The sequence below is a fragment of the Onychomys torridus genome, chromosome 5, assembly GCF_903995425.1.
Source record: "Onychomys torridus chromosome 5, mOncTor1.1, whole genome shotgun sequence".
NCBI classification, from domain to species: Eukaryota; Metazoa; Chordata; class Mammalia; order Rodentia; family Cricetidae; genus Onychomys; species Onychomys torridus.
Window position 1 is genome coordinate 70,094,929 of NC_050447.1, and position 144,179 is coordinate 70,239,107.

The 144,179-nt window shown below is 44.7% G+C and overlaps 2 protein-coding genes across 5 annotated transcripts; both read right to left on the reverse strand.

Moving 5' to 3' along the window:
- Positions 1 to 7,918: 7,918 nt before the first annotated feature.
- Positions 7,919 to 30,608, reverse strand: Phyh (phytanoyl-CoA 2-hydroxylase). Its single transcript, XM_036186991.1, has 9 exons — positions 30,432 to 30,608; positions 26,863 to 26,921; positions 24,779 to 24,889; positions 22,424 to 22,592; positions 21,249 to 21,330; positions 18,810 to 18,991; positions 13,490 to 13,639; positions 10,921 to 11,055; positions 7,919 to 8,373 (listed from the first exon to the last, which is right to left on the reverse strand). The coding sequence occupies exons 1-9, from the start codon at positions 30,504 to 30,506 to the stop codon at positions 8,320 to 8,322; spliced, it is 1,017 nt and encodes a 338-aa protein (XP_036042884.1). The 5' UTR covers positions 30,507 to 30,608; the 3' UTR covers positions 7,919 to 8,319.
- A 10,792-nt stretch (positions 30,609 to 41,400) lies between these two features.
- On the reverse strand, positions 41,401 to 72,235 carry Sephs1 (selenophosphate synthetase 1). Of its 4 annotated transcripts, XR_004944960.1 has the most exons (10): positions 71,223 to 71,897; positions 69,174 to 69,424; positions 64,241 to 64,344; positions 61,540 to 61,647; positions 60,285 to 60,439; positions 57,019 to 57,109; positions 54,701 to 54,800; positions 47,359 to 47,571; positions 44,822 to 45,443; positions 41,401 to 43,977 (listed from the first exon to the last, which is right to left on the reverse strand). XR_004944960.1 is itself a non-coding variant. In XM_036186989.1 (9 exons), the coding sequence occupies exons 2-9, from the start codon at positions 69,364 to 69,366 to the stop codon at positions 45,229 to 45,231; spliced, it is 1,179 nt and encodes a 392-aa protein (XP_036042882.1). In that variant the 5' UTR covers positions 69,367 to 69,424; positions 71,933 to 72,235; the 3' UTR covers positions 44,189 to 45,228. The 4 variants fall into 4 exon arrangements, 3 of the variants coding, with proteins under 3 accessions (XP_036042882.1, XP_036042881.1, XP_036042883.1); XM_036186989.1 differs by lacking the exons at positions 41,401 to 43,977; positions 71,223 to 71,897 and adding an exon at positions 71,933 to 72,235 and having other exon boundaries at positions 44,189 to 45,443; XM_036186988.1 differs by lacking the exon at positions 41,401 to 43,977 and having other exon boundaries at positions 44,189 to 45,443.
- Positions 72,236 to 144,179: the final 71,944 nt, after the last annotated feature.

Sequence of the window (144,179 nt, forward strand, 5' to 3'; positions counted from 1 at the left end):
GGTTTATCTTAGTTTATAGTTCCAGTTTACAATCCATTATTTTAGGGAGGTCACAGTGGCAAGAGCCTGAGACAGCCGGTCACCTCAACAGTCAAGAGCAGAGAGAAAGAAAGAAAGACGCACGCTATCGCTCAGCTTGCTCCCTCTACTCTTAACACAGTCCCGGGCCCCAAGCCTGCTAATGGCGCTGCTGATGTTCAAATGAGGTCTTTCTGCACCAGTTAAGGCAATCAAGATAATCACCCACCAAGATGCCCACAGGACTACCTGACCAAGGTAATCACCTATGAACATACCCCAAGGACTACCTGACCAAGGTAATCACCTATAAACATGCCCGAGGATGACCTGACCAAGGTAATTACCCACATGCTAGGTGGTGATGGTGCACACCTTTGATCCCAGCACTCGGAAGGCAGAAGCAAGAGAACCTCTGTGAGTTCAGGGACAGCCTGGTCTAGAGTGAGTTCCAGGATAGCCACGACTACACAGAGAAACCCTGTTTCAAAACCCCCTTCCAAACAAACAAACAAACAAACAAAGATAATCACCCACAAACATGCCCACAGGATAACCTGGTCCAGACAGTCCCTCACTGAGACTGTCTTCCAGGTGATTCTAGGTTGTGTCAAGTAGACAATGAAACTAACCATCCCAGGATGTCAGCACTGTTATGGCTACACAGTTATTCAGACACCAAGATACTTTGCCTGGCATGCCAGCACCATAATTCCTGTCACTCCAGCTACTCATGGGAGGTTAGTGAAGGAGGATCCTAAATCAGGGCCAGCTGGGCGACTTAACAAGACCGTCTCAAAATAATTTAAAAGGGCTGAGGACATAACCCTGCAGTAGAGTAGCCGTTAGCACGCAGAAGGCCCTGTGATCAAGGTGTACTGCCTCCACCCTCAGTCCTCACCAGCTGAGCAAAAGCTACTTGCCTGAGCCCTGCCACAGTGCCCTCAACTACAGTTTCTCAGGCCTCACTTCACCACAGTCCAGTACCCGAAGGGGGATGCCTGGTCCAGCCCTCCAGAAAACTGCTTGTGCCCACAGAGAGCCTTGATTCTAGATGGTAAATTTTGTCCTAGGCCCAGGAAGTATTTCTAATTTTCCTCTGAAGTCTGAGTTGTCTTATTGCTCCCAAGTCTCCTGAACTCGACCTCTGTGTTTCCTCTCTCTTCCTGATTCTCATCCTGAAATTCCACTCCCAGCCCCATCAAGATGTCATCTCTTTACAAAGACTCACATGCAAGCAAGTTGAGAGCACCTTTATCCATGAAAATGGATAACTGGACTCAAAGGAAGGCGCCACGGGGCCACGCTGTGCTGTACCCACTTGAGAGCAGAACATGCACTTATTAGAAATGTTCCCCCCCTCTCCTTTCCTCCATCTCTCTATCCCTCCCTCAGACACAGGCCTGCTTTCTGATCTCATGATGGAATTTATGGGGACTAGACAGGAAAGGACTGTTGGCAGAGCCCCAGGGGAGCACATAGATCAGGTCTGTGGGTAAGAAACATCTGCCTAATGCCTGGCCCCTAGCCTTCCAGGAATCCGTGAATGTGTGGCTTATGCTCTGAGCTTGGTCTGTGCTTTGGCTAGATCTAGCAAGGAGGAAGCCTGGGTCTGGCTGAGCATGCCAAGAGAAGGAAGAAACAGAGAAGCCACTCTCCTCCTGGGCATGGCTTTGAAGGCCAGCCTTGTATAGAGTCTCTGTTTGGTAAGGTCATAGTGGACCTAGAGAACCAAGGATATTGGAAAATGGTGGCCCTGACCCCTGATGACTTCCGATTCTTTTCTCCTATTAGAGGTCAAAGGGCGTCTTGGAAAGAGTGCGCTCTGTGACTTCCCAGTTGCATCCCAACCACCTTCTGCTGCTTCTCTCCCCAGCTTCCCCCAGTAAGCCCCGAGCCTGGCCTGTCAGTGGCTGCTTCTCTGGCCTACCCAGCACTCACTGCGCTTCTCTCCAGTCTTGCCCAAGAGATCAAGTGGCAGGAACTTCAGGGCTTTTAAAACTTTTCAAATTATGATAATTCATCAGATTCCATGCCTCTCGGTGTTCAGACATGTCGACACCTTGGACAACCACTTCCTTGCCACACGTAAGTGAAAGAAGAAAGGAAGCCAAGACAAAACAGATTCTGAAATGAAGGTCTTTACATTTTTTTTTTAATCACATTTACTTAGTATCTGTGTATGTGTGCACACACAGGCATATGGACGGGCAAGTGTGTGCCATAACTCAGGTATGGGAAGGTCAGAGGACAATTTTAGGGAATCCATTCTCTGATTCTACAATATGGATTGATATTCACAGTTTTGTTTTGAGTTTAGATTATTACAAATCCTTTTAACCATGTCATAGGTATTAACATTTTAAGTAAAATGGCTACGTTGTGAGACTAGTGGACTCCAAATACAGTAGTGAATTTAAAGCCACTACTAGACATTTTTTTTTCCAGCGCTGAGGATCGAATCCAAGGCCTTGCACTTGCTAGGCAAGCACTCTACCACTGAGCTAAATCCCCAACCCCCATTTTTTTTTAACATACAAGAACAGAATATTTTTCAGCAGTTAGAAATTAGCCATTCCCTCTCAGTCCTTTAATCCTTACTGCAAGACCACTGCCTGAAAATGCAAGAGCCAGGGCCCTAGGGTCTTTCTGTTCAGAGTCCTCACACATACGTACAGCAGATATTCCTGGAGGCTTTTACTTCCCTGATGAATGGGGCTCAGCACTCTCTGCTCTTACAGAAGACCCGGGTTCGGTTCCCATCGCCTATGTGGCAGATCATAACCACTTATAGCTCCAGTTCCAGAGGATCCCATGCCCACTTCTGTCCTCCATGGGCACCACACACATATGGAACATGCCAACACATGCACATAAAACGCTGAATAAATAATAAAAATAAATAAATAAATAAATAAATAAATCTTTATTTAAAGATTCAGAAATTTAAAGGGACTATGTTATCTTTTTCCTTACTGATAATTATGGCAAAATACACATAACATAAAATTTATCAGGATGGATTAGAGATTCAGTAAAAAGTAAAAGCAACCTGGCTTTTCTATCACCACTGGGCATCCCTTTGTTCCGCAGGGTCTCATTGTGTAGCCCTGACTGCCTAAACTTACTATGCAGACCAAGTTGGTCTCCAACTCACAGAGGCCTACCTGCCTGCCCCCGCCCCGCCCCTGCCTCCCTTGTGCTGGGATTAAAGGCATGTGCCATCACACCCAGCTGAACAGAATCTATTGGCATGATATGCCAGGATTTTTGTTAACTCTCTCTTTGTGCTCTCCAACCTCATGGCTGCCCTGTCGTCTGCTTTCTGGCACATCATACTCTGGCCATTCCCATGAAGTCTCCCTCTCCACATGCCTTAGTGAGCAACCTTCTCTAGAGAAATCTGGAACAGTTTTGATGGTTTTTCCAAAGTCCTTTCTTTGCAATGTCTCATTCCTCACTTCCGTCTTCCTTTCTTAGAGCCCCCTTCTTCTTTCTCTTTGCTCACACTTCTTTGTCTTCTCCTCACTTGTACAGCCTGTCTCTCTCTGTGCTGCATTTTATGGGGTTGCCCCAACCCCTTCTCCAAAAGACTCTGCTCTCTGAGCACAGCCCAGGCCTTATTCATGTCTGTTTCTCCCAGGGGAGATGAATGTGGAAATGTTGGGTAGAAGCTGGAGAAGAAGGCACAGACGGGGTGGGGGGCTGGGGGGCAAGGTTGTGGCCAGGCAAAGCTGAGGGAACCAGGCTGGCAGCTGGTGTGTGATGTATGCACACACAAACGAGGAAATGCATGAATGGGCGACTGTGAACAGCTCAAGTGTTAACTAGGTGAGTGAGTGAGGGCTTGTATAAAGCAAGTCTCCTGTGAGAGGAGGTATGAAAGGGAGCTTGTTCAGGGGACTGGGGACATCTTTAAGATGGTTGGCACAAGTCTCTGAGACTGGTCAGAGGCACACCAGGAATGTACAAAAATGTTTCTGGTCCCTCAACATTTGGACAGTTTGGGACCATTTCCTCAGGCTGGCTGTGCCCTTTATGAAATCCTTGTTTCAAATCCTTTCGTTGGTTTTCTTCCCACTCAGAGAGCTGAGCTTTCCACATCCCTTTCAAGGAATGAGAATTTAACAAGATAAACAGTCCCAATAACAAGCAGGTCACCACACTATGTATGTGGCCCAGGTGTTCTTGAAAAACAAATTATGACTTTTCTATTTTGCCATTTTAAAAAATATTTTACTAGCACATATTAATTATACACAGTAATATATTTCAATATGCTACTTTCATAATTTACCCTATGCATTTTTTTTTTCAAAACAGGGTTTTTCTGGCCCTGGCTATCTGGAACTCACTCTGTAGACCAGGCTGGCCTCAAACTCAATGATTGGCCTGCCTCTGTCTCCTGAGTGTTAGCATCAAGGGAATGTGCCACCACCACCTGGTTCCTAATGCATTTGAATTGCATTTACTCCTGTTAACCCTCTCTGGTTGGTCCTACTGAAAATTTGGTTTTGTACTCATTTTTGGAATTACCTGAGGCACTGAAGGACCCTTGGGTGTGTAGGTGTGTAGGGTGTGTAGCTTTGAAGGCTCCATTACAACAATACAGATTCCCCTCCCAATGGTTCAAGCAAAGTTTTAAATGGAGTTGTTACTGGTGCGGGACAGCTTTTATACATTTTCACTGAGAAGGTCAGGTGTTGTGAATACTCAGGGTCCTGTGCACCTCAGGCTGGCCTCCAACTCACTGTGTAGCTGAGGATGGCCTTGAATTTCTGTTCCTCTTGTCTCGGACTTCCAAGTGCTCAGATTACTGGTGTGTACAACCACATTTGGTTTTATGCAGTGCTGGGATCAAACCCAGGACTTTGTGCGTGCTGGGTAAATGTTCTACTTACTGAGCTACATTGCTAGTCCCTACTTTGGACTTTTTTTTTAATTTTTAAAATTCTATTTATTTATATTTTATGTATAAGTGCTATTCATGTATGCCTGCATGCCAGAAGAGGGCATCAGATCCTATTATAGGTGGTTGTGAGCCACGACGTGGTTGCTGGGAATTGAACTCAGGACCTCTGGCACAGCAGCCAGTGCTCTTAACCCCTGAGCCATCACACCAGCCCCCTTGTTCATTTTAATTTAATTTTAGAAATAGGGTCTCATCATGTGGCATAGTCTAGTCTTGAGCCTGGTGCTCCTCTGGTTTCTACCTCCCAAATGCTGGCATTACAGGTGTACACTGTCATACCTGGCATGACCTCCATTTTAAAGATATTACCAAAAGATCTCTAAATAGGTTGCTCAACAGAGGATAAAAATGGAAGAGAAAAATATCCAACATTCCTACCTTATGTTTAATGCCCAAATCACTTCATGAAACCCTGTCTTAGTTCCGGTTTCTATGCTGTGAAGAGACACCATGACCACAGCAACTCTTATAAAGGAAAACATTTAACTGGGGCTGGTTTACAGTTCAGAGGTTTAGTCCATTATCATGGCAGGAAGCATGGCGGCACACAGGGAGACATGGTGCTGGAACTGAGAGTTTTTTACATCTTCATCCAAAAGCAACAAGAAGTGAACTGAGATACTGGGTGTGGCTTGAGCATACATGAGACCTCAAAGCCCGCCTCCACAGTGACACACTTCCTCCACAAGGTCACACCTCCTAAATTGCCACTCCCTTTGGGAGCCATTTTCTTTCAAACCACCACATTCCACTCCCTGGCCCCCATAAGCTTTGATATCATAATGCAAAATGTATTCAGTCCAACTTCAAAAGTCTCCAAAGTCTATCACAATCCCCAACTTATTTAAAAGTCATAAAGTTCAAAGTCTCTTCTAAGATTCATGAAATCTTTTCATTGTAATCACCTGTAAAATAAAAATAAAAAACCAGATCACACACTTCCAACATACAATGGCATATTATATGCATTACCATTCCAAAATGTAGGGAAGGGGCATAGTGAGGAAATACCGGGACCAAAGCAAGACTGAAAACCAGCTGAGCAAACTCCAAACTCTGCATCTCCATGTCTGATGTCAAAACACTCTTCAGACCTCCAACTCTGTTCTGCTTTGTTGACTACAGTACACTTCTTTCTCTTAGGCTGGTTCCACCCCCCTCTTAGCAGCTCTCTTCAGCAGGTATTCCACAGCTCTGGCATCTCCAGCCCACTAAGTTTTCTTCTGTGTTATGCTCCTGGAGGTCTATAGCTAGTTTCCAAATCGGTCATATATTTATGTGATTCAGTTGAAATCAAATAAATACGAAGATTCTGTTCCCTCATCTCCACACCACGCAGCATGTTCCAGGAAATGACCACCCTCAAGGAGAATGAACAAAAGACTGACAATCCCAGGGACCAAATGGTATTCTGGGGTCCCTAAGAACAGATAAAAACCTTTAGACCAGGTGTCCGCCACCCTCCAACATTGCTGCAGCAGGGAATTCAAAGCATTGAGATACACAACTGTCACCTCAGAGTGGGACCACAAAGCACTAGGAGTGTGAGAGCATACAGAGGTTTCCTAGTGAGATCTGAGCTTGCTTTACCAGCAGGGCTGCATAAGAAGATGACTGGACCATGGGCCTGGGTATCAGGTGTTTGGAAGGGTCTACACTTGGCTGTATCTAGCAAGGGGAAGGTCTTTTGCTCTGTCCCTTGGCATTGTTATATAAAGCCCTTTTGAATAAAGTTCTGGGCCGTTGGGTATTGACTCAGGTCCTCCCAAACTAGCCTGTGTTTCTGTCTTTCCTCTCATCGGCTAGGTCTCTTTCTGGCTATCAATTCTTATCCCTCTCTCCTCCTCATAGGAACCCTTTCAGAAGGTGGGAGCAGGCTTCTCACATACACCCACACGCAGATCAAGCATCCAGCACTCAGATCCTGCACCTAAATTCTTGTTTCTAATCCCATTGGCCAGAAAAAGGAGCCAAGGCTCCTTGAAGAAGTGGCCGATTGCACAGTAGAGTCCGGAGCAGTAGCAGGAGACATTCACGGTACCAGAAAGTAAGGCATACAGGTAAATAAGAAACAAAGTGAATCTGAGGCTGGGGGATGGCTTGCCGGGTACAGTTCCACTGCAAGTGTGAGGATTTCAAGTTCTAGGCCAGCCTGGGCTACATAGTTCCAAGCCATCTGGAAAACTTAGCAAGGCCTGTCTAAAATAAATAAAAAAGAAGGACTCAGGATGTAGCTCAGTGGTAGGGCATTTGCCATGCATACCCAAAGCTCTGGGTTCACTGAAGCTGGACTTAAAAGCGGGGAGAGCTGTCTTGATAAAGAAATTAATAAACACCTCCAAATTCAGGAAAAGGAACTTGCTATTTTTTCCTCACCAAAGCCCCAGCTAGAATTTTGAAAACTAAGGCACACAGCTCCCTGCTGCCTCCAGCTGGTGTAGAAATAAGTTGCAGTAGTCACCCGGAGTCCACACTCAATGTTAATAGAGACAAAAGAATCCAAAAGCCCTGTGTTTTAAAGGGGGAGGCTTTACTCACACAGGTGGAAAGATTTCAGCTGCTCCACTCAACAGGAAATACCTGCAAGGCACTCTTGTCTTCCTTACTCAGCATCAAAAGAAACTAGTGGAGATGACTGGTCTGTGTTTTATGGAAGGGGTTGGGGTGAAGGCTTGCAAGGAAGCATGCATCAGAAAACGAGGTTCAACCTTTATTGGACTCCACGCTGCTCTCGCTCTGCCCATCATTTACTGTGAATATTCACTCTTTGTTCTAGACTAGAACAAAAGCCTCTCACGACTTGAAACGGTAGGAGGTGGGTTCATGGTAGGAGGGATGTACACCCTGATGTATGTAGACTGAACTTCCAAGAAATCCTTTCTGCTCAGGTAAAGTGCCTGTGGAGTTAAAGAAATTGACTGGAAATGCTTAAATTATATTCAGTCACTTTTATTAGTTATATCCCAAGTTAGTTTTTCTTAAAACAGTAATATTTCACTCAATTAAAACAACAGAACCACATAATTAAATCTGGGCAGTTAAGGCCCCAGTACATGTCTTGATTTGTAAACAGGAGATAGAAAAGATGGCATCATCTCAATAAGAAAACATTTTCCTGAGATGTCTTGCTTTGATGTCTCCTTTAAAATAATTATAATGAAGAGCTAGTTATTTTTGTTTTGTCTATGGCAGGGGGGGGGGAGGGAAGGGGAGGAGACAGTATCTTGCTAGTAGCCCAGGCGGTACTCGAACTCATGATGCTCTTGTCTTAGTCTCTTGAGTGTGGGGATTATAGGCACTCATTGTTGTATCACTCTTGAAGGACTAGGTCAAAGGTTTTTTCTTTCCCCTTTCACAGATCGGCCTCGAAACATCCAAAAATCCTGAAATAATATCAAACAGAGTTTGTGGGACACTTCCATTGGCCTACCCTCCATGAGAAAAGGGGTTCAAGCCTCTACAAATGACTAAACAGGAAAACATATTAATAGTTCTATGGATGAGTAAATAAACACTGTTCTGGGACTCCAATCACTCTACCTACCAGTATCTAGAATAGTGCTAACTATACTAGGTCAGTAGGTTCCCAGCTACCAGCCCTGACTGATTGGACACAGATGATAATGGCAGATGATGCTATTAGGTCCATACATGCCTTGGCCACAGTAAAAACTGTTTATTGTCTTTCTGCTGGTCCTTGATGTGATCCACCTGGAAGTATGTTGAAAATTCTACTCATGATTGGATTATGATTGTGAAGAAGATGCCATAGTTGACTAATTTGTTTTTAAATTTTATTCTCCCACACCTTTGTTTTTATTGGTGGTGTTTTGTTTTTTATTGCATTTTATTTGTGTATGTATTTATTTATGAGTGTGTGCATGGCATACGTGAGTAAGAGAACAGATGGAGGTCAGAAAATAACTTGTGGGGTCGGTTCTCTCCTTCCACCTTGTGAGCTGAAGGAGTTGAACTCAGGCCCTCAGGCTTTCTGAGTCATCTTGCTCGAGACAGGGTCTCACCCTATAACCCAAGTCAGCTTCGAACCCACCATGTAGCCCTGGCTGGCTCTGAATTTGTGACAGTCTTCCTGCCTTAGCCTCCTGAGTACTGCAATTCTAAGAGTTAGCCACCACACCCAGTTCCTTTTCATTTCTAACAATACAATTTCAATTTCTATTGTTTATCTTTTGAGCGAACCGTAAGATATAGTAGAAAGAATGAATTAGTCCAGCTCCCAAACCTAGTTCTGCCACTTACATCAGCCTCCGGCATTTTTACAAAATGGCATGAAGCCACTCTGACTGTTCTACTGAAGTTCAGTGAGAAATACAAGTGACATGAAAGTCTTCTTGTCTGTTAGAAGTGATTACATAGCAGGAGTTGCCATCATTCTTCTCAATAAACCTGATAAGCTATAACTTACCAAGTAATAACAATCAACATGTGAGGCCTCAAGCCTGGTGTACAGTCCAGGACTCGCCTTGGATACTGTAAGCCATGGGATGGCAAGACCCTCGTATGAAATGGTGCAGTATTTGAACAGAGCCCATATGCATTCTACCACGTACCATATACCATCTCTGGCTTACCCATACTACCCGACAGAATGTAAATGCCCTATCAAAGAGTGATAAAAATGTCTGTATACGTTCAGGGAACCTGCAATCTTTTTCAAATACCTTTTGAAAGGTTTAATTTCTTTTTAAGGATGTAGGTGTGTCTGTGTGTGAGTATGTGCATGTGAGTGCAGTGCCTAAAAGATCAGAGGTGCTGGGTCCCCTGAGCTGGAGGCAGGGGCCATTAGAAGCCTGTAACGGGCTGAACTGGGGTCCTCTACAAGAGCAGTTCTCATCCTTAGCTGCTGAGCCAATTCTCCAGGCCCCAAATACTCTTAATATTTTCCAGTATTTCGATTGGCCAAATCTACAAATGTGGAACCTCACCCCGGAAGAGGTGTTGACATCCGTGTTAGACCCAAGTCTTAGTTATCCATGGGAGACATTTTTTTTTCAAAAGACAAAGAACTTTTTAAATTTCAACGTAAGTTTCTTCATATCTAAGAACATTCAGTGTATAAACTGCTTTCCCTTGTTTTAAGGTTTTTAAAGTGGCTTGTTTGCTCTTTTTAAAAAAAATATATTTATTAACATTTTTTTCCATTTTACATACCAACCCCAGTTCCCCCTCCCTCCCCTTCTCCCACCTCCTCACCTCCCTCCATGGGAGGCATTTTAAGTCCTAGACAGAGGGAGATGAACAATAAGAATTTTTAGGGGCTGCAAATGTGAAATCAGAGCATTTTCAGATATAGGACACATTTGTGGCTACTTTCGTTTTTTAATTTCCACAGTGATTTCTTTTTTTCTTTTTCTTTTTTCTTTTCTTTCCCTGGCTGTCCTAGAACTCATTCTGTAGACCAGGCTGGCTTCAAACTCACAGAAATCCACCTGCCTCTGCCTCCCAAGTGCTGGGATGAAAAGTGTGCGCCATCACTGCCCAGCTCAAAGTGATTTCCTTATTGAGATTTGGTAATTATATAGATTCCACATTCTCACCTTTGTAGGTTCCAAAGTGGGATCAAGATACTCCAGATGACTGGAGACAGCTGGGGAGCATGGCATCTGTGTGACCTATGGCATGTGACCTACGGTGCATTAACTATCACTAACTCAATATCCTTAGGTCCCAGGCCTGCATTTGTGATGACAAAGAGAATAAAACCAGCTTTCAAAAGTGAATGTGCCCACTCACTGGGATTGACTGATCAGCACCAACATCAACTATCCATAATGAAAGCCCTACACTGTCGTTCTTGGTGGGCCCAGGAACAGCTCTGAAGGGAGCAAACAGAAGCCTGCATGCTTCCAAATTCAATCTGAAGAAAGAGAACCCCAGTGTTTCCTTTGGGGTTGGTTTCATAAACATACCTTTAAGTCAACGTTGCTTTCTATGCCATACTGTTTCTCCGCTAACTCTTGAACTTCCCTCTGGATGTTTTCTTGGCTGGTGCCCTTCACGCTGATGTAGTGGCAGTCGGAACTGGCATAGTGACAGGAAATTGCCTGCAGAAAGGATAGACTGAGATTAGAGACGAGCACCCTACTAATCCCATTATGCCCCAAATCAAGCAGAGCCCTAGAACGGGAATGTTTCACCTGAGATTTGATGTCTCAAGTGGAAGGGTGGCCTATAGTATCCTAACCCAGTCTCCTCATGCACAGCTTGGTCCCTCCTTCCACAGCCAAAGGCTAATTAAGAAATTACAAAAGATTTTAAAGAGTGTGTGTGTGTGTGTGTGTGTGTGTGTGTGTGTGTGCGCGCGCGCGCGCACGCGCGCGCGCGCGCGCGCGAGTGTGTGGAGGTCAGAGGACAGGTTTTGATGGTTGGATCGTTCCTCCTACCCTCTGACTCTCAGGGATCAAACTCTGCTCATGAGGCTTGGGAGCAAGCACCTGTATTTGCTGAACCATCCCACTAGCCCACAAATTTTTTTTTTTTAATTAGCTGTGATACTTGTTTTTTAAGGTATATTTAGGAAGTCCAGTCCCTTAAGAGATCTTCGATATTTTTAGGCATTTAAAATTTCCCCATACCCTAAAGTTGTTAAATGGATAGTGTTCCACTATTCTCTCTCATCTTTTCTTCTTTTGGGGTAGGTTCACTATGTAGCTAAGACTGTGTTGCATAAACTGTCTCCCCATTCTCAGAACATGTGATCCTCCTGCATCAGTCTCCTGAGTGTTGCAATTACAAGTGTGTGCCACACTGGACTTCAGCATCATCTCAACTTGGTTACCCAGCTGAATTTGAGACAGGTCATTATTTCAATGGAGATAGATATGGAAACTGAAAATACCTCCGGAAGAAGAATACACATACCCTCTCAAATCAAAAGGGGCATTGAACGTCAGTTCCATGAACCCACCTTGCCTCCTTCTGAAGGAAGGCTGAAACTACTCATTTCTCTCCATTCTAGAAAAATTTGTAACAAATCCAAGCTTGCAAAGCAGTCATTAAAATTCTTCTTTTTTGTCACTAGTTCATTATCTAAAGGTGACCACATCCATTGGAAGGACTTGCTACTTTGCTCAAAATACTGATTTCTACAGTGGCGTCTCAAATTCTGTCACCTGAGTAAACCTGAGTGCTAGATGGAGCTGCATCAGAGACCAAGACAAATGGAAAATGTGCTCTCCCATATGCATTTTATTATGAAACAATGGTGACTATTTTTCTAGACTATTCAAGACACTAGAAAAATATAAAAAAGGGCAAATTCAGTATATCAAAACTCTTTTTGAGACAGGGTTTCTCTGAGTAGTTTTGGTGGCTGTCCTGGATCTCACCCTGTAGACCAGGCTGGCCTCGAACACAGAGATCTGCCTGGCTCTGCCTCCGGAGTGCTGGGATTAAAGGCACGCACCACCACTGCCCAGCATCAGAACTTATTTATATTTCAATGCTTATACCTCATACTTCCACAACTATGAGAGACAATACTAGCCTCTTATTTTAAAATTTGGCATAATAAGAAGCATAGCTCTTTAAAAGTTCATGCTGAACCTTTGGCAGCCCCTTAAATTTTGTCCTGAGGCAGCATCTTCACCCCTTCAGCCTAATCCCAAGCTCTAGAGAACCTAGTGGGAATATCAGTGAGTGGAAGATACAGTTGGTGCCTTGTCTTTGGGCTCAAAGAGCCAGGAAGGATGGGTGGGAACCATGTGAGGAGTCAGAAAGCCCCACTTAGACCCAAAGGAGCCCTGATGTTTGGTGTAGACAACTATATTTCCATGAGGAAGTGTACACTCATAGGACTAGCAGATCTACTGGACCTGTCAAAATGAGAAGTTGTGGCATTTGTGGGGAACTTTAACTTTTTTTGTTTTGTTTTTTTCAAGACAGGGTTTCTTCGTGTAGCTTTGGTGCCTGTCCTGGAACTCACTCTGTAGACCAGGCTGGCCTTGAACTCACAGAGGCCTACCTGCCTCTGCTTCCTGAATGCTGAGATTAAAGGCATGTTCCAACACTGCCCAGCTGTGGGGAACTTTTAACACAGACACTGAAGTATTAAGTTGTAAACATTCTGAAGCTAAGGATTGAAAACACAAGCGCCCACTGAGTCCAGTTTCTGAGCGTGTCCTTCAGAACTCAATATTGTTTTGGATCAGTACTATTTTTCTCATTAGTAAAGATACTATGAACTTCTCTCCTGTTGTACTTAGAATGAGCAAAAGGAATTCCAAATGATGCTATTTTAGTAATTCAGCCATTGTTTTTAGCCTCAGCAGCAGCTGTGTGCTAAAAAGGCCACTTTGTTCAGAAGTAATTCCATGAATGGTGTCCACAAGGTGAGGGCCTAACAGAGTGAATGTGTATATCCTGGTAAATAAACTGGCCCCATAGTGAAAAGTCCTGCATTCTTTGCTATCTTAATGCCTATTTAGATCTTTGTTCTAGTCCACTCATCTTTGGAGAGGTAGCAATCTGAGTGCATACCTGGCGGAATCCTTGAGTTTTGTTCCGACCAGATCCATGGATGAGCAAAGGATGAAAGAAAACAGTGTCTCCCTTCTCCATCACCAGGTGCACCCTCTTGTTGTCCAGCTTGTAGTCTTGGATGCCATGGTACATTTTGTTAACCCCTCCCTAGAACACACAGAAGAAGACACGTTCATATTCCAGGTGCCACCATGGCCAAGACTTCATCATCAGTCTATCGAGGAAGCAAGAGTCCTTGAACTTCCTCCAAGACAACAGCATGTCTAAGTTAGACTCTACTTGCCACAAGATCCTGACATTCAGATACCTAGGACCCATAGAGGAACGAGAGAACCTACTCCTGAAAGTTGTCCTCTAACCCCCACATATGTGCAATTACAGCAAATTATAAGTTGTCTTCTGCCCTCCACACATGTGCAATTACAGCAAATTAATTAATTATAAGCTGTCCTCTGACCTCCACACACGTGCAATTACAGCAAATTAATTATAACTGATTTAGACCAGCTTTGCCTCTGGTGGTTAATACGAGTGTGATGCTTGTCTTAATGCTAATTTGCCACCTTTTAGAACCTCCGAGGTAGGGAGCCTCACCTGAAGAATTGTCCCAATTGCCTTAATTGCTAGTGGAAACCTGCCCAGAGTAGGGGGCAGTAGATACAAAGAGGGCAGCCAAAAGCCTAACTGCATTTCAGAGCTTTATCTTCCCTTTCCGGGCGGCGGCTGCTGCTGCTGCTCCTTTGCTGACTTTAGAACCCATGTTTCCAGGCTTCTATCATGAAGGCCCAATGGCTCTCCAGAAAATGTCCAGGTTTGAGACGTCAGGCTGGGACTGCTGAGCTGTTCATCTGGTCCACCTGTGCAGCAACCCCTGCTGGCCTCTCCAGTGTGGGACAGCCACTGTGGGACTGCTGTGACTGACAAAGCACCCAGCCTCAAAGGACAACTGCCGCCGCTGTTTTAATGTAAGTTGATAAAATAAATTCTATGTATGTATAAAATATCTATCCATCCTATTGTTTCAGTTCTGCTACGGAACCCTGGCTAATACAATGGGCAAATGCACACATTTGCCTTAGGCTTGTCCAACCTGAATCAGTAATGTTCTTTCCTAGCATGACATTCTCCCTATCCAGATTTTCCTATGCATCCTCCTCCTCCTCGTCGTCGTCGTCAGGAGTATCCTGGGGCAGCTAATTCTTCTCTCCAAATCGGGGGTACAGTGGGTGGGTGTGTGCACAAAGCTCTTGTGTCACACCCAGAGTAAACCAAGAAGAATAGAAAAGAACCAACGGCCAGGGGTGATGGCACATCTTTGCACCCAGCACTCAGGAGGCGGAGGTATAGAGATCGAGGTCAGCCTGAGTGTTGCTCCTCAGCTACTGTCTACCATTTTTCCCTTACACGTTTTTATGGTTGTTGTTGTTTTTGTTTGTTTGTTTGTTTTCATTTTTTTGATCTTTGACAATTTCACACTGGAATGCACTCACACCCCCGCTCTCTGTCTTCTTTGTGTGTGACTCATGGAGTTTAATTGGAGTTGCTTGCATAAGTTCCTACCTCAAAATATCCGGTAGGAGGAGTGAAAAACTCCCACCTTCTTTTTTGAAACAATCTCTCTCACTGGTGTGGAACTCACCAAGTAGGCTAGGCTGGCCAGTGAGCTCTAGGGAGCTTCAGCCTGTCTCCACCTCAGCAGAGAGTTCAAGTGTGCCCACCATGCTCAGCCTTTTAAATAATAATAATAATAATAATAATAATAATAATAATAATAATAATAATAATGAGGAGAAGGAAAAGGAGGAAGAAGAGGAGGAGGAGGAGGAAGAAGAGGAGGAGGAGGAGGAAGAAGAGGAGGAGGAGGAGGAGGAGGAGGAGGAGGAGGAGGAGAAGAAGAAGAAATAGTAGTTGTTCTGGGGAATCATGTTTGCAAGCATTTTATTAAGTGGGCTATCTTCCCAGCCCCAGCTTCCTATCCTTGCTAAGACTATCCCAAATTCCTTTTGGGGAATGGTCATTTTCCTATGGTCATTTTCTATGGTCTCGTGTTGCAATTTGAAACCAGGACCCTTTTCTCCCAGTAAGGTGGGTGTGTGACCTGGAAGCTAAGCTAAGCTGGCCTGGAAATGCTGTCCTTGGAAAGCCTCCAGATCATTCCCTTTTGCTTAAGTCAGCCTGAGCCTAGCCCTGTGCCTGGGACCAATGCTGTAGAATATTATTCTAAATAGGCAAAGGTGTGTTACATTTGTTTATGCTGCAGGACATTACTTTAACTGTGTAAAGGTGTGTTACTTTTGCTTATGCTGCATTTGTTTGTTTATGAAAAGATGTGTTACATTTGTTTCACCTTGCCTGCCTAAGGCACCTGATTGGTCTAATAAAAAGCTGAATGACCAATAGTGAGGCAGGAGAAAGGATAGGCGGGGCTGGTGGGCAGAGAGAATAAATAGAAGGAGAAATCTAGAAGAAAAGGAAAAAGAACAAGAGGAATGAGAGAGAAGGAGAGAATGAGGGACCTGCCCAGGGCAAGAAGCCGGGCAGATGCCAGCCAGCCAGACATAGGGAAGCAGGAAAAGTTAAATATACAGAAGAAAGAAAGGTAAAAAGCACTGAGGAAAAGGGTAGATAAAAACAGGTTAGGTTAAAAGAGCTAGCCAGAAACAAGCTAAGCTAGGCCTAGCATTCAAAACTAATAGTAAGTCTCTGTGTCATGATTTGGGAGCTGGTTGGTGACCCAAAGGAAAAAGCCTGGTACCGACCAACCCTTACCTAACCTTAAAAGAAAAGAATACAGATCTATACATATATTTACATATACATATATAGTACAAATACATATATTTACTATGTGAGGAGGGGATGCTCATGCCACAGCACATCTGTGGAAGCCAAAGGACAACTTATGAGATTTATTTCTCTCCTTCCACCATGTGGAGCCCAGGGATCAATCAGTCTTGACAGCAAGTACCTTCACCTACTGAGCTATCTTTCTGCCTCTACCTAACCCTAAATTGATGGATTTCACAATTTCAGGTTTACCATCACGAACAGACTGAAATACTTTCACATAATAACAATATGTCACATAGTATCATTTTAAGAATCCTAACGTCCTGGGCTACCTCCATGGCTTAGTGGGTAAAGGTAGCTGCTGCCAAGAGCAACCTCCAGGACCTACAAAGTGGAAGAAAACAAGACTTTTGCGAGGTGCCCTGTGGCCTCCTCATGTGTGCTATAGTGCATACAAGCATGCTGCGCGCGTACACAGATACCCACAAAATAACAAACAAAACCAGAAACTGACTGTACGACAAGGCTTCTCCATTTCCTCCAGAAGATCAGTTCCCTGTTTTTTGTTGTTGTTGTTTTGTTTTTGTTTGTTTGTTTGTTTTTTTACCATGGATATGTTATCTAGACTGACCCTCATCCAAGAGCTCAGGGTCTTCTAGTCTTAGATTTGAAATGATGAGAACCTCCCCCCTGGTTCTCTGCCCCTGGCTTCCCAAATTTTCAATGCATCTTGTACCATACCCCAAAATAACTGTTCTTGAAGAATTGGTTTGGTCTCTTCATTCATAGATGCAAAAACCTTAATAGCTCCCCACAGCAAGAGCTGAATGGTTAAGAAAAAAGCGTGCAGCTGAGCAATAAAATTAAGCTTGGCAATGCAAAGAACTGAGCTGTCAAGACACACACCATATCTGTGCATCTCAAGTATGCTAAGTGAAAGAAGCCACACAAAAAAAGAGTGAATACTACAGAACTGTATTTATGCAACATTTTTTTAAAAATGCAAACAAAACAAATCTGCAAAAATGGAAAACAGCTCAGTGATTGTTTTTGATAACAGGTGGAGAGAGAGGGGTTTTTCTTTTCCTTCCTTCCTTTTTTTTTTTTTTTTTTTTTTTTTTTTTTTTTTTTGAGACAGGCTCTTGCAATGTTGCCTAGACCATCCTAGAACTTCCCATCCTCCTGCCTCAGCCTCCTAAATGCTAGGATTACAGTACAGGCATGTGCCACCACACCAAGCTAGAGGGACTTTGATTCTCTTGAGTATGGTAACCAATATGTGTGCAGAAATAGGTAGTTAATTATATGACAATTATACTCCAAACATAGTATAATACTTTCTTTAAATGAAAGCTCTGCCAGCTGCTTACAAAAGGCAAGGTCCATGTGCCCCAAGCAAACTAGAGGCAGCGTGAAAGTCTTCTCAAATCTGGTCCTTCCCTCTGCCAATCTTTTCCGTGTCCCTGAAGCCCCCGACCCATCTGCTCCATGAGCGCCCAGCTCCTTTTGCTCCTTAGCATGCCTATGCTTGCCTTTGACCTCCGTGCCTCTTTTCTAGAAGGAATTTCTACCATGTCCTTCAATGTTCAACTCAGTCACCAGCTCTCTCTAGGGCAATGGTTCTCAATCTTCCCAATGCTGTGACCCTTTAATACAGTTCCTCACGTTGTGGTGACCCCCAACCATAAATTATTTTTGTTCTTACTTCAGAGCTGCACTTTTGCTACTGTTATGAACTGTACTGTAAATATCTGTGTTGTCCCATGTAAAAGAGTATTTGCCCTCCCCCACGAAGGTCAAGAACCACCGCTCTAGTGTCTGCTGGTCTTTGCAATTGTAGGTGACAGCCTGGCCCTCTTCTTCACTCTGAGATCCATCATCAGTGGGTGAGTAAGACTAATTTGTCATTTATCACATGTATCTGGGGCTGAAATATTTATGACTGGCCTTTGTGATGGAACTTACGTAGCACAGACCCAAGTCCCCCACATTGGCTTGGCTTTCAAACACATGTTGAAAGGATAGATGTCATTGGATATTTTACCTGACATCCTTAAAATTGCTCTGATATGTTGTATATGGTATATATACTGTATAGCTCAAGATGATATTTGCTAAGAAAGGAAATGCAGTCTCCTTTCTCGGCTCCTCCTGTCCACTGATGTAAACTAAAAACAGCAAAGGGTTCTGGAAAGACTTAGCCGCTGGGCTGAGGAGATGGCTGTTCCAGCATGAGGACCTGAGCTTGGTCCTCAGACCACAAGTTAAAAGGAAAGAAAAGGCTGGGTGTGGCAGTGTTTGCTTTAACCCCAGTACTGATAAGGAGGAGATAGGCTGATCCTGGAGCTCACTGGCCAGCCAGTCTAGCCTACCTGGTGAGAGACCTGCTTTAAAAAACAAATAGAAGGCACCTGAGAAATGACACCCCAGGCTGTCCTCCAGCCAGCACGTGCATGTGCACACACATGAATGCACACACACACATACCACAATCATACAGAGAAGTGCAGCAGCTATGCAGACCTACCTCCCACTTGGGGTAATCGTGTGGCTTCAGTGTGCCTTTGTGGGTGCCTGGGAGCACAACCAGACAACCATTGTTTCTGTCGATGTGCTCCATAGCGGTCCAAGCACAAACAATACGATCAGAAGGACGGAAGGGGAAATAGTGAAGATCCTGATGCAAAGGATGCCGGGAAGTCTTCTTGCCTGCAACAGAACCTACTGTCAAAAAATGCTGAAGTCTTGGAATTTCCTCATTTGCTTGAAAACCTGAAACACTGACCTATCTACCAAAACTAAATAAATAGCTGGGCCATGGTGGCACACACCTTTAATCCTAGCACCCAGGAGGCAGAGACAGGTGGATCTCCATGATTTCGAGGCCAGCCTGGGGTACAGAGTGAGTTCCAGGAAAGGAGCAAAGCTACACAGAGAAACCCTGCCTGGAAAAAACAAACAAAAACCAAAAACAAAAAACAAAAAACAAATAAACAAACAAAACCAAAAAACAAAACAAAATCCCAAATGTGTGAAACCAGGTCATAGGAAATCAGTCTTAAGAGATAAGCAACAAATTGAAGTATCAGTGAGGGCTCCATACCCTCTACTTCCAGGTTCCACTGGAGGGGTAGTTAATATCCTTTCTAGCAGTCACACATCATCCCTTTGTTGCTTGGGATTTGCACAGGGTCAGCATTCAATAAGGATTTTACCACAGTAGAATTAATGATTGTAAGGAGAATGAGATGGGGCCAAGCTCCAGTTCCCCTTTCCTGTGGCTTGGAGGTTCTCTCAGGCCTTGTCCTCGGTGAGGGGACAGACATGTGTGTATCCAGTTATTGCCACTGAATATATGGCAATGTTCCTGGCTTTGCCCTTGGATCTTGGTTCCCTAACCATCTGTTCCCAGACTCTCGGAGGAGGAAACACGGTGATGTTATGCTTTGGTCCTGGCACACAGGAAAAGTGGAAAGGGTAAAAAACCCTACTGGCTGACTTCTGCTGCTGGCAGAAGGATCTCTCAGTGTGGTTCGAGAGCCAACTGCACTAGAATCTCTGGGGCTATTCATATGCACACACCTGGATTCTATTTCTAATATAGTGAGTTCTTTGCATGTACATGTGGGTAAGCACAGGATGTCTTAAGGACTCAAGTGTGATTTAAAAATAATAGCTTTAATTTTGTCATTTATAATTATGTGTTCAGGTCAGGAATGCAGAGTCCATGCTGCCACATTTAAGAGCAGCTGAGGGCTTAGTTGGTAAAGTATTCACCTTGTAAGCATGAGAACCTAAGTTCAGTCCTCAAAACCTGTGCTGGCTAGTTTTCTGTCAACTTGACACAAGCTAGAGTTATCTGAAAGAAGGGAACCTCAATTGAGAAAATGCCTCCATAAGACATGGCTAGAGGGCATTTTCTTAATTAATGATTGATGGAAGAGAGACCAGCCCACTGTGGGTGGTGTCATCTCTGGGCTGGTGGTCCTGAGTTCTATAAGAAAGCAGGCTGAGCAAGCCATGAGGAGCAAGCCAGCAAGCAGCACTCTTCCATGGTCTCTGCATCAGTGCCTGTATGTAGTTTCTGCCCTGTTTGTGCTCCTGTTCTGACTTCCTTTGATGATGAACCGTGATGTGGCAGTGTAAGCCAAATAAACCCTTTCCTCCCCAAGTTTCTTTGGTCATGGTGTTTCATCACAGCAGTAGAAACCCTGACTAAGACAGAACCCATTTAAAAATGCCAGGCAGGAGAGCGCATACTTGTAATCCCATCCCTGGGGAGGCAGAAACAAGAGGCTTCCCGGGAGCACTGACCATCCCGCCTAGTCCAGTTGGTGAGCTGCAGGCTAATGAAAGACCCTGCCTCCAAGGAGATGGACAGGGTTTCTGAGGACACTAAGGCTGTCAACATGCAAACCTTCTCATGTACATATAAGCACATGCACATGTGTGAGCACCTATACATACCTGAGCACACATATGCATATAGTTAAAACTAAATTAAAAAAACTCAGACACACTGGGCAGTAGTGGCCCATGCCTTTAATCTCAGCACTCAGGGGGATCAGCATGCAAGTAGATCTCTGAGTTCAAGGCCAGCCTGGTCTACAGAGTGAGTTCCAAGATAGTCAGGGCTACACAGAGAAGCCCTGTCTAGAAGAAGAAATAAGAAAGAAGCTTAGACACACTGAATAGAAGTCTATGATATACAAACTATTGTTTGATGAACTCTACAGCCTGTTGTGTGATTATTTAGCAATACTCCCTATAGTCACTATCTGAAATTACTATTACTCATCAATGTTGTTATAAAATAAATTGTTTTAAGAGTTAAATGAAAGCTTATACATTCCCTCATCTGAAGTTTGATAGTTATACGCATGACCTAGGTTTGAACATCAACTTTACATACTTAATGTAGCAATACTTTTCTTTTGCATGTCCCTAACAAAGAAGAGTTCTTTACCAGAATCTGAAGGTTTGTTTATCAACATGGTGTGCATAGCCATGATATTGGGTCCAGTGAAACACTCCACATATTTCAGAACCTATGAGAAAAGCAGTAAAAAATACAACTTCATAGGCGGTCAGAAGTACAGGCAAATGATATGGCATACAATGATCTACAGAAGACCCAAGATGGCGGAAAGACCCTGCATTCCAGGGTCAGTTTTATACAGAGTAAGACTCCTGTCTAAAACAACAACAACAATAACAACACAAAAATTGGCAAGAAAAATGCAGGGCTGGCAGCTCAGGGGGGTATCAGCATTGTGTGCATGGCCATATACTGGGTCCAGTGAAACACTCCAGATATTTCAGAACCTAAAGGGGAAGGCAACAATTTGATTAGGGTATCCAAGGCCCTGAGTGGAGTCAGCAACACACACACACACACACACACACACACACACACACACACACACACACAAGACCAAACTAATCTCACACCTCTACTGACCAGAGTCATTACAATAAATAAATAAATTTACAAATAATAGCTTTGTAACTGTTGATATTCTGGTTATCAAGTCTTAGGTGAGGTCTCTTGTTTTTCACTACAAAACACAATTAACACAGTCCACAGGAAAGTCTTTCAATCAGGATGCCATGGGTAGTTGAGGTGAGCTAATTTTTTGAAAATTTATTATTTTTATATTATGTGCATTGGTGTTTTGCCTGTGTGAAGGTATCAGAGTCAAAGACAGTTGTGAGCTGCCATGTAGGTGCTGGGAATTTGAACCTGGATCCTCTGGAAGAGCAGTCAGTGCTCTTAACCACTGAGCCATCTCTCCAGCTCCTGAGATAATTCTTTATTTGGACTGGTGACTCCTCTGTGCATTATAGAATCTCTGGGTCCCATTAGCAGCCTTAGTGGCCACTACCCACTAGAAGCCATCAGCTCACCCCACCCCAATTATGAGAACTGTTAATGTCTCCAGATGTTGTCATAACCATTGTGGGGCAGAGTCACCTTCACTTAAGAACATAGCTCCAGCACCCCAGGTAGGAAGGGGCTGGATGGAGGCAGACCAGCTATGAGGCCAACAGGAAAGGGACAACAAGATGAAGTAAACTGAGCAGTGTTGCAGGCAGACTTGTAGATGGGCCATCAGGCAGGAAGGCAGGCAGGGCTCTCACCTGGGGCAGGGTGCAGTATCTAAAGAGCTCCTTGTCTTCTTGGAAATCCTGGATCTTCGTAACCACTTTCTCACTTGGTGTGTGGTCCAGTTTTGCGATGGCCACATCTCTCATTACCGTTACCCCTGGTGGCTTCACCTCCTTTCTGCAGATTCTCTCAAACTCCGCTCTAGAAATGAGGTATACGAAGAATGTCATGACTCTGGCTGGCCGGCCCCGCCCTGTTGAAAGATTTGCAGATTTTGGGACCACTTCTCTGCTCTAGTAGAATAATGCTCATGGAAAGGAGGAGAACAAGGCCACGAGTTCTTTCTGCCTTCTACCTGGAACTGTTACCTCAAAATACCTCACCCACAGCAGACCAGTAGGGAAACTGTGTGTGTGTGTGTGTGTGTGTGTGTGTGTGTGTGTGTGTGTGTGTGTGTGTTTGTGTGTGTGTGTTTGTGTGTGTGTGTGTGTGTGTGTGTGTGTGTGTGTGTGTTTAATTCTTCCCTGCCCCCCCACCCCAGTGCTGGGGTTACAGATATATGCTGCCGCGTGTGCTTGTACGTGTGTATGTGCATGCATTCGTGTATGTGTGTGTGTTTAGGCTAGACTGGCTGGCCATTGAGTGCTCCCCCCTCCCCCCAGTGTTTGCCATCCCTGGCTTTTCAGAACTCAGGTCTTTATGCTCACACAGCAAGACCTTACCTACTGAGCCATCTCCCTAGACTGGGAAGTATTTCTTGATATGGTGACATTATAATAATAGAGATTGAGTATCCCTTACCTGAAATGCTTGGGAACAGCAGTGTTTCAGATCTCAGATTTTTTAAAAATACTTGGAATATTTACATATGCATAATGTGATAACCTGGAGATGGGACCCAAGTCTATACACAAAAGTTCTCATCAAAACTTATCCACCTGGGGCCTGGCAAAGGATCTCTGCATCCACTTCCATCAGTTATTGGACGAGAGTTCTAGCATGACTGTTAGGGTGTTTGGCCATCCAATCACCAGACTAGGTCAGTTTGGGCTTTCTCTCGACCATTGCCAGTAGTCTACAGTGGAGGTATCATTGTGGATTTCTGGGGACCTCTCTAGCACTTTGCTTCTTCCTGTTCTCATGTGGTCTTCATTTATCATGGTCTGTTATTCCTTGTTCTCCCTTTCTGTTCTTGATCCAGCTGGGCAGGGACACTTTGCTCAGCTTGGAAGGAGGGGACTGGACCTGCCTGTACTGAATCTACCAGGTTGAGCTGAATCCCCAGGGGAGTCTTGTCCCTGGAAGAGATGGGAATGGAGGGGAGGGGCTGGGGGGAAGGTGGGGGCGGGGGCAGGAGGGGGGAGGACAGGGGAACCCATGGCTAATATGTAAAATTAAAACACAAATATAATAAAAAAAAAAAAACTTATCCACAGGGGATTGGGGACTTAGCTCAGTGGTAGAGCACTTGCCTAGCAAGCACAAGGCCCTGGGTTCAATCCTCAGCTCAAAAAAAAAAAAAAAACAAAAAAAAACAAAAAACTTATCCACAGGCCTAAAGGCATTTTATGTACTATTTTTAGTGTATCTGTGTTTTGACTTCCACCTTTCACATGAGGGCACATGTGAGATTCTCCAGCTATTACATCATGTCATCACCCAGGAGGTTTTAGATTTGACAATGAAATCTATTTGATGTTCCAAGTTGAACATCCCTAATGCAAAAAAAAAAAAAAAACTGAACAGCAAACACTGTGTAGCAACGCTGGGGTGCCAACCCTGTTCCTAGTGTCCTCCATCTCTCTCACTTCATTTTGTCCAACAACAACACTAAGACACCAGTAGGATTAAAAGACCTCATTTTAAAAGCCTGAGGCATTTGCAGATCGCCACAGACTATTTCCCGTTAGATACAGGACTAAGACTCTAGCTCTGGAACTCAACACTTCTAAAGACCCGCAAACAAATCACATCATTAAAAAGCATCTGAACAGGGCTGGGAGGAGGGTCGGTGCCTGAAGCAGCTGCTGCCCAAATATGACCTTGACCCTCCAGAAACCACGTAAAGGCAGATGTGGTAGTGTGGAGCTATATAGTCCCTGCCTTGCTTCTGTGAGATGTATGCAGAGGCAGGAGAATTACTGAAAGCTCACAGCCCCGTGAATAGTAATGGCAAACAGAAAGGAGACCTTGTCTCAGACGAGGTGGAAGGAGAGAACAGACAGCGAGGTGGTCCTCTGACCTCCACATGCATGTGTTGGTACTCACACTCATCAATTCCCAGACACACATCTCTCACACACGGACACACAAACTAATCTAACTTGTGTTGCCATTACATTCATGTAATACATTTTTTTGTAAAATCATAAATAGCAGTATTATACCGAAAACGTTGAATATCATCATCAGATACCAGATTTTTAATGACAAGAAACCCATTTTCTTCATAAAATTTTCTCTGCTCCAGGCTTAGGACATTATTATCCAAAGTGTACCTAAAAAAGAGAAAGAAAAAAAACACCTCCATGTAAGTTCCCACTTTAAATTACAAGCTAATAGTATACAAAGAACCTGAGATCTATTCATAGGGAGACGGGGAGAGAGGGTCTCACTATAGCTCTGACTGACCTGGAACTTGCTAACCTCAAACTCACAGAGGTCTGCCTGCCTCTGCCTCCTGAGTACTGGGACCAAAGGTATGTGCCTCCACACCCAGCCTACATTCATATTTTTTAATTCAACATTTCTATTTATAAGGCTTTATTGAAGTAACCTAGAAAAGTTTTTAAAGAATGTTAAATCCAAAACATTACATATGGCCACCAAAAAATGTGTATTACTGGCAAAATATTAACTAAGGAATTATATCCATGCAAGAGATGTTTAAAATGAAGGGCAGAATACTGTAGAAACACTTGTCATAATAGAATATGACTGAAGTCATATAAAACGAGAGAGAGAGAGAGAGAGAGAGAGAGAGAGAGAGAGGAGAGAGAAGGCAAACAATGGTTGCCTTTTGGTAATAATTCTAAACTCTGAATTTAAAATTTTTCCTACAGTGAATAAGAATTGTTTTTCAAATGGAGGACCAATATAATAAAGTGTGTGTGTGTTTCTTTCTTTCTTTCTTTCTTTTTTTTTTTCTTTTTTTTTTTTTTTTTTTTGGTTTTTCGAGACAGGGTTTCTCTGTGTAGCTTTGTGCCTTTCCTGTATCTCACTCTGTAGACCAGGCTAGCCTTGAGCTCACAAAGATCTGCCTGCCTCTACTTCCCGGAGTACGCCAGGATTAAAGGCGTGCGCCACTGTGTGTGTGTTTAAGACAGGGTCTCACTTTGTAGCACAGACTGGTCTTGAACTTGGAATTCTCCTGCCCTGAATTTGCAAAGTCTGGGATTCCAGGCAAGTACCACCACATCCAGATAATACATTTTAAATTGTGTGGTCAGTACAGTCTCAGGAGCAAACAAAGTAACAAAGCTCACATGAGCAGATCACAAGCTTACAAACTCAGGTCAACCAACCCACTCCTTAAGGTTGGCGTTGCGACTATCTGTATGATATTTATGGAGGTTGGGCTTTTCCCTTTCAAAACAAGGCAATATACATGCCAGGTGCTGGCCTAGCGTAGTCTCAGCTGCTCAGGAGGCTGAGGCAGCAGGGTGTTAAGCTCAAGACCTACCTGATGAGACCTTACTTCACAGAAATAAATAAGTTACACACACACACACACACACACACACACACACACACACACACACACACACTCAAAATGCTAGCCAATACAATGCTTGGATTTTTCAGGGGTTAGATTATGTATTTTCTATTTTTTTCTTCCTTTTGGATTTTAGAATATGCAAAGAAAACCTAAGTTAGACTCTCCAAAGTTCCCGGAAGCTGTATCATTTAGAATGCTTTCTGGAAGTGAGGTGTTTCTACAGTGAGTTCTGATGCAGCAGGGTGCTGCATGCTACCAGGTGGAGAGTGGACATTCTATGCCAGCTTCCACTAAAAAGACTTTCACATATCGTCCTAGTTAAGGCTACTCTTGCTGAACTAAAACATCATGACCAAAAGCAACTTGGGAGGAAAGGGTTTGTTTGGCTTACACTTCCAGATAGATCACTCTTCATTACAGAAGGAACTCAGGGCAGAAACTCAAACAGGGCAGGAACTTCGAGGCAGGAGCAGAGGCCATGGAGGGGTCGGCTCACTAGCTTGCTCATCATGGCTTACTCAGCCTGCTTTCTTATAGAACCCAGGACCACCAGTGCAGAGGTGGCACCACCCGAAATGGACTGGGCCCTTGCCCATCAATCACTAATTCAGAAATACCCTACAGGCTTGCTTACAGCCCAACTTATGAAGGCATTCCTCAATTGAGATTCTTAGATGACTATCTTGTGTCAAGTTGGCATAAAACCAGAATGTGTACACAGTATAGTTACAGATTAAAAGGAGATCTACTTACTGGAATTGTTGAGGGTAGGAGCTGGCAGAGGACACTGGCCCTGATATGGGGTGAGCTACCTAAGTAGGAGTTAAGGAGAACAAAGGAACCAAACTCTGTGCCTAACACCCGCCTCCCGCCTTGTTTCTGGGGAACATGGCCCTGCACGCCGCACTGCTGGGACTGAGGTTGCCTCCTCTCATTGTGACCACAGCCTGAAGTGGGGCCTGAAGAGAAGAAGAGCTGATGTTTAGAAAGTCTGACCAGCTCAAGCACTGTCACTCTGAAGAGAATGGTCCAGTCAGGGCATTACCCCATCTCCACCTGTAGCTTCAGTTGGAGCTCTTCCCGGGATTCCTTTTCATGAACGACTATAACCCCAAAGGTCATACTGTAGAAGTGAGGAGAGACCGTGGGATACGTACTTGCCTATTGTGACTTTGGTCTAAACTGTTAAGAGTTTGGCAGTCATTAGGGCACAAAAAGTATGATCTAAACAGTCGAATATATATATATTTAACCTGAGCTGAGTATCGAACCCAGGGCCTTGCGCCTGCTAGGCAAGCGCTCTACCACTGAGCTAAATCCCCAACCCCGTATATTTTTAAATATCAAAAAAGGCTAGAAATGTGTTTGTAAGATCTTATTTCATGCAGTAACTGCAGATTAGTGGCAGGCATTTTTTTTCTGCTTCTTTAGCTTAAATGGCTGCTCTCAGAATGTCACTTCTACCCAGGTAGGAGGGCATACCTAGTATTTTAATACTAGCACTTGGGAGGCAGAGGAAGGTGGATTTTTATGAGTTTGAGGCCATCTTAGTCTACATAGTGAGAGTTTCAGGCCAGTTGGGGGTACATAGTGAGACCCTGTCTCAAACCACCCAACCAACCAACCCCACAATGTCACTTCACATAAACATGTTTATCATTTATTTTCATTCATTTATTGAAGTGGGATCTCACTAAGTAGCTAAGATTGGGCCTGGAAGTTGATTTATAGTCAGCTGGCCTCAGCCTCCTCCTGACTTAACCTCCTGAATACTGGGATTATAGGTTTGCTTTACCATGCCTGGATTGTTATCTTGATTTTTTTTTTTTTTATTTTTTTTTTTTTTTTTTTGCTAAATGACTTTTTGAGACAGAGTATTATGTAACAAGTGATGGCCTTGAATTTGATGTGTAACCAAGTACAATCTTAACTTCTGATCCTCCTGCCTCCATCCACTGCCTAAGTGGTGAAATTATAGACATAAGTCACCAAACCTGGTTCATTGTTCTTCTTACTTTTTTTATTTTTCTTTTCTTTTCTTTTCTTTTTTTAAGACAGGATCTTACTATGTAGCCTTGGATGACTGGAACTTGCTAGATAAACCAGGCTGACCTTGAACTCACAGAGACCGCCTGCCTCTGCCAGTATTAAAGGCAGTTGCCAACTGGTCTATTTTTTTTTAATTATTTTTATTTTATGTGCATTGATGTTTCACCTGTGTGTATGACTGTGTGAGGGTGTCAGGTCCCCCTAGAACTGAACTTACAGATAGCTGTGAGCTGCCATTGTGGGTGCTGGAATTGAACCCAGGTTCTCTGGAAGAGCAGTCAGTGCTCTTAACCACTGAGCCATCTCTCCAGCCCTGTCTCTTGGCCCCTCTCCACTGTTTCTACAACTTAGTTATTGTTCTTGGAGAAGTGTTTAATGATGCTGAAATGTATGATGAAAAGCTAAGTGAAAAGTGGGTGCAGAAAGCTGTGACTACAGTTAAATACCAATTATGTAAACAAACAAACAAAAAAAAAAAAAAACGTTCACTTTTCCCCAATGTACATTTCTTAGAAGCAAATTAAGGCTGGGGAAAAACTGTCATAATTCCCAGAAGTCTACGTAAGTAATATATTCACTATGGTTCTTGGCCAGCACTGTCCAATATCCAATACCAGTTGCTAGCCATATCTGGCTATTTAAATTGAAAACTGACTCAAGTTACAAGTGCAGTACCTAGCTAAATTTGGTGGATCACACCTTTAATCCCAGCACTTGAGAGGCGGAGGCAGGTGGATCTCTGTGAGTTCTAGGACAACATAGCCTATATAGCAAATTCCAGCCAGCCAGAGCTACATAGAAAGATCCTGTCTCAAAACAAACAACCAAAAAAACCCCAAAAGAGTAGCAAGAGACTGCACCAATTTCAGTCCAAATATATCTAGCACCAGTATATCCAAATTTCTCAAAATTTAGCATACATCCAGGAGCCAAGAAGAAAAGGACTGTGGTACTCCACCCCACATATGCAGCTCTAACAAAGGCTTTCAACCTGCAGACGGAAGTTTAAATTTGTGGTAGGCCTGGCACACTGCTGCTTGTAAACTCAGCCACCCAGCAGTCAGAGCAACAGGGAAGGTCAAATAAACCGCTATCATGACCAGCCTCAGAGATGCCAGGTACCGAAGGAAAGAAATCAGAACTGGTATAATCTGGTTGCCTGTGGGAAAATCCCAGGCAGTTAATTTTAGAAATTTCCAGGGCGAGAACCCTGGATCGCGCAGCCAACAGTTTGATACCTCCTCCTACCCGCTGCGGGCATAATTCAGGGTGTGTGTGTGTGTGTATGCATGTACCTGCTTGAAAGCCTTGGTTTAGTGTTTTTGTTTTGTTTTGCTTTGCTTTTGAGACACTGTCTCTCACTGTTACCCATCAGCTAGTCTGGCTGGCCACCAAGCCCCAACGATCCTCAGGTCTGCACCTCCCAGATCACAAGTGTTTACCACCAGGCCTGGGATTTTTTAAAGTAAGTTTTGGGGACGAAACTTGGCTCCTTAACTCAGTTATTAATGTTGGATGAGCCAGTACTTTATTGATGAACTCACTGGCCTCTTTCTGCATCTCTGCCTTCCTCACACATTCCCTCAGACACTCACTTTTGAAGACCAAGGAACTGGGCAAGCCAAGGGGGACCAAGTCCCTTTCCGGAACCAGTGCAGAGCTGGGGAGACCTGCAGTACCAGGACCCTGCAGGAGCACACAAAGCTCCGTGGGAAGGGGGCAGGTAGAGAAGGGCTTCTGCCTGCAGGGCAGAGTCCTGCATCCCGATCCTTCTCTTTTTGACGACTGGCGCCCCCTCCTGACCCCCAAGGATCCCTGCCTCTGCCTGCCTTGGTCACAGGCAAGCAGCTCTGTACCTCTGTTTACAGTGTAACTGTCCTTGGCGTTTCTAGGTGTAGGAAAATACAGGGCAGAAAAATGCCAAGGCAGCTGAATATGGCAAAGTTCTTCTCGTGACGACGTCGCCACCTCTTGCTTTACTTCTTTCGCTTTACACAAAGCAAGAAACCACTGTGCTAAGCAGCCTCGGAATGGTGCGGGGACGTGCACCAGCCACCCAGGCCAGGCAGAGTCACACACGCCCGCCGCCCGGTCAAGGGTCCTCTGGGGATGTAGGGGGATCACCGAACACGGGGATGCAGCCTCCTCCCCGCTCCCCCGGGGAGTGGAAACAAGGAAGAGCCGGCAGCGCAGTGGCTGTCTTGCGCCCTTGGAGCCACAACCAGGGTGGAGATGCTCCTTCCAGCCTGGCCCCTCCGCAGCCCAAAGGATACAATCGCTGGGGCCGAGGGTCCGCTGAGGTGTCTCAGAATGACCTGCAGCCGGACGCCAGCTCGCTGACGGTCCATGGTAGAAGTCAGGAGACGAAGCTCCTGGGCCTGGGCCTGGGCCTCACTTAACTCATCGCAAGGCCCCGCCTCCTGGCGGCGGATGGAGTGACAGCGCCACCTCCCACCTCCCACGCCGTCCTGCAGGGGGAGGGTGCTGGGGTTAAGGTACAAACCCAGGCAATCACGGAGTCCACACTGTGACTTTGTTCTAATTTGCTAGGATCCTTCCCCAGGCACGGAAACAAGAAGGTTCTAATGATTGGGGCGATGTCTCCCGGCGACAGAGGCAGTTCGGGATCTGAGCCACACTTTTAACTTCGTAGTTTTAATCTGTGAGCAACCAATCTTCGAGACTAATCCTCCCACAGCGGACCGATAAAAATTAAAATCATCTGTGCTCTTCAAAGGAGACATTTTACTTAGTGTGAATTCCTCCCAAAATATTAGAAGGCTTGGCCGTTCATTTTTAAGAGTGTGTGGAATTAAATAGCTCCCAGAAGTCCGATCCACGCAGTCTAGAATAATTTATTATTCTTGTTACATTTGAGTGTGTGTGTGTGTGTGTGTGTGTGTGTGTTTGCATCCTTGTTTGTGGAGATCAGAGAACAATCTGGGGAAGTTGATTCACCAGCTGGGGATCGAACTCCAGTGGTCAGGCTTGTTCGGCAAACTTAACCTCTGTGTTATCTCACTAACCTCTAGTTCAGTATAATACGTAAAATTCCTTACACAGCTAAAAACTCTTTTCCTAAAATTTCTTTGAAATCCATCCACTACACATCATCTCGCTGTGTCTGGTTTCTTTAGTATAGAGAGTGACGTCTAGATTGCTTCTTCATAAACATGTTATGATTTCTTAAGTGCTTTCATTATATAATTTGGTGACAGTGCCAGAGTTCAGGAGAGACAAGCAAGAAGGCGGATGGCTACTTCCTGTTTTCGGTTGGTTTATTAGCCTGCCCTTTTGGCCTTGACCTTTGGGACAAGACTCCTGGGAGCTGAAGCTCCCAGGACCGGTTGATTCCTTTGCTAGCTCCTAACCTCATCCGTCCAACCTGAGCAATCTGAGGAACCTCACCGGCATCCTAAAAGAGAAGCTTAAGTGGCCCCCAGTTTAAACGCAGGACTGACCGCGTCTTTTCACTTGGGACATAAGGGGGTCTTCTTACTGCCCTCACCTGGTAAAAAGTGGGAACTGCAGGGAGAAGGAAGAAAACAAAAACCGCCCTTAGTGTGAATTCGGGTCGCCTCTAGCCTAAGAGAACGAACGATGAAGACCAGAAAAAATGACCGGCTTGGGGTGCATGATTGCAGTGTGTGAGGCAGCATGTCCTCGTGGTTCTATGTGTGCAAGGGTATTGTTTTTCTCGTGGTAACTGAGCTTAGAGCCCAGAGCTCAACCCTGCTAGGCAAGTACACTAGCACTAAGCTGTATCTCCAGTCCCACATCTGCTTTGCTTTGCTGCGCTAGAGGCTGAGGTATCTCACTACACTGCCCAGGCTGGCCCAGGACTTCTGGACTGAAACGAACCTCCTGCCTCATCCTCCAGAGAAGACGACAGCATGCATTCACTCCAGTGCCGGGCGCTCACTTGCACTAAAGATCTTTGTTAGATTTATTTATTTTATGTGTATTTTACCTACATGTATGCATGTGCACCACACACCTGGTGCAGGCAGAGGCTGGAAAAACATGTTTATCCCTAGAACTGGAGTTATGGATGTTTGTGAGACACCATGTGGGTGCTGGGTACTGAGGCCTGGTCCTCCACAAGAGCAGCAAGTCATCCTAACCACTGAGCCATCCCTAGCTCAGTGATTGTCAACCCATGGGTCAAGACCCTTTGCAGGGCAAATGACACAGTAATCACCTAAGACCGCTGGAAAACACAGATGTTTACATTATGATTCATAACAGAAGCAAAATTACAGTTATGAAGTAGCAACAAAAATAATTTTATGGTGGGGGGGGTGGTTCCCCACAGCATGAGGAACTGTATTAAAGGGTTGCAGTGTTAGGAAGGTTAAGAACCACTGCTCTAACCCCACTTTGCTGTTTTGTTTTTTTTGTTTGTTTGTTTTTTCAAGACAAGGTTTCTCTGTAGCTTTGGAGCCTGTCCTGGACTAGCTCTGTAGACCAGGCTGGCCTCGAACTCACAGAGATCCACCTCCCTCTGCCTCCCAAGTGCTGGGATTACAGGCGTGAGCCACCACCGCCCGGCCCACTTTGCTGTTTTGAAAACAACTTTTATACTTGTTTTTAGACAGATGGCTGAGAAGTGAACAAGGCAACTTTTAAAACGATCTCAGAAAATGTTCCCCAAATGTCTTAGTTAAAGAGAATGACTTTTTTTTTAAATTTTTTTTTATTTATTTATTTTTATTTTTTTGCCAGAGCTGAGGACCAAACCCAGGGCCTTGTACTTGCTAGGCAAGCACTCTACCACTGAGCTAAATCCCCAACCCAGAGAATGACTTTTTAAATAACTACATTTAAGCAGCTAAATACAGTAGAAACTTTAAAAAAAAAAAAATCCTCAGATTAAATTGCTCAAGAGTTGTGCATACCTAAGAGAATTTCATTTCACCATCTCTGGGGATGCAGTCTGTTAGAATTCCTAGCCACTCCCCCAGCTACTAGACTGTGCATGTGCTGTCCAGTAGCCAGGCAAGCTACTTAGTCATCCTAGGGCCTTACATCCTACATAATGATCACGTAATTTATGTGCATGGGTGGAATAGCTACATAAGCCCATATATGCATGTACGGGGTGTGCGGTGTGTGTGTGTTGTGTGTGTGTGTGTGTGTGTGTAAGTGTGTAATAGAATCCACCTATTCCTTCTCTCTTCCTGCACGGTCATTCCAGAGGCCTAGGCACACCCCTTCTATTCCCTTCCCTTAATAGACTCTTACAGTGCGCTTTGTTGTACCTCGTGGCTTTTCTCACACGGTAAACAGCACACTTAATGAATAACATTGCGCTACTTAATAAATAACACAGTTCAGTGGGTGAAGGGCTGGCCTAGTGTGCATGAAGTCCTGGGTTTGATCTCCAGCAGGAAGAAACTTGGTATGCTGGGACATGCCTCTAATACCAGTGCTTGGGAGATAGGAGCAGGAGGGTTGGCAGTTCAATGTCAGCCTTATCTGCAAGTGAGTTTGAGATCCTGTCTGAAAAGAAAGAGACACTCATTACGTGGAAGAGAAATTGCCTGTAATCAGCTCCAAATTGAGAGATTCTGAGAGTATATATGAATGCACCAAGTACTCTGGTGGCAAGTCTTCTTCTGTTGTTCGTTTTTTGGAACAGGGACTGGCTACGTAGCTCAGGTTGGCCTTGAACTCACTATGTAGCTCACATTGGCCTCCATCTTGTGGCTATCTCCTTGCCTGATTCCTGAGCACTGGATGTAAGGGTATGCTACCCTGCCCAGCTTTAGGAGCAAGTTCTGTTTTTTTTTTTTTTTTCTTAGATGTATTTATTATGTATATAGTGTTCTGCCTGAAGGCCAGAAGAGGGCACCAGATCTCATTACAGATGGTTGGGAGCCACCCTGTGGTTGTTGGGAATTGAACTCAGGACCTCTGGAAGAGCAGCCAGTGCTCTTAACCTCTGAGCCATCTCTCCAGCCCACGCAAGTTCGTTTTTGTTGTTCCATGCCCTACAGAAGCGAACCTAATCTCTTTCTGCTGCAACCTGCCAGGGTTTCACTTGCACTTCCATAGTACAACTGTGCTTCCAGGAAAAGCCAGCCCTGCCCTTTTGTACCCGTTCCTCTTCTTGCCTAGTCAAGAACGTGACAGCAGTCCTGTCCTCTATCTTCCTAGGGACTTCCCCACCAATATAAAAGCATGCTGCATGCTTTCTCCTCTTGTGTAATATTTTGTTTGGGTTTTGATAAAACTTGCCAGGAGACAGAGGGCAGAGTTAGCCACTAGTTAACTATAGAAGCCGGGCTGTGGTGGCTCACACCTTTAATCCCAGCACTAGGGAGCCAGAGACAGGAAGTGGTAAGGCAGGTTGGAGACAGGATCTCAGCCCTTTCAGTTGGCAGATTCAGAGAGGTAAGAAGTCTCTGGTGGCTGCTCCTCTGCTCTTTCAGGTTATTATCCCCAATATCTGACTCCTAATTTTTATTAAGACTAATTAGGTTCATGCTTCATCCTTCAGCTTTAAAAAAAATCTGTCTTCTGATCAACTTCCTGCCCAGTTGCTACTCAAAAATTCACAGAGGTGATTTCTCCTGGGCCTGAGATGACTCAGTAGGTAAAGACCCTCCCTGTCAAGGATGACAGCATGGCTTCTCAAGCCCATGTATTGGAAAGCAAGGACCAACTCCTCTAGTTTGTCTACTGACCTCTGGAAGCACAGACACACACAGGAAATCAATCAATAAAAATGATAAGCACTTAAAGCAAAGAAAATTCGTTTGTAGCCAATCTTGAAAGAATTGTAGATACTTGCAGCCTCAAATTCCTCTTCCCTTATTTTGTTCCCAGGCATTTCTGAACTCATCGTGATAGTGAGACTGCTCTTGTTGAGGTCACCAGTGGCCACCACATGGTCATCCAGGACTTGAATCCCATTGCCTCCCCTCCCATGCTGTCCATGACATGTGGCCATGGGGAGTGGACCAGCAATGGTTCCCCTCCCTGCTCCCTCTCTGCCTCCTTTCCTGATTGACCTTTCCTCACTCCCCTGAGATCTGCAGTCTGTCCTTTCATACCTCTTTCCTGTAAATACCAGATTTCTCAGTCATCCTCCAGTCTCAAATTTTAAACTCCATCCATAAGGTGAAGATCTCAAATTAGTTACCATCACTTGGACTGTTAAACTCCAGACTGTATGTGTCTGAAGGTCTACTTCACACCGCCACTGAGATGTCTTTTTTAATTTTTTTCCTTTCTCCCCCCCCCTGCCCCCCTTGAGACAGGGTTGTAGCCCTGGCTGTCCTGGAACTCACTCTGTAGACCAGACTGCCCTAGAACTCAGAGATCTATTTGCCTCTGCCTCCCAAGTGCTGTTATCAAAGGCATACACCACCACAGCCCTCATTCACCACTGGGATTTCTAACACATCAAAAGGAGATATTGTTGTGGGGTGTTTTGTATATTAAACGTGTTGTTCTGATTGGTTAATAAATAAAACACTGATTGGCCAGTAGCCAGGCAGGAAGTATAGGCGGGACAAGGAGAAAAGAGAATTCTGGGAAGTAGAAGGCTGAGGGAGAGAGACACTGCCAGCCACCGCCATGACAAGCGAGATGTAAGGTACCTGTAAGCCATGAGCCACGTGGCAAAGTATAAATTAATAGAAATGGGTTAATTTAAGATTAAAAAAAGTAGATAGCGAGAAGCCTGAGCCTTTAGGCCAAACAGTTTAAATAATACAAGCATCTGTGTGTTTATTTTATAAGTGGGCTGTCAGACTGCTGGGGCTTGGCGGGACTCGGAGAGAAAACTCTCCAGCTTCAAGATTCTCTCTCTCTCTCTCTCTCTCTCTCTCTCTCTCTCTCTCTTTCTCTGACAGACTCTCATCATATAGGTCTGGCTGACCTGGAACTTTCTACGTAAACTAGGTTGGGCTTGAACTCACAGAGATCCTCCTGCCTCTGCCTCCTAAGTGTGCTACTATACCCAACTAAAAATAGAATTTATAACTTTGCTCCACAAAGGATGCCACCCCTTCTGCAAAGTGTGTTCACATCACAGACCCTAGGAAAGGGCAAAATTGAACTTATTTGGAAAAGGGAGTCTCCACAGATGTGATCAAGGAGCTTAAGGTAAGCTGTCATGGTTTTGATATACAATATCACAGGCTTGTGGTATTTTGTGTGTTTAATAGTCTTTTTTACTTTTTATATGTATGAGTGTTTTGCCTGTCTGTATATCTGTGTATTGTTTTAAAACTAAATCTCAATCTTACAGTTTTACCAAAAAAGATTCAGGAGTCAGATGCTGGGGTGAAAACCTGCTAGCTCAAGGAGGCTGAGGAGTAATCAGCTGACCTTCCTCCTTAGCCAGTGTCCCAGAAAGAGAGCTTCTCTTTGATTGTACCAAACCAAAAAGGCTACTAGACTCAAAGTCCATCTTCACTACTTCCTATGCATTTCTTTATCCATTTTCCTGACTCCTTACTGTCTATGGTTACTTCCTGTCAACTAGTTCCTGGCTTTGCCTCTTGACCCTAGTTTGACTTTATTTAATAAATGCAATCTCTGGGTTCATAGTGTGATCAAATATCCTGCAACAGTGTACCATATGTCTTGTGCTCTCAGAGGCCAGAAGAGGGTGTGGGATCCTCTGGAACTGAAGTTATTGTTGCTATGTAGGTGCTGGGAATTGAACCTGGGTCCTCTGAAAGAGCAGCCAGTGCTCTTAACTACTGACCCATCTCTCTACCTCCACCCCTTTTGAGTCAAGTGCTGTGGAATAATCTTTTTGTATACTGTAAAGATTTGTCATTCAAATTGGTTTAATAAAACACTGATTGGCCAGTAGCCAGGCAAGAAGTATGGGGAGGGTGTAGCAGGATTCTTAAAGGTACTTGTTAATAAAATCAAACCTGAGGCCAGTTATTGGGGTGAATGCTGGAAGATCAGAGACACAGAACAAGCCACAGCTTCCTCACCTCACCAGTTCCTCAGCTGGTCTTGTCTTCTCAGACTGCAAGCTTCTGTGTCCTCATCTGAATGGGTCTCAGCTGAACTACTGCTAGAAGCCTAAAAGCTTAACCAGCTACATGCTTCTAGTTTCTGGTCTCCACGCCTTATATATCTTTCTACTTTCTGCAGTCACTCTCTGGGATTAAAGGCTGGATTTCTGGGATTAAAGGCATGTGTAACCATGCCTGGCTGTTTCTAATGTGGCCTTGAACTCAGAGATCCAGAGGTATTTCTGGCTCTAAAATGCTAGGATTAAAGGCGTATGCTACCACTGCCTATCCTCATGTTTAATATTGTGGCCGTCCTGCTCTCTGACCCCAGATAAGTTTATTTCGGGGAACACACAATATTTCAGGGAACACAATACCACCATAGGAGGGTGACCAAACAAAGAATGTTGGGAAGAGGAACAGTAGAGTCAGGAGTCAATAGCCAGACACAGAGGAAGCAAGATGAGAATGTTGTACTGAGAAAAGGTAACATAGATATGTTAACATAGCTAAACATAGATAAGAATTGTGGGTTAATTTAAGTGTAAGAGTAAGTTAGTAATAAGCCTGAGCTACTGGCTGAGCATTTATAAGTAATAAGCCTCTGAGTCAATTATTTGGGAAGCAGCTGTTGGGTATTTGGGATTTGTTGGTGGGACAGAGAACTCTACCTGCGTACAAGATCTTAAAGTAGCTTAGGCTAGTCTTGAACTCACTATGAAGTTGAGGATGACCTTGACCTCCTGATTTTCCCATTTCCACCTCCCAAATCCTGGGATTACAGCATGCAATATCATAGCCAGCTTCAGGCTCGTGTTTTTTATGCTTCATACTCAGAGAAGGCACCATATTGAGAGGCTGTGGAAATAGGTGGTGGGATCTTGCTGGAGAAGTAGGCCACTGGGGGTGCGCCATTGGAGGTATACTATCCCTGCTGTCTTCCTGTCCTGCTATCTACTTCTGGTCTGCCAAGAAGTGAAGAACATCCCCCACCACAGACTGCTACTGCCTGATACTCTACTTAAGTGTATGAGACCAAGCAGCCACAGGAGCCAGAATGCACCTGTCCACCTTGAAGTCACTCCACTGGAGTATCTGGTTCCAGCAAAGTAAAAGTAAGGACACATTCACCCTGGGCCCTTTGCATTTAGGCTACTGCATGGGCTCTAAACTCAACAAAAAAATCTCCCCAGAGTGACCCTGACACATCCTTTGTCCCATTTCCATCTTTTTTGTTTGTTTGTTTGGTTGGTTTTGGTTTTGGTTTTGGTTTTGGTTTTTGGAGACAGGGTTTCTCTGTGTAGTTTTGGTGCCTGTCCTGGATCTTGCTTTGTAGACCAGGCTGGCCTTGAACTCACAGAGAGCCTCTTGGCTCTGCCTCCCAAGTGCTGGGATTAAAGGTGTGTGCCACCACTGCCCGGCCCATTCCCATCTTTTAAAACAGATATTTTTTTTTATTTTCTAGTATGTGTGTATATCTGTGTGATGGCATGTTTGCATGAGAACTGGTGCCCACAGAGGGTACAGGTATCAAATTCCCTAAAACTCCAGTTACAGGTGGCTGTGAGCCACCTAAAGTGGATGCTGGAAACTGAACTCAGATTCTCTACAAGAGTAGTACATGTTCTTAACCACTGAGTCATCTCTCCAGCCCCCACCCACCCATCTTAATGACAGCCACTGATCTACAGTAGTTTGAAGCAAAGGAAGAACAGAGGTGGGCGGGATGATACACACACACTCACACTTTACATTTATTTGTTCTTCTGTGGACTTGAATCACAGTTTCAGCGTCTGTCCCATAAAAACCAGTCTTCTAAGAATAATTTCGGAAAAGCCAGATAGTGATATCCCTGCATCACTATCACCCTATAAACCATTAAGGGACAAAGAGAAACAAACTTCTTTTCTCCAAACCTGAGTCTGATGTCATCCATCATGGAGCCATGTCTGCAGCATGAGAGGACAGGAGCACACGGAGATTTTTAATCTTTCAGCCTAAACTAGAAACTAAAAGATGCATATGTACGAATCTGGGAGAAGATGAAAGAATAACACGGTCACTTATGGGATCATTTGGATTGAGAGAGGCTGGGAAAACCAGGGTGAATTACTACTGAGTGTCCAATGAAGCGAAGTCAGCTGGCATGAAGCCTTTCACAATCATCGAGTGTCTTGTATGGCATGAGTTGTTTAGAGAGTACAAGGCAGGGAAGAAGGAAGCAGAGCACTGATCCATGTTAGCAGTGGTGGAAAAGAATGTGTGCTGGACCTAACTAACAATAAAATCTGAACAGTGAGAATGTACAAGGGGCAGGAGGCTGCAATCAGAGGCAAGGCTTTTTGTTTCTTTGGCTTGAATTAATTAGCTTATTTATTTATTTATTATTTTATTTTATTTTATTTTATTTTTTTGTACCAGGGATCAATCAAACCCAGGCCCTCATGCACACTAGGCAAACTCTGTACTCCTGAGCTGCCCACTCCAACTCTTGTTGTACTCCTAAGGCACCTGTAAATGCAAGAAGAAAGGGCCTGCCAGTGTCGCTGGGAAACCTCTTATCTTCATGGCCTGCAGGATGTACTTTCTTCTTGGGGTTGACCACATTAATTTGCATTGTTCATTATATATAAATGCATATGGACCTGGGAATGTAGATGCACAGCTGTAATCTCAGTGCTCAAGAGACTGCTTTACAGAGTGAGTTCCAGGACCACACAGAGAAACCCTGTCTTGGAAAACAAACAACAAAACAAAAACAATGAGATAAACAAACAAACAAAAAGAAAACAAAAAAGGAGGAGGGGCTGGAGAGATGGCTCAGTGGTTAAGGGCACTGGTTGGTCTTCCAGAGGTCCTGAGTTCAGTTCCCAGCAACCACATGGTGGCTCACAACCATCCTTAATGAGATCTGGTGCCCTCTTCTGTCCTGCAGGCATATATGCAGGCAGAACACTGTATACATAATAAATAAATCTTTTTTTTTAAAAAAAGAAGCTAGTGCAGAAGGGCAGCCTCCACCTCAGTGAAAACTTATCTCAAAGTAAGTTAACAAACAAACAAACAAATAAATAAATAAGGCAGGATTCTGCCCAGAAATGGACACAGTATCTTCTTATGTTGAAAACACCAGGTCTTTACCAAGAAATCTAATGGACATATTCTTTGTAGCTTGGTCCTATAGGAACCATCTCTTACAGGACAAAGTCCCTAACAAACTAGTTTATTTAAGCTGCTCTATAAACTCCATAAACTTACGTGTGTGTCTCTCTAAGTATGAGCTGCTTGATGGGACGCTGACAGACGTAACTCTGCGGTCCAAACAGCAGATGGAGAGGTTTGGAAAGTGTGAGGGCCCTTTCACCCTAACCAGCAGTAAGCACCTGACACCAGCCACTGTGTCACGTTCTTGTCTGGGTCTTGGTTCCAGTTAGATAAGAGTCACGAGAGCTCAGATGACAGTCTGGACTCAACAGTTCTTCTGCTGCATCAGACTACGGAACAGCATCAGCACTGAGCCCCACAGCTGAAACACCAATGCGGCAGTGGTTGTGGCTTGAATGTGAAATGTCTAACGTGTTTGACCACCTGGTCTCTGGCTGCAGGTAGACTCCAGGGCGCTAGAGTGCTTGGCCAACAGCCATGTTCAATGAATACTTTTGGTCAGTCAGCATTCTGCCTACAGAAGGCTAAGAACTTTTTTTTTTTAAATCTTAAAAAAAAATTTTTTTTAAAAAAATCTTATTATTTTTAATTGTGTGTATGTCCAGTCTAAAAGGATTAGGAAAATAGCAAGCAATGGTCAGACCAAATCAGGACCAAATGTCAGCGGGACAAACATTAAACCCAGTAGCTCCATGGTTCAGCCCTGGAGCATGTGCTGCCATGACTGGCGCTCCAAAGGCTTGAAGGGCCAGCCCCAAGCCTACAGCCTTGCTGACAGCAGTCCACATGGCCCTTCCCAGGCTGGCTCGAGTCCTGCTTGCAGCTTGGTGTCTCCACTGAAGCTTCCTCCCATCTCACAGCTTTATACATCGCACTTGGGAGCTGCTGATGGGTGCAGGACAATAAATTTCACAGCTTTCTAAACTGCCCTGGTAAGTTGTGTCATCCTAACATTAAAGGAATATGCATTTCTGATTTATTTATTGCTGACTGTACTACAGAAACTACCATTCAGTAAACAGAAACATGAAGGTTCAAACTATTGTAGTTTTATTTCTCAAAGTGGACCCAAGCCCAGGAACATATCCTAGACATCAAATTTTATATAATTTTGTTTTAAAACTATACAAAATGTGCCTGGATGATAAACACTACATCCTATATATTTCCATGTACATGTATTTTTATTCCTGAAACACAATAATGGAAGCTATATCAGCCTTTTCCATAATCCAGGAACCATAGCAAATTTTTGTTTTCTTTCACGGAAGTTTGGCTTTTGCTAATACTGTGGACTAAACCTGGGGCCTTGTGCATGCTAGGCAAGTACTCTACCACTGAACTACACCCCCAAGAGAGCAGAGCAGGGCCTCTTTAGGTTGCCCTGGCTGACTTTGAACTTGTGGTCCTTTTGTGTCAGCCTCCTGAGTATATGGGATTACAGCCCTGTTATCAGGCCCAGTTCCATTGAGTTTGATGGGCTTCATTACATGCCTTTCTCCTGGGCATTTAAACTCCCTATCAAGGACAACCAACAGTTTTGGCATCTGAGGACTGTCAAGTATAGGAAACCTTACAGAGAACAGACAAGACCTATGTACCCCATTCTCACTGAGCAAACCACAATCACTCTCAGGTTCAGCAAGCTTGACTTCCAGGGGTTCATGACTATGCCTAGATGCCCGGAAAGTGTTGCCCAACTCCATTGATTCAGGGCTGGTTTCATCCACCCACACCCTTTCATTCAAGACAGATTTACAAAGGCAAAACATGCTTGTGCTCCACTCTTGGCAGGATTCTGGATTCTCATCATGGTCCCTGGTGTTTCACGACTGTGACTCTTATGTGGATTCCTAATGAGAAAAGAAGGCACAAATGTTGGGAGCAGAGATTGCTGTGCCTGCCTGATCAATGTGGAAAAGAGCAGCTCCAGTGGTGTGTGCACGTTCATCATCAGGTCTCTCTAACACCTATCTAAAAATAAAATAGATCGAAATAAAATATTCCTGTCTCTACAGAGTAAGACAAAGATCTAGAACTCTGACATTTAAAATACTTTAGATTGTATTTATTGTTAAGTGTGTGAGTACATGCCACAGTGTGCATGTGGAGATGAGCTTTCCCTTCATGTGGGGTCCGGGGATGGAACTCACGTCATCAGGCTTGAGGGAAGCACCTTGTACTCACTGAGCCATCTTACCAACTCAAGACAGGACACTTTTAAAAGCAATGCTGAATTCAGACTGCAAACGTTTCGCTCATACATGTATATAATCAGATCAAAACACTTCCACATAATTCATTATAACTCATACAGAACTTCTAAGAAAGGCTAAGATATTTCAAAATACTGAGCCAAAAAGAACAAGTATGTTATTACATTTTTCTCTTAGAAACAATTAGTTTCAACCTAGCCTGTGGAAATAACCAGCTAAACTTTGACATTCCTTTGCAAAAACTCTGGATCTATGAGCGGAATTGACTCTAGTAGGGTCCAGCTTCTCCAGGTATAATCAGTACTCCTACTTATCCTACCCAACTATTAGGGGTGCAACATTCATCGTAGAACTTACAGATTTCCAAGATGAACAGTGTCCAGTGTGGTTTTAGACTGGTACCAGAAATCAGATAATAGTGACTGCTGGATACATTTAAGAGTTCCACATAGACTTTGCCAAACTCAGGAACTGAACCCAGTGAGACACTTGAGTCAAGGAACTTTCTAGTTACACACACACACACACAGTGTTGTTGGGTCACAGGTCAGGCACATGAAATAGAAAGGCCAAGACTACAAAGAGCCCTGAGAGCCCCACTTTCTACACTACCCGCCAGCATTCCTTTCGAGATTAGTGGGTCTCAAGCTTTAACGTACAAAGCCCTAAAGAGCTCATTTTGAAGGCCGATTATCTGGCTCCACAGCCAGAACTACTGATTCTGTGGGTCTGGGGAAAGGGCAGGAATGTCTCTTGATAAATGCCTGGGTGATTCCAACATGCAGGTTTCTGAGCACTCTGAAAACACAAGGGGTCCACGGACCCCTTAAGTCCCCAGCATTTTCTTTTGATATGAACCTTTAAAGACAACTCAGGGTATTATCCATCAAACTTCATCTCAACAGGCTTGCCACCAAGAAAAGTACAAGCTCTGGGGGCAGACCATACATAGAATTAGCTTTGATTTCACCTACGTGAGGAAACAAAACAGAAACAAGCCCAACAGTATGTTTTCTGCACTCAAAGGATTCCAACACATTTTATTTTGCAGACCACTGGTGTGTACTTTCGAGGACCGACATCATATAGATTCCTATAAAGTGTCCAGTTAGTGTCCTCCTGTGACAGCTTCCACTGCTCAGGGCCATGCTTGGTGGCTTCAGTTCCAGCTGTAGGTGGATACAGGAGGTCCTGGGCTCCTGAAGGACACACTGCGGCCTCTTCCTTTCAGGGAATCCGTTTGCCCAGTGGCAGGTTCCTGGTTTTCTGTGTTGAGGAGTGAGGCTGGGTTAAGTTTACAAAGTGCAGCTTTGGGGCCTGTTAGCAGGAAGCATTGTGACCTGGAGAAGTGGCGCTTTTCTCTACTGAAGAAGGTGCTTGAGGACCCAGTGCCCTTGTGCTTATCGATGGGAGTCCCCAGCTGCTTCATAGTTAAAAGATAAGGAAGCCCCTGTTTTTAAGAAACACAGACACACCTTTGTAGATTGCCTATTTGTTCTAGAACTACAAAATTTAATTCAAGAAAATATAGGTCCCATGAAAGACTTAAAAGTTTTATAAAACTAAAATCTAGTTCTCCCCAATAAATTGTACTTTAGGCAAAACCCTCCCAAATGCTTCTGAAATAATACTAAAAAGGGCATCTGATTATACAAGAGCAATTAAAAAAATTAAATATTTATTTGAATAACAACTTTTAAATTTGAGCTGCAATGGTGGCAATGCAGGTTTTTAACACAGATCACAAAATGCGTGCACAGGACAGTGGGCGCGGGGACAAAATGATGCTAAGAATTAGGCTAAAGAGCTGCTGATTTTAAACAAGAGGCCTGAAATCACTATACAAAATATAAAATGTATTAAATGCTACCATCCACAGAACAGTCTTTATTGTTGATTATATTTAAAAATTATTTCCGAAGTAAATTAGATATTGAATTATAAATGAGTATTATACATGAACCCCCTATCGGAAGGCAATTCCTTGTCACACTATAGAACATCTAATTACATTTCAAAAAGTATCCTTTTTCCTATTGGTAAAGAACCATTAATGGTATTACTGCAAGTATCAGGAAAGCTAAAAAAAAATTAAAAAAAAAAATTCTTTTTTTTTTTTTTTATTCTAAGTGCTTTCCATGCAGAGTAAACCTTACTCAACGAAGTCTGTGTGAGCTACTGCAGAATGTCCTGGGTCCAAGAATGACCCCGAGTTGTTAGACTCAGCTCTACAAATCAAAGACTCAAGGAATCATGCAACCCTCTGACTCCTGGGAGACCATCATGTCACTTACCAATTCTGTCTTTCTAGAATGTCAACCGAGACCCTGAAATAGAAAAGGAGAAGACAGGGGCTGCCCGGTGACAGTGCTCTCAGTATGTCTGGGGTGGGAAGCACCTTTAGAAAGCGCCTATGCGGCAAGAGATACGCATCTAAAGATTCAAACTGAATCAACAGTATGGATAACAATATCATTCTCAACTCAGAAGCTGCCTCGAGGTTGGGTGCATCTTCAGTTAATGTAACAGGAAAAGAAGGCCATGGATTTCATTTTATTAATTGCATCCACTCACAAACCGACCTAGGGTCACCAGATGTGTAGACACAATGAGATTTGTGGTGTTCTTAGTCTTTAATTGAAGTGATGATAAAGAAATAGATCTATTTAAAAACAAAATCCAGTAGCTGGCTCTGTCTAGATTAGGAGGCGGCACCAGGTGTGGGGTTCACGTTCTGCGTGGTGACTTGGGGTGCGACTTCAATAATCCGAGGCTTGTCGATGATTCTGGCTGTGCGGTTGCCCTTCTCCACAATCCCAATAATCCACGCTTGGTGGCCTTCACCGTATTTGGGGGACTTTATCTCTGCACAGAACCGAGCTGCTTGCTCACGTGGTAAACAGATGAGCAGGCCTCCTAGCAAAGAAAGAGAAGAAGTTACTGGTGGTGCTGGGAAAGAAGGCGGCAGCGGCTCTCTGGGCCTCCACCAGAGCCGACCGACCGGCACCAAGAGGCTGCTCCACTCCAGAGACAGGTAAGTGATCTGTTGGTAAACTCCTACTACACGAAACCACTACTAAACCAGCCAACTTCCAACTGAAAATGACCTTCCCTCCACACTACTGAAACACTAGCAGAAGAGAGACGTGTGGGGCCAGGATCACACGGGGCGGTGAGTGACCTACTCCACACTGGGAGACACAGCAAGAGAAGGGCCCCTTCTCTGTGCTTCCCTGCAGACGCCTCATCTCACCAAGAATGATACTGTGACATATTTTTAAACCTAAGACTCAAGAGAAGGCCTTCCCTTGAAGGTATCTAGACATTAGTCTTGACTCTTAACTTTCTGCAAAACACAAAAATACCAATTTTCCTTCTTGTTTCTAGCAGCCAGGCCAGAAAGCTTGAGTTTCTAAGTGACCAGGGAAAAACTTTCAGAAAAGGAAGGAACCAAGCTGAGTGATTGAGGTTCCTAGCTCATGTAATGCTCACTTGGTGCCCACTAGGTGGCAGAAACTGCTCTAGCCAGATAGCAGCTAACAGGGGAAAAACTAACTACTTCTAGTAACCAGCAGTGAGCTGAGGATGCCAAGTCCTGGTAGACGGCTCTGTGGGCTCCAACCCTGGCCTGATACCAGAATCTTTCAGGGACTCAGGCCCATGCCAACCAGTTTCCTAGGAGTCGGGTCTAGCAATGTGCGTTAAAGGAGTTCTAGAGAAAATGAAACGGAAATGAGGAAAACTGAGGAAGAAAACATAGGAGGTAAAGAACACTTAGAAGGTAAACAGAGGCAGCAAAGTAAAGGGGGAAAGAGGAACATGGGGCAAAAGGGAAATAACACTCTGAAATGGTACATACACCCTGAAGCACAGGATACACACTACACCACTTTTTAAAAGATCATCCTTTCTAATTACGCCTGTGCTCATGAGTGAGGGTGCCCATGGAGGTCAGAGACGTTACCTCCCCCAGAGCTGGAATTACGGGCAGTTGTGAGCTCCCAGATATGAGTGCTGGAAACTCCTCTCAGCAAGAGCAATGCGTGCTGTTCATTTTTGGGCCATCTCTCCAGCTCCATACCATGGCACTCTTAAAACAACTTTTTATTCTTAAAACTGGATCTGGGGCCAGGTGGGGGTGGCGCACACCTTTAATCCCGGTACTCGTGAGACAGAGGCAGGTGGATCTCTGTGAGTTCAAAGCCAGCCTGGGCTACAGAGTGAGTTCCAGGAAAAGTTCCAAAGCTACACAGAGAAACCCTGTCTCGAAAAACAAACAAACAAACAAACTGGATCGAAGGACACAGCCTGGGCTGATCTCAAACTTGAAGCCATCCTTCTGCTTCCACTCTCTGAGTATGAGGATTACAAGCATGTACAAGACATACCTGGCTCTTTTTTTTTTTGAGATAGACAGGGCTTTCCTATGTTGTACAGATTAGCCTCAGACTTGTAACCATCCTGACTCTACTTTCTAAGTAGTGGGGAATGCTGTGATGTTCTGCTAAAACACCAAGTTTAAAGGCTTTAAAAAAATAAAATAAAATAAAAAAAAGCAGCCTGTTTAATCTTATTTATGGTTGTCAGAGTTCAAGGGTTAAGTCTCCAGTGAATGTGGTAAGTGATCTTCCCTGAGTGACCATCTTCCACACCACCATATAAAAAGGAGAACACAGCTACATTCAACTCACAACAGCATCTCAGTCCCACTGGAGGGCATTGCAAACCCACAGCAGGAGGGACACGGCTGTCATGCCTGACCTCATACCAAGTGGGGACTCACTGATACCCAGGGCTTTCTTAGTTTGACCAGGGAACAGGATCCTTGTACCTGATGTCTCCGGGCAGGTCCCATGCATAAGGCCGAACATGTTTCCACAGGCTTTGCTCACAGCTGCCATCTTGGCCAGCACAGGAAGGTTGTGAATCACAAATGACACCTCGTTCCTCTGTTGCTTGGCCAGGTTCTGTGCATGGCCCAGAATCCCAAAGCCTGTGATGTCAGTGGCTGCGTGAGCATTGAACGTGTGCATAAGGCCTGCAGCTGAGAGAGGCAGAGGAGGGACTTGAGAAAAACTCACTTTTGCCCACTCAAAGCCCCTCTAAGGAGAGACAGCACAAAGCAGTGTTACAAAGTCAACAGACCAGGGTCAAACGCTGGAGACTGGGTTCTTACTGCAGCTGAAACCACTCAGCCACATGGAACCTAGCAGCAGGTCCATCGAGGCCAACTTCCTAGTAAATAAAAATGCTGTAGAGAGGAAACCCATCAAAACAAACCCACAATATACTACCACGTTTAAAGAATGCCTGACTTAGATATTCTTAATAGAGTTTTCTGAGAATTGAATTACTTTTACTTATTTAAGCTTTGAGAATGGGTCCGTATGTGATCCAGGCTGGCCTCAAGCTCCTACTCCTGTATCACCTCCCAAGTGTTAGGATTACAAGCCTGTGCCACACCAGACTTCAGGTTTTCTTATTCAGAGCAGCATTAGGGCAGAAGAATCAACTGAGCATGCTTAAACAAACACTGAACAAAATGTGGCTCAGGGTTCCCACATGGCCTATGGGACACTTTGCATCAGTCATCTGATGAGTCAGACTTGTATCTGACAGTCAGCGAGGGCGCACGGTGTGTATGAGGACTCCGTGTGTTCATAACGGGTAACAGCGTGCACATGGGAAGTAGCTCCACCGCTCTGGCCTATGGGCCTCTTTTACTAGCCCTTCCCCCTTCTCGGCCCCGGCAGCCGCTCCTCTTTTCTGTCTCCACAGTTTGCCTTCTCAGGGAGCTCATGACTGGCTTCTTTCACTTCATTACAATATGCAGTCGGCTTCCCCAGGCTTTCACTGACTGGCAGCCCCCCTTTAAAAACTGACAGTAATATTTTACACCTGGATGTGCCACTTTATCTGTTCCCCCACTGATCTTGGCTGTTTCTAAGCTCGGCAGTCAGGGGCGAAGGCACGATACACAATTCATGCAGATTCCTGCGTGACAATTGCTTTGGGGTAAACAGTGAGGCACACCTATTAGATCATTTGGTTAGCACTAACCTTAGTTCTCTACCAAGAGGCCCAGCTAACTCTGCTGGACAGTGGATGTGCGCTTTGCATTCCCACCAGGACCGAGCAAGTGTTCCTGTCGCTCCCCGTTCTTGTCAGCGTTTGGTGGCGTCGCCGCCTGCGGTTTGGCATTCTGACACGGGTGAGGAGCACCTCACCGTTTTAATGGGTGATTCTCTCAGGACACAGAACCTGAGCATCTCTGGGTGTCTTATTGCCAGTACACCTTCACTGATGAGGTACTGTCAGTTCAGATCTTTCGATTTTGTTGTTTTCTTATTTTTGAGTTTTAAGAATTTGTCATAAATTTTGGCCATCAGACCACTACTAGCAATGTATTTTGTAAAGACTTCCTCCCACTCTGTGCCTTGCCTTTTCTTCTGGGTGTACACGTATATGGCGTATGTGTACATGTATGTGGTGTATGTGTACACGTGGAGGCCAGAAGCAACTGCAGGTGTTGTTCCTCGGGTACCATCCATCCTACTTTTTGATTTTTAAAACTATTTTATTATTTTATGTGGATGGGCGTTTAGGTTGCACTCGTGTGCCTGGTACCCATGGAGGCCTGAAGAGGGCATGCAACGCTCTGGAACTGGAGTTACAGATAGATGGCCTTGAGTGGTCATGTGGGTGCTGGGAATTGAACCCAGGTCCTCCGTGAGAGAGTTTTACCACTGAACCATCTCTCTAGTCCTTCATGTTACGTTGTGGGACACCGAGACCTGAGGCTCACTGGTTATAATAGGTTGGCTGGCAGCAAGCCCCAGGGACCCATCTGCCTCTGCCTCCCAGCACTGGGATTTCAAGGGTATATCACCAGAGCTAGTTCCTTATGTTGGTTCAGGGACTTGAACCAAGTACTCATGACTGTGGGTAAGTACTTTTTCAACTGACCTATTTCCCAGTGTCTTTCATCACCTTAGCTGTTGTGTATAGAACAATTTTATCTTAATTACAGTCAACATCCATCTTCTTCTCTCAGGTAGCACCCAACTTCTGTTCATCTAACTGTTGTAGTGAAAAAGTCATCTCCAGCCCACTAAGTTTCCCTCTGTGCTCTGCTCTGGAGGCCTACAGCTATTCTGAGTTACTTTCTACGAAAGACAACGGTCTTCCCTGTGGTTCTGCACATGGATGTGGATGTGCACTCGTTCCAGTACCGTTGGCCGAAAGCCCCTCCCCGCTGCTGGTCTGGTTCTGCTCTCCTGCCAGATGGCAGGGTGACTGCAGCTGCACAGCCCTAGCTTCTTAGTAAAACTATGACAAGTTTCATTTCAAGTGGATTGTTCAAAGGTAGACTGTCTTTCTAGTAGAACATTATTTGCTCATTCACAATTCTGTGGATAAGTACACCGACAAATAACCAGTGACGCTAAAGGAGGAAGAACAGCCACTGGGTCCATGTGCACCGGAATAACCAATAAGGCAACAGCAGGAAGCTGAAGGAAAATATGTAAGAGCCACGGAGGAATACTTCAAAATGCAAACTGAAGCTGTTTTGGGTTTTGGGGTGGAAAACCACACATAATTTTCTTCTGCACTTTTTTTTTTTGCTGTTGTTTTTAAGGAAGTTTAAAATTGACTTAATAACCACAAAGTTCTGGTTAATCAGGAATGACATAATTTGCAATAGCTGTTTTTTATAGCTTTTTAAAAAGAAAAACATGACAAAGACTTAAAAAGATATTTTCAGTCACAGTATTCATTTAGCCTTATTCAGTTTAAACAATTTTTTAAAAAAGAGGTATTTTATGCTCCAAACAAATGAAACACATAAGGAAACTATAATAGACACATTCCACAGCAATCTTTACATTTCTATTTCAATACTAGTACATTTCAAAGCATTTTGATACATAGACATGCAATCACGTACAACTGCTATATACTAAAATTTAGTTTAATTATATCTTTCAAATAACACGCAATTCAAACTCAAGTGCTTTAGTAAAGGCTGTGTAGGGGGACTCAATATCAATCATGTATAAGAACCGTCATGATTGTAAGGTTATCTCTTTCCCTTCACAGTGAACTGTTTCTTCTATATGTGAAGAGCTAAATAAAATATTTTGTGTGTAAAAGCATTTCCTAAAACAATTTGCATTGATGAGATAATTATTATAGTAGGACGATAGGTAGAAACCCCCAAGCAAAAACACAAAGGTTAAAGGAAAATAGTAAACACGTTCCAAACAGGGACCAGGCTTTAATACGGGCATTGGGATTTCTCTCCTGATCTGTATTAGTTTTAAAATTTTCCTAGGAAGGGGAAAGAATATGATCAAAACACATTATGTTGAGCCAGGCATGGTGGTGTACACCTTTAATCCCAAAGATTAAAGGTGAGTTCAAAGCCAGTCTGGTTTACAGAGTGAGTTCCAGGGCAGCAAGGGCTACACAGAGAAACCCTGTCTCAAAAAAAACAAATGCACGCGCGCGCGCGCACACACACACACACACAATATATATATATTGTATTGAAAATTCAAACAAACAAAAACAAAATAAAAAAAACTTCTCTATTGGAAGCATATAATTCTATCTTCTTTTTTTCCCCTTATGGAGTTTTGAGACAGAGCCTTACCACTTTGCCCAGGTTAGCAGTAAACTTTTTTATTTTTTATTTTTTTTTAAAGATTTATTTATTCATTATGTATACAGAAGAGGGCGCCAAATCTCTCATTACAGATGGTTGGGAGCCACTATGTGAATGTTGGGAATTGAACTCAGGACCTCTGGAAGAACAGTCGGTGCTCTTAACCTCTGAGCCACCTCTCCAGCCCAATAAACTTTTTAACCAGGCAGGCCTTGCTTGACCAATGATCCTCCTCTTCCCTCAGCCTCCTGAGTAGTTGGCTTGGGAAAATATATTTGTGGAAGATTTGGGAATTCTTGTTATAAACGGAGTTAAATTTTATGGAGGATAAAGGTCAGTGCGTAGATTGTTTTTGAGTTCCAGCACCATATGCTGAAGAACCCATCTTTCTTGCCTCTGCTGGCTTAGCTTTGCTCTACTGCCAAACGCAGCCAATTTCTACACAGCAATACTGTCAGAAGGCATCAGTAGCTGGAGTAGTGGAGTACCCCACGGGTAAAGCATTTGCCGTGCAAGCATAAGGCCCTGAATTCAGATCCCTAGAACCAACACGCGGCCTACAGAGAATCTGCATTTCTAGCATCCTAAAGTGAGAATTGAGGCAGGGATCGGGGAATTTCTCAGAAGGTCTGGCATATGCAGCAGCAAACAAGAGAAGTCCCTAAGTCCCACAGCACCCACATACCCATATTCACACAGGTGCATAGTGGTGCTCATGGGGTGGGGGACAGTGCATAAAAAGCTAAGAACAAGCTTTCTAGAAACAACGGCTTACCGTTTTTAAAAGATCCATGAGAAGTGCCTCTGCTTAATTATTTAGCTAGTGTGAACACCAGTAAAACGGTGTAAGATGATTAAAGTCGGGGATGGAGAGACAGCTCAGCACGTTAGAGGGCTTGTTGCTCTTCCAGAGAACCCAAGTTTGGATCCCAGCACCCACAGCAAGAGCTTCACAACCTCCTGTAACTGCAGCTCCGGGGATCTGATGCCCTCTTCTGGCCTTCAAGGGCACTGTGCAATGCGTTCATATATACAGTCACATAAAGACATACTTAAAAAAAGATGCTTAAACCATGTCAAGGATTGCCTTGGTATGCTGGCTTGTATTACATCCACTTGGCACAAGATGGAGGGAACCCCAATAAGAAAATGCCTCCATCAAACCAGGCTGCATAAGACAGGCTTTGATTCCTAGCACTGCACAGAACCCAGCAGGGTGATACACACCTGGTATTTCAGCACTCAGGAGGTAGAGGCAAGAAGATTAAAAGTTCAAGGGTGGTGGAGGCCAGCCCAGGCTACATGAGACTGTCTCAAAAAACAAAACAAAAAAATAAAATGTCATAGGCAAATGAGTGATTTATCTCACCCTGAACATTTAACTGATTTGAAGTTAAAAAAAAAAAAAAAAGGCCTCCTCCCCCTATATTTTAAGTTAAATCTTCGGAGACACATTATTAAAAGAGTCTGAGAAAAGAGGGGCATAGTGGCCCACCCTTTAATCCCAGCACTGAGGAGAGGCAAGAGGAACTCTGGGAGTTAGTGGTGAGCCAAGGCTACAGTGATACTTGATACTTTGTCTCAAAACCAAAGCCCCAGACAATAGATAATCCCACCTGTCTTTGGAGGCCATATCCCCAGTGATGGCTGACTCTCCTCAGAAAAACAGCTAAGCTCTCCTGGCTGTTTTCACAACTTCAGTGTAACAAGTGACTGCTTAGAATCCCAGTTGTGATTTGATCAAAGTGCGTGGGTGGGTGGGTGGGGGTGTCCGACAGTGTACACTGTACACATGAGAGAGAGTGGAGACACTAAATCAGAAGCATGGAAATTTGATCAAGAGGAGATGAGCTGTCAACATGCCCTGGCTATCATATTCAAACTCAGATCCAGTTTCAAAGGGCTCATGATAAGTAGCTGCAACATCTTTGTGTTACCTGACCAGTAAGTCTAAATGCGAACACTTGAAATGACAAAGTTCTGATGACCAGTTAACCACACAATGACACTCCATGGTACATCTAGACTTAGTTTTCAATGCCTCGTCTTTCTTGTAATGAACAGTTAAGTTTTAGAATAGTCTTTCCTTGACATATTTTCAAGCCCGCAGGCAATATGTACTCAGCCAGGGTAATTTTACTATATCCCTTATTTTCAGGTATTGTCTATGGCCAAAGAAGCTATTTTACAATTAAAACAAGAGCTAGGGCCAGGGAGAAAGCTCAGTCAGTAAGGTATGAAATTCAAGCCCCAGAACCCAAGTAAAAACCTGTGCTGGGTTGGGGATTTAGCTCAGTGGTAGAGCGCTCGCCTAGCAAGCACAAGGCCCTGGGTTCAATCCTCAGCTTAAAAAAACAAAATAAAACAACAACAACAACAACAACAAAAAACAACAACAAAACCCTGTGCCTGGTGCCACATGCTGGGGAGGTGGAGACCGGTGGATACCTAGGGCTTGCTGGACAGCCAGCCTAGCTCCAGGTCAGTGAGACCCTGCCTCAAAATACAAGGTGAAGGGCACTCAAAGTTGACCTCTGGCCTCTATACACATGCGTATACACACATGCATGCATCCACCTATATTAATACACACACGTGTGTAAAGAAAAAGCAGCACTTGACATCTGTACAGCACCTGCTTTGTGATGGCTTACATAACTGAATAAAAATCCTATACAATTAGGCTTACATCTCTCCATTCAATCACACAAGCCCCTCTATAGTAACCAGTTTAAAGTCATGCACTAACGCCTGTAGTGATGGATGAGTGATGGCCACCATAGGCCCATATAGTCACATATTTGGTTACCAGTGGGTGGAAATGTTTGGGAAGGATTAGGTGACAGACTTTGAGGTTTCAAAAGCTCATGCCCTTCCCAGTTAGCTCTCCCTCACTGCCTCCTGCTTGAGGATAAGGATGTAAGCACTTAGCTACTGCCATGACATGAAGGAGACTCACCCTCTGAAACCTCCAATGCCCCTTCTTCTGTAAGCTGCCTTGGTCATGGTGTTGCTTTGCCACAGCAACAGAAAAGTAATTAAGAGTCCATTTCATAATTGAAAGGGCAAACGGTCTTGACTGCAGTTTTTAAATTAAAAACAATTCATTATTTTAAAATGATGTGTATGCTAGGATTCTTAAAGTGCCCCTGACAACTGGCTTGAAGGAGGAGGAAGGCCCACATGGACATTATGATGAGAAATTATCTACTAGAAGTCACATCTAACACTTTTTACTGAGAATATGCCACATATAGGCTCTCCTCAACTCACAACAGGATTCAAAACCCGACGCTACTTCCACATTAAAGAGCTAGAAAGTATTAGGGAGCTGTCATACTGAAATTATGAATTAAACATCATCTGCCTATATTCCCAGTAGTAATCTACAGACCCAAAGCAGGTACCAAGAGAAGACGCTGGTGTTCGGTCACCGCCATGTTCTTCCCTGTCCTGGTCCCCTGCCTTTCTCTATCTACCCTCACCAGAACGCCCTTGCCCGTACCTGTCCTGTTGAGCCGCGCCATGTTCATCATTGCTTCCTGGTACGCCAGCTCTACATCTTCCTGGGTGACCACTAGCTTGATTTTATTCCACTTTTCAGGCTAGCCATAGGAACACAAGTGAGAGAGAAAAACGAAAATGTGATTCATCTTTACTTCTAAACACTTACAAAAGTCATCTTCTGGGCCTGGGGTACATCTGATATGTATGCATATTGCTGATGATCAAACGCAGGGCCTCACACATGCTAGCATAGCCTGTGCCACTAAGCCACACACTAGTCACTAGGAATTTTATTTATCTAGTATGAAAAGGTAGAGAAACGTTCTAACTCTGTGCTCCTCTGTGGTTAGTATTTTTCATGGAACTACAACCATGCTACTGTCTGTTTATCCCACAATCCCATAGTAAATGTCACAGCATGCTGGATGTGTCAATCTAACAGGACACAAAGCTGCACCCCACTCTTATTTGGCCAGGTGTAAATTCCTTTACTAACAGTGTTTTCAAGGGCCGAGGATGCAGCTCCAGCAAGTGTCTGACTAGTATTCACAAAACCTTGAACACTGTAACAAGAACAGAATTTTCCCCATGCCTTGGCTCCCTTTCCCATCTCCTCTATTAGGTAAATGGCTTCCATTTTTTATGTTACACTTTTTTTTTTAAACTTTAACTGACTCCTGCAGTGAAGCTATCTTGATACAAACATGTGGACTTTCTAACTGTCCATGCTGAGGACAGCCTTGGGTGAGCCAATAAGGTATTATCAAAGGGACAAAAAGGCCTATGTCTGACTGTCAAAGAACTTAGCACAATGATGTGAGTAAGGTTCATGGCACAAAGATATCACAGATCACTAATTGCTCTATGATTCACACATTCACTTAACTATCTTGAACACTATAAACAATACCCAAGGCGCTGGAGTAGAGCCTGCCTAGCATATGTGAGGCTGAGTTTGGTCCCTAGTATCACAAAATCCAATAACCTCCCCCACATTGCTAGGCAATAGGAATAACTTCCATCTCTCCCAGAAGAAACATACACTCTGATATCTGTACCTACCATTCCCTGCCTGTCAAAAACCAGTATCCTGGACTACAGATTCTAAAACTATGACAGTTACCTCTAACCTTTATTAAAAGAAAAACAACAAAACCCCAAACATGATAGTTGCCTTTTCAAATTCTGAGTATTTACTAAAAGTAAACAAATAAATAATGAAGCGGTGGTGTGAGAAGCAGAAGTGGAGAGAGAGAAGGCCCTGGCTCCCCCATTCCTGACACCCTGACTCTTCTACCCCCCCATGTAAGACTGTGCAGGCTACACAGTCACTGCACAGCATTTCTGTGACTATCTTCACAGCAACTTCTCAGGTGGGTTCACATCCCTGAGTAAAGAGGCAAAATAAGTGAAGACTGTCACCACCTTTGAGATGAAAAAAAATTTTTTTGAGGTTTAATTTTATTTATTATTATTACTCTTTTTTTCAAGACAGGGTTTCTCTGTGAAGCCCTGGCTATACTGGAACTCACTCTGTAGACCAGGCTGGCTTCAAACTCATAAAGATCTGTCTGCCTCTGCCTCCCAAGTGCTAGGATTAAAGATGTGTGCTACCACTTGGCAAAATTTAATTTTTTAGTATTTTATGTATATGGGCAGTTTGCCTACATGTAAGTCTGCATACCACATGGATGCAGTGCCCACAGAGGCCAGAAGAGAGCACTGGATCCCCTGGAATAGTTGTTAGTCACAAGTGAGTGCTGAGAAGAGAACCCAGGTCCTCTGGAAGAGCACTTGATGGCTGAGCTCTGAGATTTCTTAGTGGCTATATCAAGCCAAGATAAATGATTGAGAAGTGACATAAGTCTGTATTCTTCTTTCCCAACTAGTTCTCAAGCCTGGTAGTTTCAGAAATGAACACACCACACGTGAGGGCAGAAGGGGTTTTTAGTCATTGGAGCTGTCAAGGAAAAACAAAACAAAGAAGGCCAGCTCTGGGGTAATGCTGAGGAGAAACATCCTTTTATTCGTTCTCCACAACAACATCAAACACATCACAACAACCCCAAACCCAGGACGAGGACGCCAACAACTAACCCTATTTATATTATTTTGAATGTCACTTCCCAGAATTCTTATCCACACTATCTGATGCCTCAAGCTGGGCCTTACCTCCTTCAAACATTAGATGGATTGAATTTTCATTTATAAGAATATGGATAATTCCTCTAAGGGCTTCACCGAAACTAAAAAGCAACTCTGAAAGCTAACTGTCCAGCTCACCTCCACCCCACTCCTCAGCAGCTCTTTACTTACAATATCCAGCCACTGGTGCACAGCAACCGCAACTTGTGTCCCCAGGGGTTTTGTCAAGACCAGCACATCCCCTGGTACTGCATTATCTGGCCTGCAGAGAAGAGAGAGAGGGCACGTTCTGGTCAAACCAACCAAGGAAACAAATGCATTATTAAAGCAAAATGGGAAATCTTGCTAGAAAATGTTTTGTACTTTTTTTTGGTGCCTGTATGTGTATGTATGAATGCACACGTGTGTGAGCTGGGCAGAAGCCAGAAGTCGATAGTGTGTGTTACCGTCTCTCTTTTACCACCTCATTTGTCTGAAATAAGGTCTCTCACTGAAAACAGGAATCACCATTTTGGCTAGACTGGCTGGGTAGTGAGCCCCAGGGGCTTGCCTTTTTTTTGTCTCCCTGTGCTGGGGTTACAGTGAACACTGCTAACAGCCAAACCCCCCCCCCCCCCCCGGTTTCTCTGTGTAGCTTTGGCACCTTTCCTGGAACTCTGTAGCCCAGGCTGGCCTTGAACTCTGAGATCCACCTGCTTCTGCCTCTCATGTACTGGGATTAAAGGTGTGCATCACTTCCGCCCAGCCCCAACACCCAGCTTTTATGTTGCTGCTGGAGACACAACTCAGGTCTTCATGCTTGCCCCACATATGCTGTCCATTAGTAGAAGGAAACCTCCTAGTAAGACACAAGAAGCTTACTGGGAATGTCTTCAGCTACTGGAGTAAAAAGAGCTTGGGGAAAGTGAACACAGTGTTCAACTTCACTCTTATGAGTAAGATTCAAACCATCAGGCAGAAGCTGGGCACACTGCTCTCCACTTGTCATCTGAGGTACTTGGAAGACTATGGCAGGAAGATCAAACCTTGCTTTACACAACAGCCAAAATAACAACTGAGAGAGAAAGAGAGCATGCCAAAGTGAGCAAGGATCGCTCAACAGCAAGAGTAAGTAAGCAAGGATCGCTCAAGAGCAGAGCCATTTCCTTCCATACACAAGGCCTGAGGTTCAACCCCCCAGTAACAGAAAAACAAACCAACAAAAACCACCAAGCAGAACTGCAAAGATTAAGTCTGTTAATCCACTGTCAATCAGGATATGGAGAATCTGGCTGATTTGTTCATTGCTGGGAGTGGATCCTGGGAGAGCCTTTATGAAGGGCAGGCTCTCAGCATTATTGGTACATCCCTGACCTAGGGATTCCTAGAACTTGTCCTAATGACCTGCTCTAAGATTACTACTTGGAGTGTTAGTTATGATATCAAAATAACCAAACATAACCAAAATGTCAATAGCAAATACACAAAACTAGTAAGAGGGTGCCTAGGATGGGAAACTTGGGGCCTCAGCACAGATAAGAGCCACTCTACTGTAGATTCTTTTACATCTTTTAAATTCTGACCCAGATTAACATATAGCTACTACTGACTCATCAAAAACTAAAGAAAGGGCCAGTGATATGGCTCAGTGGATACTTGCCACCAACTCTCAGGGCCTGAGTTCAATCCGTAGGACTCATGTGATAGCAGAGAATCAACTCCTGCAAGTTGCCTCCTGCCCCCATAAATAAATAGATAAACACATAGTAAAACAATTAGATGGAATTTCTACTAACTTCAAAAAAATAGGACAGGGTGCCTTTTCTTGTATTTTATGGTTTTGAGCCTAGCCTTTAACAGCTGAGCCACCTCTCCAGCCTGAGAGTGCCTTTTCTTAACATCAAACGTGGAAAGTGAAAATCTGTGTTGATATCCATCTCCAAAGAATACAGAGAAATGCTCTCCCACCCCAAAGAAAGCGACAAGACAAGATGCCCGACATTATCAGTCATCAAGGAAACACAAATCAAAACCACAGTGGGATGTCACCTGCACTAGCTGGCCTGGCTATGAGCAGAACGACATCACAGCACAACTTCTAGAGGGGATGTGGAGAACTTGTGTCTGTGCATACACAAAGTAACAAAACAAAACTGCACCTGTAGAGAGCACTCATAGTAACAGGAGAAAACAACTCAAAATTCTACCAACCGGTGAGCAGAATTGTGGTATATACAAATAAGCTTATTAGGCCGTAAAAAGCACTATGGAGTCGAGTGGTGGTAATACATACCTTTAATCCCAGTGGTTGGGAGGCAGAGGCAGGTGGATCTCTGTGAGTTCAAGGCCAGCCAAGGCTACACAGAGAAACCCTGCCTGGAAAAACCAACCAACCAAACAACCAAACAAACAACAATTAAAAAATGTCCTACAGAGAATGGTTCCATTTATATAAAGTGCTCAGAACAGGCAGATCCTTAAAGACAGAAAGCAGCTTTCTGGTCTCCAGAGCATTCGGAGAGGAGGAAACTGGAAATGTCTGCATGCAGATAGGTTTGCTGCATGGATGCAAATGTTCTGGCTACTGGAGAGGCTGATGACTGCTCGAGCCTGTACTTAGAAACCAATGAACTGTGCACTGAAAACGCTGCCATGGAGGTAGAGCTCAGTGCTGGAGCACATGGTTAACAGACACAAGCAGCTGTGTTCAATCCCACGTACATTAAAACAAGATCAGAGGGCTGCAGAGATGGCTCAGAGGTTAAGAGCACCCGCTGCTCTTCTAGAGGTCCTGAGTTCAATTCCCAGCAACCACGTGGTGGCTCTCAACCATCTGTAATGAGATCTGGCGCCCTCTTCTGGCATGCAGGTCTATGTGCAGACAGAACACCGTATATATAATAAATAAATAAATCTTAAAAAAAAAAAAAAATCAGAACAGCTGTCAAGGCCACACTTACCTGCAATTCTTATACTAAGGAGGCTGAGGCAGGAGGATCATGAGTTTGAGGTCAGTATGAGATACAGAATGACACCTTGTCTCAAAAAGCTAAGGCAAAAAAATAGACAAATAAAATGCTGAATAACGTGGTATATATTTTTGTTAAGTGAAATTTATAAGGTCTAAAATTACTCAAAAATAGGACCAAAGTTCAGATATATGCTACAAAATCTATGAATATAAAAATACTCCATGTTAATATACTAAGTGAGACACCAACCAAAGATGTGTATGAAGGACCAGCAAGTGACAGTAACTGAGTGGGAGCGTTTCTGCTCAGGGTGATGAAGTATCGTAAGGACCCTGGTGATTCTATACTCTGGATAGGCAAAACCCACTGAACAGCACACCTGAAATGGGTGAGTTGTATAGCAAGTGAATGGGACCTTAGTACACCTTATTTTTAGATAGAATGAGAGAAAAATAGGTTCCGACACATGACACAAAGCCAACTTACATGATAAATTCATTGGGCTGGCAGACAGTTGTGGCGACTCCTCCTAGAACAATCCAGGGGTTTAACACTGTTTGGCCCCCTGTTACAGAGGTCCCCGCTTCCTCTGCCGCATCTTTAAAACCCTGTATAATTAGCGGTATCACTTTATCCCTTTCCTAGGGTTAAAAGGACACAGATGAAAAGTCATGCAATTCTGTTCAAAACCCAGAAAGAATGGTTCTACATTTGTAACTGTAGAAAGATAAAGCCTTCAGAGAACCAAAAGCTGACGGACAGGGTACGTACAGGAAAGCAGGGAGCCCTCCAGCTCTGAGCGTGCTAACAAATGGAAGGTGTGTGAGTTACCAAGTGAACGAGGCCCGGGCAAGAGTAGGGAGAGGAAAGCCATTTGCCACAGGCCTGGCCCAGAGGCTGATGACTCTTAGAAGTCAGCTCTCTGCTGGTCCTGACGGGCACCAGACAAGTTAACTACCTAGCCACAGCCCTGCTTTCAAAGAGGCTTATGTTTAAGAAGGAATGGGAAGACCTGCTGAGAGCTGTGAAGTAATATCCGCAGCAAAGTCCTTGCTGAGACCACTAGCTACTACTGGTCAAAGCATACACCCCCAGGTTTAAAAGAAAAAAGACCACAGAAAACTGGGTTATCAGTAAATCATGGCAAACTGATTGGGGTTGAATACGGAAATAAAAACACATCTTCTCAAAAATAACCTAAATAATGGGGCCGGAGAGATGGCTCAATGGTTAAGAGCATGGCTTCTCTTGCAGAGACCTGAGTTTGGTTCCTAGCACTACCTAACTCCAGTTCCAGACACACAAATGGTGTACTTACATACACACTGGCAAATACTCACTCACATAAAACAAAAATAAGTAAAGATCCATCCCTGCTTCAAAGAACAAGCTACTGGGCGGTAACACAAAAAGAAACACGAGTGTGTGAAAGCGTGGAGCCGTGGCCCGTAGAGACTGCTTGCTATGGAACTGGTCTCAGTTCTGAGGCAGCGAGGCAATGCCTGATTCACAGGCCTGTACTAAGGTTCTAGTAGTACAGGCAAGCTTTACCGAGTCTCCCCCTCCTCAAAAAAGTTCAGCTTTCTGTTGAGAGCGAAGGAGGAGGCGGTGGGAAAAGACTAGGTACGCTAATTTTAATTTACAGATAGACGCCCCTAAGTGGAGGGCTGCGTACTTGAGACCATGTCTGTAAATGTGAAATGAAGTCCAACAAATCCCAGTGAGTGAACATCTGACTTACCCTGTCAGTCATTTTATTACTGACTCCAAGGAGCATCAGCATATTGTCACACTCGGTGACGCCCATTGCATAGAGGTCACTGAGGACATTAGCACATGCTATCCTGCCCTAGGAAGAGAGCAGAGATGTGAGAAAACACAGCCAGGGATTTTCCATCTGTACAAACGAAGATGGAGCCGACGCAGCAGTGGCCTCCGAGACCTGGGGCTTTCCAGGCAGGGCAGCTCCCAGGCTATAGGCCATGACTCTCAGCTGGTTACCCCCCCTTAACTGTCCAACTCCCCCAGCTCCTCTCCCCTGACTGAGCAGAACCAAGAATTCACATTCTTCCCCACACTAAATTTCAGAGCCCTGGCTGAAGATGGGGTGGGGTGGGGTATCAGGTAGAGAAGCAGTTAGCGCCTGTCTGTGTGGGAGAGACCAAGGAGCAAGAGGCCTAATACAGTCAGTCACCTAAAGGCAAACTCAGCAGACCACAGGGAAGGGTTGCCTTGGCTGGTTATAGAACAGAAGATGGTTTATGTTGATAGATTAAGAAACTTGTGCAGCTTTTTTGTCAAACTTTAAGAAATAAACAGGAAAACAATATTTTTGGTTTTTTATTTTTTGAGACAGGGTTTCTCTGTGTAGTTTTAGTGCCTCTCCTGGATCTTGCTCTGTAGACCAGGCTGGCCTTGAACTCACAGAGATCCGCCTGGCTCTGCCTCCTGAGTGCTGGGATTAATGGCCTGCACCACCACCACCCGGCCAAAAATCATCTTGTTTGAGAAACAAATATAAAAGAAATAAAAAACATACAGCCCAAAAGTCAAATTGAAAGAAAAGCATTTCCCAGTAAATTCTATTGCTTTATGAGGAATTTAAACAATATCCAATAGGAATGTGGCAATAAAGACTCTATTGCTCTGGAAGACTTTTTGAATGTTGTCATTGTCTAAATTATCTGTTTTTACAGACAGTAATGAGAAAAATAACAAGGTTTCCTTTGGGCATATGGATAATCAACATGAATGTGGTATGTCATCTGTAATGGCTGTTCATGTTCATACTAATGCCAGACACATCTGCAGCCTTCTTTCTGCAGACCCAGTCAACACCAAGGGCCTACAGGTAGCATCAAGGGCAATGGGGCAGACATGTACTGGCTGCTCTCTAATCTTCTAAGAGATACTAGGCTTTTGCCCCTTGGAAGGAGGGACACATGGATGTGCTGCTTTACGGGGAATATGCTTCTTCTTCTTCTTTTTTTTTTTTTTTTAAAGATTTATTTATTTATTATGTATATAGCACATAAGCCTGCAGGCCAGAAGAGGGCACCAGATCTCATTACAGATGGTAGTGAGCCACCATGTGATTGCTGGGAATTGAACTCAAGACCTCTGGAAGAGCAGTCAGTGCTCCTAACCTCTGAGCCATCTCTCCAGCCCCGGAATATGCTTCTTAATAACCTGTTTATTCCCACTGTACCCAAGAGGGAAATGTTCCCATTTCCCTCCCCATGGCCTGAGTTCCTACATGGAAAGCTTGATCCCAGTGTCCTTACCACCCAGGAAGGACACCTGGCAGTCTTAAACAAGTGGGATCTTCCCGTTCTTAGATAGTGGGGTTAAATAGGCAGATTAGAAGGCTGCTGGCTGTAAGCACATAATGAATGATGGGAAAATGTATCTACACAGTAGCTAGAACTTTGTGTGTGCGCACATGTGCCTGTGGAGGACAGAGACTGACATCCGATATCTTCCTCAGTCACTCTCTACCTTATTTTCAAGACAAGGTCTTTACTGAACCTGGATCTCAACCATTCAGCAAGACCCAGGAACCCTCCTGTGGCTGTTTCTCAGCATCAGTATTAGAGATGTATGTGTGCTGCTACACTCAACCTTTTACTTGGGTGCTGGGGTCTTCATGCTTACATGGGAATAGTTTTCCCACTGAGCCATCTCCCCTGCCCAGTAGTTACAACTTTAGTTCAGTGGTCTGCAAGACCACAGAGTGGACAAAGAATACAGTGGTGAGTGGGCATGCAGGTGGCTGGGTAGGTGATAACCAATTTATCCTAACATTTACAAGAATAAAAGTTGAAGAAGTCTAATTGTCAGTGAGCCAGGCATGGTGGCATACACCTTTAATCCCAGCACTCAGGAGGCAGAGGAAGGCACATCTCCTAGTTTGAGGCTCTACACAGAGAGTTCTAGGACAGCCACAGCTACAGAGAAACCCTGGTGTGTGTGTGTGTGTGTGTGTGTGTGTGTGTGTGTGTGTCTCCCTCCAATTGTGATGAGATTTGAAAGCTCCCTTATTTGTAGGAGGAAACATTTAATCAGTGTTATTACAGAGTATAGCAACATCTCCAGCCAGAAACAAAAGACCAGTAATTTTGCAAATACAAAGAGACAGGTACAAGGAAAGTACACAGAGAATACCACCAATCACCAGCACTCTCTCAAAACAACGCTGCTGTTATGCACCTTCAGGTATAAAAGCAGCAGAGATGTCCCTGTCCTACTTGATTCATGCAGTGTCAAGTGTGAGAGGAGACACGTCTGCCTGCTGGGACTGCAGGAGTCATGGGACAGAGCAAAAGCAGAAAAACACAACAAATAAACATAAAACCCAAACCCAAAGGCACACACAAAACCCAGCCAAAACCCAAAACCAAAGCTTTAGTTTCAATTACAAAAATACACAAGGTCAAACTTACCATCATGTAAGGGTCGTCAACGATCGGATAAATGTAATCTGTGGTTTGAACCAAGGAAAGACCACCATGCCTCAAAGGAATGACGCAAGTATCCATCCCAATGCCTGGGAAGATGAGCGTTGCCAGCAACCAAAAATACAAGGGGAAAAGAAAAGCTCTTAATCTTGTATGAGCAACATTTTGCAGGAAGATTTCTACAATAAGACAATAAGATAGCAAACTCCACACTGCCAACCAACTATGCATGTGCCATCAAGAAGCATAACTGTGGGGCTGGAGAGATGGCTCAGAGGTTAAGAGCACTGACTGTTCTTCCAGAGGTCCTGAGTTCAATTCTCAGCAACCACATGGTGGCTCACTACCATCTGTAATGAGATCTGGTGCCCTCTTCTGGTGTGCAGACATGCATACAAATAGAACACTGTATACATAATAAATAAATAAATCTAAAAAAAAAGCATAACTGAAATAAATATGAAATATAACCAGCATAGGATAGGAAATATGAATAAAATTAATTCACCAAGATATAATATGGCAAAAAATTTGAATCTTACTGAGGCTTTGAACATTTTCTTGTATTATTTTATATTCTTGAATCATATGATTGATGTCTTTTTTTTTTTGAGACAGATTCTCTCTACTTAGCCCTGGCTAGTCTAGATTCACTATGTAGACCAGGTTGGCCTCAAACTCACAGAGCTCAGATTGTCTCTCTGCCTACCAAGTGCTGGCAATAATGTACCGCCTCACCTGGCTTACACAGAACTTCTTTGAAAGTGAAAAATAAATGGAACTGTTGTTATTTTATCGACAGCTAGTTTGAGATATTAATTACCTAGATGTTGTCATACCATACTAGACAGTGTTCTATTTTTCTAAGAGAATCTGTACTGTATTTTCATACAGAAAATACCAGTTAGTATTTAGCCTAAATGTAATGGTAAAAGACAAAGCAGGAATTCAAAGTTTCTAACCAAGTGTGTTATAAATACCTAGTACCTGTGTAATTCAATTATTTGTTTTAGTTTCTCCAAAGCACTTTCTACACCTTTGTGTATCCATACATATTTCTGTATGTGCACATGTATACATCCAGAGGCAGAGGTCAACATCTGGTTTCTTCCCCAATCTTACTCTCCACCTTGATTTTTGAGACAAGGCCTCTCACTGAACCTAGATGTAACCGATTCAGCTTCAGCTAGGATGGCCGGCCAGTGAGCCCATCACACTTTTAGACAACACTATACTACACAGAACTTGTTTAGAAATTACATCCTGATGCCCTCTGGAGCAGGGGACTTAGTAGATATGATTAATCTGATGCTGGAAAAATATTCTGAAGTTCAGAAGATCTTATTAAATAAGACAGCTAGCTGTACATTATCACTGACAATGTGTTGGTTATTTTTTGTCAACATGATACAAATCTAGACATATCTGAGAAGAGAGAAATTCAATTAACGACCTACTTCCATCAGATTGGCCTAGTAGGCAAGTCTGTGGGCATTTTCTTGATTGTTAATGAATTGATATAGGAGGGCCCAGCCCACTGTGGGTGGTGCCATCCCTGAGCAAGTGGCCTTAGGCTGCTTTAAAAAGCTAGCTGAGCAAGCTAGCACACAGCATTCCTCCCCTTGGCTTCCCTTGATGAGGGACTGTAACCTGAAAGCCAAATACCCTTTCCTCCCAAGCAGCTTTTGGTCACGGTGTTTATCACAGCAACAGGAAAGCAGGCTGGGACAACATACTTCTTCCATAAGGGGCAGTCACCCAAACAGCCGCAGACGATATGTTCACACATGAGTGAGGCTGCATTCCAGTGCAGTTCTATTCACAAACCCGTGGCAGGTCAGATTTGTACCTGGAGCCACAATGTCTGAAGCACTGATATAAAGGAGAGAGCGTGGTGAGCTGGATGAGGCCAGACCACTGCTTCAGTTAGACTGGACAGACTAAGAGAAGCACGTGGCAGAGGAGGAAACTGTCCAGAAACTGGAGTTCAAGGTGCCATCCTGGACTGTGGCTTGTAATTAGGTTGATAACACATTACTGTAGATCAAGTAGGTCATAACATACATGACTGACAGGAAGAGGAGATAAACCTTACAGAGAGGATGCAGACTCCAGGAATACTACCAATAGGCATTCATCCAAAGGAAAAAAAAAGGGAGTCAGGACAGTATCTATGGGAGGCTGGGGCTGGAACTCAGGAGTAGAGTAGGCCTGTTTAGCATTCATATAGCCTTGGGTGTGATAACACACACACACACACCCTTCTCTGACATTGGAAGGAAGGAAGAAGGGGTAAATCTGAGATGGGTCTTAAAAAACTACAGCTTCGTCGGGCGGGTGGTGGTACACGCCTTTAATCCCAGCACTTGGGAGGCAGAGGCAGGCAGATCTCTGTGAGTTCAAGACCAGCCTGGTCTACAAAGCTAGTTCTAGGAAAGGCACAAAGCTACAAAGAGAAACCCTGTCTCGAAAAAAACCAAAAAATAAATAAATTAATTAATTAAATAAATTAATTAAAATTTAAAAAAACAAAAACAAACAAAAAAAAACCCTAGAGCTTCAAATTGAAAGCCAGGAATAGTCCAGGTAGAGGAACAGAGGAAGGTGGTCCTGGGCGAGGTTAAATGCAAGACCGAGAAACTCAAGCCAACCTACAGAGAATTCTAGTTCTCAAAAAACTGAAACCATCTATCAAGACAAGAACACAGTCATCACACTCTAGTTCCAAAGTTCACAGTTTTCTCTCCAGCTCTTAACATCCCTTACCTAGTGTGCTGGCTAGTTACCTAGTGTGCTGGCTAGCTGATGTTCACTTTACAGAGGCTAAAGTCATCCGAGAGGAGGGAACCTCAATGCCTCTGCAAAGGGAGAGCTGGACCCATCCCTCACCATGCATGCAGGAGAGCTCACCCTGACCCTTGCCTGAGGGTAGCAGGCCCAGTGGAGGCCTGGACTGACTAACTCAGCTACCACCCAGGCCCACATTCAGGGCTTTGAGTTGGCCCACCCCAGCATCTACCTAATCTATGACCTGCTGGAATGTGTGGAGGGACCAGTCTGCAGAACCGTAGCCACCAGAACCGTAGCCACCGGCTCTCCATGGCTGGAGCACAGCAGGAGAGCTGAGAAGTTTTGGGGAGGGTCCAGTATTGATGGTGTAGCAGGAGCCAGAGGTCTTAACCAGCCAACAACTCATCGCAGTGACCATTTGCAGGTAAAGCTGTTTGGGCAAAAGGGTGCACTGCGTGACACGCCGTGGCTCCTAAGGCCACTACGACTGACAAATGAGTATGTGACAAAGAGGAGGGAAAAGACGGAGGAGGAGCCAAACTTTGGTTGTTGTCTTTTGCTTGTCTGTTTCCTTTTGAGGAAGAGTCCATAAGGGTGGAGCAGGCATGGAAGGACTAGAAAGGAATGGGATTGGGGTGAACGTTATGAAATTCTCAAAGACTCAATAGTTAGAAAATTATATATAGAAAAAAAAATAAAGAAAGAAAATACCTCCATAAGATCCAGCTATATGTAGGGCATTTTCTCAATTAGTGATTGATGGGGGAGGACCCAGCCCATTGCAGGTGATGCGATCCCTGGGTTGTGGTCCTGGGTTCCTTAAGAAAGGAGGCTGAGGCCGGGCGGTGGTGGTGCACGCCTCTAATCCCAGCACTCGGGAGGCAGAGGCAGGCAGATCTCTGTGAGTTTGAGGCCAGCCTGGGCTACAGAGTGAGTTCCAGGACAGGCACAAAGCTACACGGAGAAACCCTGTCTCAAAAAAACAAAAAACAAAACAAAACAAAACACCCAAAAACAAGAAAGCAGGCTGAGCACTCCTTGGTTGAGGATTTAGCTCTGTGATAGAGTGCTTGCCTAGCAAGCACAAGGCCCTGGGTTCGGTCCTCAGCTCAAAAAAAAAACCAGAAAGCACTCCTCAATGGCCCCTTTGTCAGCTTCTGCCTGTTTTATATCATGCATATAATAAAATACGCCCAAAGAACTATATTTCAGAGCCTAGAATTTCTTCTGAGCTCTGTGTTTAAGCAAGGGAAACCACTAATGATACAAAAAACTTAGAACAGAAAACAATATTGTTCTCAGCTCCAGTTGGTACTCTGGGGTCAATTTCAAATTCATGCTGTCCCTTCTCTCCTTTGTGTGCATGTGTACGGATGATAGGTATGGGTACAAATGCACATGTGTACATGCATGTACAGGCCAGCGCACAACCTCAGGTGTCAGTGCTCAGAGATGGCTCACCTCTTTTTGAGATAGTCACTGACCTGAGAATCAGCAAGTAGGCTAGACTGGCCAGCAAGCCCCATGGACACATCTGTCTCCTCCTTCCCTGCCCTGGGATTACAAGCATACTCCAAAACACACACACACACACACACACACACACACACACACACACACACACGCACATCTTACTTTTAAAGATATGAGTACGGAGGATCAAACTCGCTGAGGTCCTCGACCTTTACCAACTAAGCTATTTCCCCAGTCTTCTGTCCTGAGTCTGCTGCAGTCTTGTGTGGCCCATCCCCAAGTTTGCAACCCAAACATCTGCAAAGAACTCCTAGTCACCGCCCTTAAGGCAACACCTTCACTAGGGCAATGAAAAGAACATGGCATTGTAGAGGCCATTTGAGAGAAAGGAGTTTCTGCTTATCCTCAGCTAACCAAAAAATTAAAGTAAAGAAATGTCTTGTGTAGTATAACGATGTCACACTTTACTCTATAATTTAAAACCTGCCAACCACATGCCCTGATACTTTTTAAATTCTTCCTTTAAATAGGTGACATTACCAGTTACACTGGCTACTGAGATCCCGACAGTACGAAGCAACACAGGGAGAAATCTGGTTGTTAACTGCTGACCACACTTCTGGGTGGCAGAGTATCAAAGAAATGGTATACATACCAAGCCGTGGCATAACAGCTCCCAGAAACTGCTCATCTTCTTGGAAGTGGTTCTCTTGTAAAGATTCCAGCAATTTCTGCAAGACATCTTGGGGCACTTTGCAGCCTGTGCCTTTCAGTTCTGTAAACCTGGTTAGGCGGAAGCTCTTGTCCAACTCATAACTTTCCGGGTTAAAGGACTCCCGAGTAGACATGGTTCTGGGGCCACACTCTTCACAGTTCAGCCTCTCCCCGCCCTCTCTCTCGATCCACCTAGGTACCGCCAAAACACAAAAAGTCACTGTTAAAAGACTCTGAACTGGGGTTTGTCAAGAATCAAGTGAGTGAACGCCCATCAGAGAAAGGTGCAAGGCCTGGACTTGCCTAGACCACTGTCAGTCAAGCTGGAGCTCCAGATGATGGACAGACCAGACACCTACTGGAGACCCGTCGGTGGGAGTGTGGTTATAATGGTGGCTCCGATGGCAGGCAGTTGCTCCCCAATGTTCTTCTGCGGTACAGGGCTAAGAGAGCTGGTGTGTATTGTTTGTCAGACTGAAAGTTCTATGCTTTGGAAGGCAGACGTGCTAGCTACTATGACTTTTCTAGAAAACTTCACACAGAATAAAACAGCCACCAGAAACTGCAAAAAGCGGGACACAAACGCACCCCATGGATTTTTTTAAAAATTGAGACAGAGTCCCTCTACATAGTTCTGACTGTTCTGGAATTCACTATGTAGACCAGACTGGCTTCACAGAGATGCACCTGCCTTTACCTCCCAAGTGCTGGGATTAAAGGTGTCTACCACTATGCCTGACATTAAATTCTGATTTTAAAAACAAGTTTCCTTCCCAACCAGACAACACAGTACCAAACTAATGGGAGAAGTCACCAAAGGACACTACTTAAAAAACAAAATAACAATGCCAAACCCAAACACTTCCAGCGGCTGTAAAACAGTGAGGTCTGTGTTCAAGAGTGCTTTGCAAAGTTCTGTTTTTAGCATTCCTAGAAAGCAAACATCCCGCCCAAATCAGTACACACACCACTGACAAAAAACTACTGCTCATTACAAAATGAAACAGTATCACACAAAAGCACTAGTATCACGTTCTGGGTACCACTCGCTCTATTTCTGGCACAAGCTCCTCTGTTTGCAGCCTTCCGTCCAGATCAAAAATCAGTAAGTGCTCCCAGGGTTTACAAACTTTCTGGCTGATGCTTTATTGGGCATAGGATTACATACACCCCAAGTTTTAGGATCGGCTTCTCCTATAAAATTTATGATGGAGATCATAATTCCCATTTACAGAGTTTTCCATCCCCCAGTAATCACTCATTTAAAATAAATTTCACAAAGCCCAAATTTGGGCAGTAATCCAAACTGTTGTTACAAACATGACAAGAGCAATGATTTCATCGGGAAACTACAGGCACAGACTTCGTACATCATTCAAAGAAACCAAACTTCTCTAAAGAGCGCCGTGAACCAAGCAAGTTACCAAGAGTGGGACTTTTGATGCTAGTTCAGAAAAAGTGTGAACTGCAATTCAACTTTGAAGAAAGGTTTGGAACAGCAAACTCCCTCGCAAAAAAACCAACCAACCAACCAACAACTTGCATTTAACCCTGCCTCATCTCTACCAGGTACGAAACCGGAAAGCCCCATTTGCATAAGGAATCTGTTTTCCTACCTCCAAATCCTATGCATGCCCTCAAGCCAAAGGAAGGAAAGGGATTCTGCAGAGTCCCTTTCTTTTTGCTCGTTCTATTTCTCAACACTTTCTGGCTAGAAAAGTTTAAAAACACCTTACATCAAGAAAACTCAGCTCTAAAACTCAAGTCGATGGAGACGTTGAGTCACATGGGCTTATCCTCAAAGGAAACGCCAGCTATTCGGGGAGGGATGAAATTGGGATGTGCTTTGAGGAGAGTAAGTCCAACCTGGAAGCCACATGTTTACACCTTTAAAACAATGACATGAATATTTAGAGATCGCGTTTAACCCCTTCGCTCCCGCGTGCGGGGCGGCCTCGGGCGACGGGGTGCAGCGGGGCAGCGGACCTACCTCGCCGCTAGTCCCCGGGCCCCGCGCGTGCACACAGGCCCGGGAGCCGCGGCGTGCGTGCCGAAGCCCCGCGCCCTCCATGGGGCCGGGTGCGGAGGATGCCACTCAGGGGACACCTTAAATCTCAGGCTGCCGCCTTTAAAGGCACGGCGGCGGGCGCGGGCCGCGTTCTTTGTACGGTGCCGCGCCGCGGGCAGGGCCATGCCGCGCCACAGGCCCGGCGTCGCCGCAGCCGCGGTGGCCGTCGCCGGCGGGGACCGGAGGGACACGAGGGCCGAGTGGGGGCGGGGGAGGCCCAAGGCGCAGCGCCAGGACACCGGCGGCTAGGGCGCTGCGCGCGCGCGCGCGGGCGGGCGGGCTCCCCGTCCGCGCCGCCACACAAAAATGTCGGCGGGCGAAAAGATTAACCCCTGCGTGGCCGCCGCCGCCCTCCCCCTCCGCTCCTCCCTCCTTCCCCGGCCCCGCGTGCTGCGGCGGCGGCGACGGCGGAGGAGGCAGCGGCGCGGGCGGCGCTTCTTTTTTAAAGCGGCCCCACCAAACCCTGGGCTCGGCCCCTCTCCAGGCAGGGCGCGCGAAGGGCCCCGGTGCACGGCTCCCCGGCCGTCCCGGGCGGCCCGGAGGGGGATTTGCAACGGCCGCGCCGGGCCTGCGGCCCGATATTCCCCTTTAAGCCTGCTGTCTCGCCCCCCCTCGCCAGGCCCGCCGCTTACCGGCTCGCTTTGCGCCCTCCGCCTCCTCCCGAAAACGGGCCGCGGCGCTCCCACAATGCACCGGGCGCGCCGGGCTCCCTTAAGCGTCGCCTGAATAAAAATGCTGCTCCCGGTGGCGGCGGCACGGCCCCGCGCTTGGACGCCGCGTGGAGCTCGGCCTAGGCTGGGCGCGGCCCTCCGGGAACCGGGCCGCCGCGCTCCCGCCGGCCGGGCGCGCGAGGGTCCCTTTAAGAGCGGCCACCTCCCTTTAAGTGGCGGCGGGCCGGTGGCCGGAGCGGCTCCGTGTTGCTGGTGGCGGTGGCGGCGGTGGTGGTGGCTGCGTGCGGCCCGGGAAGGGGGCGGGGGCGCTGTGCAGAGGCCCGAGCGCGGCAATGATTGGTCTCGGGGGAGGGGTGGGGGGTTGCAAACCCAAGGAACGGTGGCATCCGTTGCATGATGCAAAAAAAAAAAAAAGAGGGGGGGGGGTAGATTGATTTCAAAAGTTGCGAGTTGCAGTTGTAGCAACCTTGAGTGATGGGGCCACCTACTTTCGCACCCCACCGATCCGCGGGAGAGCACCAGAGTGTTTTCTGCACAACCTGGTCGGGTGCGACCCCCGCAACACCCGCGGGACGCGCTACCTGCTCCCGCATCTCTGCTGCTTCGAGACAGTGACCGTGGGAACAATTTACCGAGGAGTGCGGGAGCCAAGGACAAACGCCTCAGCCCCAGCGAGACGTTTGAAAATCAACTTAAACCCGCGCTTCATTCTCAGTGACTCCCATCTTTTCCTCATTCTATTGTTTAAACCTAGCTCCGCAGTTCAGGGGAGTCCCAGTGAAATGTGCACATGCCCTGTAAAGTTTCTTGAATATTTGATGCGCATTTTGGAGAGGGGGGAGTTTATGGTGCCCGGTTGCATCATTTGTTCTTCCTACGTCCTAGTAAACATGGCAGACAAGTCCCGTGTGCTTGAATTGACATTGGTGATGCAGTTTCACTTCATGGAGTAACTTCAGATTTCCGACTTGGTAGTGCATTGCAGATGCAAAGTGCTTTCATTCCAAGGACTTCCCTGGAAAGCTGAGCAGTGCAAATTTGGTTTGGAATACGTCCTTGTATTCCAGATTATTTGGGAGCAGAATTGTTGAGGGTGACCGAACTGGGCTTTTATGGCTGTTTTAGGTTTGTTTGCATGCTACACAAATGTCCTTTTCATTCCTGAAATTGCCGTTTACCAGTTTCTTAGGACTGGAATCTAGGATGCAAAGTGTGGCCAGATGGACGCAAGTGCCTCCTGTCTTTGTGTTTTTTCTCCACAGTACATTTGGGAGAATACAGTGGCACCTGAGCTCCTTAGCGTTAGACTTCACTTTATTGTTGATGTCCATGGAGTTTCCTGTGAATGGTCGGGAGAGAGGGCACAAACACAGTCACCAGGTACCACTCCAGGGCTCTGGAACCAGAGGGAGAGTGTTATAAAGATACCTCTGCCCTCTGCCTTTTAAATAACTGGAGTTTGCTTTTGAGCATTGTGACTTTTTTTTTTTTTTTGGACTCTCAGTTTGAAAACGTGATTTTATTTATTTTGCAAAAGATTTCACGAGAGAGAGACAGAGAGAGAGAGAGAGAGAGAGAGAGAGAGAGAGAGAGAGAGAAGCTCTAGGATGTGGGGGATTCATGACACAGCAGAGGTCAGTAGAGATTTGTGTTTCACTCCAAGGAGTTTAGCTCTGTGATAATGGGATGCTCTTTCCCAGTGGAGATGAAGAAGCCATGCTCTGGTTATCGGGTTATTGTGCTGATGAAACTGTACTAAGGCTGCATGTGTATTTGAATTGAAGGTGGAGGGGGGCAGCCACAGGAAAGGATTTGATGTGATTGAATGTGTACAGAAGAGAGGAGTAAGCATCAGATCCCCCAGTTTTTAATTTTGGGGACCAGGTGACTAGTGAGTCAAAGAGAGGAAGGATTATTGCAGAGAGAGATCATGGACCCAGCACTGCCCACTTGGAAATGGAAGGCCTGGGTGAGCCAAGGGCTCTTCCCTACCTGTCAGTAAGCACTTCAGATGCATCCCTTCTGTCCCCTGACCCTGGCTAGAGATCTTCAGCATCTCTGAAACAGTTCTCTGCCTTTCTTACAGTTCTGGGGGATGGAACCCAGAGCCTTGTGCGTGCTAGGTAAGAGTTCTACCACAGAGCTCTACACTCCAATCCCCAAACTCCTGGAGTCTAGGAGTCTTCTGATGGACCCACAGATGCCGTAATTCATCTGGGGCAGCACTAGACCTGTGAGGCTAGCTAATCCAGTGGGCCATTGTCCCCCCCCTCTTGTGCTACATGATGCCTTTTCCACATGTATTTCTTGGCTACCACATTCCCTCTAAGCTTTTTTTTTCTTGTCAGCCTGCCCTTCCTGAGGCCTCCCCTGAAGAGGTCCTCAGAACCCCATTCCAGGAAGCCACCTCCCTAATATCCTCACGTTCTCTTGGCTCCATCTGAAACGGAGTTCCTCTGGCTTGTACTACCATGCTAAGACTTACTAAAAATAAGATTTTACCAGCTGGCAGGTGCAATGAATTGGCTGTGTCCTCCCATTCTCAAAAAGATGTTCAAGTCACACCACACTTGCACAGTGTGTGTGAATGCAGCCTCATTTAGAGATAGGGCTAGCTGGAGTTTAGGTTACTAGTAGAGTGATGGGCCAGCATGTGGGAGGCTCTGGGCTCCATCTCTAGCATTGTCAAAAACAACAGTACTGAAGAACTCTTGTAGAAATGGAGTCTTTGCAAATGAAATCAAGTTAAAATGCATCAAGATAAATTCAGACAGGTCTTAAATCTAAAGGCTGGCCGGGCGGTGGTGGTGCACACCTTTAATCCTAGCACTCAGGAGGCAGGGGCAGGCAGATCCCTGTGAGTTCTAGGCCAGCTTGGTCTACAGAGTGAGTTCCAGGACAGGCTCCAACGCTACAGAGAGACCCTGTCTCGGAAAACAAACGAACAAAAAAATATAATGGCTGGAAGTGTTCTAAGGAAAAGGGATCAGGGTGGGGAGATGGTTCCTTGGGAATAAGTGTTTGCTGTACAAGCCTGATAACCTGGGTTCCAATCCCCCATCCCATATAAAAGTCCACTTAACAGGCATAAAAGCCGTAGTGCAGGTATCTGTAGTCCTAGTGTGTGTATGGGGAGGTGGGAGGATGCCAGCCTGGCTTGCACAGCAGTGAAGCAATCTTGTCTCAAATAAGGTAGAAAGGCAAGGGAGGGCTGGCACCTAAGGTTATCCTCTACTGCTCCACATGTGCATCACACACGACACATAGACAGCTACCCAAGCATGCCAAAAGAAAGAGAAAAGAGAGCCAGACATGTTGGTACAAACCTGCAGTCCCAGCACCTGTGAAGCAGAGGCAGGTCATGGATTTGAGTTTTAGGCCAGCCTGGGCTACGAAGTGCAACCTGTTTAAAAAAAAAAAAAAAAAAGAGGGAGGGGAACTGAGGTGTTCAGTGGTTAAGAGCACTTGATGCTCTTGCAAAGGACCTGGGTTTGATTTCCAGCACTACAATGTTCATCATCACTATCCCTAACTCCAGTTCCAGGGGATCCAGTGACCTCTTCAGACCTCCTTGGGCACTAAGTATAGTTGGCATTTTCTTTGGGCCACCAACCAGCTTCCAAATAAAGGCAGAGATGACTTATTAATTATGAATACTCAGCCCTAGCTTAGGCTTGTCTCACTAGCTCTTTTAACTTAATTTAACCTGTTTCTCTTCATCTTCCTTTTGCCTCAGGGCTTTTTACCTTTCTTTTATTCAGTATGCCCTTCTTTGCTGCTTCTTTGCTGCTTCCTTCATGTCTGGCTGGCTGGCCCCTGGCATCTCCATCGTCGTCTCCTTTTCTTCTTTCCCTGAGCCTGAATTACTCCTTCTTACTCTCTCTGCCCAGAAGCCCCACCTATACCTCCTCTCTCTCTATTGGCCATTCAGCTTTTTTATTAGACCAGTCAGGTGCCTTCGGCAGGCAAGGTGAAACAGCAACACATCTTTATATAGTTAAACAAATATTCTGAAACATAAACAAATGCAACACATCTTTGCATAGTTAAATATTCCAAAACAACTAGGCATGGATAGCTGCAACATGCATGCAGGCAAAAAACACTACACATAAATAGTTTATTTTCTTAAAATGTATTTTTGGAGACATGGGCACATAAAAGACGGCTCCATGAAGACGGTGGCCAAGAATGGAGAGTGATACAACCACAAGGAGACAGTTCAAGGACAGCCCACAAACACTGGCTTCTGGAAGAGGCAAGGGAGGCGTCTTCCCTAGAACAGAAGGAACAAGCTCCACAGGGGCGGACACAGTTCAGCACCGTCACCACTGCAGCCTGAGGAGTTTCCCCTGATCCATTAGGGACCTTGACGCAGGTAAAACCAGATCCCTGGCTTCCACACAGAATCATCTCAGGACTGGTCAGAAGAAAGAGTGTATTAAAAACAGACAGAGAAAGAATAAAGCACACAGTACAAGAGTATGTATGGGCTTCTCAGGAGTCATGGATTATTAAATAGCATTTTAAACACAGATTTTTTTTTTTTGAGATTTGTTTATTTTTGTACATTGGGGTTTTGCATGTATGAGGATTCCAGATACCCTGGAACTGGAGTTACAGACAGTTGTGAATGTGAGTGCTGGGTATTAAACCCAGGTCCTTTTGGAAGAGCAGCTGATGCTTTTAACCACTGAGCCATCTCTCCAGCTCCTAACACAGATCTTAAATGGGGATGGGGGAGTTAAGAGAGAGGTGCTCTGGGAATGAAGACACACCCAATGTGTGGACTCCTCAAGGGAGAGTAGCAATTAAGTGTCTTAGCAGGAGATTTATGTATCCTTCTGTGGCTTTCAAGGAGCATCTCAGAGGGTTGCTAAGAATTTTTTTCCTGGGGGCTGGAGAGATGGCTCAGAGGCTAAGAGCACTGACTGCTTTTCCAGAGGGCCTGAGTTCAATTCCCAGTAACCACATGGTGGCTCACAACCATCCGTAATGAGATCTGGCGCCCTCTTCTGGCCTGCAGTCATACATACTGTATACATAATAAATTAAAAAAAAAAAGACTAAAAAAAAAAAAAAAAAAAAAGAATTTTTTTCCCTTTTCTCTCTTCCAAGCCTGATAGTAGCTTCAGTGGTGCCTCCATGGGATTATAATCTGATTAGGTCAATCTAGATGTTGTTAGGATTGCAGTAGGAGATTAGGACAATGTTCCTTTACCGTAAAGGGTGGGGTTTTTTTTGTTTTTTTTGTTTTTGGTTTTTCGAGACAGGGTTTCCCTGTGTAGCTTTGTACCTTTCCTGGAACTCACTTTGTAGACCAGGCTGGTCTCAAACTCACAGAGATCTGCCTGGCTCTGCCTCCCGTGTGCTGGGATTAAAGGCGTGCGCCACCACCGCCCGGCAAGATTCTAAGAAAATCACAGCTGTACAGCTGGGAAGGGAGAACATTAAGTAAATGTTGACTGTGTTGAAATTCTTTTTAAAGACTGAATTTTAAATTATGTTTATGTGTCTCTGTGTGGGTATGTGCATATGAGTGCTAGGACCTGAAGGAGCCAGGTAAGTCAAATCTCATGGGGCTGGAGTTACAGGCAGTTGAGAGCCACCCAACAGGCATGCTGTGAACCGAACTCAGGTCCTCTTCAAGACAGTACACAGTCTCAACTGCTGAGCCATCCCACCAGACCCACCTTCCTTTTACCTGAGACAGGGTCTCACTATGTAGTCCTGACTGTCCTGAAACTCATGTAGACCATGCTGGCCTCAAACTCACAGAGATCTGCCTGCCTGCCTTTGCCTCCTGAATGCTGTTGTGCTGGGATTCACCCAGGCTCCTTTCCTTCTCCAGATCCCCTGGTTTTCTCTGTTCTTCTATTCTGTTTCACATTGACACCTAATTTCAAGTTACCAGCCTCCAGAACCCGGAAAATTGATTTATACCACTTTTTTTTCCCTTTTGATTTTTCAAGACAGGGTTTCTTTGTGTAGCCCTGGCTGTCCTGGAACTCAGTCTGAAGACCAGGCTGGCCTTGAACTCTGCCTCCTGAGGGCTGGGATTAAAGGCATGCACCACCACCACCACCACCACCACCACCACCACCACCACCACCACCACCATCCAATGATTTCTACTGCTTTTAGAGTACCCAGTTGTGGAGCTGAGAGATGGCTTCTAGCTTAGAAATGAATACTCCTCTAGCAGAAGCAAGCAGCTCAGTCATCTGTAACTCAAATTCCAAAGGGATCCGTGACCTCTGGCCTCCCTGGTGAATGAAAAGAAGAAATAAAAAGGAAGGGACATGACTGCTCCTAGGTATGGTGGAGGAGAAAGTTTACTGTATGTAGCTGGAAGTTTCTGTCTCGCCCAGTCCAGTAGCTGTTCAGTCCCAAATAAACACACCGAGGCTTATATTATTTACAAACTGGTCTATGGCTCAGACTTCTTGCTAGCTAGCTATTAAATCTTAAATCAACCCATTTCTATTAACCTATGTGTTGCCACGTGGTGGTGGCGTTCCCAGTCTGCTGCATTTTGCTCCTTGGGAGGTTGGATGTGTCTGCTCTGACTCCGCCCTCTTCTCCCTGTACTTCTCTTGGATTTCCCAGCTGGCTATATCCTGTGTTACCGAAGGCCAAAACAGCTGCTTTGTTAACCAATAGTAGCGACACATACTCCTCGCCTACAGAAAGGACCATCCTACAGCAACACTTGTAAAAGAGAGAGCGTAGACAGAGGCAGCCACGTCTGGGAAAGTCCAGAGTGGATGTGACCCTGAGCCATGTGAGGAAAGGGGAAAGAGGGGAACCAGGTGCAGCAGCCAGGAAGGCAAAAGGTAAAAAAGTGGGGGGGGAGGTAACCAAAATGGCTGGAATATATATGGAAGAGCCTCTGGGGGAGGGGCAGCCCTTCCCTTCTGGGCTGTAGAGTTGTTGGGTGTAGAGGGCCGGGGTATGCTAACCATATGGCGTAAACAGGTAGGGACTAAGGGATGCTGGGAGAACCTGGTGGCTAGGTCCACTCCGATAGGTAAAATAGGCACCTCAGCCATTTGTCTCGGGGTTCGAGACTTAACACCCGGCAGGCACCTCCACTCATGTACATACACCCACACACAAACATACATCTTCTGGTCCTCTGGCAGTAGCTCATCTTTGTTAAGAACCTACTACCGGGGTTGGGGATTTAGCTCAGTGGTAGAGCGCTTGCCTAGCAAGCGCAAGGCCCTGGGTTCAGTCCTCATCTCTGGAGAAAGACAGAAAAAAGAAAGAACCTACTACCATATAGGGTGTGCCTCCTATATAAAGCAATTTAGAAGCTGCCTCTCCACAGGCCCCTGAGGGCATTTGTTTTTTTTTTTTTCCCTGGGGCGGGCAGGTGTGAGGGGAGGGCTCAGACTGAGTCAGTCATTTTCTTGGTTGCTATCTTAGTTAACAGTCCCACGAGGTGAATCTCACAGAAGGATCAGGGACAAGGGGTTATTTGGGGACTGACCCCAGAAACTTTAAGTGGGCAGAAAGAAACTAGGAAGGAAGAAAACTACAAGGGTCCTAGTCGAGGGCTAAGCATGGAGGGTAAGTGGGACTCAGCCTTGCTGAGCTCTTTAAGAAACCATGGTGCATGCCTCCCACCAGGGATGCACTATGGAGAAAGGCCTTACTTAAGTCAGTGTTGTTGACTGTGCTGAAATAGTGCTCACTCAGGGACATTTATGTCCCTGTCTCCAGAAGAGACATATGGCGTGTCACAAGGAAAGGAAAACTTATGTTCCAGATGGAGTGAAATGTACTAATCAGTTGAGTTTAAAATAGGGCAATTATCTTGAATTATTGGGGCGAACCAGATTATGGGGGTAACTGCAAAGTTCCTTAAGAATGTAAGAGATGCGGCACAGGCCTGTAATTCCAACTACTCAGAAGGTCGAGGCAGGAGGATTGCATGACCAAAAGCAACCTGGAGAGGAAAGGGTTTCATCTGACAGGTTATGGTCCATCATGAAGTCAAGGCAGGAACCTGGAGGCAAGAACTGACACAGAGATCATGGAGGAATGACTCTTACTGCCCTCCCTTTTTTAATTGAAAATATTTTTATATAATACATTCTGATCATAGCTTCCTCTCTCAGGTCCTCCCCACTTCCAAACCCATCCAACTCAATGCCTTCTTTCCCCTTCTAGAATCAAACAGGCAAATAAAATAAACAAATCAGAATTAAATGAACAAAAAATCCGGGGGGGGGGGGGGGGGGGAGACAAGAAACATGCATGCAACACACACAAAAACAAAACGATAAAAAATACAAAATCAGAAGCCATAATATATAAGCAAAAGATCAGTAAGAGGAAAAAATACCCAAACAAAACAATATAAGAAAAAAAAAATACCATTGAGTTCATTTTGTATGGGCCGTCTACTGCTGGGCATGGGCCGTATACCCTTAGGTGTGGTTTATATATCCCACCCTGTGAGACTCCATTGTCCCTTTGCAAGCAGCTTTCGATTAGAGATGGCTTCTCGGTTAGGGATGGAGCTCATGCCCACTTCCCCCCCAGCCCTGGGACCCCATCTGGCTTGGACCTCTGTAGACCCTGTACACACTGCCAGTCTCGGACAGTTCTCCTGCGCTCTTACAATCTTTCGGCCTCCCCATCCTCCCCTTCTGCATAGCTCACTGAGCCCTGAGGGGTTTAAATGTGATAGGCTCTCCTGTGTCCTCAAGTGTTTCGGACTACCTACACATATGTTCATGTTCATACTGCGACAGATGATGACGACTGGAAGCCAGACACCCCTGGTGTGGAGAGAAAAAATGGGAAGTAAAGCAGAGAGAGGGGGTGGAGGAGAGAGGGAGAGGGAGAGGGAGAGAGAGAGAGAGAGAGAGAGAGAGAGAGAGAGGCTAAACAGAAGATACAGATGTGTGGGTGCTTGTTTCAGACTGGCTATTGCCTGCCCTAAGAAATCATTAAATAAAAATTGGCTCCAAAATGTTCCAGAGTTAACTACAGTTCACCATTCTCCAAGCTAAGGTGAAGCTGTTTATTCATAGTCTTGGCTTTTTGCTTTGAATCTAAGGGCACCTTTTACCCTTTGCCCTAGTACACATTACTTTCCTTGATAATCTTTGGTCAGAGGCTGCCTGAGATAAGACTCACAAACTCTTCACCCTGCTCCTCACTCACTGTCCTTGACATTTACTCTGGGTCAGCAGTGTGCTAGCCCTATGGTGGATGGAGATGGTTCTGGAGTTAGACCTGGCTTCTGCGTCTCCAGAATTGAACCTTGACAGATAAGATGCAGGATGAGGGCTGGGCAAGGTGGCACAGGCTTGTAATCCAAGTACCCAGGAGGCTGAGGCAGGAGGATCATGAGTTTGGGTCTAGATGGGGCTATATAGTGAGTTCCAGGGTAGCCTGCATACATAGTAAGATCCTGTCTCAAAACAGAATAACAAAACAAGCAAAGCACTAAAGCAAACAAAAACGCAAGCTGAGGGAAACACAGTGAACAGAGACAGGAGAAGAGTATCATTTATCCAAACTTCCTCGGGGCACTCGGGTCTGGGACACAGACAGAACACAGCATTTCCTTTTCCAGGTGTCATTCAGTTTTGACTTTGGCTGCAGTTTCTCTGAGCACTGTGCCTTCCTCTGTTCTTCAGCACCAGGCAGAAGTCTGCAGTTATGTTTCCTTCCAGGACAGTGAGGTTTCAACCCCGTTGCTTGACAGGTGATCCAAGTGACAGATGGGTGGCCGATGTCATGAGGCTTTTCACCTGCAGAGTGCTGTGAGTGGGAGAGACATCCTGACTTGTGGCAGCTGGCCATTTCTTAGCTCCAGGCCTAGCATCTGGTTGATTCTGCTTCTCTGAATTTTCCTTGAATGTATCCTTTCATGCCCTTGTCCATGGATTTGCCTTAATCCACACTCCACTCGCTGGCTTGCTGACATAAGTCTTTGCCTCCATCCTCCATCCCAGTCCACTTATAAGTTTCCCCCAATGGTACTTATCCTAGGAACAGCACAGGTGATGCTGTACCCTGTCCTGAACACCTGGGGAGGGGCCTCAGTCTATAGAAGCAAGGTCTTCATTCTTGAACCCAACACCTGAAGCTAGCGGTGAAGGACATCAGTCTGCTGCATTCATGTGCAGTGCAAGATTCTAAGACCCCAGAGAAGGCCCTCCCTTTGAAATTCCTGGCAAAGCCCAGGGTGTTCACACATCTCCCAACTGAAGGCTAGTGACGCCTTACATTAATGCTCATTGAAGTCACCCCGACACCAGAGACTTGTCCTTATCCTTGAAATGAGATGACAAACGTCAAATTATGGAGGTCAAGAACAGCCAGTGTCTCTTCCTATTTTGATCTTTAGCTTAATTTAGTGTGTTTGTGTGTGTGTGTGTGTGTGTGTGTGTGTGTGTGTGTGATGACAAAACTTTTCCTGGAGAGATGAAACACACTTATCTTCTCACCCCCCAGAGAGAGAACTCATGACAGACCAAGTACGGATACCACCCAAGTCCAACTTGGTGAGCCAATAGGTTTTATTGGGGTTACTTACAGGAGCAGAAATAACTCAAAGACAGCTGCACCACCAAGGCCCACCCCAGCACGGGTGACAGCTCACAAAAGCTGGGACCCTGGAGCCTGCAGGCAGCTCAGCAGATTTGAGAATGTCCTTTCAGGGTCTAAATGTCTCTTGACATCTAGAGTGTCTCCGTTGGTCTAAACCTCTTCCCGGCAGTTCTGTTTCAGTCTTGCAGCTGGGCTCTGCTTCCTCATGCAGGAAGGGGCCTAATGAATCTGGTCAGTTTCAAGGACTTCCTGAAGCTGTTTTTGTGTTTTTTGCCTCCCTGCTTAAGGAGCTCCCCTGCAGGATGGAATGTTTTGATCTCAGAGGAGACTGCTCACAACAATGTGGTATGTGTCCCGCTTTTCTGTGGGTGCTGGCGATCTGAACTTAAGCCCTTAAGCCGCAACCCCCCTCCCCACTGAGCCATTTCCTCTGCCTCTCATTTAGCTTTATGAGATAGAGTTTCATGTGCCCTAGAACTCACTATGCAGCTGCGGCTGACCTTGAACTTTTGATCTTCCCGCCTCTACCTCCTGCATGCTGGCTTTACAGGTGTGCACCACCACACTTGGCTGAGCTCTAGCTTGAAAAATGGAAAATGCCAACAGTGGTGCATTGATTATCAGATGAACGGAGAAAGAAAAGCAGCATTCAGACACAGTGACATTGTACGCACCCGCCCTCTCCCCCAGAGGAGTCCGGGTTGTCATTTGTTTCGAAGGTTGTTAAGTGAAATAAGTCAGGCGCAGAAAGGCAAGTGCCATCTGTTCTTATTCTATAGAGTCTAAAACGTCGATCCCACTGAAGTAGAGAGGAGAATAGGGTTACCAGAGGCTGTGAAGGGAGGGAGAAGTTGAAAGACCAAGAGCAGAATAGAGTTGGGTGGGAGGAACGGCTTCAGGGGTTCTCTGCGACACCACAGTGACTGTAGTTCACAATGATTTACTGTGTATCTCCAAGTGAGAAGACTCTGAAAGCTCCCAGCACAAAGAAATACTAATTACCCCAATTTGATGATTACAGGATGAATACATGTATCTAGTTAGTGCCTATGGGACATAAATGTATGTAATTATGTGTCAACTAACAGTAAGGCAGTATGACCAAAAATATACATTTAACGATGTAATACTTTTATGTACACTCCCACAATGCAATACAACTGTACTAGTTACTGGCAAATTGGTGACGTCATAAAAGAAGTTTGTCTTTTGTGGTAATATTTTATTTGTGTTGAAATGTGGTGGTATTTTATTTGTGCTTTAATAAGTAAAGTTTGCCTGGAGATCAGAGGAAATAGCAAGCCATTTTAAGTAAACAAAGAAGTCAGGTAGTGGTAGCACACGCCCTTAATCCTATTACTTAGCAGGTGGGATCTCTGTGTGTTCAAGGCCACATTAGGGAACAGAGCCTAGTGTGGTGACACACGCCTTTAATCCCAGTACCAACCATAGATGTCTGGAGGTCTGTACAGACAGACAGTGTCAGCGCTGTGTAGGAAGAGGAAGTGAGGTAGCTGGGCTAAGAGAGCCAATGAGAAGGCAGAACAGCAAGGCAATAAAGGCGTGGGTAAACAGGAAGTAACTCGCATTTGGAAGCTGCAGAGTTGGTGAGGTAGGTTGGCTGGTGGCTTTCTCTGTTTCTCTGATCTCTCTAAGGCTTTCACCCCTATATTTGACTCCATGTATTTTATTTAATAAGACCATTTAAAAAATTCGTCTACAGTCTTTATGCTTTTAAAAGTAAAGCTATGACCTCAAAGTAAGAAGGTTTAGGTCTGTCCTTATTTTCTCTCAGCCTTCTTCCTTCTTTCCTCCTCCCTCCTCCTTCTCTCTCCCTCCTCCCTCCCTCCCTCCCTCCCTCCCTGCCTCTCTCCCTCCCTTCCTGCCTCTCTCCCTTCCTTCCTCCCTTCCTCCCTTCCCCTCCTCCTTCTCTCTCCCTCCTTCCCTTCCCCCTCCCTTCTCCTCCTCCGTGTCCTTCTTCAAGAAACAACAGTGACTGCTCTCGTCCTTCAAGTCATGTTATACTGCGGAGCCTCAAACTCAACATCCACCTGCCTCAGCCTCTCACCAGCTGGGAGCAGAAACACATGTCACTGTGTCTTGTTAAAGAAAATTTAAAAAGCCCAAACCAGAAAGGAAAGTATTAATAATTTTGACAATACTAATGCTTCTACCTGGTTAAAAAACTATTCAACCCACATAAAGAGACAAGCCACAGACAAGAAGTTGGTATTTGTACTGTTGCTGTGCTATGGAATCCATAATCAACAAAGCAACACTCTCCAGAATATGTAAAGAACTTGACAAATTAAAAAAATTAGAAAAAGTGGCAAAATACAAGTAGGGAGTTCATAGAAGAGGACAGCTGAACTGCATGCATGAAAAGATTTTCAATCTCACCATAATCCAGAGAATGCAAATTAATTAATTTTTCACTTAGCACATTGGCAAACACGAAAAGCTCAGTGAGATTTATTTATTTATCTATCTATTTATTAGTATGTGTGGCGATGGCAAGCCTGTTGTCGCCGCCAGAGGACAACTTGCAGGCATCCACCCTCTCCTTCCATCATCTGGATGCCTGTGATTGAGCTAGGGCCGTCAGAGTTAGTGGAAAGTTCCTTTGCTGCTGAACCATCTTGTAGGCACATGGGGGAGCTTGGTTCTCTTTCTCTTAGCTGTTTTATTACTTTTGTGTGTGAGTGTGAATGTTCATGTGTGTGGGGGCATGTGTGCCCATGCCTGCACAGGTGGAGGTCAGAAAAAGTCAGTGGCTGTCTTGCTCCATCTTATTCCTTTGAGACAGAGTCTGTCATTGAACCTGGAGCTAAGCTGGCAAGGAGCTTGGAGCTCGCTCTCTCTCCCATTGGAGCTCACTTCACCTTGACGTGTGCTTGGATGCTGTCTGGTAAAGGTGAAGCTATACACACCCTCTCACCCATCAGCGGCTCTTCTGGGTGGACACACGCACAAAAAGGTGTGCGTAATATATAAAAATTAGAAATACAATTCCATCAAGAAGGGTGCATTTCTATAGTTCCTGCACTCGGGAGGTTGAGACAGGCATGGCCTTGTCTCAAAAGACAGAGAGAGAGAGAGAGAGAGAGAGAGAGAGAGATGGAATATGGCGGTTCACTGTTGCTGACTTCTTATGACGGTAAGGGCAAGGCTTCTGGAGGCTGAGGAGACATGGGTTCTTGCCTCCCTGGGGCCTTCAGAAAGGTGTGGCCTTCATCTTGGTTTTAACTATCTCTGCCATACGTTATCTGTTACTATAATGTATGTGCTGGGGGAGGCAGAGAGGAATCTCAGCCATCATTCTTCAGGAACTGTTCACCTTGTTTGTGAGACAAGGTTTCTCATTGGCCTAGATTCTAGACCCTAGAGTTTGCCAGTTAGACCCTGCTGCCTGGGGGCCCACCTGTTCCCACCCCCCAGTGCCGGGATTACAGTCGAGGGCTACCATTTTCCCTTTTTCTTGTTTGGGGTTTTCTTGAGGTGGGGGGTGGGAGTGAGACAGGGTTTCTCTGTGTAGCCCTGGCTGCCCTGGAAGTCGCTCTGTAGATGAGGCTGGCCTCGAACTCACGGAGATCCATCTGCTTCTGCCTTCAGAGTGCTGGGATTAAAGGTGTGCACCACCACTGCCGAGCGTGTTTTTAATGTGGGTTCTGGGGGTAGAACTCGGGTCCCTGTGTTTTTGAAGCAAGCACTTCATGGGCTGAGCTACCTGCCTGGGGCTGCTAGTGCTGTGTTTTGAACAAGTTTTGCCCAGGTGTCTCTGGAGGGCTTCTTGTGTTGCGGATGCCTGGCTAGCTGCTGGGTACTACAGTAACTGGGACCCTTGCTGCCATCTTTCTGTCCTTGGGAAAAGCTACCTGGCATATTCAAAAGGAGGGGAGGGTTATTTGGCATCTGTTCGAGTTTTCTGAGGTTTCCATCTGGGGGTGCTTGGCCCTGTGGCTTTGGGCAGGGCATCATGACTGAGGGTGTGGTAAAGTTGCCTAACTCACGGCATCTGGGAAGGAGAGAGGGAGAGAGGAGGAAAGGAGAGGAGGGAGAGAGGGGAGGGAAAGGAGAGTGGGGGAGGGCTCAGGGTTACAATGTCCTCCTCAAGGCCCCATCCCCCAGAGGGTCTACAACCACCCAGTAGTGCCACGGTTGAGAACCAGGTCTTTAGCTTTTGAAATTTACTATTCAAAAGATACCAGCCTTAGTCTCAGGAAACATTCTTTTACCGTGGCTTTCAAAGGCCAGCCCCTTGATGGTGGTGGTGGTGGCAGTGCATGCCTTTAATCCCAGCACTTGGGAGGCAGAGGCAGGGGGATCTCTGAATTCAGGGCTAGACTGGTCTACAGAGTGAGTCGGGGCTATACAAAGAAACCCTGTCTTGAAAAACAAACAAACAAACAAACAAACAAACACAGGCCAGTCCCTAGATGCTCCGCATCTGCTCCCCACCCCTACCCCTGGAACTTGGTGGGGAAGCACACTGGGGGCCTACTGCCCCTGACCTGTTGACTGGCACTGGGGAGAGGGGCAAGCTGTGCTTTGGTGACCCTTCTAGGGACATTCGGGTGCACACTCAAGTCTGGGAACCTCTGCTCTGATGTGATAAAAGAAACACTACCTCTTCCCTGCACCCAACTCACCAGAGGTTTCTGCAGGGTTCCCAAAACAAAAGAACTTCTCTTGAGATTCTTACATACCACTCTTATCTCCGGCTGTAGATGCCACTTATGGGACAGACCTAATGTTATTTAATAAGCAACGCAATGTTATTCATTAAGGGGTGCTGTTTACCGTGGGAGAAAAGCCAAGAGGTACGACAGAACCCACTATAAGAGTTTATTAGGGCCGGGCGGTGGTGGCACATGCCTGTAATCCCAGCACTCGGGAGGCAGAGGCAGGTGGATCTCTGTGAGTCTGAGGCCAGCCTGGTCTACAGAGCTAGTCCAGGACAGACTCGAAAGCTACAGAGAAACCCTGTCTCGAAAAACAAACAAACAAAAAAAGAGTTTATTAGGGAAAGGGGACAAAAGAGGGTGTTTAGGCCTATGGGAAATGATTGTGCAGGAAGAGGTGGGGGAGGGGTATTTGGGACTCCCTTTTATTTTATGGATTCCTCTGAACCTGCACGTATGGGCTTCCATAGCTATGCCAAGCATGCACATAGGTTACGTGATCACGCAGCGCGCAGGATTTCATAGGATGTAAGGCCCTGAGATGATCTTGCCAGTGCATGCCTGGTCATGGGGAAGTGGCTAGGAATTCTATCACCTAGCTGTAGTATCACCTGCCCTGTGGTGTTCACAGCACCAGTTTGGATGAGATCTGTCTGATTTTTCCCGGAAGCCCAGGTCTCCTTGGGAGCCTCTGTGGGCACTGCTAAAACTGCCTCTGTTGGGCAGCATTCTATGTATTACCCCAGTGGTAGAGCTCAGTCTTTCATGGAGGTGCTCAGGGGTTGCCACCCTTGAGTGTCATCCTCAGGACTGCCATCCTCCTTTGAGGCAGGGTCTCTCACTGGCCCAGAGCTCACTAATTAGATTAGATTGGCTGGCCATCATACTTCAGAGGTCTGCTCCCCCAGTGCAGGGATTGCTAGTGTGTGCCACCATGCTCATTTTTATGTGGGAGTGGGGATCAAACCTACACCATATGCTTGTCTTTTACAGTCCCTGAAGACATGGCTTCCCCGTCTCTCTGCTCCTTTGTCTGAGATTCAGGAAATACACACAGTACTTCTGCTGGTTCATGGAGCATGTGCTTCCCTGTCTCAGAGACTAGGCTTTATTATTATTTTACCTTATTTTTCTTTCTTCTGTCTGGAGCAGCTGCCCAGGACCACAGTTCCACTGCCCCATCCACATCCACAGAGCTTATCTCTTCAAATTAGCCTCAAACACCATTTCCTCCCTCTTCAGCCAGAAGCCACTGCAGAGCCTGATCCACTTCTGGAAACTGTCACCCATCTGTCGCACTTTGTCTTGGGTTCCAGTTTGTTTATCTAGTCTTCTTAGGCTGTGGACCTTTTATTCAAACATCTTAGACAAGATGATTTCTCTAATAACACAAAGCATATTTTTTTTAATGCAAGGCAATAAAATGTATTATTCAGAAATGGGGATGTTTGTCCCTTGGGGGTGGCCGCAATGAGTGAGGCACGTAGCTATACACAAGGTAACAGCAGCTGTCAAAGCCTAGAGTCCTTGCGGTCTGGAAACAGTTCTTTAGTGAAGAAATGCAGGGAGGAAGGTGGGACAAGTTTATAGAAAGGTCACTCCAGGAGCTACTGAGGATGTGTGACCTCATGAAAGGACACCATGACGGACACAGTGTGGAGACCAGGCAACGTCTTCCTCTTCTAGTGTAGATGGAAATTACAAGAACCTGAGTGGGGTAAGACAGGACAGGGCTGGGAGATGACATGGTAAGTGCCTGCATTGCAATAGGAACTGAGTGGCAGGAGCTTGAAATCCCAGGACTGGGTAGGCCAGGATCCCTGGGCCTCACTGGCCAGCCAGCCTAGCAGAATCTGTCAAGTTCTGGGTGAAAATGAGAGAGGCCATTTCAAAAACCAAACAAACAAAACAAGGTGGAGCTGGGCACTGGGAAGGCAGAGTCAGGTGGATCTCTGTGAGCTCAAAGCCAGCCTGGTCTACCAATGGAATTCCAGAACAGCCAGCGATGTTACACAGAGAAACTCTGTCTAGAAACAAAAAAACAAAACAAAAACCTCCAAACAAACAAACAAAAGCAAACAAGGTGGGCAGTGTAGAACGATACCAGAGACCTCCAGCCGGCCTCTCCATGCAGACACATAAATGCCAGTGCACCCACATGTGTATGTCTGCACCCACACTTGCAAGACACAGGGGTGGTTTCACAGAAGCCAGGGGAAGAGTGAGGTTATAAACAGTACTAAGACTGGGAGGAGTGGTGTCTTGACCAAGGGTTGCCATTACTGCAAGATTATTTCAGAGATGGCTTAAGGTATGTGATTCCGAGAACTAAGGCAACGCCTCACCCTGGAGCTTGAGACTTGGTTGTTACGTGCACTTCCTCGTCCTTTGTGACATTTAGAGTAGCGATTTTCACTCTGGGACTGCTGATGTATTTCAAAGAGATTTACCCCCACATCCTTAAAGAGAATCTGTGTATTATTCATTAACATTAATCAAGTTGAGCTCCGAATTACAATTTTCCTCCTAGTGTGTTTGGCGCAATGTCTCACTCTGGCCAGCAGACGGCAGCATAACCCAGTGGTCTGAGTCAGGATACGCTTTGCTGGAGTCTCGCGCAGATAGTTGCTCCTCAGTTCTGTGCATTCTGCACCTCCCCGCCCCCTTCTATAACCTGCAATGGGGGGAAGGGGAGGGAGAGAGAGGGAGGCTGTTAATAGCTGACCACCTTCAAGACGTCAAATACAGTGGGTGTTCCAGGCATCACTGTGGAGCTGCAGCTGCATGCAACGCTATTGTGCGGCTGTGCTTTGACCTGGCCGTAAAATCTGAAAAGCTCAGCGCTTTTTTCTGAGCTGGTCTTATTCACATTCTTGGTGAGAGAAAGTCTAGTCATGTGTATGCACAGAAGAGATAAAATTGAAAGCTACAAGACATGCCCTGTAGAATCCAGGATAGAGAGAAATCAAATTAAAAAAAAAAAAAAAACAAAAAAAAAAAACGGCACCTGGGGAACCCCACATGCCTCTAATCCCAGCGCTCAGAAGGCAGAGGCAGGAGGATCTCTATGAGTTCGAAGCCAGTCTGGTCTACAGAGCAAGAATCCCTGTCTCAAAAAACAAACAAAAATAACGAGAGAGAGAGAGAGAGAGAGAGAGAGAGAGAGAGAGAGGAGAAAGAAAGAAAGAGGTCAAACTTCCCATTGGTAAAGAAACCTGGAAAAGCAAGGATTTTTCTGGCAACTTCTGGTTTTTTTTGTTTACAGTACTGAGGATTGAACCTAGGGCCTCAAGCATGTTCTGCCGTTGCTCTATATTCCCAGTCCTCTTTTCAATTGTGTAGTCTAGCCTAGGCAGGCCTTGAACTGGGACCTCACCTACCCTAGCCTCCAGAAGTACCCAGGTCACAAGCCTGAATGGATTGTTTGATGTCTTTGCCAATCTTTCCACTTGCCAACAACAGAAAAGCATACTAAGGAAGCACACCGACCTCTCCCAGCTGTGTGGCCTCCGTGAAGGCTCTCGCCTTTTTGTGATGCCCGTACAGAACTGGATCGATCCTAGTAGAGCCAGCTTGCCAAGTTTGTTGCTCGGGATGAAATGTGTGCCTGGCATAGAGCAGACACTTGGTGACTATTTGGTGTCTGATTACTGGTTAGATGTTTGACCATAACTATGACTTTGGGGATTTGTTGTAGGATATTATTTTAAGATGTGTTACATTTGCTTATGTTGTGGAACATTCGTTTAATGATGCAAAGATGTGCTGCGTTCTATTATGCTGCATTTGTTTAACTCTGTGAAGCTGTTGTTGCTTTGCCTGTCTAAACACCTGATTGGTCTAATAAAGAGCTGAACAGCCAATAGCAAGACGGGAGAAAGGATAGGCGGGGCTGGAAGGCAGAGAGAATAAATAGGAGGAGAAATCTGGGAGGAAAAGGAAGAGCAAGAGAGATCAAGGAAGAGGACATCAGGGGCTAACCACCTAGCCACACAGCCAGCCACGGAGTAAGAGTGAAAGATATACAGAAGTAAGAAAAGGAAGAAGCCCAGAGGCAACAGGGACTGGAATAGCTAGCTACCTTCCAAAGCTCAGATTCTGCAACTGCGGGGTGCAGTGAGAAGGTGGCATGTACTGTTCTTTGGCATTGCTGAGTTACTGCACACTGAGCTCCTGAATGAAGAAGAAGCTGTTGCTGGTCTTGAACATGGCGTTGGTGATTGAATGAGGGCCTTGCAAATGCCAGGACAATCTCTGCCACTGCATTCCTTCTCAGCATCAAGGTAATGTACCATGTAGCTGAGGATAACCTTGAACTTCGGATCCTTCTGTCTCTGTTCCTCTTGTTCTTATAGGTATGTGTATCAGTGTTCTGTTGCTGTGAAGACACACAGGAACTTTTACAAAAGAAAGCCTTTCATTGGGGCTGGCCTATGTTCCAGAGGTTTAGTCCGTCATCCTCATGTTGGGAAGCATGGTGGCATGCAGGCAGACATGATGCTGGAGAGGTGGCTGAGAGTTCTACATCTGGATCTGGAGGCAATAGGAAGAGAGAGACACTGGGTCTGGCTTGAGCGTCTGAAACCTCAAAGCCCACCCCAGGTCCAACAAAGCCACATCTCCTAATAGTGCCATTCCCTGGTGCCCATGTATTCAAATCTACAAGCCTATGGAGGGCCATTCCTATTCAAACCCCCCACAGCATGCAAGACTAGGATCAGTTTATGCAGTGTTGAGGATCAAACCCAGGGCTTCCTGCATGCTGGCTACAGTCTACCACATCTCTAGTCTACTGACCAAGTTAAAGTTGATGGAATAACAAGCTACTTTGTTTCAATCAATGAACTCTTTTGAGAAGAACAGTTCCTGGCTGAGTGTGAAACAGCTGACTTTTCACACGAGGCTCTGAGATCAAGGGAATTAATATACATGCCAATGTTTTTGGAGTTCATAAGGAAAAATAGATAGTTCGAACAAGATGTTATGACACTGTGGCCATATAAGCTTGTGAACCCTGTCTGTCACGTTTCCTTTCAAGAGATTCATAATGTCTGTTAGCACCTTACAAACTCAGGGCAACTTGGTTTATAGGAAGTCAAACCTCTAACCAGTGGGAACAGAATTAAAGCAACTGCAACTTTCAATTGTTTGGTAGCCATGTTAAAATTGAAATTAAGTCTAATACTGTTCTATTTACACCCATAAATCCTAACTAGTGTCATTTCAACATGTAACCAAAAACTTAAAAAATCATTAAAAACGTTTTATCCAGTCTTTGAAATGTGGTTTTTTTTTTTTTTTTTTTTTTTTTTTTTTTTACTCTTAGGTTATTTCTTAGTTCTATTGCTGGTAAGAGACACCATGACCAAAGCTACTTAGGATAGGAAGCATTTAATGGGGGTGGTGGGGTGGTGAGGGGGTTGCTTATAGTTTCAGAGGGTGAGTCCATGACCATCATGGCCCAGAGTAAGGCAGCAGGCAGGCAGGCATGATACTGGAGCAGCAGCTGAGAGCTTTTATCTGGTCCATAAGCAGAAAGCAGAGAGAGGGAGGGATTGGCCCTGCCATGGGATTTTGAAACCTCAAAGCCCACCCTCCAGTGACACACCCCCTCCAACAAGGCCACCCCCCCTAATCCTTCCTAAACAGTCCACCAACTGGGAACTAAACATTAAATATGAGTCTATAGGGGCCATTCTCATTCAAATCAACACAGGGTATATCCTAGTTGGGACTGACCGCTTGTCAAGATTTAGTAGCCACCTGGATGGGGCTGCTGTATTGGACAGCATGAGATCAGAGAATCCACTGAAAGGGGAAAATCAGTACCCATTTTGAGAGATGCTCCCCACCCCCACCTCCTCTAAAGGTATTTGCTGAGCAGCAGTTTTAGAACTGACCAGAAGTTGAACTCATGGGAAGATAAGGCTGGAACAATAAATCTTTATATCATGGACTTGGTAAAACAGGATATGGGGAGTAATGGACTCAACTGACCAGAAATTGAACTTATGGGAAAATAGGACTGGAACAATAAATCTGAATGTGTATATCCTGGGTTCAGCAGAAGCAGGACATAGGGAGTAAAAAATGTATGTCTCTGTAGATACCCTGAATCCTGTCAGCCATCAGTAACCTCATGCTTATAGTTCAGCCAGTAACTTCAAAGAACTGCCTTACCCCTAGCCCCCTCGTCCAATCCCAAGATATGTAACTCTCTGGATGTAAACCTTTCCTATATAAACCCCTCAAGTGAGTGCTTGGATCCGTCCTCCTCCACCTGCTCTGTCACTCTGTCGAGTGTTTGGAATACGGACCAAGTCCTGGGCTTGCTATGTCACTGTAAAACCTCTGTGTGCTTGCATCGGATATTGGCTCTGTGGTGGTCTTATTTGGGGGTCTTGCAACCTAAGCAATAACACCACAACCACAGATGTAACACAAAAAGTTACCAAAGAGTTTCATGGAAATTAATAGAAGGTACAGTGTTGCTAAAAGGGGGTAGAATTTTTTTTAAATTTAAGATCTATCTATTTTACTTTATGTGTATTACTGTTTCACCTGTATATGAGTATGCCATGTCCATGCCATGGTCCTCAGAGGTCAGAAGAGGGCATTGGACCCCCAGAACTGGAATTATGGATGGTGGTGAGTTGCTGTGTGGGTGCTGGATCCTCTGCAAGAACAAGTATTATACTCTTAACCACTGATCCACCTCTCTAGCCCTTTATTTTTGTTTGTAATTACCTGTGTGTGGGGGGGGGCAGGGGTCAGAAAAGGGTGTGGGATCCCCTGGAGCTGGAGGTAGAGTGCTTGTGAGTTGCTAATGTGAGTGTTGGGAAGTGACCTTGTGCTGTGGATATTGCTCTGTGTAAATAAAGTTCTGATTGGCCAGTGGCCAGGCAGGAAGTATAGGCGGGACAAGAGAGTAGAGAATTCTGGGAAGTAGAAGACTGGAGGGAGACACCGCCAGCCGCCGCCATGAGAACCAACATGTAAAGACACTGGTAAGCCACAAGCCATGTGGCAAAGTATAGATAAGCAGAAATGGGTTAATTTAAGATAGAAAAAGTAGATAACAAGAAGCCTGCCACAGCCATACAGTTTCTAAACAATGTAAGTTTCTGTGTGCTTTCTTGGTTGGGTCTGAGCGACTGTGGGACTGGCAGGTAAGAGGGATTTGTCCTGACTGGGCCAGGCAGAAAAACTCTAACTACAACCTTGGGCTATTTATTTATTTTTGTATGTGGAGCTGAGGATCGAACCCAGGGCCTTGCCCTTGCTAGGCAAGCACTCTACTACTGAGCTAAATCCCCAACCCTGAACTTAGGCCTTTTAAAGAGCAGCACACACTATTAACAGCTGAGTCATCTTCCCAGTCTCAGGTGTGTGGAGAGTTTTATGGCAACTTGACTGAACTAAAGTCATTGGAGAGGAGGGAGCCTCAATTAAGAAAATGCCTCCATGGGATTGGCCTGTAGGCAAGCCTGTAGGGCATTTTCTTAATTAGTGATTGATGGGGGAGGGCCAGCCCATTGTGAGAGGTGCCATCCCTGGGCTGGTGGTCCTGGGTTCTATAAGAAAGCAGGCAGAGCAAGCCATGATGAGCAAGCCATGATGAGCAAGCCATGATGAGCAAGCCATGATGAGCAAGCCATGATGAGCAAGCCATGATGAGCAAGCCATGATGAGCAAGCCATGATGAGCAAGCCATGATGAGCAAGCCATGATGAGCAAGCCATGATGAGCAAGCCATGATGAGCAAGCCAGTATCAGTTCCTGCCTCCAGGTTGCTGCCCTGTTTGAGTTCCTGTCCTAGCTTCCTTTAGTGATGGACTACAGTGTGGAAGTGTAAGCCCAATAAACCCTCTCCTCCTCCAGCTGCTTTTGGTCATGGCGTTTGATCACAGCAATGGGAACCCTGACTAAGACAACAGGCAATTTGATGGGACTGAAGAATCCATAGGAGGTGAGTAACACACACCACTGAGCACGTCTGTGAGGGTGTTTCTAGAAATGACTAGGTCAGCAGGGTGCTGACTTAATCAAGGGATAGATTCAAATTTTCAGTTTCCTCTTGGGAAGTGGTGGCTCCGAGGAAGGTAGGACCTGGTGTAGATGTAACTGGCTTGTTAAATAAGAAACACAGAACCGATTGCAGAGTTAAAAACCATGAGGTCAGAGCAAGAGTGGAAAACCTTACCCTTCACTGCTTCTGCTGTCCTTCCTCTCCGCCCGAGACCTACTTCTGTGCATCCTGTCTATTTAAAGACTTTCTGTTCCGTTTTCTCATTGGTTGTAAACCCAGCCACATGACCTCCTCGTCACTGCCTGTTTGTACAGACCTCCAGGTCTTCTATAGTTGGTATTGAGATTAAAGGCGTGTGTCTGCCATGCTGGCTGTGTCCTTGAACACACAGAGATCCTCCTAGCTCTTCCTCCCAAGTGCTGGGATTAAAGGCATGCACCACCACCACCCAGCTTCTGCTCTGGCTTGCTCTGACCTCAAGGCAACTTTATTGACATACAAATAAAATCACATTTCAATACAAATAAAATATCACTATATTTCCCCTTTTCTATTTTAATAAAAAGAAAAAAGGAAAAAGTTATAACTAATATAAGAAAAACTATCTACAAAAGTACAATAACTATATATACCATATATACAAACAATAAATACCTAAACAATGTCTAGTCCATTTGTATTTGACAAATTCAGAGAAAATAATTCCATTATCTATCCTATTTTGGTAAGTCCAGAATGTACCTGATTCACTTTTTATCCTAACTTATATAGCTAACGGAACTGTCTTATAACGTCTTTCAAATTTATACACTTACAGCTCTTAGTGAGTTTTTCTGAAATCCTTAACAAAGATAATTATAACTATAACTAACTGATCTTCAACTCCCTCAGAGACCCAAGAAGGAAATAATACTACCTAATAAAAAATAAAAACAAAAAGTGCATGCAAGCAGCTTCCAAAAAAAAAAAAAAAATGAGTTGACAGAAACAGCCAGCTGCCTGGACAGTCATCTGAGGTTTCTCCGCAGTGTTGGGGCATCATCTTCAGCCTCTAAGCTTAGCGTATCTGACAGACTCTTTTGTGAACTACGATGTATACAAGGTCAACAGTTTGACCTCACATTTGGTGAGAGCAGTCCGTGTACCAGAAACACCTGAATTCCATTAGTGTCATGTCATGATTCAGGATTTTAAATTCTGGAAATTATTGATGTCTTTTCAATTCAGCTGTCCATTTTTCTTGGCTGTGTATATGTGGCTTCATCTTGGCATCCTGTTCTTCTCCATATCCCTCTATTAAATGCCAGTCTACTATTGAGAGTGGTGAGCTTAGTTATTCTTCAAGAATAACTGTTTCATCTGCTGTTCCATTGCACATCAGAAGCCATTGGCCCACTCCCTGTTCAGCTGCCTTCGAAGAAAAGGGCGCGGTACCTTTTACAGATTGCAAAGGTCACTCACTTCAGGGATGGTGCCATATTGTCCTGGCTTCAGAAGATGCCTTTGTTAAAGCCACAACCACACTTGTTTTGGCAAGAATTGGTAGTCCTTGGTTTAATGTCCTGTCTGTCCTGTTTGTCAGCAGTTGATTAGAGGATACTTTGTTGTCCAGTGGCTAACTTTTGCCACAATGAAAGTTAACTCCATATGCAGTTTCTTCAATGCCCATATTTTCTCTGAAGTAGATTGGTACTGCCAGGAGCCGTCATGTCTCATAGTCATAGCAAAAAAGAAAAATTCTTAAGTTATTAAAACATTTTAAATGCCATATTCTGTAGATCTCTGAAGGGTTTGAAGATGACCTGTCTATCTAAAATATATCTGTTTGATCTTGAAAACTCACCTAATATGACTACAAGTTCAATTGTAATGTCTAACCACTAATTTTCATTTCTACATATCCTAATAGTTGGTAATACTAACATTCAAGGATTAGCAAATTGTATTACATTGTTAAATGAATGGTATAAATACAATATCTCGAGCAAGATTAGAAATACGTGTATGGTATATTCTAACAATCTCAATCTCAATAATAATTTGTATACAATATAAAACAATCCAATTGAATGTAAAGTATTTAAAACTAGTAATTGTCTTTTTTTTTAAACAAGCACCTTTTGCCTAGCCCTTTTCCTAACCCTTAACAACAACTTGTAACCAACCCTCCTAAACAATGAAAACTATCCCAGACCCAATACCCATAAAAAGACCAAAAAATCACCCACCCCACACCACCCCTTTGGGAATGTGGCAAGAGTTAAGGGGTCACTGGGGTTGTGTCCTTTCAGGGGTTCATCTTACCCCAGTTTCCAGTTCCTTCCTCCAGGCTGCTGCTGGTCTGCCATGATGTGAGCTCAGCTGTGCCCTTTACGCCATGATGGATGGAAACCTTTGAAACTGCGCAGGGGAAATCTTTCTTCCCCTCAAGTCATTTGTCAGGAATTTTGTCACGATGACAATAAAAGTAGCCGACACAGACAAGATGTTAGAAGAGGGTATGTCCCAGAAAAGGCTTAGATGACGACAAGGTTAAGTTAGAATTCAATAGACAATTATGCAAAAACTATAAAAATGAGCTCAGTGGGTAAGAACATTTTGCTGCTTCAGCACGAGGACCTGAGCTCGGATTTCAGAACTCATGAGAAGAGTGGATGTGATTCTGTGTGTGCCAGTGACCCCGGTGTTGTTGGGGATGGAGATAAGAAGGTCACTGGGGCTTGCTGGCTGCCTACTTAACTGAAATGCCAGCTCCAGGTTGAGGGGAGGACCCTGCCCCAGAAGAATAAGGTGGAGAATAACAGAGGAAGACACTGGCCACTGCACCTCCTCTGGCCTGTAGATATCACACACACACACACACACACACACACACACACACACACACACACACACACAGAGCTTTTTAAAAGTATTAAAAAATTTTAAAAGTGATATCTACTAAACAAACAAACAAACAAACAAACAAAAACCCCTCAAACCTAATGACTGCTGCTGCTAAAACCCCTTCCTTGGGAGAGGCATTAACAGTGTTGTCTACCCCTCCTAAGGTCCCAGTAACAAACTGAGGTACAGTTCCACCATAGTTCATGGAAACCCAGGAGCTTATTAGGCTTACTTACAGGGCAATGAGTGAGGGGTTAGGGGCAGGAGCATAGGTGACTTTAAAACAGCCACACTGGAAGATCTGTACTCAGTGTGGATGATGGCCTCCCCATGACTGCATAGATGGGACCCCCCCCCCACATCTGTACCCTCCCTCCATTACCATAGTCTCAGGCCCCTCCACCAACACTGTTAATTAGGGCAGAACTGTATACAACTGGTTGGGAGGGGTGGCTCTGTACTGAGGTGAGGGTCCCATTTCTCTCTCTCTCTCTCTCTCTCTCTCTCTCTCTCTCTCTCTCTCTCTCTCTTAGGTGAGGATTGAACCCAGGGCCTTGCACTTGCTAAGCAAGCGCTCTACCACTGAGCTAAATCCCCAACCCCCATTACTCTCTTGATTCCGTCCTATGAGGGATGGTAAATAGTTCCCAGGCCTGGCTGTAATGATCTTTTACAACAGGCCCAGTAGGATGGGATGCCAGAGATGGTGGTCGCTGGGCTTAGAGGACAGTCCTGTTCAGCAGCACTCTGCATCTCCCTCAGCATCCTAGGCAGAAATGAGGAGAGGCACTGATGGAGAGCCAGGAGGTGGTACTGTACTGTATCAGGTCTGTCTGTTGCCTTGAATTCTAGCTCAATTGCTGCTTCTAGATGTCTGGAGGGCAGGGCAGGGGTGTCCAGCCTGCAGTCTGTGGATTGTGAGAGCATACATTTATTTTGTATGACACTGTGATTTGATGGACTCTCCTGGGCCACATGTGGCCTGAGGGCTGAGGGTTGGATACGTCTGCTAGGGTGCTGAGCCTAATTTTAAATTTGTTTTTCCGTGTGTGTGTGTGTGTGTGTGTGTGTGTGTGTGTGTGTGTGTGTGCTTGCACATGTGTTTGCACACCAATGTCACACTTCATATGTGGAGGTCAGAGGGTAACCGTGGGAGTTGGTACTTCCCTTTTAGCAGGTGGGTCTCGAGGACTGAACTCAGGTTATCAGGCTTGATGCCAAATGCCTTTATCTGCTGAGCTATCCATTTTCACCAGCCATTGAGCTCATTTTAAAAGGCCCACAGACGATGAAGCTTACCCGTGACTGGAGATAATTTTAGGTCTCTCAGTCTCATCCCAATTTTCTGACACCCAAACTTTCCACTGTGTCTGCATCTAATCTCCACACCCTTCCTCCAGGTTTCCCCTACCTGTGTCGCATCTCTGGACCAGCTTTCTTCCCCCAGACTGCACGTGCAGATGTTATGCATGGGGCAAACCTGAAATATTTTTTTTCCTCCTGCCTAGCTCTGACATTCTTCTTACACTTCTGTAAAACCGTTTTACAGTCCTGTGTATTAATCAATATGGTCCATCATCGGCACTGAGTAATTTCATCTAAGTCAGAAGACTGCCCTCCCTCAGCAATGCTGACTGTTCTCCACTGGTGTGGAAGACGGAGGCCCTAGGAGTATAGTCAGCTCAGTGTTTTTCCAGAATGTCCAAGCTGCTGCAGAACTCACTCGAAAATGTGCTTCCTTTCTCCCTGCCAAGTGTTCCTCTTGATCCAAAATCTGTTAACAATTTAAACGTCAAATCTGCCTCTAAGGTTACTGATCAGCCATCTCTTTTTGTTATGATTCCAGCCAGGTTCAAAGATATCTGGTCTAAGCCAGTGGATCTCCCGAGGATGCTCTCAGAGTACAGAGCTCTCAGGTTGCCTCTCCAAAGGCTGGTGCATGCAGCTCAGCTGCTATCCATTGCTGCTCTTGGGGGAGGGCAACCTGCTTTATATCAACATACACAACAGCTCATAGCAGGCGTCTTGAGACGGCTGTGTAGATCCAGGCAGTCCAGTGGGAGCCACATGCTTTCAGCCATGTTTAGGCCAGTGCACACTTTCTAAAGCCAACATTTATCTTTTCCTGTTCTTAGCTATAAGAAAAGTACAAGCCTTTATTTTATTTGAAAGAAAGAAAGGAACAAAGAAACAAAGAAAGAAAGAAAGAAAGGAAGGAAGGTACAAATGTGTTTCATTGGCTGATGTGTTTTGAAAGTCCCCTGACTGGCTTTGATGGCTACAACAACTTTTAAGACCAAGAGTGTTGCTTTTGGTTGCTTTCTGTTCCCAAGGCTGAAGTCATGCTGCGTTGACAAGGGAAGTAGTGAGGTAGGCAAGGATGGAGACAAGTACAGACCTGGTGGCCTCGTGCTCCCTGTCTGGGCCTGTCTGTACCGTGAGCTTGGCTTCCTCTGACCTCCTGCTCCTTCATCCTCAACTCTGCTTCACTTAGTATTTCCTCTCAGAAAAGCAGCTGGTTACTAGGGCTGGTGAGATGGCTCAGTGTGTATACCGCCTGTTGTGCAAGCCCAAGGACCCCTATCTGGTTTCCTAGCACCCATGGAGAAGCTGGGCGGGATAGCATATGTCTGTAACACCAGCCCTGAGGGGAATGTGGAGATAGGCAGACCTTGGTGGCTCACTGACCACCCAGGCTAGCCCAAACAGTGAGTGGCAGGTTCAGTGAGAGACCCTGTCACCCAAAGTGAACCTCTGATCTTCACATGTGCATACATAAGCAAACACATGTGTATATACATACATGTACCACACACACACTCAGAAAGAGAGGGAGAGAGAGAGAGAGAGAGAGAGAGAGAGAGAGAGAGAGAGAGAGAGAGAAATTGGTCAAACTAGCTTTTACTTTCGGATTTTTGTTTTAAACACACTGCATAGATTGTAAAATCTATCCTTCTAAAGTTTATAATTCAGGTGTTTTTAGTAAATTCATAAGGTTGTACAATTGGCACCACTGTCTGATTCCAGGACATGTTTGTCACCTCTGAGAGAAACCGTGCCCATCACTGGTCACTCCTCATTCTGTCCCCTTGAGCCCCTGGCAACTACTCACCTACTTTCTGTCTCCTGACGTTTGCCGGGCCCTGTAAAAGCAACACCAGTGTGAGCCCTGGCTGGCTGCTTCTCTCACCGGGCCCACCCTCTTCCAGGTTCACCCATGTCCTGGGGGTCAGTACTTCACTCCTTTTTATGCCTGGATAATGTTTGTTCACCCATCAGTTGCGAAGCGTTTGTGTTAGTTCCACGTTCTGGCTTTGTGAACACTGTCGCCGTGAGCACTTATGCTTTAGTTTTTGTGGGGTGCAGGTTTTACTCTCGTGTGCTTCGGGTACATCTCTAAGAGTAGACAATCAAGTCTCTATAGCAGTGCTCTGTTTAACTGAAAAACTTAAAATTATATTTTAGCGTGTGCATATCACAGTATGCAAATGGCGGTCAGAGGACACCTTGTAGGACTCATTTCTCTCTTTCCACCACATGGATCTCAGGGGTCAAACTGAGGTCATGAGGCTTGGCAGCAGGTGCCTTGACCCCGCTGAGCCAGCTCTGTGGTTAAGGTTTGAAGGAGCTGCCAAATTCTTTTCTAAAGAGGCTGCACTGTGGTGCATTCCCACCAGCACCTGTAGAGGGCTGTAAATTCCTTAACACCTTGCCAGCAGCTTCTTATCGTCTGTGGTTTTCATCCTAGCCTTTAGGAGTGAAGTGGGCCTCTCTCTGCCTTTAATTTGAATTTTTTTGCTAACTAATGATGCTAAGCTCTGTCATGGGCCTATTGGCCATTTGCGAATCTTCTTTGGAGAAATGCCATTTAAAATTTTTTTGAGGTGTTATTTTATGTATATTAGTGTTTTGCCTACATGTATGTCTGTGTGCCATTTGAATATGTGGCCTTGGAGGCCAGAAGAGGAGGGTGTCAAAACCACTGGGACTAGAGTTACAGACAGTTGTGAGCTGCCTGTGGGAGCTAGGAATTGAACCCTGGTCCACAGGAAGAACAGTCAGTGCCCTTAACTGCTGTGGCATCTCTCCCTCTGCCTATTTTTTTAAAATTATGTATTGTTGGGGCTGGAGAGATGGCTTAGTGGTTAAGAGCACTGACTGCTCTTCCAGAGGACCCAGGTTCAATTCCCAGCACCCACATGGCAGCTCACAACCGTCACTCTAGGTCCAGGGGACCCGACACCGTCACACAGACATATATGCAAGGAAAAACTAATGCATATAAAATAAAAATAAATAAGTTATTAAAAAATTATGCATTGTCTTCTTAGAGTTGAGTTGTAAGAACTCTTTCATGTATCCTGGACACTGGACTTATAAGGCATATGTGATTTTCAAGTAGTTTTTCCTTTCTGTGAACCATCTTTACATTTTTTGAGTAGCTCCTTTGAAGCATACACGATTTGTCTATTATTATTATTATTATCATTATTATTATTATTATTATTATTATCATTACTAATTTGGGGGTAGTGTTAAGATTCACTTCAGCTCAAATTTCCCATCCAAAATGGAGAGGATGCTGTTGGTTTCTCCTGCTCTGACGTGTTCATGTTCCTCCCTCTTCCTGGATCCCTGCTGTGGCCACAGTCCTCACTAGAGTCCTCCTTCTTTTTCTCATCCTTCCTTCCTTCCTCCCTCCCTCCCTCCCTCCCTCCCTCCCTCCCTCCCTCCTTCTTCCTTCCTTCCTTCCTTCCTCCCTCCCTCCCTCCCTCCCTCCCTCCCTCCCTCCCTCCCTCCTTCCCTCCTTCCCTCCTTCCTCCTTCCTTCCTTCCTTTCTTCCTTTCTTCCTTCCTTCTTTCTTTCTTCTTTTTCTTTGTTTTGTTTTTGTTTTTGAGACAGGGTTTCTCTGAGTAGCCCTGGCTGTCCTGGAATTAATTTTGTAGACCAGGCTGGCCTCCAATGCAGTGATCCACCTGCTTCTGTCTCCCAGGAGCTGGGGTTAAAAGCCTGCATCACCACCTCCTGACTGTTCTAGACAGGCTCAAGCCAGCTCCCGGCAGGGAAGTGAAGTCTGGGATCCTGGACTGACTATGTGAAGTCCATTTCCATTTCTTTCTCTATTTTGCAGTGCTAAGGCTCAAACCCAGGGTCTTGGACATGCTGGTAAGCACTTTACCATCAAACTGATACCCTCCTTCCAGTACTTACTATCCTCTGTCTCATTGATTCCTATGCCCATACCATCCATGATGAAGTCAGGTTTAAGGGGCCAGGGCTGCCTAGACCTCCCCACTGTTGTTTTGGACAGCAGACTTTGATTGCTGTGGCCATTCCATTGACTAGCGGCCTTGACCTGAATGTCACCTGCTGACTTGCTCTGAGCTTCAAGCCACGCTAACAGACTGGGAATCTTAGAAGCTTCATGTACATCCCCTTTTAATCTTAATTATCTCTTGGTTGTTTCAAAGTCAAAACAAACCCCAAACAACCCTTTTTAAGTGCCATGGCAACAGTTTCTGATCACAAGCCACTGACGTCCCTTAGAAATGAATTAAAAGTTAATTATAAAAATCAGAATTGCTTGCTTCTAAAGGACCACCTCATCACATACTGCTAGGAAAGAGCTGTTCAGCGGGAGGGGAATAGTCTATAGCCTCTGGCTTGCTTCAGGCACTCGGTAACTGGATATTGAAGGTGGGATCTGAAGGCTCAGAGCAGTTGCTCTCCTGGTTAGTGGTGGCAAAGGGCCTAATTCTGAAGGCAGGAAGCTAGTTTTACCTCGGACTCTGAGATCCTCCTGAAGTAGCTGATTTCTGCTCTTAGCAGTAGGGAGGGGGTGTGCACTTGACACTTAGAGATTCAGTGTAATCTGTTTGATCTGGTTGTGCGTGTTCTTCCCTTTGTCTCTTTGTACTTTTTCTTTCAGTTGAAAGATAAAACTAGCTATTCCAAGGTACATAATTCAGTGTGGTATTAGTACATTTTCCCTGGAGGAAGACCACCATTTTAGGTATGTCAGAGCTTCTGCCTTGTAAACCTACCTGCCCAGAGACAAACATCAACCGATCACAACCCCTATCCTCATTTTTTTTTTTCTGGAGCTGAGGACCGAACCCAGGGCCTTGCGCTTGCTAGGCAAGTGCTCTACCACAACCCAGCACAGTTCTTGTTGTTGTTGTTGTTGTTGTTGTTGTTGTTGTTCTTCTTCTTCTTCTTCTTCTTTTCCAGTTTTTCAAGACAGGGTTTCTCTGTGGTTTTGGTGCTTGTCCTGGATCTTGCTCTGTAGACCAGGCTGGCCTCGAACTCACAGATATCTGCCTGCCTCTGCCTCCTGAGTGCTGGGATTAATGGTGTGCGCCACCACTGCCAGGCTGCCCTACCCTCATTTGCATGGCAAGCATTGCATGGTGGGGACCCTAACCAAAAAAAAAAAGTGTTCCCTGTTGTAAATATTATTTAAGGTGTGTTTTTTTTTGTTTAACTCTGTGAATCTGTGTTACTTTGCCTATCTAAAATACCTGATGATTTAATAGAGAGCTGAATGCCAATAGCAAGGCAGGATAGGTGGGGCTGGCAGGCAGAAAGAATTAATGGAGAAATCTGGGAGGAGAAGGAAGAGCAAGAGAACAAGGAGAGGAGGACGCTAGGGGCCAGCCACCCAGCCACACAGCCAGCCATGGAATAAGAGCGAAAGTAAGATTTACAGAAGGAAAAAAGGAAAAAGCCACCGGGCGGTGGTGGCACATGCCTGTAATCCCAGCACTCGGGAGGCAGAGGCAGGTGGATCTCTGTGAGTTTGAGGCCAACCTGGTCTACAGAGCTAGTCTAGGACAGGCTCCAAAGCTACAGAGAAACCCTGTCTCGAAAAACAACAACAAAATAGGAAAAAGCCCAGAGGCAAGAGGTAGAGAAAAGATTGGCTAGAAACAAGCCAAGCTAAGGCTGGGCATTTATAATTAAGAATAAGCCTCTGTGAGTGATCTATTTGGCACAAATTCTTTCATCTCCTTCCAGTCCCAGTGATGAGTGTTTGTTGATTAGATAAGTGACAGATTCTTATGTTTTAGAAAGGAACAGAGGATGAAGTTCTTAATGAGTTCTAGTCACAGACCAGAGACAAAATAATAAAACAAACCTATAAGATAAAACAATAGGGGGCTGGAGAGATGGCTCAGAGGTTAAGAGCACTGACTGTTCTTCCAGAGGTCCTGAGTTCAAGTTCCCAGCACCCACATGGTGGCTCACAACCACCTGTAATGAGATCTGATGCCCTCTTCTGGCCTTCAGGGACACATGCAGACAGAGCACTGTATACGTAATAAATAAATAAATCTTTAAAACAATAAATAGGTTGACATGAGATGGGAGAAAAGAAGGAAAAATAATACTCATTGAGAAGTGCCAGGGCTCTGAAGTGCTGTTGTTGTTGTTATTATTATTATTAATTTCCCCAAAGATAAAAAAGGAAACTCACTGAATGAAATACAAGTTGTTGGCTAATCTGAAGGAAACAGGTCACTGGCCATTTAGAAAAGATATTTTGTTATCTAAAAAATATTCTGCAACAGGAAATTTGTGAGGAGAATTTAAATTACAAAATCTTGACTCCAATCCCAAAAGACACACTGTGTAATTTAGATTCCTAGAAAAAGTACATGGCTAGATGCAGAGATGGAGAATTCCTGACATGCCTTCAAGCTGGAGGATAAAAATGGGGATCTTACTTAATTTCATAATTGCACCCCATCAAGTTGAACAGGAAATACCTGATTTATGCCTTAAACGAGAAAGCAAATGGCCGTGAAAACTGTGATCTGTGTGTAGCTCGGTACTGAAGCCGCCACAATGTCAGCCGAGGGAATGAGCTGCATGCGTGGCAGTGGAGAGCCTGATTTATAGAGCCATTTCTCTCCCTTCACCTTTACGTGAGCTCTAGGAACTGACCTTAGGTCCTTAGGCTTGTGCTGCAAGTGCCTTCACTGGCGGAGCCATCTCACTGGCCCTAGAGGGAGATTTGTAAACACAGGAGAAAAGAAACCCAGCTATGGCACGTTTGTATGATCTGAGGTGAGAAAGGGCCAAGAAGCAGTGAAAACTAGTCAATCAACTTGTCCCTGAGCAAAGATTCCAGTGTGACCAAGGGCAGATAAACTAAGCCAAAGCAGATCGCCAAAGACCAGAGAGGTAAGAGGATGCTGGAAGAGGTCAGAGGTTTGGGGAAATAAAGAGGATTGTCACTGAGGGGCTTTTTGACCCAGACAAAAGGTGAAAAGATTGGGTATGGAGGAGGGGGGGACAAGGAAGATGGGGGAGGAGGGAAGCAGTCATTCCTAGGTCAGGGCACCAGCGGGGGCTGCCAGAGAGAAGGTGAGGAGCCTGGGGTGCCCAGTGGTGGGTGCCCAGGTGGTGTGTGCAGCTCTCTGCTTGCAGAGCTCTAGACCATCACAGAAGTTCCTAAACATGGCCAGACTGAGGTGTACCCAAAGTGGTGTTTGACCCTGCCAGGAATGGAACCTAGGAGGTACCCCACTACTTAACCACACCCTCACTATTACATTCTTGGAGAAAAGTCCTTCGTCTTCTCTCTGTGTCGTCTGTTTCAAAATGTTTAAATGGAAAAGGGGGCTGGAAAGAAGGCTTAGAAGTTAAGTATTGTATGATATTTTGATTGTGTTCTGACAAATAAACTTTGCTTGGAGTCAGAGGGCGGAGCTAGCCACTAGCTGACCAAATTAACCACAGAGGTTTTGGAGGACTGAGGACAGATAGGACAGGAAGTCTGCATCCAAGTCTGGCAGCTCATAACCACCCATAACAGCAGCTCCAGAGTACCTCACTCTCTCTTGTGGTCCCTAAGAGCACTGTACTCAAATACTCATACCCACACACATACACATAAAGTCGCAGGCCTTCCTTCAATCTCAGAGGCAGGTGGATCCCTGTGAATTTGAGGCTAGCTGGTCTACATAGCTGGTTCTAGGCCAGTCAGGGCTACATAGTGAGACTCTGTTTCAAAAATAAAGGCAATCTTTAAAAATCCCTGTTGGGGAAAGACCCTAGGAGGGACACATGGATGACCCTGTGAAGGAGAAGTGGATGAGATCTACATGAGCGGACTGGGTGTGGGAGGGTGGCAGAGGGCGAGGAGTGGGGGATGAGAACATAGGGAAATGGGAGGGTCAAGCTGGAACACGGACAGAGTGGGAGGGCAGGGAGAAAGATACCATGATAGAGGAGGACATCATGGGAATAGGAAGAGGCAGGGTGCTGGGGAGGCTCTCAGGAATCCACAAAGTTGACCTCACCTTGGTCTGCTGGCAGTGGTCCAGAGGGTGCCTGCACCGGTCTACTCTGGTGTCCAGTTTAGCAAATAACCTAGCTGTCATCATAGAGCCTTTGTCCAGTGACTGATGGAGGCAGATACAGAGATCCACAGCCAGGCACCAGGCTGAACTCCAGGAATCCAATTGATGAGAGAGAGTGGAGATACTGCAGGCGAGGAACGTCGAGATCGTGATGGGAGGATGTGCAGAGATGACCGGCCACACTAGTGGAAGTCCATAAACCGTGGACTGGTGGCTGTGGAGCCCCCATGGGACTGGACTAGGCCCTCTGGATATGGAAGATGGTTGTTTGGCTCAAACTGTTTGGGGGGCACCCAGGCAGGGGCATCGGGATCTGTCCCTGGTCTATGGGCAGGCTTCTGGAATCCGGTGCCTGTGGTGTGACACCTTGCACAGCCTTGGTGCAGTGGGAAGGGGCTTGGACCTGCCTAGGCTCAGTGTGCTGGGCTCTGCTGACTCCTCATGGGAGACCTCGATTTGGGGGATGTGGGGATGCAGGGTAGCTTGGGAAAGAGTGCTGGAGGGTGGGAGGAGGGAGGAAGGGGGATCGATGGATAGTATATGGAATGAGTAGAAAATTCCTTAATAAAGAAAAATGAAAAAAATTCCCTCTTGTTTATTTATTTGGCAGTCCTGAGAATCAAATCCAGACCTTGTACCCACCAGGTGGCTCAGCTTGGTTTGGCACTTGCTGTTAAAGTCCTGACTGGTCTCGAACTCTCGATCCTTCTGTCTTTGTTTCTGGAGTGCTGGGGCATGTGCCACCATGTCTGACTTTGCGTGTGTATTTTCTTCCCTACTGGGGAGAGGATGTGACAGAGATAATGGAAAAGACGTGGAGGTGATAAGTCAGGCAAGGTAAGGCAAGTTAGAGAGCTGAATTACTGCGTGGAACAGGGGACAAATCTTCAGGAAAATAATGGCAGCAAGGCAGACAGAGGGGCTCCCTACATGACGGATCTGAAGGAACAGATCAAGACAAACTCAGGGTGAGACTGAGATTCAGGCAGGAGCCAATGGGGAGACAGCTCCAGGGAGAGGCCCTTGAGGGAAGGCTGGGAGGCAAAACATTGCCAACAAACTCAGAAAGGCAGTGTGGACAAGATACAATTTTTAATATGTCCACAAGCTTTTAGAATTTCTCTTAAGATGATGAATAAATGAGTTAGTGCCACATTTCTAGCTAGAGAAAATTCAAGGACCTTTGGCGATGCTGCCGATTGAGCCAAGGCCTCACATGCTAGGAAGCATGTTTTCCCTTTAGCTCTATTCCCTTGACTTTTTAAAAAATTATTATTTTGGTATTTGCTTAGGGTTTTTGTCTGTTTTCAGTGCTAGGAATATAACTTCATTCCTGGGGTGTCCCAGGCAATGTCCTAGGGGTTTTTGTTGTTGATTGATTTTTGTTTGAATTTTGTTTATTTGAGACAGTGTCTCACTCTGTAGTCCAATGTAGACCAGCACTCACTAGGTCACCTATGTTGGCCTCAAACTCACAGCAATCCTCCTGTCTCAGCTCTTGGAGTGCCAGTGATGAAAGCAGGGGGTAGACATTGGCCAGGCAGTTTTAGGGTAGGATCCCCAAACTTGGGCAGTTTTGACTCTAGTCCTTAGCTGGAAGGTGGAAATGCCCTTGGTCCATTCTGTGGCTCTGACCTTGCTGGAGGCAGGGAACACTGCGAGGTAGGTCTGGTTCTCTGTGGTCCCTGAAATGAGCATGCCTGCCTGGAAACTGCACAAGGGAACATGAAGGAAACCGGAAGGTACCAGCTACAGGAGCCAGCCCTCTATGCCTCGGCTTTGGCCATTAAAAGCCCCTTCTACCGCTGACAGCTCCAGCTCAGTGGTACCCCACTTTCTGGGGTTGGTTTCTGCTGCTGGCCGCTCTGTCTTCTTTCCCTCAAACTCCTAACTATAATCCTATAATAAAACTCCTTTCCTGGCCTTAATTTGTCCAGAGCCCTAGGTCCTTGGCTTATACTCACTTGAAACAGGACAGAAAGGGTCCGGGGCTCTCAAAGGCCCATCTTCCTTAAGCCACAGCATGTGCCTGCTGCATGCCTAGCCAGCATCCCAAAGTTTTAATGATACAGGATTCCGTCACCGTTCCACTAGCCAATTGAGAGGAGCATTGTGGTCCAAGAGGTGGGGTTTTCATTAGGTATGGATGTGCGTGGCCTTTTCAAACCAGGAAGCAGCAGTGGCGGGGCTTTTCCAAGGTAGTGTGTGACCCGCTTCAGGTTTTTATCTTATATTTTATCTTATAACAAATAAACATAAAAGAAATCAGTAATATCTGCTGCACAACGTGGGCATTGCTAAATACAGAAAAGCAAGTCCAGGCGCATCAGCTCTGTAGTCCAAGTGCTTCCAGCCGCCTCACCTCCCTTTGGTCTGGTGGAGGGTGAACACTTTGGGCTTGCTTTCCTGCGTTCAGGGTTTTTCCTGAAACCCTCTCCCTGCTGCCAATCCAGGCAGCTCTGTGCACCTTGAGCTCCACTTGGGACTTGGGACTTTGCAGCAGCTGTTACCCAGTCACTGGCGGCAGGCAGGAAGGTCAAGGTGCGTGTAACACAGCCGCGCCTCTTGCGCCAGTTCTGCTTGGCTGCTTGGCGGAACCTCCCCAGTGCATTTACCACAGGTGGGCGCCAGCGGGAGGGCAGTCAGCTCATAGAATGCTGAGTCAGTGCAGCTTCCCTCACCTGCAGCTCCCATTGCTGCCTTGGTGCCAACCTGCTCCACCTGCTGGTCAAACATCGTCACTGTACCTGCCAACCCAATCCTCCAAGGATTGGTAAGACACTTGGGAATTTTTAAATGGTAAACTAGGCTATTAAGTAAATTAATTCATTTGAACAAACAAACAAACAAACAAATAAATAAAAGAAAGTGGATCTTAAAAATTTCTCATTTTAAAAATTGGAAATATCAGAATGCAGGGAATTAGGACCCTGTTCACTGCTACTATAGATGGGATGCAAATAGAAAACTAAACCAGGGGATAAACGACTTAGTGGGGATCAATACAATGTCAGTCATAATTATTATCCATCTGGTAATTCATATTTTATCCTTAAAAATGGTTTGATAACTGTGCCAAATATGAGAAAAGGCTAATACTGATGATATGAAAGCCTTACAAATAATTACTAAGGGGAATAATACAATTTTGACTGATAAGATAAAATTTTAGAAATATTTACTGATAGAGCAAAAAGGTGACTGATAATATACAAACCTTGAAAAAGTTACTATTCAAAAGATACAAGCCTTAGAAAAGGTTACTACTGATAATATGCAAGCCTTACAAATAATTACTAAAGAAAATTCCATTTTCATTCATAGGTTCTGACAGAAAAATCTATTGAAACATAATAAAAAATTCAGACACAGATAAAAGAATTTAGAGGAGAACCAACTTCACCATTTCATTATGAAATTAGAAAGGAACAGCCCAAGGTTATTAGAAAACCAACCTTAATTTATCCGATTACCATTCAAGAACCACCACCAGATGATAAGTATCCCCAAGGCTATTCAGAAATTAACTGGGATCCTATATAAATGTTAGATCTGAAGGGATTTAAGGAAGCAATAGCTTCATATAGTATGCATTCATCTTTTGTGAAGCAGATGTTAAATTCATATTCCAGTTGGAACAGAATTATTCCACAAGACTGAAAAGATTTAGTTACAGGAATATTGGAATCTGGTCCTCAGTTACAGTGGAGTACCTGGTGGAGAGATGAAGCTGGAACAATCAAACAGCAAGGTAGCGGTTATGAGATTTCCCAAGATCAAATCCTTGATAGGACTGTTATACTGATGTGGAAAGACAGATTACATCTGATGATCACACCTTGGCCCTATGTCTTATAGCAGCTTTGAATACTTGGGATAACATCCAAGAATCAGGAAAAAGAACTGAGCCATTCACTAAAATTATACAAGGCCCAAAAGAAGCCTTCACTAAATTTTTGCAAAGATTTACTTCAGCTGTAAATAGAATGATATCAGATCCAGAAGTTAGATGAATATTAATTGAATCTTTGGCATTTGAAAATGCTGATTCACAATGCGAAAGAGTAATTGGGACTTTAAAGGTAAGGTCAGCACACATGGAGGAGTGGGTCCGACATACACTCAATAGTAAATCTCATAACTATGATGATACTCGGATAGGAGAGCCTCTTTCCAAAGACTTAAAGAAAAATCAAAATATCAAATGTTTTAATTGAGGTAAACAAGGTCATCTAAAAAGGGATTGTAGGCAGGGCATTCCTAGAAACAATTTTTTTTTCCTAGAGATAACCTAAACCAAAGGCCCTAGCCTTCTGGAGTATACAAAAGTTATGGCAAAGGCTGACATTGGGCCAATAAATACAGAGCAACAAGGGACAGACAGGTAACCCTTTACTATCAGAAAGCACCTAGGGGGCCCTCTTATGTCGTATTTGGTTCAATCATTCCCTGTCACCATGGGGGAAACTCCTCCACAGAGCAATTAAAGGACCTAATGACTACTGTAAAAAAATCATACTGCTCTGGTTGACAAAACAGCTTTAGAAAATAAAACAAAATTTTCAAGAAAAACCATAAAACAAATGTTTTGACAAATTTCTATAAATAATCAAAGACCAAAGTTAACAATACAGATAAATGGCATCAAAATTTGAGGGTCTGGTAGACACAGGGGCAGATGTAACTATAATTATGTCAAAATCTTGGCATCCAAATTGGCCTCTTCAGTAGAACATTCAACTTCTAGGGACTAGAAGTTTATTTCTGGTGAAACAAAGCATAAGAAAGGTCAAACACATAGGGCCTGAAGGACAGAGAGGAAAATTAAAACTATATGTGGCTAACACAGCAATGAACTTATGGGGACATAATTTATTACAGCAGTAAAAAAAAAAAAACCAAAAAACCACAGATCAACATTCCTCCAATCTCAAAACAAACCATAAAATAAAAATGCTTCAGGGGAAAATATTAAAATGTATTCTCTAGAGTGGTCATGGACTGTTCAAGTTGTACATAAACTGGACCCAACAGCTGGGTGACCTCTTGAAGGTGCCAACAGCCCTACCTTTAAAATGGGTAACTGATAAACCTGCCTGAGTGAAACAATGGCCTTTGACATCAGAAAAGTTACAGACATTAGAACAGCTGGTACAGGAACAGCTAAATGCTCAACATATTAAAGAATCGACCAGTCCTTGGAATTCTCCTACATTTGTCATTAAAAAGGAATTTGAAAAATGGAGAACTTTTAACAGATTTGAGAGCCATAAATCAAATAATTAAACTGATGAGCTTTCTAAAAACCTGGAATTCCTCTGCCTTCTCTATTACCTAAAGGATGGTCTATGAGAGTGATCGATTTAAAAGACTGTTTCTTTACTATGCCTTTACAAGAAAAGGATAGAGAAACATTTGCCTTCACAGTGCCTACTTATAGGAATTCACAGCCTGTTAAAAGGTATCAGTGAAAAGTTCTCCCACAAGGGATGCTAAACAGCCCCACCCGGTGCCAATATTTTGTATAATTTGTACACCAGCCAGTGGAAATAATTCACTGTTTTCTAAGTTCATAATTTATCATTATATGGATGATACCTTACTAGCTGTTTCAAACATAGATACCTTAGAAGAAATGTTTAAGTAAGTAAAGAAAATATTGCCTTACTGGGGATTACAAATTGCTCCTGAACAAAACAAAAAGAGGAGATTCTATTAGTTACCTAGAATATAAAATAGGTTTATAAAAAATTCAACCATAAAAAGTACAAATCAGGAGAGATCAATTGTGGACTCCTAATGACTTTCAAAAATTACTGGGAGACATTAACTGGCTATAGCCCACAACTGGATTAACAAATCAAGAACTAAGTAATTTATTTCAAATCTTACAAAGTGGCAAGGACTTAAATAGTCCAAGAAAATCATCAGCTGAAGCTGAAAGAGAATTGGCTCTGGTAGAGAAAAAATTACAGAATGTACATGTGGGTCACTTAGATCCAGAGCTTGATTATGACTTAATTATTCCAGCTTCTACCCATTTTTCTACTGGAATTCTTATCTGGAGATAATATTCTGAAATGGATATTTTTGCTATACAAATAGAGCAAAAAATTAAAGACCTATGTAGAAAAGGTTTCTGAGTTGATTCTAAAAGGAAAATTGAGACTCTATCAATTAGCAGGAATGGACCCAACAGTAATTATAGTATCTTTTACTAATGCTGAAATTCCATCTTTATGGACAGAAAACGAACATTGGCAAAGAGCTTCAGTAAATTTTTGGAGAGATTAACAACAAATATCCCCAAAGGAAGAGACTTCAATTTTTAAAAGTACAATTGAGTCTATCCTTACATTGTATGAGGAACACCAGTATCTGGAGCCCCTATGTTCTATACTGATGCAAATAAATCAGGAAAGGCAGGTTATAAATCAGAAAGTTTAAATAAATGGCTCAAAGCCCTTATGCTTCTGTTCAAAAGTCAGAATTATATGGTATTCTCATGGTATTACTAGATTTTTCAGGACCTCTTAACATAGTTACTGTCTCTTAATATGCAGAAAGGCTTGTTTTACATATTGAAGCCATTGAAATTATTCATAATGATTCAGAATTAACTTTGTTATTTATACAATTACAAGAAATAGTCAGGAATAGGAATCATCCCATATATATAACACATATTAGATTCCATAAAAGTCTACCAGGCCCTCTAGCACAAGGTAATGGTGAAATTCATCAACTATTAGTAAGAGATGTGCTGGAAACCTCAGAATTTCATAAGAAACACCATCTTAATAGCAAGAGTTTGAAAAGGGAATTTTATATCACTTGACAACAAGCCAAGGAAATTATAAGGAAATGTTCTACTTGTTTTTTGTATAACCACAATCTCACTACCTGCAGGGATTAACCCAAAGGGTACTCAAGGAAATAAAATTTGACAAATGGGTGTGTTTCATTTTTCAGTTTGTCAAATTAAAATATGTACACCATACCATTGATAAATGTTCAGGATTTCAATGGGCAACTGCTTTGAGTTCTGAAAAGGCTGATTCTGTAATTACACATTTATTAGAAGTTATGGCCATAATGGGAATACCTGTACAAATTAAGACTCACAATGCTCCAGTATATGTTTCTATTAAAATAAAAATTATTTTCATATTAAAACATAAAACATATTACAGGTACATCCACAATCCTACTGGGAAAGCAGTTATAGAGAAAGATCTAATTGCACTTTTAAAAAATGCTTAATAAAAAGGGGTGATAATCATCCTAGAGACACACTGCTTTATTGACTTGAAAATTTTTAAATGCTACAGAAAAGGGAAGAACAGCTGCAGAGAGACATCGGATAGTGGAAAAAAACCACTGAACTAAACCAGGCAGCATACTTTAAAGATGTGCTGACAAATGGAAACCAGGATATGTGTCATGTTGGGGAAGAGGTTTTGCTCTTGTTTCAACAGGTGAAGAAAAGCTATGGATACCAACAAAATTGATAAAGATTTGATTCAAACAGGAGAGACTTCTTGATTAGGAGAGTGATAGTTCATCAACTGATGTGGCAATTCAACCTGATGGAAAGGAAAACTCACCAATTAGGGTCAGGGCAGGGTTTTGTTTTTGTCTTTCCAGGAAAATAAAAACATCCAAACAAGGATTGTAAAGATCTTTGGGCAAATGAAGCATTGAAAAAAGAAGGGAGAACTATCCGAAAAAATTACCAAGAAAAGGAATAAACTGGCCTAATGGTATAGAATACTTCCTACAGGGTAAATTTTATAAACCTTTCAAAATGTGTCTTTGCTGGCCTCTGCAGACATGTTAAACAGGTGGTCTTTGTGTAGTTCTGACTCATTAAAAATTAAAGCTGGCTTTGGAGTTGGAGTGTGGCCCTCTCCTTCTCTAAACCCAAGCATCTTGTTAAAAGAAAAATTCAAAGTTTCTGTCTCATATTAGAAAAGTCATCTGGTATGGGACAGAAGAAAACCAAAATCTAGGGACTATTATATTGTCACTAAGCTCATACATCTAATGATATTATAAAGTACTAAATAATTCTAACCTTAGGTTTCATGTAGTTTCCTGTATGTGATTTTAGGCTTTCATTTAAACAGATACTTAGGAATTAAGCCTGGATATCCCAGATGTATTTCATAGATCATGGTCCTTTAACCTCCCCAAGATTTACAGAATATGACATTTAATATGTTTAAGTTTTCTAGAGTGAATGATAAACTTTCCTAACAGCAATCTCTGAAATCTCCAAAAAGATGATGGGGCCCCACAATGACAATTCTATCTGAATTGTGATAATGTCACTAAGCCGATAAACCCTATTGAAGATCAGCTTTGGACTATAAACTGCTCAGGATAATTGCAAGGTGGCTAGCTGAGATGGTCCACCCTCATGCACTATTTCAGCCAGGACTTCAGATAAGTCCCATTACTCAGCGGCTGGCCACAAATGATACAGCTACCTCTCCCAGGACTTGACAATTGTTTCTGTTGGGTTCAGGGTCCCCAGGAGATGCTGTTGCCCTCCAGACAGCAGAAAGTAATTATCTTCTTTTCATTTTTCTTTATTAAGACATTTTCTACTCACTCTACATACCATCCACAGATTACCCCCTCTTCCCACCCTCCAGCTCACCCTCCCAAGCCACCCCACATCCCCACATCCCCCAAACAAGGTCTCCCATTGGAAAGTCAGCAGAGCCCAGCACTCTGAGCCTAGGTGGGTGCAAGCCCCTCCCCGCTGCACCAAGGCTGTGCAAGGCTTCACACCACATGCAGCTGGGCTCCAAAAAGCCTGCCCATGCACCAGGGATGGATTCCAATCCTTCTGCCTGGGTGTCCCCCAAACAGTTCAAAGCCAACAACTGTCTTCTATATCCAGAGAGCCTAGTCCAGTCCCATGGGGGCTCCACAGCCCACTAGTCTACAGTTCATAGGCTTCCACTAGTGTGGCCAGTCATCTCTGCACATCTTCCCATCATGATCTCGATGTCCCCCACTTGCAGGATCTCTCCTCTCTCTCATTGATTGGATTCAACATGGTGCCTGGCCATGGATCTAGCAGAAAGTAATTTTAAGAACACAATGCCCACATTCCCAAGAGGTGGGGTTGGTGGTTTTTGGTCTTTCTCTAGATCATGGATATTTGTCATCGTATAGGGGGGTTAGTTACAATTTGTTATTGGGTATGGCAAAAAAGGGGGGATAGATATGATAGGATAAAAATGTGTATTATTGAAGCTACTTTCAAACTAAAAAAGCAACTACTAATCTTAATTTATATTGTTACAGATTTTTGTATATTGATACAAATTTAAGGTTATTTTTGTCACATTGTGCAAATGGACATTTCTCTCCTGCCCACCTATTCCCAAATACCTGGCAGCTGCTTCCCAGATAATTGACTCAGAGGCTTAATATTACTTATAAATGCTTGGCTTAAAGCTCAGGCTTGTTACTAGCTAACTCATACATTTAAATTAACCCATGTTTCTGTTTATGCTTTGCCATGTGGCAGTACCTTTATTAGCATGGCAAATTCATTTCCTGCTCCCTCTGTGTCTGGCTGGTGACCCCTGACTCTGCCCTCCTTTCCTTCATCCTTAGTTTGGTCACTCCACCTCTACTTCCTGCCTGGCCACTGGCCAATCGATGTTTTATTAAACCATTTGAGTGACAAATCTTTACAGTGTACAAGAGGATTATCCCACAGCAATACTGTGTATGTGTTTCTACTTCTAAGATTTTTTTGTTTGTTTGTTTTTTGAGACAGGGTTTCTCTGTAGCTTTGGAGCCTTTCCTGGACTAACTCTGTAGCCCAGGCTGGCCTTGAACTCACAGAGATCCACCTGCCTCTGCCTCCTGAGTGCTGGGATTACAGGCATGCGCCACCACCGCCCGGCCTCTAAGATTTTTTTATATTGTCACAAATTTGAAGTTATTGTCCTTATACTCTACATCTGTTTCTATTTTTGTTTAAGGTATTACCTATACAGCTCATATCTATAAAGCTTGTTTAATTATGCAATATGAAGTTTCAGTCCTTAAAAGCTATTTAGGATAATAAAGAAATACATACAGGCTAATAGTGACCATGACTATCAAACTTATAGTATACATTCTCTATAAATAAGAACAGTCTTCTGTGTCCTTAGAACAGAGTCACCTCTGAGAAAGTTAATATTTATGTAGCATTCAAGAGGTCTTCCTATTTAAATATCAGCAACACCAGGCATAAATTTTAACTTAACTTTTTCCTCTTTAAATAAGAATTTAATTATGGCTTACCTGTTGTATTTGATTATTTTGTTTCATCTATTGAGAGTGTGTAGACTTTTTAAACTCAGTTTCATCTTTGAAAAGACTTTTTTTTTTTTTTTTTTTTTTTTTTTTTTTTTGAGACAGGGTTTCTCTGTGTATCCTTGAGCCTTTCCTGGATCTTGCTCCATAGATCTGGCTGGCCTCGAACTCACAGAGATCTGCCTGCCTCTGCCTCTTGAGTGCTGGGATTAAAGGCATGTACCACCACCACCAGGCTGAAAAGACATTTTTTTCCCCTGATGTGTTGGGGATAGGATGCTGGTGTTCCAGGTAGACAAGATCTCTATCACACCCCTTGTCCACTTCGTTATTTATTGTATAAGAAAATTGCCGTTCTCATGAGCTTGCTTTTCCAGAGCCATTGTGATCTTCAGAGGTGCTGGCTGTTTTTCTTAAGTACTTTACTGTTATAGTTAAGATATCAAGTCTGAAGATAATTTGTCCACAAAGGGCTGATATAATGTCAGTAAATCCAAGCCCTGAGGATGTGTTGGCCAGTGTAGTGGCAGTCATTTTCCTCTGCTAGCACAGCAGACATTGGCATTCGACTGCTTAGTAGCTGAGAGGCAGAGGGTAAGGCCCAGCAGTGGTTCAGAGTTCCCGGGCCTCCCCAAGAAGACCCAGATGGAATTCAGCTGACTCCTGACCCCTCTGCCTTAATAACTAACTACTCTGGCAGCTCAAAGGCTCTCTATCTCTGAGTACAACTCGACACATTTAATTTGTAAACTGAAAGTGGTTCCTCCAGATGATGCCCCCTCTCCCCCAGACAGTATCTCTCTGTGTAGTTCTGGCTGTCCTGGAACTCGCTCTGTAGATCAGACTGGCCTTGAACTCAGATCTGTCTGCCTCTGCCTCCAAGTGCTGGGATTAAAGGTGTGCCCCACTACAACTGGTTTAACTTTTTGGAGGTTTTAAGAATAGATGGGATGCGCCGGGCGGTGGTGGTACATGCCTTTAATCCCAACACTCAGGAGGCAGAGCCAGGCGGATCTTTGTGAGTTCGAGGCCAGCCTGGGCTACCAAGTGAGTTCCAGGAAAGGCTCAAAGCTACACAGAGAAACCCTGTCTCAAAAAAAAAAAAAAAAAAAAAAAAAAAAATAGGGATCAAGTTTTAGGGCTGGAGATGGAGAGATGGCTCAGTGATTAAGAGTTCAATTCCCAGCAACCACATGGCTCACAACCACCTGTAATGAGACCTAGTGCCCTCTTCTGGCCTGCAGGGAATACTGTTTACATAATAAATAAATCTTAAAAAAAAAAAAAAAAGCTGAAAAAAGAATAGATGGAATGCTTTCAACAGTAAATTTAAATTTATTAATTTTTTACATGTACTCAGAGTCTCTGTGTAAGTGTACCTGTTAAGGTGTGCCCACTTGTACACACAAAGAAGTTGGAGTAGGATGTCACGTGGCCTGTTCTACCACTCTGTGCTTCATTCCTTTGAGACAGTGTCTCTCGTGAACCTAGAGCTATGCCCTAGTGACCAGCAAGCTGCGGTAATTTTCCTGTCTCTGTCCCCTACGACGCTGGGTTTGCAGGTGCAGGAGACCATGCCTGGCGTGTTACCTGGTTCTGGAAACCAAACTCAGGTTTTCATACTTGTGCGGCCCTCACAGAGCCATTCCCCAGGCTTCACGAGCTGGTAACTTACCAGCCTTCTCAGACGTTGGTGCTGGAGAGTTGCACACCACACCAGAAAAAAGAAAAATTGCAAAACATCATCAGCTTTTGACCCTTTGGCAAACATGGGCTAATTGAAATCATAGGCCCCACTTGGCAATAAATGGAAGAGATGGAATAAATGAAGAGAATCAGTAACAGTATGAGAAAGACCAGGGCAGCCAGATAAGGAATACTGAATGTCTTGTCAAGGGAACCTACATTCAGAGTCAATAGAAGTGGTTCCCTCCTCTGGGTTGTTGTTGTCTGAGACAATCTTGTAGTCCCAGGTGGACTGGCACTCACAGTGATCCTGCCTTGGCCTCCTGAGTGCCGGCATCACAGCAATGAGCCATCATGCCCATCAGAGTAAAACTTCTTGTATATTTGTTTATGGTACTGGGATTGGATCAAAGTCAAGCTAGCCTTTCTGAGCTATCCCAGCCTTCCTTTTTCCCTCCTGTTCACTGTTTTTGGGAGCTAGAAGGGTGGGTGCTGGAAGACTGGACAGAGAGGCTGAGGTAGCTCGGGTTATCAGTGTGCTCCCAGGATCTGGTGCATAACTTGGCACGTGTTACCATATTCATTCCTATTTCTCATTGCTGTGACCAAATACCTGGCGGAAGCAGCTTATGGCAGGGGAATTTGTTTTGGTTTGTGGCTCCAAAAGTTTCCATCTTCCACAGAGAGGAAGGAAAGCATGGGTGGGCTCTGTTTGTGGTAGTGGGATCCTCACATTATAGAGAATGAGGAGCAGAGAGCTGCCGAGGAAGGGGCTGGACTATTAACCTGCAAAGACCCTCCCCTAGTTGACTTCCCTTCCACTAGCCTAGACCCACCCCCAAAGGTCTCACAGGCCTCAAAATAGCACCACAAGCTTGCAACTGTGCCCTTGAGTCTGTGGGAATGTAAATTAGATTCAAATCATAACATGTAGTTATTCAGAAAGTGTACCTGAATTCAGCAACCTTTTTACTTGCTACTTACTGTGCTCATGCCAAGCCTTGAAGAAAGGTCAAAAAGTTGATTTCTGCTCTGCTTGATAAGCATTATGGACCATGGGGTTACTACATATGATCCTCGGAATATGCAAGAGGGTCACCTGAGCCAGGCATGAGAGGGGCAGAAAGGCTTCCAAGAAGTGTTGCTCAAGCAGAGATGAACTCCATGTTTGCTGAACTGAATGGGTTAAGTCACAGGGGAGTAAACTATTCACACACTTCTTTCCGGTTTGAATTGTAAAATGCCAGCAAGACTATTGGCTACAAAAAAGTGAGGATAATTGTAGCTCACCTCCAGGAAGCCCAGTGATTGTGACAGGGAGTATCCACTTTTGTATCTTCTGAACTACTCGCTTGAGATTTTAAAATATTTACTTTTATTATTATTTTAAAGTGTGCATGTGCATGCATTTGTGTATGGATATGTGTACATGAATGCAGGTTCCCACAGAGGCCAGATGTATCAGAGCCCCCTGGAGATGGAGTTATACCAAGTGTGGGTGTTGGGAACTGAACTCTGACCATGGTTCTCTTAAAGAGCAACATGTGCACTTAACTGCTGAGCCATCTCTCCAGCTCAAATACTGTTTATTATTGTTGTTTTTGTTATTGTTGCATCTCTCTCTCTCTCTCTCTCTCTCTCTCTCTCTCTCTCTCTCTCTGGGTATAGAGTCCAGAAGTGGGCATTAGCTCCTCTGGAGCTGGAGTTACAGGTCGTTGCCCAATGCAATGTGGGTGTTGAGAGTCAAACCAGTCCACTGTTAGAACACCAAGTGCTAACCACTGAGCAATCTCTTCAGTCCTTACCTTTTTCAGCAATAGAAAAAGTTGGGCTGGGGAGCTGACTCTGCCAGTAAGGTGCTTGCTGTGGAAGCATGAGAACTTGAGCTTGGGTTCCCAGCACCTCTGTAAAAGGCCATGAGGAATGGTGTGCACTGTCAGCCTGACTTAGGTGCTGGGAACTGAACTCTGGTCCTCTGCAAGAGCAACAAGACTCTTAATCACTGAGCCATCTCTCCAGCCCTGTTCCTTAGTTCTATATTGTCTGGGGTGTATACATGGCCACAGTGTGAACCAGAAAAGAAATATTATTATTATTGATATTTTGAGACAAGGTTTTGCTATGTAGTCCTGGACAATATAGATTTTGCTGTCCTTGAACTTGGAGTGATCTGCATGCCTCTATATCTGGTGTGGTTCTTTTTCTACTTGACAGAGGACACCCTGAGATTGTTGGAAAACCTACTACCTCTACCATTGGCCGCTGTGGTCCTGTTCAGGGCTCTGGTGCATTGGTGTTTTACCAGCATGTATGTCTGTGTGAGGGTGTCAGATCTTGGAGTTACAGACAGTTGTGAACTGCCATGTGGGTGCAGGTCCTCTGGAAGAGCAGTCAGTGCTCTTAACCACTAAGCCCCCTGCAGGGTTTCTTTTTTAAGGAGAGATTTTTTCTTAGGAATGCCATTGACTGGACCTACTCTAGACCTTACCTTTTCTTTTTTTTTTTTTTAAATTAATTTATTTATTATGCATACAGAAGAGGGCACCAGATCTCATTACAGATGGTTGTGAGCCACCATGTGGTTGCTGGAAATTGAACTCAGGTCCTTTGGAAGAGCAGCCAGTGCTCTTAACCTCTGAGCCATCTCTCCAGCCCTAGACCTTACCTTTTCATAGACAGGCCTCATTGTCTGACAATCTCAGCTATCCATCAAATTCCAGACTGATTGCTCCTAGGGCCTGTCTTAGTCCACATACTGTTGCTATAACGGATATGAAAGACTGGAGGCCAGGAGCTTAAGATGGATGGTTTCATCTGGCCAGTACCCCCCGCCCCCCTGCGCTGTAGTATAGCACAGTGGAAAAGTGAGTGAAGGAACTCAAGCAGTGTTGGCTTTACCATCACTGACCCTCAGGAGGACTTATCTGGGTCCCAGAGACTGAGAGATCACACCCTCAGGAATTAATGATCCAGTCACTTCCTGAAAGCTTCACTTCTACCCTGTCCCATCTCACTGGGGATGAACACATGAATTTCTGTGGGGCACATTCCAACCACAGAGGGCTCCTTCTGTCAAATATTAGCTATTGTAACTAAACCACAGGCTTACTTGATGTGGTACGTTAAAATCTACTTAGATCATATACAAATTGAGATAGTGCATCATGGCTACCGATTTATACTGAAATAACAAGGTTTAATCATTTCTATGTATTAGTTTTGCTGCTGTAGCAGAATACAACAAACATAATAGTTAACAGGAAAAAGAAATCTTTGATTGGTGAAATGGCTCAGTAAGGAAAAGCGTTTGGTGCCAAGCCTGAGGACCGGAGTTCAATCCCCTCACGGTGGAAGGAGAGAACTTATTCCCACAAAGTGTCTTCTGAACTTCATGCATTTATACATAGTCACATACAGTAAGTAAACATTTAAAAATACCCTCACATATTTATTTATTCCTAAAATTGTATGTGTGCTTATATGTGAGTAGAGGTGCCAGAAGAGGCCAGGAGAGGGTTCAGATATCCTGGAACTGGAGTTAAAGGCATTTGTGAGCCACCCAAGGTGGGTGCTAGGAGCTGAGCTCAGTTCCTCTCCTTGAGCAATAAACACTCTCAACCTGAGCCATCTCTTCAGCTCCTCTCACAAGTTCATTAGAGTTTTGGAAGTCTGATGTCTGAAATGAGTCTTCGACAAAGTCTCAGCAGGCCTGTCCCTTCCTCAGGACTGTGGGGTGGGTGTCGTGTCTTTTTCCGTGTATTCTCAGCTTTTTGAAGCCACACACACCCACACTTCTTGACTTGTGGCCATTTGCTCTGTCTTCAACGTATGCTATCCAACTCCAGCCTCTGTGATCATTCACACCCCTTTTCTGACCTTTTCATCTCCCCCTGACCCTCTGTTTTTGTGATACTGGGGATCAAATTCAAGCATACAGCTCTACCATGCCTCCCCCATTCCTTTCTCCCTTTTTATTGCTGTGAAATAATATGCAACAAAAATAATACATAACATAAAAATGTTTATTCAAACACTTTAAAGTGTAGAGTTCAATGATGTTATTACATTCACAATGTGTACAATAGTCATCACTCTATTTCCAAACCCTTCCGTCACCTCAAACAGAAGGTCTGAGTCCATTAGGTAATCTCTTCCTCCTTCCTCTTCCCCAGCCCTGATGACCTCTCTTACACTACCTATGTCTATGAACCTATCTGCTCTATACCTTCTGTAAGTAGAAAGGTAAAATATCTATCCTTTTGTGTTTGCCCAGTCCATTTAGCACTTTTGGGGAGCCATTGTTCTATCTACCACAATTCACAGGAAAACAATGTCTACTGGGTCAGAAACCATGAATCTGTTTACATAAGCAGGTGGAAGCAGGCCTGCTTGTACAACTTTGCCCCAGAGCCCAGCCGTAAGGCCCATTTTTGTTCAGCCAAGGTTAAGCAGGGCTGAGTTACCTCTCTATAAAAGTTTACAGTTGAATTGTCTGTCTTTTTCTCTTTTTCTTCTATGGAAAGGATAAGAGAATAACAGACTCAGTTTGGGCCTTCTGTTTTCTATAGGATCAGAGGTCTCAAGAACAAAAGCCATTTTAGGGAATTTCAAGAGAACAGTAGCTTAGTGAATGTGTAATACAAACCAAATGCAATAGAGTTATAATTAGCTCTGTGTCCAAGAGGAAAGCAGTAAACACATCAAGATGGGTGAGAGCACGTCCCTGTAAACCTTCGAGCTCTTTAGAGAAGTGCTTCACACAGTGTGGTGGCTTGGATGAGAATGGCCACATAGGTTCATATATTTGAATGCTTGGCCCTGTTTGGGAAGGATTCAGAGGTGTGGCCTTTTTGGAAGAGGTGTGTCACCGGGGGTGGGCTTTGAGGTTTCAAAAGCCCACAAGGCCTGGTCTCCCTCCCTCTACCTGCTGCCCGAGGGTCAGATGTAAACTCTCAGCTACTGCTCTAGCGTCAGGCCTGCCTGCCTGCTGCCGTGTTCTCCCTACATGATGATCACGGACTTTCTCACTCAGGTCACCACGCATGCATGAAGCACTTCTCTAAAGAGCTCAAAGATTTTTGGGGACATGGTCTTATCCTTCTTTCACCCTCTGAAAGGGTAAGCAAGTCCAATTAAATACTTTCTTTTATAAGCTGCCTTCGTCATGGTGTCTCTTCACAGAAATAAAAAAAGTAGTGAGGACACATGTGCAAGTAGTTTTTCTTCTTTAAAAACGTTTTTTATGATGCATTTATGCATTTAGGTGTGTATCCATGTATGTGCATGTGCATGTGGGTGCCTGTGGCAGCCAGAAGAAGTCATTGGATTCCTTAAAGCTGGAGTGACAGGCGGTTAAGAGCCAACTGGTGTGGGTTCTGGCAACCGAATTCTGGTTCTCACCTTTCTTCACTGGGGCTGTGTTCCCTATCTACCACCAGGAGGTATCACAGCACACTGGCGTTACTGGCGCTAATAATTGTACTTTGAATGGAATGGTGGGTAGCAGGAGAACACTTATGTGCGAACAGAGGATCAAAAACTGGATTAGGGGAGGGCCTGATCAATCATTCCCTGACCAACAGAGTCACAGAACCTGACTCTGAGAAGACTAGACATTTCCTACATTCCCCAAAGCCTGTAAAATCAATGTGTGTACATTTCACATCTAGAGATCTGGGCTAAGGGGACCATCAGTGATCTTTGTTAGCATTTTTTGTAATTGTCAAAAACTAGCAACAACCCAGATATCCAGCAATTGGAGAATGGCTAAGTAAATTACGGCATGGAACATCACACACCATGTACAGCCATTCAACATGTAGACAAACAGCTTTTAATAACATTGGAAACTAAATATGGCTAGGCATGGTGCTGCACACTTCTAATCCCAGTACTCTGAGGTCAGAGGCAGGAGGATCTTTTTTACTTTAAGCCCAACTTGGTCTATATAGCAAGTTTCAGGACAGCCAGGGCTACCCAGAGAGACTGTCTAAAAAATATAAATACAACAGGAAAAGCAACACACACACACACACACACACACACATCATCATCATCATCATCATCATCATCATCATCATCAACAATGCAAATACTGATGGAGACAGTGTGTGAGCTGACCACATTCCCACAATGCTGGCCTTGCTATCAACTTTAATACTTCATCTATATCCCATTTACTTAGTCTGTGTTTCTATTATGAAAGACATTGAGTAAATCAAGGCAGGGAAATTTAATCTGTGCTACCATAAGGAGTGACCCTGTCTCCTTTTTCTTTCTGAGACAGGGTCTTATGCTGGGTTACCCTGAACTCCTGAGCTTCCTGCCTGAACCTCCCAGGTGCTAAGATCACTGACATAGGCCACCACACTCAGTTTTCTGTAGTGCCAGGGACTGAACCCAAGGCCTAATGCTCTGCCAATCAAGCTAACTGGAATTCTTTCTGATTAGATTAGTATTTTGGATGTGGTGGTTTTAATAAATGGCCCCCATAGGTCAATAGGCAGTGACACTATTAGGAGGTGTGGCCTTATTGGAGTAGATGTGATATTGTTGGAGGAAGTACAACTGGGGGAAGGCTTTGAGGTCTTAAATTACTCAAGTCTGGTCTAGTGGGACATTCACTTCCTGCTGCCTTCAGATTGAGATATGGAACTCTTAGCTACCTCTCTAGCACCATGTCTGCCTGCGTGCCACCATGCTTCCTCACATGACAATAATGGACTAAACCTCTGAACTATAAGCCAGCCCCAATTAAATGTTTTCCTTTATAAGAGTTGCTGTGGTCATGGTGTATCTTCACAACAATAGAAACCCTAAGACATTGGGTGTTGGAGGGAAGACCACAGAAGTAATGTATCTTTCTCATCACAGAATGGCAAGGATACCAAAGTGGCTTGTCACTGAGGATGTTGGCCTTGAACTCATGTTTAAGGTATTGTTCACTATCTTCCTCTCTTGTAAGTCTCTGACCCTTGCTTTTTTCTTTACTATACATTCAGAAGGAAATCATTATTAAAACTCCCATTTAAGAAATGGGGGAATCTATGTCTCTTTTCTTTTATTGTAGGGTACCCCTCTATTGCAATTTTTTTTCTCATAGGTAGACTGAGGGGAGGATGTTTAGGAGAAAGACCACAGGGGTCAGATATCATTTCCAGTCTATCACATCAAGGGTGGGTACTATCAATATGACTTGCTACAACTATAATTCACCTTGGTCACTCAGCTAATGTAGAATTCTCTTCATAGTGATGGTGCCTCCATCCCATTTTCCCCAAGTCTTATGAAGGAAGTTGCTACATACACTTCGTATTTAGGAAGGGGTTATCTCTTTGGCAGAATTTTATGTATTTATTTATTAGTGCTGGGTGATGGAACGCATGGCCTCATACATGCTACATAAATGCTCTCCCACTGAGCCCTACCCCCAATCTGCCAGGACATTTTATTTCAATGGCTTTATTGAGTTCTAATGTATTCACCACAAAATTTCACTTGTTTTATGTGAACAGTTTGATGAGTTTTAGGGAATGTATAACGCTGAGCCTGAGGGAACAAGTCTTTGAGTTGACATCCAAAAGATGATAATGATTTAACTAAGCAAAGACTATCTCAGGCAGTAGGGACAGTGGGAGCCCCACAGGGAGCACAGCACACTCAAGGGACGTAGATTAATCCTGAATCACCAAGGGAAGGCATGACATGTCACTGTACTTCATTTATTATGCTTCGTATTTAATGTTTAATGTTTTCCAAAGCACTTAAAGCAAATAGCATTTTAATACCTAAATGTATAAACTCCAGTTAGGCGAAACACTTGCCTAGAACAACTCAGCCCCTGATGGCTTACCCAAAGTTTCACTATAATAACAAGTAAATATTAGGATAGTAAAATGCAGACTCGTCCCTGAGGGGAAATAAAGTTGTAATAAAATCTCCGTCTTTTGCAGGTCTTGTTTCAGTAAATGTAAAATATGTGTACTCTACTTTCTGATGAACTCTTTGATTTACTTCCCTCTGGGACAAATACACCAGAAAAAAAACCTAAAAGGCCAGGATGTTATGGTTCGAATCTGAAATATCACCGCAGACTCCCATTTGTAACACCTGGCTGCAAATTGTTTTCAAGTTTGCAGAGCCTTTCAGGGGCAGGGTGAGGGGACTGACTGGCAGAATTAGGTTACTAGAGGTGGGCTTTAACGATTGTAGCTGTCTCCTGTTCTAGCCACAGTCTGTTTCCTGGTCTGTCATGATGCAAGGGTACTCTGCTACACTCTCCTGCCGATATGAATGCCACCAGGCTTCCTTCACCATGGTTGCCTGGAATTTCCCCTGAAGATATGAGCCTCCTCATTTCTGTTAGATAATAGTCAGATTAACACAAAAGTAACTAACAAAGAAGATAGTTCAGAGGTCCGAACTGCAGCCAGAAATGTGCCAGACAAATTTAGCATCTGAAAAGATTCCAGTTAGGGAAAACACTGAAATATAGAAGAGGCCCTTTCAGGATTTCCATAGAACACTGAAAATCCCCGGTGTATATGAAGTTGCATTAGTTGGGATATGTATATCGCTGAGTTGTAGGAAATGTGAATACAAAAGGTAAGGCCATGGAGCAGTAACAAAGACACTCATTGTGAGTGGCTTCTTAAGACAGGTCATTGATGTGAGTTCAGTGGTACTCCTTATCTTCTTCTCCAATAACTGGTTCAAAGTTCTGGCTTCCAACCACCTGGGATGGGGGGCATCTTCATCACGTGAAGTCAAAAGTTTGTCAGAGAAGAGGCAGAGTATGTAGATGATAACATGGGAGTTTATGACTAAGTCTGGCAGTGGTATGTATTACTTCCGCCCACATCTCTTAGATCAGAACCCAGCTATAATGGTCTAATCTGAGGCCAAGAAGACTGCATATGTAGTCTTCTTATGTATGTAGAGAGGAATATAAGTTTTGATAAAATATGGCATCATCTTTGCTACTGTTTTGCTAGGGTCTCACCATGTAGCCAAATTTGGTCTGGAACTCCCTATGTAGATGCAGCTGCACAGAAGTTAGAAACCCCCTGCCTCCACCTCCACTAAAGGCTTATATTGCAGATGTATACCATTATATCCAGATGCTGTAATATCTCTCTCTCTCTCTCTCTCTCTCTCTCTCTCTCTCTCTCCCTTCCTCCCTCCCTCCCTTCCTTCCCCCTCTCTTTCTTTCTTTCTTTCTTTCTTTCTTTCTTTCTTTCTTTCTTTCTTTCTTTCTTTCTTTCTTTCTTTCTTGGTGTGTGTGTGAGTGTGTGTATTATGTGTCTATGCATGTATGTGTACGGCATATGTGCATGTGTGGTGGGGTTGTGGGGAGGCCAGAGGAGGATGTTGTGTCTTGTTCTATTACTTTCCCTCTTATTCCCTGAGACAAGGTCTCTCACTGAACTTGGAGCTAGGCTAGCAGCAACAGCCCCCCAGTACTCCTCTTATCTCCCTCCCTCATAGCATTGGGATTACAGTTGATAATGGACTATGTCTGCTTTTTCACACGGGTACTAGGGATTTGAACTCGGTTCCACATACTTGTGCAGTGAGGACTTTTATCTGAGTTCACTAAGCTTTCTCCCGAGCCCCTGTTTTATTGAGTGCATTCTAAATTATAAAAGAATACACAGACACACACCCCCGGCCAGTGTAGAGGTGAGAGGGAATGGCATGTCTCCCCTCTGTGGGTCTCCCCTCTTTCTTTGTACTTCCCTTTTTTGTGTCCCTTTGGTTAGTCACGGTTACTATTGTTGTGATAAACCACCATGACCATAGCAACTTGGGGAGGAAAGGGCTTATTTTGTTTACACTTCCACATTATGACTGATGTGTCATCAAAGGAAGTCAGGCAGGAACTCAGGCAGGGCAGAAATGAGGCAGGAGCTGATGCAGAAGCCATGGAGGGGTGCTGCTCACTGGCTTGCTCCTCAAGGGTTGCTCAGCCTGCTTTCTTATAGACCCAGGAGCACCAGCCCAGCGGTGGTCCTGCTGTTCACAGTCAGCTGGGCCCTCTGACATCAATCAAGAAAATGCACCACAGACTGCAACACAGGCCAATCTGGTGAGGGTATTTTCTCTGTTAAGGTTAGTGTTTCCCCGATAACCCTAGATTGTGTTAAGTCGATGTAAAAACTGTCTAGTGTGCCTTCCCATCTTTGTTGGCGTGACTGGATGCCAAGTGCATTTGTGGGTCAGGAGAGCTGACCTCTGAAAAACCCGCTAAGCTGGGGCATGGGTCTTTCTGATAATGCTTCTAGACTTACCAAGAAATAGTTGAATGAAATGTTCATCTGAGAAGAACTCTAGACTTTAGTGCTGACAGCATTTTTTAAGAATTGAAAGCCCAGTCCTTTATTTGTTTATTCATTTATTGACTGGCTGGTCTTTGACGGGAGCTATAGACTCAGAAGATCAGAAGGACTTGGGTTCATATGCTGATCTGTCTCCTTCCACCCATGTGGCATTAGACAAGTGGACAACCATCTTGAGCATTATGACATCATATTTAAAACAGGCATCTGGTATTCATTCCATGTGGTATTTTCAGCACAATACACAGTCTATGCTCCTATCTCCTGGGCTATTGGATATCTATGACATTGCTGCATCCACAATTTGAATCCCAACCAGATACTGAGGATGTGGACAGTTTGACAGAGAATCTGGAGAGGAAAGAAGAGAATGTATAGACTCAAAACAAGTTCGTGGGCCCCTGAGGATTTGGAGTACTCATTTAGGAAGGAAAGACAATGTGTGGGGCAAGGAAGCCTGGGAGATTTGGAAATTATTAGAAACATGTTGGGACCGATCAGGCTGTTTTGATACCAATTTTCCTGTTCATTAGTTATGCATAGCTCCCATCCACAGGGCCAGAGTCCTGCTGTGGCAGACACCCCCACCTACCCCTACTTCCGCTAATCACCTAATAGAACAATATGCTCAATAATACTTGGAAGTAGAGATGTCCCCAGGGGAGAGGATTGGGTCTGGCCAGTTCTTTCGAGTTTATTTCACAGTTTAGTGGAAGGGCTACCAAAAGATGGGAGCACAGTGAGGACGGGAATGCACTTTGCCTGCCAATGTTGAGAGGGTGACAGGAAGAAAAGCCACCAGTAACAAACAAATGAATAAATAAATAAAAGCAGAAAGGCCAACTGAAGAACTCAGCTACAGAGACAGAGGGGCCCATACACGAATACATACATATTTATATGAATATATAGAGGGGAAAATATGGAGTCACTTTCAGAAAGTGTCTGGTTAAAAAAAAAGTAGAAATAACTTTACATATTTCAAACAGAGAGGTCGGGGTTTTATGTAGAAATTAAGTTAGGACACTGGTGGACTGGGAAAGTAAAAACAAGAAAGGCTGATGCCCAGAGATGGGGACCACAAACACCCGGGAACATACCCCTCGTGGTTAGAGTCTGGATACTGAAAGTTGCTATCATTCAATTAATTAATTAATTTGTTTGTTTGATGGAGGGGAGCTTGCACCCCAGGACAAACAAACGAGGAGAGGTCAGAGGACAACTTATGGGGTCGGTTCTCTCCTTCCAATGTGTGGGTTCTGGGGATTAGTTAGCAACTTATAACCACCACACATTTCCTAGCCACCTCCTCACAACTGCAGTCCCTAGCAGCCAAACCACCCCTTTGTCCAGTCACTTCAGCTTACTGCTCCCTGCAAGCGGAAGCATGACTTCTTTTAAAAAAGATGTGTGTGTGTGTGTGTGTGTGTGTGTGTGTGTGTGTGTGTGTAGACACACAAGTGTGCAGGCGCCTGTAGGGACCAGAAGAAGGCATCAGATCCCCTGGATGTGGAGTTATTGGTGGTTGAGAGCTTCCCCACAAGGGTGCTGAGAACAAAACAACTTTGGTCCTCTGTAAGAGCAGTGAGAGTACTCTTAATTGCAAAGCCATCTCCCCAATTCCCTAGCCTGACACTTCTTTGCACATTTTGGTGTGTGTGCATGTGTATGTGTGTGCATTCATGTGGAAGCCAGAGCTCAGCGTCAGGTGGTGTTCTCCTGGGGTCATCTACTGTGTTTCTTTGAGATAGTTCTGTCACGGGTACCCAAGGCTTTCAGCTCAGGCTGGGCTGGTTGGTCAGAGCACTGGGGGTCCACCTATCTCCACCTTTGCCCACACACTCATTTTTGTGAGGCTCTTCTCACTGCAAGTAACCATCTTAACAGTATGTGTTTTCTCCTTGAGTTAGTCAGTTTAATTCACAGGTCCTATTGGCTGAATCTGAGAAAGGGGAACTGTTTCGCTTTCACTACAGACAGAACGTGGAAACGAACACCTACCTTCTCCTTGAATTGCTTTGAAAATTGAGCTTTTCAAGGCTTCTCTCTATCTCCTATTAAAAAGCTGGGGCTGGCGAGATGGATCGGCCAGAAAGGGTGCTTGTTGCCAAGCACAATGGCCTGGATTCAATCCCCTGACTCCCCCCCCCCACACACCCACACACGCACGCACACACGCACATGCACGCACACATACAAATAGATAAGTGAAAATCTGGACCCCTAGACTTGATCTGTAGCCATTAGAATGGGTTTGTTATTAGTGATTATTATTATGAGTGCTCGGCTTTGTCACCTCCAAGACGCCGCTCCTTATTGTGTGCTGGAGCCACCCCTGTGTGGCTAGCAGGAACGCAGCCTGGGACTGGGAAGCTGAAAAGTAAAGTGGGTACCATCCCTGGCACAGCCATTTCCAGCCCAGTCCCCACTGTTACAACGACCCAGCAGCGTGACACAGGAAAGCTTTTCCAGGGGGCTTTCCAGGATATAGGATCAGCCTGGTAAGCAAGAATTTGCCAGAAGATAGAATATAAACCTGCCAAACCGGTTTGTATTCCAAAGGCAGCCACTTTAGCGGAATTGTGGGCGAATACCAATCTGTTCGCTCAAACAATTCTCTTATGTTTGGTTTTCTTTTAACTTGAGACGGGCTTTCACTTTTCTTCCCTTTTTATCTTTTTTTTTTTTTTTTTTTTTTTTTTTTTTTCAGCTGGTTCTCAGATATGCTCGGACCAGCCTGTTTATCTTGCAGGCTTTAGAAGGCACACTCTCTCCCCTCCCCCTGCCGTTGCTCTCTGCACAGCCCAGTTTGATCGCGTCTTTTCTTGCTAATGGTATTTTGACTTGCCTTTTGTACAGCGCTAAGCAACAATGAGACAAAAATATTCTCTCCTTATTTTATCAGGTGTTTTTGTTGCTCCCAAACTGTTTTATAACTGTATGTATTTTCTAATTCGGCTCCAAGTTGGGGAAAAGGTTGATATTCAAGGAGGGACTGGATGCCACATGGGGTCAATTGGTCTTTAAAAGAAATAAGCCAACATTGCTCACACGCTGAAGCTCAGGACCAGTGTGGAGCTGGGTCCCAAGAGACCAATCAATTTCAATTAAGGGGATTAAAAGTCTTGAGCACATAGAAGTCTGGTCACGTGCTTCTGAATGCCCTGGCCTTCACAGCAGCCTGAAAGCAGGCCATGAGCTCCAGAAGTACTGGACTTTGTCTTTTGGGCCAATCAATGTCAAGGTGACTACTGTTAGGAAAGAATACGAAAGGAAGAATGGCTGTTTGTCCAGGGGGTCCTACTGGCAGTTTGGAATCTTTACTTTGTGCAGGTGGGGCTGCTCAATATAGCATACCAAGCATCCTTTGGAGTGATTCAAGACCTAAGCTAACATGCCAGCCAATCCAAATCTAACCCAAACAAGACCAACATCCATATGGGTTACTAGTGGATAGACAGGGCTGCACAGCTTTGCCTCTGATCTGCTCTCTGGGTGGCAAGGAGGCCTCTGTGCTTCCTGGGAGAAGCAAGTCTCCTGGTTGGACCCTCCCTATACTGGACACAGCAGAAATTCTACACATTGGGTTCTGGGTCTCTCTGTTCTCTCACTTCCCTGGGGCAGAGGTCGCAGAGAGGGACAGGCAGGTAGCTAGGGAGAGATAAAATCTAGTTAGAGGAGAGGGACTTTGATATGACATGCACTGAGCTGAACCCATTTCTGTCCCTGGTCTCCAGTTCTTACAGGCTCTGCACTGGCCCTGGACTGCAGTATGTAGTTAACACCCCCACCCCACCCTCTTCCACTTCTCCACTCTAAGTTAATATTTTAAATTTATTCTTTGAGAATTGTATGCATACATACAATGTATTTCAATCATATTTATCCCCAGTGTTCCCCTCCAAGTCCTCCCAGACCCTCTCCCCACATTCTTCTTTAACTTTATGTACTTTCTGTCTTTAATAACCCACTCAGCCCAATTAGTACTTGCCCATATACCCATGAATATAGGGCCATGCACCTATAAAAGAATAAATTTAAAATATTAACTTAGAGTGGTGGGGATGGAGAGGTTCCATAAAGCCACCCGCAGCCTGAGAAGTTCAACCTTTTGGGGACCTCCAATTGGGTAAAGTCAGATTCTGTCTATCTATCTATCTATTCTATCTATCATCTATCTTCTATCTATCCTTTTTTTTTTTTTTTTTTTGAGACAGGGTTTCTCTTGGTTGCACTGACTGGCTTAGAACTCACTATGTAGACCAGGCTGGCTGTGTCTGGCTTAAAGTTAGATTTCTAATTTCACCTGCAAAGAATTTCAGAATGAGCCAGTATGAAACAGATTAGTTTATTAAGAATAGGAAGAAATGTGCTCAGAGATAGAATAAGACACACCTGAGACTGTGTGTGTGTGTGTGTGTGTGTGTGTGTGTGTGTGTGTCTGTGTCTGTGTGCTTGTGGCTTCTCAAAGGAGAGTTGTGCTCAAGTGCCCTAGTGGTGACTGTATATAGGATTTGAAGAGTTTCTTGAATTTCATTGTGCAGTGGGTTTCTAAGGGTCATGTGACTCATAACCTAACACTTCGGGGGCTTTTCTCTCAGCTCTCTAGGCCACTCCCATTCTCAGGAGTACTTTCTTTCTTTCTTTCTTTCTTTCTTTCTTTCTTTCTTTTTTTTTTTAAATCAACTGTCTCTATTCCTATTTCTAACTCTGTGTCCTTGGTCCAATTCTATGCTGTGGGGACACAAGAACCTGGATACTTCAGCAGGGGGCTGGGACTAAGATATGTTCTTAGAACAATAGTTTCTCTCCTGTTCAAAATAGGTAGTATCATTTCTGCATACTTAAAAGATAAATTTACATTAAGAAAAATATCCCTTTTATATAAATTTGAAAGAGACTGACTATGGATGACTTTGTGTGTGTGTGTGTGTGTGTGTGTGTGTGTGTGTGTGTGTGTACAAGTGCACCTGTGTGGGGAGACCAGAGACAACCTTGGCTGTCATTCCTCAGGTACCAGTCACCTTGGTTTTTGAGTCTGGATCTCTCCCTGGAATGAGCCAAGTAGGCTGTACACTGGCCAAGGATCCCAGGGGTCTGCCTGCGTCCATCTCTCCAGCATCCAGCTTGTTCTAGTATGCCTGGATTTTTGTGTAAGAAGGTTCTAGAGTTTAATTCCTGTCCTCATGCTTGCCAGGCAGGCATTTTACTCATTGAACCATCTCCCTAACCCCCAGACTTACTCGTGATGTTTCAGAAAAGCATTGAGGTGTTTTGGAAACTTACAAACCACAGAGGTTTGTAAGCCTGTAGCTTCAGCCATTCATTTCTCAATTGTTCAGAGAGAGAGAGATAGGTCAAGGACGGGGGAATGTCTTTCTGTATGGTGAAAATGTGTTGCTCTGATTGGTTGATAAATAAAGCCATTTGACCAATGGCAAGGCAGCCTAGAGGCAGGCAGAAAATCCAAACAGAGAGGAAGGAGAAAGACAGAGCAGAGGAGACGCTGCCAGCTGCCACCATGAGAAGCAAGATGTAAAAGTACCAGTAAGCCACAAGCCACATGGCAAAGTATAGTTTTATAGAAGTGGGTTTTAATTTAAGATATAAGAACTAGATAACAAGAAGCCTGCCATGGCCATAGTTTAAAAATAATATTAGTCTGTGTGTTTATTTGGGTTGAGGGGCTGCAGGACTGGTAGATGAGAGAGAATTGTCCTGACCACAGGCCAGGTGGGACACAGGAAAACTTCCAGCTACAGGGCCACACTTGAAAGACCCTTCTGCACCCCTTGCTCATAGCTCCAAGGGATGAACTAGCCAGAGCAATGCTGGAGAGCCCACCCTGGTGGCAAAGACAGGGGAGAGCTGGTGGGCTGACCAACCCTACAACTACCCAGATCCAGAACCAGGGTTATGTGTTGGCCTACCCCAACATCCACCCAGTCTGTGATCTGCTGGAGCATGGGGCATATGGGGCACAGAGGGGGGTGTCAGTCCTGTGGACACAGGGCTACAGGATCTCCACAACACACAGTGCAGCAACGGGATGTTCAGGAAGAGTCCCAGTGAAGTCCTAGCATCAATGGTGCAGCAGAAACCAGGGGCCTCGAACCAGACCAATGATTCTTTTTGATAAATGCCTGCATGTAAAAATATATGGATAATGGGGTTTACTGTGTGACTCACTGTGTCACACTGCAGCTTCCACGACGAGATTTTCCCCTTCTTCCTATTTTTTCCCCTTTTTTCTCTTAAATTTTATTTTGTTTTATGTAGCATGAATCTTTTTTTTCTTTTTTCTTTTTTTTTTTTAACCTTTTTAGAGCTTTATTGAGAGAGAGAGAGGGAGAGAGGGAGAGAGAGAGAGGGAGAGAAAGAGAGAGAGGAAGAGAGACAGGGAAACAGAGAGACCTCGCGCGGAGGGAAGAGAGAAAAAGGGGCTGTAGCATGAATCTTAAAAGGTTTTATTAATAAAAATAAACCCGGAGCCAAGTGTTGGGGTGAACACTGAAAGATCAGAGAAACTGAACAAGCCACATCCAACCTCACCTTGCCAACTTCTCAGCTGATCTTGTTTCCTCAAACTGGAAGCCTCTGAGTCCTCACCTGAATGGATCTCAGCTGAACTGCTGCTAAAAGCCTAAAAGCTTAAAGAGCCTAAAAGTTTAAAAGAGCCCCTAGTTCCTGGTCCTCACACCTTATACACCTTTCTGCTTCCTGCCATCACTTCCTGGGATTAAAGGCATGTGTCACCATGCCTGGCTCTGTTTACAATGTGGCCCTTGAACTCCCAGAGATTCAGATGGATCTCTGCCTCCTGAATGCTAGGATTTAAGGCGTGTGCTACCACTGTGTTTAATATAGTGGCTGTTCTGTTCTCTGACTCCCAGATAAGTATTTTGGGGTGGGGTGGGAGATGGGTGGGATCAGGAGGCATGGCATAAAAGACACAAAGAATAAAAGAAAATAAGAAAAACCTTCCTGACTGCACACTGGCTTTGCTAGTTAAATACCAGGTACCCTCCTGCCCCTGTCACCCCACAAAGATCTGGGGCTCTGGGACCCATGGTATTCCTGTCCTGTGAAGAACATACTGTCTATACTGTCATGTGAGGCAGTGTAGAACAATAATGAAAGTTAAGGGGATGTAGGAAGGCCTCCAGAGTCTGGCTGAAGCCTTTTGCCAGCTCAGAATCAGGAATTCCTTACAAACCCAGGCGTAAAACCTTCAACCTGCAAATTTGTCCTGCCTGCAAGATGTGCTGGGGTAAAGATGGTTAAGAACTGACGGGAGTGGCCAACCAATGACTGGTCCAACCTGAGACACGTGCCATGACAGAAAGCCCACGCCTGACACTGTCTGGAGGCAGGGGCGGGTAGTCAATGAAATGATTCCTAATGATAGTCTGTTATACTTGTAGACCAGAGCCTAGCGTAATTGCCATCAGAGAGGCTTCATCTAGCAACTGATGGGAGCAGATGCAGAGACCCATAGCCAAACGTTAGGCAGAGTTTGGGGAATCCTGCAGAAGAAGTTGGGGGAAGGATTGTAGGAGCCAGGTCAAGGAAACGACGAGGAAATGTCCACAGAACCAGCTAACCAGGGCTCAAAGGGTTCGCAGAGACTGAACCAACAACCAGGGAGCCTGCATGGGACTGACCTAGGCCCTGTGCACATATGTTAATGGTTGTGCAGCTTGGTGTTCTGGTGAGATTCCTAACAGTGGGAACTGTCTGACTCTGGCTTGCTTTGGGGACCTTTTCCTCCTGGGTTGCTTCGTCCAGTCTTAATATGAAGGATGCACCTAATCTTATTGCAACTTGATATGCCATGTTTGGTTGATATCCCTGGGAGTCTCACCCTTTTCTGAAGGATCTGGGAGAGAGAGGAGATGGAGGGGAGGGCCTGGGAGGAGAGGAGGGAGACAAAACTGTGCTTGGGATGTAATATATGAAAGAATTTAAAAAAAAAAAAAAGAAAAGAAAAGAAAAGCATTCCTCACAACTAACATTTGTTGTGAAGGTTGCCCATCTAGAGACAATATCCCTTTTATACAGAGAGATCTCTAATAAGAATAGTAAAATGGCAATTAATTGTGATTAAGCCCTCAGTGTGTATGACCTTTGAGATGGCCTTCCTTCCCAGCACTAACCTGTGATTTACTAGAAATCTCACAAGAAACCTCATTTACAGTAAAAGACATTTCTTAACTGGGTTATGCAAACCTTGTGGCCCCTGATTTATCTCATCAGATGCCAATATAAATCAAAGGCACCTCTGTGGCCACTCTACACTCTTATTGATTGAGAAGGAAGACAGAGAAGAGGGGAACAAGTCTCTCAACAACTCTGAGATGTGACTTGAGGGCCACCAAAACCATATGGCGTCACTCTCCTTTGGGAAGCCCACATCCACATCCAGGTGTGTGTTCTTCTTTCCCTGAGCACTTTCCTACTAACCCCCACGCTAACATCTGTCAGCTAAAAAAACCCTACAAAACAACAACAAACACTCTTCCTCCTAAACCCCAACTGTGACTCATCCTGAAGTTCTTCACTGTGAAGTCAAGACTCCCACCTTCCCCTGAGCAGAGGTCCCTGAAGACAACTCCTTGGGCTGTTGCATGTGTCCCTGACCCACACCCCAGTGCTCATGCCCTAAGGTACCAAATGGCCTGGAAGAGTCTTTTCCTTCCTTCCTTCTCCAGGACATCCTGTTGATAGGAAAGCAGCCGAAAGATAAGCAGCAGTGAGAATTTAGAGCCCCATCAGGAGAGCAAACTCTGGAAGAGAAGAGGCAAAGCATGGCTCGAGCCTTCACTTGCCTAGAAAGCCAGTGCTTGTCCTGGTCCCTCCAGTTGGCAAGTCTCATCTCATCTGCTTGCATCCCAGCTCCTGACCTTTTCTACCTCCTGTGGCTCCCTTTTCTTGAAAGGCACTTCCTCTTTCCTGTTCTTAGGGCCCTAGGAGACCCTGCTTCAAGGCTAACTCAGTCCCTGCTCCTGCACTGCCCACTTTGAATGCTGCTCTTCCAGTCTCTGACTCCTGACCTGTCCAGCTACTCACACACATTATCCACACAGACTCACAGCTGCCAAGGTGTAGTTATTGAATCCTCATAGGAAGATTCTCCAGGTCCTCTAAGCAGGAGTAGCAGCACCCACATCTCAGTCTGGTCCAGCTGCTACAAAGAATACCACACATTGCTGTATGAATGAAGGGCATTTGTTGTTCACAGTTGGGAGCCAATACCAAAGCAGATTTGGTTTCTGATAGTGTTCATTGATGGCATCTTTTAGATGTGCCTTCACTTGGTGGGAGGTCTCTGGGCCATGTTTTAATAGATACCACGCCCACTCCTGAAAGGTTCTCCCCTAAAGACCTAGCCACCTTCCAGGGGCCTTCTAACAACATTCCCTTTGGAATTGGGTTTCTAACATAGGAATCAGAGATAACACAAACATTCTGTGGCAGGATAGGAAGACAGGGAAAAGGATGAGGACATGGGAAGAGAGTGGAACCCCTGAGTCTAGAGTCAGCTTCTCACCATCTAGGAATCAAGGTCTAACCTGATGATGAACCTGTACTTATGTCTTTCTCTCTTCCTAGGTGTACACCTGTGGTTCTCCAGGAAGCTAATCAGAAACCCCATTTACAGTAAAAACGTGTCCCCTAACCGTCTTGTGCAACCCAAGTGATTCCTGGCTTTATTTCAACAGACTGAAATTCCATCCATGGAAAAGCATCCCCAGGGGTGCCCTGTAATCTCGATGATCAAAAAGGGACATAGAGAAAGGAAGCCTGTGTCTCCCCTGTTTGTAAAGTGTGGGCTTTTCTTGAACAGGCAGTTTGCTATAAGAAGCCTAGGGTGGGGAAGGCCTTCCAGGCTCCCTCTGCCAACTGGTTTCCTTTATATGTTAACCTTGACATCATTGTCCCCAGGCTCTACTGTCCTGCCACTATTGCCATAGGAAGTATTGAGATTGATAAGAGGAGAGTAGAAATGTTTCTAAAAGGAATCTTGGCCTCATGGTGGAAACAAGAATGTCAGAGGGAAGGGACTCTGAACCTCTAGCCTCTCCTTCTTCCTGATGTAAAAACTTGTTGGAGTGGCTGGCATGTGAGCAAGCACAAGGCCATGGCATGGTGGCCCTCCTGGGTCACAGAAGGAAAGAGCTGTGCTATGCTCTGGGATATGTGTAGGCTCAGCACCACATGTAGGCAGCCCATGTTGTGAGAACTGGCTTCATCCTACCATAAACTCAGGCCAATTTTGACAAAGATTTGAGGGAAGAAATAGCTGCCAGCCGAGGCCACATCAGCTAAGGAGGCTCTGCCCTAGCCCAGTCTATGGTTTAGCACAGCCAATGCCAGCAATCAACTCACACTGATATAACAGAATACCACAGCCTGGCTAGCTTTCATAGTGCTGGGAGGTGTTCTGCAGGCTGTTGGCAAGAAAAGGCACCAGTGGTCTTACCCAGCAATGAAAGCTGCTGCAGTACTGATCTGCCAGACAAGATATGTCCATTGGTACAGTAGTGGCATGGTTGTTATGGGAGTAACCAACTACTCTTTGCTTGGATTTGAGGCCTGCTCCACAGGAAGGAATTCATGCCTGGTGCTGTAAACCTGGTCAAGAGCTCATGGCTGGCAGGGCCTTAGGCCTGAGGAGGAACCCACTATTACTGATTGACTAAATGGCCATGTTGTCAAACTACCTTCTATACCCGTAAATTTGTTCTGCTCTCAACATTGGCAAGAGACGCGTCTTTTCACAGTGGGCAGCTGTTAATGTAGAGACTCACAACTGGTTAAAGTGCTACGGATAAGCGGAATAAGTGATGGTAAGCAGTTGGTCCTAAAGGAGACATCTGTATCAAGTCCTCACACCCACTCTCAAAGCTCAGGGAACATTTCAGAGGAGGAACCAGGGAGAGTGTGAGATGTGGAGGGTGAGGAAGAGGACTATGAAATGCTGACTTCTGAACAGCACACGACCATTGCACTCCTGAGCTCATGGCAGCTGTGGTTACCTGCATAAGCCCTGCAACAAGATCAAGGTGTTCATAAGACCCTATCCCTTTCTGAGGTGTTATTGGCAAATGATGGTTGTTGGTGGAAGGAGAGTCATTTTTCCTTGGGGTGTGGCCACTGGAAGGTTGCCCATGCTCAGGGATGCGCTGCACCCGTGTGCAAATGGACAGCACTGATTGTACCCAGGAGCTTATAAAAAATAAAAAGAAGATGACATGAATTTGGTAGAGGGATATGTTGGGTGGGTTCAAGGGGATCTGGAGGGGGAAGGGGTTGGATATTGCCAAAGTACATTGTATGCATATATGAAATTCTCAAAAAAATAAATAAAAATTATGTATTTTAAACTCTTCTCAACTGGACATACCTTTGGGATTAGAATTAGATTAGGGCTGCCTCCAATAACCTCATTTAATTTAATTACCACTCAAGCACCCTAACTCCAAATGTTATCATGTTTTGAGATACTGGGTGGATGAGGATATAAGCTTATATATTCTTGAGGGCTGGAGAGGGAATAGCTTACCTGGTCTCAGTTTCTTCAGCAGTAAAATAAGGAGCGACCTTATGCTGTTTTAGATTCCCCTATTCTTTTTTTAAATTAAATTAATGTATTTATTTTATACCCTACTTCAGTTTCCCATCCCTCCTCTTCTCCCATTCCCTCCCCTCTCCCCTCCCCCTCCTGTTTCTGTTCAGAAAGGGGCAGGCCTCCCATGGGTATCAACAAAGCATGGTATATCAAGTTGCCTTAAGACAAACACCTCCCCTTGTATTAAGACTGGGTAAGGTAACCCAGTATAAGGATAGGATCCCAAAAGCCAGCCAAAGTGTTGTTAGGCACAGCCCCTGCTTCCTGTTGTTAACATGTGAAAACCTAGGCTGGGGATATGGGTGAAGGTGCTTGCCATGCAAGCCTGAGGACACAAGTTCAATCCTCAGATGTGGTGGCACCCATCTGTAATACTAGTGTTATGCCCAGATCTCGGGGACCCCCAAAAGACCACCACGGAGACCAAATCCCACATGTAAAAGCAAAGAGCCTTTATTATCGTCAAGCTCCAAGCTCTTGGTCTCTCTGTCTCACAGAGTGGTGAGAGCAGAGAACCCAGAGCCCAGGCAGGGTGGTTTTTTTTTTTTTTTTTTTTTTTTTTTAATCATAGCAGAGGTTGGGGTGACAGGATTTCCAGGGTTCAGGACCCTGGTTGGCTGACATTTGTTTAGGCTTAAAGGGAATGTTTGGAATGCCAGGTATTTCCTCTTAGGTTCAGGCCCCACTGGGTGGGGTTAGCTTATGGCTTTTCCTGGGTCCAGGTGTTGCCTTACAGAAGCTGTGTCTGGGCCTCTAAGCCAGCCATGGCAGCTGTGTGGTCAAGGTGTTTTGGCTCCCACCCCCACCCCCACCCCTGCTGCCCCGGGACATTAGCAACATCACAGGAAATGAGATGAGGAAACAAACAGAAGAGTGGATGGGACGGTCCCATGCTGTGGCCATTAACATAAAAACAAGAGGGACTGCCTTAAAAATAAGCTGGACCAATACCTCAAGGTTCTTTTCTGACTTCCAAGTGCATGCTGTGTCACAGGTACACTTGCCCTCACATATCATAAACATACTCATACATCATAACCTCCTTCCCTCCCACCCCTTCAAACGAGCAAAAGTTCATCTTAGAGCTGGGGTTGGCCTGTCAATACTGTTGACTGTGGAGCTAAAGGCATGCCACGCAACCTTGCCAACATGCAGCCTCTCCAGGTGAAAGCTTCCATACAACACACAGATAATACAAATAACATCTATGTGTCTCCCCGAGTCTCCCAAGTTTTGAGTGATGGCTGTAGCCATGATACCTCACAATGCCAAACAAATTAGTTCTGAGTCAGTGAGTAGTAATAACAACAAAACAAGGTTGCAAATCAGGAAGGCCACTGTCACTCCTTCATCCTGTGTGGATATATAGTACGAAGAAAACCACATCATGGTTTCTCTTTGAGCACTAATGATATGCTCCATTCAGATCTCACCCATCCACCATTTTCCCACGGCTCCTCCGCAGGAACTAGAATTGACAGGCCACCAGTGGAAGTGGATCGTTGGCCTTTGAAATCACCAAAGCAGGGGTGTCCTGGAAAGCACATGACGTCATGTTTACGCAATAAGAACAGACAGGGATGACAACAGGAATGGAAACAGCACACAGCATGTTTTCTCGGGGAAAAAAAAGGACTATTTGGGGAAAAATTCCATATGTAAACAATTGAAAGCACATCCGACTTCAGATTTACTTGATTGATCTTTCTCTGGCTAATCAGAATCAGAACTGATTTCCAGATTTCCATCCGCAGCTATGAGAAAAAAAAAAAAAAAAAAAAAAAAAAAAAAAAAAAAAAAAAAAAAAAAAATCCAGGAGAGAAAATAAATATCACAACTCAAAGGAACAGATCGTTCATTTTTTTTTTTTAAAGCATTGAATCAAGTTTCACCGCTGCTGAGTTAATTTATTTATACACACACTATGCGTTTTGCACCCACAGAATTTGTTAGCATTACAACATGATGAATTGCACCTGTCTTACTTGTGAAAAACCATCTAAAGGTTTCCTCTCTGTCAGTGGGGAACCGTTCGGAGGACATCGGTGAGCTTCACTGAAACTGTTCGTCAGGTGTGCGGCAGAATGGAGGGCCTGGATTTTCTGCGTTGGAGTGGATGGTCAAGAATTTTAGCCTGGGGCTGGCAAGTTGGCTCAGCAGGCAAAGGCCCTTGTAGCGTAAACCTGCTGACCCAAGTTCAATACCCAGAAGCTACAAAAAGTGGAAGGCGTGACCCTCCCCAACAAAGTGGCCCTCTGACCTACACACACACACACACACACACACACACACACACACACACACACACACACTAAAATATTAAAAGGAAAACTGGCATCTCAGCCTTGGGGCACTTCTATAACACTTGTCAAGTTAGCCTCTGTTCCTTGTTTTCTTCATATGTGACATAGGTCCCAGACTCAGGGGCTTTATGAATTTTAGATGGGGCTAATGCATGCAAGGAGTTCTGTGTGAGCCCTCCCAGAATTGAGAGTCCATCAAATGTCAGCATTGATACCAACATTGTTTCAAGAGGATTTTGCCTATTTATATTTTATCTGTAAATTCATTTTACAGAAAACAAAAAGGTCAGACCTCTTGAGCGTGTGCTTTCTACCAGTTCTAAGCAGGGTTGACTGGAGGGCAGGGTAGGGATGGATAGGAAAACTTGGAGAGGTTTTAGC

Coding starts and splice junctions, on each gene's coding strand:
- Phyh (XM_036186991.1), bottom strand. CDS start 30,506: ATGGACCGTCAGCGAGCTGGCGTCCGGCTGCAGGTCATTCTGAGACAC. Junction 26,922..30,431: donor GACCCTCGGCCCCAGCGATT/GTATCCTTTGGG, acceptor ACTCCTACTTAG/GTAGCTCACCCCATATCAGG. Junction 24,890..26,862: donor TCCTACCCTCAACAATTCCA/GTAAGTAGATCT, acceptor TCTCTTTTTTAG/GTACACTTTGGATAATAATG.
- Sephs1 (XM_036186988.1), bottom strand. CDS start 71,425: ATGGCCCTGCCCGCGGCGCGGCACCGTACAAAGAACGCGGCCCGCGCC. Junction 61,648..64,240: donor TTGACGACCCTTACATGATG/GTAAGTTTGACC, acceptor CTCTCTTCCTAG/GGCAGGATAGCATGTGCTAA. Junction 57,110..60,284: donor CAGCCCAATGAATTTATCAT/GTAAGTTGGCTT, acceptor TCTTCTCTGCAG/GCCAGATAATGCAGTACCAG.